General features: G+C 46.4%; 7 protein-coding genes, 1 long non-coding RNA gene and 1 pseudogene across 16 annotated transcripts; 5 read left to right on the top strand and 4 right to left on the bottom strand.

Moving 5' to 3' along the window:
- The first annotated feature begins 5,296 nt into the window (after positions 1-5,296).
- Positions 5,297-7,389, top strand: LOC118725664 (cytochrome c oxidase subunit 6A1, mitochondrial). Its single transcript, XM_036449694.2, has 3 exons — positions 5,297-5,455; positions 5,590-5,732; positions 7,123-7,389. The coding sequence occupies exons 1-3, from the start codon at positions 5,356-5,358 to the stop codon at positions 7,207-7,209; spliced, it is 330 nt and encodes a 109-aa protein (XP_036305587.1). The 5' UTR covers positions 5,297-5,355; the 3' UTR covers positions 7,210-7,389.
- A 497-nt stretch (positions 7,390-7,886) lies between these two features.
- On the bottom strand, positions 7,887-8,285 carry LOC123652825. Its single transcript, XR_006742326.1, has 2 exons — positions 8,256-8,285; positions 7,887-8,138 (listed from the first exon to the last, which is right to left on the bottom strand). It is a non-coding gene; the product is annotated as an uncharacterized LOC123652825 (long non-coding RNA).
- Positions 8,286-8,469: 184 nt separating this feature from the next.
- Positions 8,470-8,565, top strand: LOC118725774 (annotated as a pseudogene).
- A 695-nt stretch (positions 8,566-9,260) lies between these two features.
- SRSF9 (serine and arginine rich splicing factor 9) lies at positions 9,261-32,548 on the bottom strand. 4 transcript variants are annotated; one of them, XM_036449429.2, is made up of 6 exons: positions 32,034-32,548; positions 29,398-29,558; positions 25,989-26,161; positions 23,929-24,081; positions 20,436-20,439; positions 19,442-19,572 (listed from the first exon to the last, which is right to left on the bottom strand). In XM_036449429.2, the coding sequence occupies exons 1-4, from the start codon at positions 32,219-32,221 to the stop codon at positions 23,962-23,964; spliced, it is 642 nt and encodes a 213-aa protein (XP_036305322.1). In that variant the 5' UTR covers positions 32,222-32,548; the 3' UTR covers positions 19,442-19,572; positions 20,436-20,439; positions 23,929-23,961. The 4 variants fall into 4 exon arrangements, with proteins under 4 accessions (XP_036305323.1, XP_036305324.1, XP_036305322.1 ...); XM_036449430.2 differs by lacking the exons at positions 19,442-19,572; positions 20,436-20,439 and adding an exon at positions 9,261-10,230; XM_036449431.2 differs by lacking the exons at positions 19,442-19,572; positions 20,436-20,439 and adding an exon at positions 14,857-15,714.
- GATC (glutamyl-tRNA amidotransferase subunit C) lies at positions 10,840-21,923 on the top strand. 2 transcript variants are annotated; one of them, XM_036449435.1, is made up of 3 exons: positions 11,067-11,368; positions 20,345-20,448; positions 21,539-21,923. In XM_036449435.1, exons 1-3 carry the CDS (start codon positions 11,082-11,084, stop codon positions 21,589-21,591), a joined length of 444 nt encoding a protein of 147 aa, XP_036305328.1. In that variant the 5' UTR covers positions 11,067-11,081; the 3' UTR covers positions 21,592-21,923. The 2 variants fall into 2 exon arrangements, with proteins under 2 accessions (XP_045441333.1, XP_036305328.1); XM_045585377.1 differs by lacking the exon at positions 21,539-21,923 and having other exon boundaries at positions 10,840-11,368; positions 20,345-20,501.
- Positions 32,549-52,951: 20,403 nt separating the features above from the next.
- On the top strand, positions 52,952-55,302 carry DYNLL1 (dynein light chain LC8-type 1). Its single transcript, XM_036449437.2, has 3 exons — positions 52,952-53,109; positions 53,340-53,477; positions 54,879-55,302. Exons 2-3 carry the CDS (start codon positions 53,346-53,348, stop codon positions 55,014-55,016), a joined length of 270 nt encoding a protein of 89 aa, XP_036305330.1. The 5' UTR covers positions 52,952-53,109; positions 53,340-53,345; the 3' UTR covers positions 55,017-55,302.
- A 1,571-nt stretch (positions 55,303-56,873) lies between these two features.
- COQ5 (coenzyme Q5, methyltransferase) lies at positions 56,874-76,481 on the bottom strand. 2 transcript variants are annotated; one of them, XM_036449427.2, is made up of 7 exons: positions 76,247-76,481; positions 70,248-70,397; positions 67,479-67,700; positions 61,923-62,029; positions 58,935-59,023; positions 58,081-58,192; positions 56,874-57,998 (listed from the first exon to the last, which is right to left on the bottom strand). In XM_036449427.2, the coding sequence occupies exons 1-7, from the start codon at positions 76,446-76,448 to the stop codon at positions 57,897-57,899; spliced, it is 984 nt and encodes a 327-aa protein (XP_036305320.1). In that variant the 5' UTR covers positions 76,449-76,481; the 3' UTR covers positions 56,874-57,896. The 2 variants fall into 2 exon arrangements, with proteins under 2 accessions (XP_036305320.1, XP_045441332.1); XM_045585376.1 differs by having other exon boundaries at positions 58,935-59,027; positions 61,927-62,029.
- A 3,149-nt stretch (positions 76,482-79,630) lies between these two features.
- Positions 79,631-122,579, top strand: RNF10 (ring finger protein 10). Of its 4 annotated transcripts, XM_036449422.2 has the most exons (17): positions 79,631-80,245; positions 90,328-90,524; positions 94,546-94,745; positions 99,405-99,495; positions 100,809-100,993; positions 101,073-101,209; positions 105,751-105,911; positions 108,393-108,518; positions 108,773-109,046; positions 109,230-109,363; positions 110,720-110,837; positions 111,071-111,172; positions 111,922-112,077; positions 114,967-115,067; positions 115,345-115,402; positions 115,502-115,660; positions 116,256-116,539. In XM_036449422.2, exons 1-17 carry the CDS (start codon positions 80,092-80,094, stop codon positions 116,330-116,332), a joined length of 2,430 nt encoding a protein of 809 aa, XP_036305315.1. In that variant the 5' UTR covers positions 79,631-80,091; the 3' UTR covers positions 116,333-116,539. The 4 variants fall into 4 exon arrangements, with proteins under 4 accessions (XP_036305315.1, XP_036305316.1, XP_036305318.1 ...); XM_036449423.2 differs by lacking the exon at positions 115,502-115,660; XM_036449425.2 differs by lacking the exons at positions 114,967-115,067; positions 115,345-115,402; positions 115,502-115,660; positions 116,256-116,539 and adding an exon at positions 122,452-122,579.
- Positions 117,364-120,844, bottom strand: POP5 (POP5 homolog, ribonuclease P/MRP subunit). The gene is made up of 6 exons (XM_036449436.2): positions 120,703-120,844; positions 120,474-120,616; positions 118,352-118,501; positions 118,144-118,227; positions 117,690-118,057; positions 117,364-117,456 (listed from the first exon to the last, which is right to left on the bottom strand). Exons 1-5 carry the CDS (start codon positions 120,720-120,722, stop codon positions 117,945-117,947), a joined length of 510 nt encoding a protein of 169 aa, XP_036305329.1. The 5' UTR covers positions 120,723-120,844; the 3' UTR covers positions 117,364-117,456; positions 117,690-117,944.
- Positions 122,580-140,006: the final 17,427 nt, after the last annotated feature.

Genomic DNA, 140,006 nt, shown 5'->3' with positions numbered 1-140,006 from the left:
GTTGTACTCAGGGCGGCACCCTTTATTACAGGGTTACTGACTGTGGGGATGTAGGGTTGTACTCAGGGCGGCACCCTTTATTACAGGGTTACTGACTGTGGGGATGTAGGGTTGTACTCAGGGCGGCACCCTTTATTACAGGGTTACTGACTGTGGGGATGTAGGGTTGTACTCAGGGCAGCACCCTTTATTACAGGGTTACTGACTGTGGGGATGTAGGGTTGTACTCAGGGCAGCACCCTTTATTACAGGGTTACTGACTGTGGGGATGTAGTGTTGTACTCAGGGCGGCACCCTTTATTACAGGGTTACAGACTGTGGGGATGTAGGGTTGTACTCAGGGCAGAACCATCTATTACAGGGTTACTGACTGTGGGGATGTAGGGTTGTACTCAGGGCAGAACCATCTATTACAGGGTTACTGACTGTGGGGATGTAGGGTTGTACTCAGGGCGGCACCCTTTATTACAGGGTTACTGACTGTGGGGATGTTGGGTTGTACTCAGGGCGGCACCCTTTATTACAGGGTTACTGACTGTGGGGATGTAGTGTTGTACTCAGGGCGGCACCCTTTATTACAGGGTTACAGACTGTGGGGATGTAGGGTTGTACTCAGGGCAGAACCATCTATTACAGGGTTACTGACTGTGGGGATGTAGGGTTGTACTCAGGGCAGAACCATCTATTACAGGGTTACTGACTGTGGGGATGTAGGGTTGTACTCAGGGCGGCACCCTTTATTACAGGGTTACTGACTATGGGGATGTAGGGTTGTACTCAGGGCAGCACCATCTATTACAGGGTTACTGACTGTGGGGATGTAGGGTTGGAGCAGACAAACGCAATTCTGTACAAATTATTTTCTGCTGCCAGGCCCCTGTGACAGTACTTTTTAAAAATGGTACAACTCAGATACTAATGATTGACAAGACCAAGGGACAAAGAATTCAGTATGTACCAGGTGCCATACCTCCCGCTGGTCTTGTGATGGATGGTTAGAATCAATACTATAAGAATAGCATGTGTCTGCCGAAACCGGTTTGGTTCAGTGGATAGAGCCGTCGGCCTGCAGACTGAAGGATCCCGGGTTCGATTCCGGTCAAGGGCATGTACCATGGTTGCGGGTACATCCCCGGTGGGAGGGGGTGCAAGAGGCAGCTGATCAATGATTCTCTCTCATCGATGTTTCTAACTCTCTATCCCTCTCTCTTCCTCTCTGTAAAAAAATCAATAAAATGTTTAAAAAAAAAAAAAAAGAAAGAAAGAAAGAAAAAAGCATGTATCTCATAGGAGTGCTGTAATGACCAAATTAATACATGAGAAGAGCTCGGTACACACGTGCTTAATAAATGTTCGCTAGTATCTTCTGTCCTGCTAAATCCTTGTAGTAACTTCAATTCACCCGTGAAACTCTAAGAGGTGACTTGACTTGCCCATGATTCATAGCTAGGCAGCGGACCTGGGACTTGAACTTGATGCGAAGGCCCAGGCTGTACTGCCTCCCGTTGCAGAATCCATCACGCTGGCTTCATAGCTGTTTCCTTGTCAGTCGCTCCCTCTTGGTGGGTGCTCCACGAGGGTCGCTGCTGTCTTGTCACCGCCGCCCCACGACACACTGGAGACCCTGATTGCATTTCTGATGCTGAGCGGCTCAGACAAGTTATTCAGAGGCTGAGTGGTGGCCACAGCGCCCTGGCCTCCCCTCAGCCTGCGTGGGAAATGCCGCGGTGCCTTCTAGGGTCCGTCTCTTGGTGGACAAATATCTACTGGCCCAGGATCGGCGGCGCTCTGAGCTGGGAGAAACCACAGCAGAAGCAGCAGACGGGAGGCCTCAGATTAAGCTTTCCCCTGAGCAAGCCCTGTCCTTGGCAGGGCAGCCTCCCCAGTCTCACTCCGATGCCTCCCCCAAGTAGCTGTCCCTAGTATTGAGGCGCCCACACACCAGCTCCTTGTTTCAAGGAACTCGAGCGTCAGAGGAGCCTCCGTGGGCTCAGTCTGAGTGTAAATACCACCTGCTGCCAGAGAGGATGACGTCAAATCCAGGCTGGCAGTGGCCGTGGCCTTGGGGCAGCTCCCTGCCTGAGGCCTGAGGCCCTGGGAGTCACAGCGAAGGAGGGGGAGGGGCAGCACAGGCTGGGAACGCGTTTGAAGGTTCCGCCCGTTATCAAGGATCTCATGACTCAGACTATTTTTCTTTGCAAACGCACTGAAGTCAGAAAGGGAATGGTTTTCCTTTCCTTGCTGCTCCCTCTTCAGAGCATCTGGACAGCAGGAGCTTGACAGAGTGCCCTCGTGGAGTTGATATCCTTCCAGCCAAAGCCAAGTCAAGGTTAAAAACACTGATTTGAGCCCTCGCCGGTGTGGCTCAGTGGGTAGTGCATCGGCCTGCGGATCCAAGGGTCCCGGGTTCGATTCCGATCAAGGGCAGGATCTTTCCCAGCCCAGACCCTGGTTGGGGCTCGTGCATGAGGCAACCAATGGATGAGTTTCTCTCACATCGATGTTTCTGTCTTTTCTTCGCTCTTCCACTCTCCTTAGAAATCAGTGGAAAATGTCCTCAGGTGAGGATTTACCAAAACAAAACAAAACATAGTTCCTGAAGGGAGACAGAGGCGGTAAGTACCATGAAGATAGATGAGGCAGAGTAAGGAGAATAAAGTGTCAGGGTTGAGAGGATTGTTTCATTTCGGGATGGTCTAGGAAGGCCTTTCTGATAAGATGGCTCCTCAGCAGACCCTGGCTGAAATAAAGAAGCAGTTCATGGGGCTCTCTGGAGGGGAACTCTTCCAGACAGAGAAAGGAGCACGTGTCCATGTCCTGAGGCAGGGGACGCCTGGAGTGTTCCAGGAAAGGCAAGAAGGCCAAGTGAGCCGGAGTGAAGCGGGCAAGGGGGTGGGCAGAGGGAGGATGTCAGAGAGGTGGCCTGGGGCTGGCGTGTAGGGCCTGGCAGCTTCCTGTGAGGACTTTGACATTGACTGTGAGAGAGATGGGAGCCATTGGAAGATTCTGAGCAGAGAAGGAAGAAGATCTGACGGGCTTAAAGGGCCCCTCTGGCTGCCATGGAGAGAACAGACGGCGGGGGACCAGGTAGCAGGGAGACCATGGAGGAAGTTGCTGCAGTTGTCCAAGTGAGAGAGAGCACTTTTGATTAAATTAGGAGCCATTGGTAGTAAGAAGGCGTCAAATTTTGGATATGTCCGAAGGAAGAGCTGCCAGGATTTGGAGATGGATCGCAGTGTGTGTGAGTGTGTGTGTGTGTGTGTGGGGGGGGGGGGGGTGAGGGGGGGAGACAGAAGCCAAGGATTGAGAAACGGAGTGGCCATTTACTGAAGTGGGGAAGACATTTGGGTAGACAATAAGTGCTCAATAACTATTATTTGTTGTATTGGTGATCTTGATGTCCTGGGTTGTCTAAACTCAGTGACCCAAGGCTTTGAAATGCTGAGCACACCTGACGGTAACTCCATAGGCGTTATGCCTGAGCACGGACTCTGCGCCAAGCACGATAGACAGGATCCTGACTTAGCAGTACCACCTGCACCCATAGCACGCCCTCTGAGAAAACCAAAATTGGTTGAATTTTTTTTTTAAATATATTTTATTGATTTTGTACAGAGAGGAAGGGAGATAGAGAGTTAAAAACATCGATGAGAGAGTCATCAATCAGCTGCCTCTTGCACACCCCCTACTGGGGATATGCCCGCAACCAAGGTACATGCCCTTGACCGGAATCGAACCCGGGACCTTTCAGTCCCCAAGTGGACGCTCTATCCATTGAGCCAAACCGGTTTCGGCCCAAAATTGGTTGAATTTTTAATATGTTTCAGGCATGGAGCATTTTTCACTTAATCCTGTCTCCACTACTGGAATGTGAGCTGCAAGAAAGAGATCTTAAAGTTCTTGTGTACTACTGACTGCACATGCCCGGAACACAGTGGGAACACTAGTTAATATTTATTAAATGAAACTTATTGTAGACGGAGGTTGGACAACTTCCCAAGGTAGAGCTGTGTCTCAATAAATTCTGTTGGATAATAATTATTTGTTGGATAAAAATGAGTGTTACTTTCCTATTTAAGAAAAGAGGAAACAGCAGGTAGCAGACAAGAGATTTGAACCCAGGACTTCCTGATGCCTGAACTTGAACCCTTTCCAAGGCCACACTCTGGGGCCTCATACACACTCTGGTGACCGTTTACACACATGAAACCCTCCCCACTCCCCTCTCCCCAGAGAAAGATCTAGTGCTCCGTCAGACTGTGACGCTCTCGTAATATGAAATGCATGACCTTAAAGTGTTCGTTTTATCTAACTTGACCAAGGTCACACAGATTGTTAGGGAAGGAAACAAGATGGGAGCCCGTCTTCCCACAGCGTGCCTGTTTGTTTCCCTAGTCAGGCCTCCTTCGCCTGGGGCACAGGGTCTCTGAAAAGTCCTGCATTACTTTATGGGACCTTCTTCCCACAGCACTGTCTGCTAATCAGTGTTTTTAAAAAATATATATATATTTTATTGATTTTTTAGAAAGAGGAAGAGAGAGGGATAGAGAGTTAGAAACATCGATGAGAAACATTGATCAGCTGCCTCTTGCACACACACACACACACACACACACACACACACACACACCCTGGGATATGCCCGCAACCAAGGTACATGCCCTTGACCGGAATCGAACCTGGGACCCTTCAGTCCCCAAGCCGACGCTCTATCCATTGAGCCAAACCGGTTTCGGCTCAAGGCTCTTTTTAGATGGGCAGAAGGAAGAAAAGGGAAGGAAGAAATGATGGGGCGGGGCTGTTGAGCCAGAATACAGCGGAGGCCAAGTTTTCATTCCCGTTACTATTCATTCACTCATTCGTCAGAAAACGTTTGTGGAGCACCTGCTGGCTTCCAGGCACCATTCCAGGCTGGGAACGCTGCGCCGGGCCAACTCTTGGCATCAGGGTTTACAGTCTCTCAAGGGAGACATAATAATAAATAATAATAATAATGATAACAACAACAACGGCTGTGTCCCGGCCATGGAAAATAACGTGGGGCCAGAGATAAGTGGTTCGTGTTGCCCACGAACTCCAGCGAAGCGAGTGCCCACGACGCCAGGGTGCCCTCCACAACCTTCCTTCGCGCTTCGTTCTCGGGTGCGAGCGGAGGGGGGCGCTGCCCCGGGAGGGAGAACTGCGGCCCCTGCGGCTCCGCGGCTCCCCCGCTCCCCGGCTCCCCGCGGCCGACGGGGGCGAGTGCGCAGGCTCCGGGCTAGGCACCGCCCAATAGGAACTGCCTTTGAGGCGGGGTCCCGCCTCCACAGCGCAGCCTGCTTCCGCTTCCGGCGTTGCGGAGGTCTCGGTGAAAAGATGGCGACGGCGGCTGTGGCTCGGGTTTCTGCGCTGCTGGGGCGGCGGCTGCAGCCGGCGCGGCCCATGTCGAGCGGCGCCCACGGCGAGGAGGGCTCAGGTACGTGGGCCGCGGGGCGGGGCCGGGCGGCGGCGGCGGCGGGCGGCGGGGGCCGTGACCTTGGGCCGAGGCCTTGGGGGAGGGGAGGGAGGCGCGGACGGCCGCCGCCGGCCTCAGCCGTTCGCGCTCCGCAGCCCGCCTGTGGAGGGCCCTCACCTACTTCGTGGCGCTCCCCGGCGTGGCGGTGAGCATGCTGAACGTCTTCCTCAAGTCGCACCACGGAGAGCACGAGAGACCCGAGTTCATCGCCTACCCTCACCTGCGCATCAGGACCAAGGTAGGCCCCGGCCTCGCCTGGAGTGCCCGTTCTCCTTCCATCCCAAAGGCCCTGGTCCCAGCGCTTTATTTCTGAAAGCGAGGAGTCCGTCCCGAGCGTCCACAGCTCCTCATTAATCGCCAGTTATTTTCTCCGGTTTCACGGAAGGGAACCCGAGGAGGGGATGCAGAAGGGGGGTGTCACTTCTCAGTTTCTTCTTCAAAGTCCTGCAATCAGTGACTTACAGTTTTCCTCTTCTGATCCATCTGCCTCCTGACTGTTCAGAAACAGCTGTCGTCTGTTTAAAACGGTTTGGGAAACTTGCTCAGATTGGCACAGTCGGACCCTGGTTCCCCTTTAAAACCTGGGCACGGGGCAGGTACCGGCATAACAAAGAGAACTGACACTCCCGTTCTCCTTTAGGCTATTATCTTCCCCGCTGTGTTACGCTTTGGCTGTTGCTGTAGCTTCATAATCATTTGCTCTCCGCCCTATTAACAACAAGCGCCCCTCCGGTTCTTTAATAAATATTACATCAGTCCAGGTAGGACTGGCCTCAGAGAAATTAAGCTAGATTCTTAGTTTCAGAAAGAATTTTCTTTTTTTTTGAGTCTTTGAGCCCCACTCCCACCCTGGTGCCATAGAATTAGAAGTCATACAGGAGGTTTCTCAGCCTCAGCACTATAGACGTTTAGAACTGGATAGTTCTCACGGGGAGCCGGCTGTCTGCAGTTGTAGGCTGTTTAGCAGCATCCTTGACCTCTGCCCACTAGATGCCAGTAGTGCCCCATCCCGCCTCAGATGTCTCCAGGTATTGATTGCCTATGTCCCTGGCATGGCAGAGTCATCCAGGGTTGGAAACCACGATCCCAGAGCAATGCTTTTCAAAGGTACCATGCGAGTATCTTCTCGCCATACCACCTCTGCCATTCCCGCCATTCCCATACAGGTGATTTGAGGGTTACACTTTCATAATATGCCTACCAGGGAGAGGCTTTTTTTTTTTTTTTAAACATATTTTATTGATTTTGTACAGAGAGGAAGGGAGAGAGATAGAGAGTTAGAAACATCGATGAGAGAGAGAGTCATCGATCAGCTGCCTCTTGCACACCCCCTACTGGGGATATGCCCGCAACCAAGGTACATGCCCTTGACTGGAATCGAACCCGGGACCTTTCAGTCCCCAAGCCGACGCTCTATCCATTGAGCCAAACCGGTCTCGGCAGGGAGAGGTTTATGAATAACAAACTTAAGCTTTCTTTTCCTGCTACCTACTTTATGCCAGTAGTTAGAGGACTAATTTCCATTTTGTTTTATGTATTATCTGTCACTTGCCCTTTTTTAAGCAGTTCGTGGCAGTGCGGTTTCTGAACTTTTCTGGAATGTCCTAATTGGCTTCTTCCCTCCACAGCCCTTCCCCTGGGGAGACGGTAACCACACTCTCTTCCATAACCCCCACATGAACCCGCTGCCAACAGGCTACGAAGAGGACCATTAGAGAGAACCCGGACCAGTGCCCGCAGGGACCACAGTGTGGTTTGGACCACATTCTGCACAGGGACCAGAAGGTGTACGGGACCTCGGCTGACTTCTTTCCTAATGTAAAATGATGACTGACCTCCCATCTCTGTGCTTATGGCAGGAGATGGCTTAAATAAATAACTTAGGTTGGCCATAAGCCGAGAGTTGCATTCTTTGGTGGTGTTTTTCCCTGGGAAATTAGCATTAATGTTATTTCTGTTGCTGCAATGAGGCCTCTGAATAATGGGGTTTATAACAGGCCTGTCTGGTTTCTGGTGCCCAGGGAATGTAACAAAGCAAAGGAATGGAGCTAAGTAACAAGATTGGGTCCTGAGTGGCCAGTAGAATGGCTGCAGTTTCATTTAAAAAGGATTCTGGAGAGGAAGTGCTTCCTGTATTTCAGCATCTTTCTATCCCTCTCCGGCAGCATTTGCTGCAGAATACTAACTAGTCTGATCATTTCCTCCGGAGGTGTCAAATTCTCACCCTGGTGTCATCTCTCAGCACCCTGAAGTTGTTAGGGTCAAAAACCTTTGGAAAAATAAAGGCAGCTTCTTTGAAGTAGCCGAGATAGTTGGAGGGTGAAATCAAAATAACATGAGGAACAACAACAAAAAGTATTCTCTCAGTAGTAATTATAATAAAAGAACGTGGTTGGCCTGGAGCTCATTTTATTCTCAAGGCTCAACCAGACAGTTTTATGGTAAGATTCGGGAAGTTTTAAGGTTTTGGTGTTAAGACATAAACTGGTGCTGCACAAAGGTGAGGCACATAGAAATGGCCATGAAAACCGTTTACAGTTAAGAAAAAAGAATCCTGTTATCTTGGCCATTTGTGATCTAGCCATGTCCTGTGCTTCCCCATAGAACTGTGCCAGGACAGATGGACTTACCTTCAGCTTGCTGTCTGGCCTCCCTCAGCTGGGTTCCGAATATCTTACAATCCTTGTAGAATGGACATTAAACCGTCAAAGTATAAATGCAGAATGTTTTGAAATGACATTAAGGACTGGTCGTATTAAACATGAAGTAGTGTACTCACTTCGGCAGCACATGTACTAAAATTGGAATGAATCCTGGCTGGCTTGGTGTAGATCGGCTGCCTGCGGACTGAAGGGTCCCAGGTTAGATTCCGGTCAGGACACATGGCCAGGTTGCAGGCTTGATCTCCAGTGTGGGGTGTGCAGAAGGCAGCTGATCAATGATTCTCATGATGTTTATCTCCCTCTCTGAAATCAATAAAAATATATTTATAAACAATAAAATTGGAATGATATAGATTAGCATGGCCCTTACACAAGGACATAAAAATTTGTGAAGCATTCCATATTTAAAAAATAAATATGAAGTAGTAATTGGTAAAGTGAAGAGAACAAAATTATACTGCCTTTAAATCAAGTTTCAGGCTATTAAATTACTCAAGATAAATAGTTGTGGGAACTACTGACATTCTAGAATAGCGGTTGCCAACTGGTGGTCAGAAAGGTTGGTGACCACTGGTTTAAGGAAACCTTTGGAGCAGCGGACGCCAGGTGGTGGTCTGTGAGGTCCGAAAGGTTGGTGACAACTGTTCTAGAGCCGTGGTCGGCAAACTGCGGCTTGTGAGCCACCTGCGGCTTTAGCCCCTTGAGTGTGGCTCTTCCACAAAATACCACAGCCTGGGCGAGTATTTTGAAGAAGTGGCGTTAGAAGAAGTTTAAGTTTATCGTTGTACTGTTGATATTTGGCTCTGTTGACTAATGAGTTTGCCGACCACTGTTGTAGAGTATGGAATTGCTCACCTGATCCTTAGTGCTATTATATAAACATTTAAAAATATTTTCTGTAGCCTACTGTGGAAATACATTTTTAAAGTCAGTGAAGTTTCTATTTGCTATGCCATACTACCTAAGTTAGATAAATCTTCACTTTTTCCTCAACTTTATATTATATATTCCTCAACTCTTTCCCCCCCCCCCATGTATGTATGGACATGTGTGACACCAGGGTAATAGCTGTTCTATAAAATGCACAGAGTTCAAGGGTCAAATAATGATAGAAACTAAATGTTACAATTTATTCCATCTTCATGATTACAGACATTACAGGACAGGGTGGATAAACAACGCAAATAAAGAAAATTCCTTTCTCCCCTAACCAGATACAGTATTTTGGCATTTTCATGATATACAGGTTTACTTAATTCATTGACTTAGCTTGAAAGCTGGCCACAGCAGCAAATCTTTGCAATTTAGGATCTTCCTCCATAGCATACTCCAAAGATCTTAATGACTGAACTTGCACTATGAACTGAAATGGTGTTCGCTCTTAACATTCTTGAAGCTTTCACATCTTAATCTGAGATCTGACACCTCTTGTTAAGGCTGGGAACTGTTAAAAGCTTCCTCTTGGCTAACCTAGTCCACCACTGAGCAAGTTTAACAGTTAAGTTATTATATAAAATAAAACTCCCAGGCATTGATTGAAGCAGTCATACTGGGGTCCCTTTTCAGAGCATTAGCTCCCTGAGAGAAAAGAGGTCCTAACCAGTTTCTTCCATGAACAATGACCACAGTACAGTACCTCTAATGTCCTTTGGGACATACTAGTAACTCAAGGCAAGGGGTCAGGCAACCATGATTATCCTGACAAGTTTATCAGTCTTTAGATACAGGATATATTTAAAGCTGATCCCAGATGAAGTATTGCAACCATAATCCCAAGAAATTCCATTTTAGCACAGCAAGTTCCTGCAAGATGTCAGAGCAAGTGAGGTCATCCCCAAGTAAAAAGTGGTGGTTCAAAGCGAGAAGAAAACATCTAGGAGGAAAATAAGTCCTCATTAAATTGATGGCTATCTTCACAGCCTTAGTTGACAAAATCCAGAGGGCTCAAATTTCCTGATTTGAGGAGTCTTTTCAAGGTGACTGTCAAGGTCAAGAAGAGCTTTCAGGCTTGTCTCTGCCATGGCCCATGAACTCCAGTCCTTCGATGGGAATCTCCTTCTCCTTTATTGCTTTCTGATGGGAGAAGACACATTATTATAAAGGTCAATATGAAGCTTACTGGCCTTGAGCAAGCCTCACTTTTCCTGTCTGCAACTGGGATAAAGACAGCAACAACTGGAGAGAGGGAGGGGGGAGAGAAAACAGGTCAATAAAGGATTTATGACGACAAAAAAACAAAGCCCTCCATCAGGCCAATAAAGTGTTTATAACAATCAAAAATAAAACCCTCCATAATATCTTAACAGGCCAGAGAAGGCTGACACCCAGCCTCACCCCGAAACATAATAGTGGAAAAGTGCACTACCGCAAAAAAAAAAAAAAAAAAAGGAACTTGATTCTAGTGAACTTGGCCTAATCACTTCCTTTTTCTGGGTGTGAGTGTTCCACTTTTCAGTTAGGACTACGCCCACTTGGCAAGTTTAAGATGAACACCAAATGCCCCAAAGAATGTTACTGTGCTCCGTAAAAAGTAAAGCACCACAAAAATATTTAACTTGTCATCTGGCGAGATCCCAGGCAGCCTGGGTGGTGATGGCCGAGAGAACTGCCGCTGCCTCGATGACAAGGCTCTTCTCCACCCGCCCGCTCCCAACGCCCGCAAGACAGAGGCGCGGGCCCTGGCGGAGCGGGCGCAGCCCACCTGGACGCACTGCTGGTAGCGCTTGAAGAGGTCGGTGCACGGGTCCCCGGAGCTGTCCCCCTTGAGGAACTTCTCGGCAAACCAGCGATTAAAGCACTGATCGTACTCGCGCTTCATGTCGGTGCAGCCCTCCCCGACGCTGTTCATGGCGGCGGCGGCGGCGCCCTCTGATGGCGTCATCCTGGCACGCCGTCTGCTGCGCCTACGGAGTCCGAGAGGAGGGATGTGGGCGCGGGCGGCGCGGCGGGTGCTCCGGGCCCCGGGGGGCGGGGGCCGGGGCTTCGCTTCCAAGGCCGGAGGCGGGGGTGTCTCCGCGGGGGGCGAGGCGGCGCCCCAGGAAAGGGGGCGCGTCCCCGGCGACGTGATCGAGCACCTGGAGCGGCTGGCGCTGGTGGACTTCGGCAGCCGGGAGGCCGTGGCGCGGCTGGAGAAGGCCGTCGCCTTTGCAGACCGGCTGCGCGCCGTGGACACGGACGGGGTGCAGCCCATGGAGTCGGTGCTGGAGGACAGGTAAACCGCGGCTGCGGCCCAAGCCTGGCCTGTGGGGCCGTCGCAGGCACTGAGGGAGGCGATGAGGGTCTCTTCAGTGAGAACCTTAGGCGAGATGCAGGAACTTGCCCACGCTCACCCCGTGGGTAAGGGTGTTCCTCTGTCTAACGGGTCCTGGCGCTCGCGTTTAAATTCCTCAGCGCCTCTCGGTGTCACACAATCCGAACTGCTGAGTATCTTTGAGGGTCTGCTTCTCAGAGCTTCTCCTACCGCCTGGGCATCCTCCTCTTACAGTCCAGTCACGTCGGCACCATCTCTTTCTCCAACGTGCCGAATAGTGCCTTCTCTAGGCGCTTTGCACTTGTTATTCCCCTTTTCTTGAACAATCTGTCCCTTTGGCAGGTCTGTTTATCTCCTCGGAAGGGCCTGTTCTGACCAGTCCAAATCCCCTCCCGCTTCCTTATCTTAAATGGGTTTTCTTCAGATATTTTTTTGACTGTCTTATTTTTGTTAATTTGTTATGTCTCTTATTAGAATGCGTTCACATCTGACTTGCTTACTAAGTTGGACGCATGTCTCAGATTTTCCCCCCAAAAAATTTAAATATACACATTGTCTGACCTAGTGGTTATGGAACTATCTGTGAAAGTGCACCAAGCTGTGTTTACAAGTATCCAGGGTATGCAAATCTGTTCATAGTAAGGAAGAAACAAAAACCCCTAGAAACAGATATAATCTAAGTGTTCTTTGTGACTAATACATCATCATACAATGGACCATTCAGCAATTATTAAAAATAATGAAACAGCCTTAGCCGATTTGTCTGGACTGAAGGGTCCTGGGTTCGATTAGGTTCCTTTCCAGTTAAGGGCACATTGCTGCGATTGTGGCTTGATCTCCAGTGGGGGGCATGTAGGAGGCAGCCAGTCACCGATGTTTCTATCTCTCCCTCTCTGAAATCAATAAAAAAATATAAAATAATAATAATGAAACAAATACCTTTCTGTGCTGACATGGAAAGGGTATATTTGATATATTTGATAAAAAAGGCAAAATTCACTGTGTATTTGATTAAAAAAAAAGAACATTGTGTATGATATTATCAATGTTTTTACATTTCTGATGATGCAGTTTCCTTTTGCTCCCTGAAAAGGCATGTAGAACACGGTTAATGGTTAGTTTTAAAGAAAGTGGCAATGCACAGGGAAGAATATACATGCCTAAGGAGGCAGAGTAATAGGTTGTGAAAAGTAGTGTAATGCAATGGGGAGGAGTGGGTCTTTGACAGACTAGCTTGTAAATACTAAAAAGACACATCTTCTACCCACCTCTAACAATTGATGCCAAATCTTAATACATTTTTTAAAAGAAAATGCTTTTTTGAAAAGCAGACTTGTTTGCTGGTTTGGCATCCAGCTTTGTTAGTGGGAATGTAACTCATAAAAATAGGGGCAGTCTACAACTCTTTCCTAGCCTTTTCCTGATGGAATTTTAAAAAATAATAAACTAGTACAGGTGGGAACAAGAAAGATGAGTGCCATTAGCACCAATAGGGATGGCCAGACCATCTGAGACAATACCTTTTGTGTAAACTGCTTGTTAGCCTCCTGCTCTGAACTCGTCTTTGATTCCTTCAAATCCTTTCGCTATTTGTATTTTGGTGCTCAGGTAGAGAGTTTAACTAATTTGCCCAAAGTTACACAATGTTTCAAAACAGAAATCTGCCCTGACCAGTTTGGCTCAGTGAATAGACTAGAGCATCAGCCTGTGGACTAAAAGGTCCTGGGTTCGATTCCAGCCAAGGGCATGTACCTTAGTTGGGGGCACATCCCCAGTAGGGGGTGTGCAGGAGGCAGCTGATCGGGTGTTTCTCTCTCATTGATGTTTATAACTATCACTCTCTCTTCATCTCTGTAAAAAATCAATTAAAATTGAAAAAGCAAACAAAAAACACCAGAAATCTGATGTCAGAAAGCTTCAGGTAGCACAGCATCAAGACAAAAGCTTCACCATAACAGGCAGGTCATCATGTAATGCAAGACAACACTGTTAACTTTTCAAGTCCTCCTGCTCTCCTTTTTTTTCTTCCTTTTTTTATTGATGTTTAGAGAGTAGTGGAGGGGAGAGGGAGAGACAGAAACATCAGTGAGAAAGGATCATTGATTGGCTGCCTCCTGCACGGCTCCCACTGGGGATTGAGCCTGCAACCGAGGTATATGCCCTTGACTGTAATTGAACCTGGGGCCCTTTAATCGGCAGGCCAACCTTCTATTCACTGAGCCAAACCAGCTAAGGGTCCTTTTTCCTTCTTTTTTTATAATTATATTTTATTGATTTTTTTTACAGAGAGGAAGGGAGAGGAGATAGAGAGCTATCGATAGAAACATCGATGAGGGAGAGATATCGACCAGCTGCCTCCTGCACACCCCACACCAGGGATGTGCCCGCAACCAATGTACATGCCCTTGACCGGAATCAAACCTGGGACCTTTCAGTCCGCAGACCGATGCTCTATCCACTGAGCCAAACCGGTTTCGGCTCCTTTTTTTCTTCTTAAAGGCCCTTGCCTTTACCCCCAGTTCATCACACTTACTCTCTTTTGCCTAATTTCTTTCTTCAGATTTCTTCTGCCACGTTCTAAGGACTTGTGGCTTTCACATGGTATTCAATAGTGCTGGAATTTTACATTTTTATACATCATTTAAGTGACATTGGATCATCTACCTCTCTCCTCCCACTCGTCCATGTTCTGGGGAGCATGTTTGTTATTGCTCATCATGTTCTCAGTCTCTAGCACTGAGCAGACACTCAGTAAATGTTGACTTTTTTTTTTTTAAGTATATTTTATTGATTTTTTACAGAAAGGAAGAGAGAGGGATTGAGAGTTAGAAACATCGATGAGAGAGAATTATCAATCAGCTGCCTCTTGCACACCCCCTACTGGGGATGTGCCCACAACCAAGGTACATGCCCTTGACCGAAATCGAACTTGGGACCTTTCAGTCTGCAGGCTGACGCTCTATCCATTGAGCCAAACTGGTTTCGGCGACTGTTCTTTATTAATATCTTTGGGAAAGTAGGTGATAAAAGCACAAAGGAGAGTCAGAATTTCCTAAGTCATCTAGAGAATAACTAGATGAAATGTGACTATTACTCAGAGAAGAGTTTGTGAAAAAGATGAAGAGGGATTTGGGTCTGGTAGTTGGAATAGTGACTTGGTATTCAGTGATCTGCCATCCTGGCATAAATTTGGGACTTCATGTTTTGGACATGCTGTCTGACATTTGAAATGGAACCCAGTTAAGTGAAGACAAGTGTTAAGAGTTCTAAGTGATAGCCAACTGCTGTAAAAGCTTAGTTCTTTTTAGCTCAAACCAAATGATAGGTGGTCAGGGCTTTCTCAGCAGTATGGCTATCATTTGGTTTAACATAAAAAGCATTAGCATGCTAACATGACAGGCACTAATATTTATATGCATTAACTCAGTTATCACATACAACCACTGAAAGGAAATACTAGTATCTCTTTTATCGATGAAGAAACTAACACTCAGGTTATGTAATATGCCCCGCAGTTTCCCGGAGTGAGAGAGGTCAGGATTTGGAACTCAGAGCCTTACTGCTTTGGATATACCATAGAAACTATTTTCATCTCAAAGCCAGAGATTGACTCAGATGGCGTCTCTGACTGCAGCCAAACACTTCAGTGGTTAGGATGGCCCTCAGGAACCTTATTTGAACCAAAAACTCTGAGCCAAAATGGTTAACTTTCATTCAGGTCTGCATCAAACTAGAAATAAATGAGGAGGGATCGAAGTAGGGTGGTGCCCAGAGAAATGACTCCTGGCAGCCAGCCCGATACCAGGGAAGGGCAGAACCTGAAACAGAAAACTGTCCTAGTGTCAGTCCAGGGCTGGCAGAGCCACTTCCTCCTCCATGCTGCTATACTGATTTCCATTAAATACCTTTTATTTGCATTTCCCAGTTTAATACCTGTCTATGAGCTTCAGAGGGCAGGGATTTCTAGTTCACAGCTGAAGTTATATCTCAAGCAGGGTTTTCATCTGAACCAGAACACAAATCCAAGTGACTCTCTTCAATTCTCCCAAGGATAGTTTATAATTAATATTAGTCCCGATACATAGCTGATTATCAAAATGGGTGTCCTACAGTATCTGGGCTAAATTTTCTTGTAAAACCTGGACTCAGAAAGCTGAGATGAGGTAGGCATTTAGTCAGTGAGTGTTTCACAGGCACCTAAAAGCTCATCAGTTCCTGTTCGGTGTCTTACACAGGATCCTGAGGTCAAGAAAAGTTAATCTACTTGCCAAGCGAAGGATCGGCTTGCAGTGCCCTGGGCTCAGAGCCTATGATGAAGGAAACAGGGAGTTGTGGGTTTATTCTAGAAACAACATCATTATAAACAGGTGGAAATGTGTGACAGCTAAAAGGATGAATTTTTTCCTGGAAATGTCACCCATGGTGAAGTGATGAATAAATCAGTTGTTACTAGATCAACTGTTGGGAAGCAGTAGCTTTTAACTTGTTGGCAGTAGGTGAGTCTTCATCCAAATCTCCAAAGGCCCAGGGACAATGGGCACCCCTCCAGTCTGAAGAGACTAATCAGGTTAAGTGTGACTAGAGCAGGTGAAGTGCAGTTATACTCTGAATGAGTGGGACTGATGTGTACTTGGGGTGTACTAACTCTTTCTAAAAGAAGCAGGCTCACCCTAGCTGGTTTGGCTCAGTGGATAGTGTTGGCCCGGGGACTGAAAGGTCCCAGATTCGATTCTGGTCAAGGGCACATGCCCAAGTTAAAGGCTTGATCCCCAGTAGGGGGCATGCAGGAGGCAGCCAATCAATGATTTTCTCTCATAACTGATGTTTCTCTCTTCCTTCTCTCTGAAATCAATAAAAATAAATAAAAGGAGCAGGTGCTATTCAGCATCCATCTCTTATTGACATGATAATATATCCCAGCATTATATTTTTTAACATCATTTTATTTAATCTTCCCAACAACTCTATGAAGCATTCTACAAATGAGGAAACTGATACATAGAGCGGATAATTTGCACATATGCCATGTGAAGGTGTCTATGGTGGGGAAAAAGCATCACTGGGACCTGAATTGAGGAGCCCAAGCTCTTAGCCATTTGTTATACTGCCCAACAGAAATGTAAACTCCAGACAGTTTAAAGGTCACCTTTATGATTTTTTTCTCTCTCCAAGTTTTCTTAAACACAAAATTCTTTTTTTAAAAAAATAAATTTTTATTGTTCATATTATTACAAATGTTCCTCCCCCCCTCCATTGCTCTCCTCCACCAGGTTCCCACCCCACCCTCTGCCCTTTCCCCACCCCCCACTGTCCTTATCCATAGGTGCACCGTTTATGTTCAGTCTCTTCCCACATCGCCCTCTCCCCTTTTCCCCAAGAATCGTCAGTTCACTCCCCTTCCATACCTCTGATTCTATTATATTCACCAATTAATATTGTTCATCAGATTTTTTTAAATTTAATTTCTTTTGGTTTTTAGATTCACTTGTTGATAGTTACATATTTGTTGTTCATAATTTTTATCATTATTTACTTTCTCTTCCGAAAGAACCCCCTTCAGCAATTCATATAATTCTGGTTTGGTGGTGATGAACTCCTTTAGCTTTTTTTTATTAGTGAAGCTTTATCTGGCCTTCGATTCTGAGTGATAGCATTGCTGAGTAGATTATCTTTGGCTGTAGTTTCTTACTATTCATCACCTTGAATATTTCTTGCCATTCCCGTCTGGCCTGCATGGTTTCTGTTGAGAAATCAGCTGACAATCGTATAGGTGCTCCTTTATAGTAACTACCTGCTTTGCTCTTGCTGCTTTTAATATTCTCTTTGTCTTTTGCTCTTGGAATTTTAATTATGATTTGTCTTGGTGTGGTCCTCTTTGGATTCCTTTTGTTTGGAGTTCTGTGCGCTTCCTGGACTTGTAAGTCTAATTCTTTCACCAGGTGGGGGAAGTTTTCTGTCACTATTTCTTTCAGTATGTTTTCAATATCTTGCTCTCTCTCATCTTCTGGGACCCCCATAATTCTGATGTTGGTTCACTTGAAGTTGTTCCAGAGGTTTCTTACATTATCTTCAATTTTCTGGATTCTCTTGCCTTCTTGCTTCTGCGGAGGAGTGTCTTCTGGCTCTTTATGTTCCAAATCTTTGACTTGATTCTTACGATCTTCCATTCTGTTTTTAGGACTCTGTATAATATTTATTTCAGACAATGTATTCTTTATTTCTTTTTGATCCCTTATCATTTCTTGTTGATTCCTTATTAATTCTAGTTGATCCCTTTTCATATCCTCATAGGTCTTATTGACCTTTTCTAGGAAATTCTTGAAAAACCTTATAAGCATAGATTTGAACTTTATATCCAGTCGCTTTTTGTCCTCCATTTCTTTCGTTTGTGATCTATTTCATTGTCTCGGCATTTTCACAGCTTCCCTGATGGGGCGGGGGGGGGGGTGGTGGTGGTGGTGGTGGTGGTGGTGGTGGTGGTGGTGGTGGTGGTGGTGGTGAGGGGGGTGGGTGTTCAGGATGGAGCCTACAGCCTTGGCTTCCATTCAGCCCCGCCCTATGCAGCTCCTGAGTCTCAGTAATCCCCAGGGTCCTTCAGTACTCGTTGCAAGCACCTCTGAAAGGTGCCCTCGATTTTCGCCTGCTACCAAACAGTCTAGGATCTCCCCCAATGAGCCCAGAACTGGGGTTGTTCAGTTGGAGGTGGCGTTCAGAGCAGTCTGGAGCTTTTGTCTCCTTCCTGCCAGGGCAATCCCGCAGCACAGCCAACTGTCCCTTCTCTGCACACAATGTGCGCGCCTCCGGGACCTCCTTTCGCCGCTCCCCCGGGGTTCTGCCTTATAGCCCAGCTCCCTATGGATGAGCCTGGGTCCCGGGGTCTGGCCTAGAACTGGGGTTCAGAGCAGTAGGAACTGGGGCCCAGCACAGTTGGAGCTTATATCTCCTTCCCGCTAGGGAACGCCAGCCAGGCACTCAGCCGCCCTCCTCTCCGGCTCCGTCCTCTCCGCGCGCACGCCGCGTGTCCTTGTACCTTAGGCTTTTACAGCTCCTCTGCTCTTCCTTCTGGTTTTCTCCTTGCTTCTCGTTGTAGAATTTCCAGTCAGTCGACTTTCCTGTAGTTCTGGGTAATGTCCATTAAAATTGTGTGTGCGGCTGCGGCTAGGTGTTTACCTGTGCAGCCATCTTGGATTCTCCCCAAAAACAAAATTCTTATGTGATTAACAAAAAAACAGTAGTACAGCCTTCACTTTTTTTGGCAAAAAACTTAAGGTCTGTTAAAATCATACTTTGTTCCAGACCAGTTAAGACAGTGCCTGTCCTGGAATGGACCCCACTGTCCACTCTTCATACTATGAATGTTTACTGTGTCTACTCTAAGGCTGGTGCCACAAAAAGATCAGGTCCTTTCCTTAAAAAAACCTTACAGCCGAAACCGGTTTGGCTCAGCAGTGGAGCGTCAGTTTGTGGACTGAAAGGTCCCAGGTTCGATTTTGGTTGAGGACATGTACATTGGTTGTGGGCACATCCCCGGTAGGGGGTGTGCAAGAGGCAGCTGGTTGATATTTCTAACTCTCTGTCCCTCTCCCTTCTTCTCTGTACGAAATCAATAATATATATATATATATATATATATATATATATATATATATAAAATATATTTTATTAATTTTGTACAGAGAAGAAGGGAGAGAGATAGTTAGAAACATCATTGAGAGAGAGTCATCGATCAGCTGCCTCCTGCACACCCCCCACTGGGGATATGCCCGCAACCAAGGTACATGCCCTTGACCGGAATCGAACCCGGGTCCCTTCAGTCCCCAAGCCGACGCTCTATCCATTGAGCTAAACCGGTTTCGGCTTTAAAAAAATCTTACAACTTAGTCCTCTAGGCAGCCTCTGCCCAGATGTTCATGTCATAACCTTGCCCCTTTGTCCCATTAGGTTTAGCCCTGCAAGCTCAATGACTGAGCAAGTATCTGAAGCAGGCTCAGGCCTCCTGTCATGTACGCTTAAATCCTGAAACAGGAGTGAAGCCTCATAGATGTTCAGCTCCTGTTTGCTTTTACTAGTTTGCCATCTGCATACTTTAATGAAGCAACTAGTGGGCGAGTCCTGAGTTGTTTGTGGTACATCTTGCAAGGGGAGGCACTTTTATCTCCTCAAAGCACTTGCCTCAGAAGTACCAGAACTGGGCACAGATCCCAGTCCACTGAGGAACCTGTAAGTCACTTATAAACCACTCTTGAGCAAGTTACCTGCCAGGAAGTCCATTTCCCATCCTCCCAATCCAGCTATTTTTGCCCATCCTTTAGCAATGACATCACCTCTTCTGAGTAATTGTTCCTCACCCAGGCTGAGTTAGGTGTCCTTTCTACTCCCTTGATGAGCTGTGCTTACCTGTTAGATTTAACATATTGTATTTCAATTGCTTTTAATGACCTATCTCCCAAAAACAACTTACCCATAGTAATTATCCAAAAATATTTAAATTTATCAATCCCAAGGAATAATAACCAATTACTGCAGAGGGTTGTTGGAAGAATCTGTAAGTTGTACACTGTCTAATGTTGACCACAGCTCTCCCATTTTAAATATATTTTTACTGATTTTTCAGAGAGGAGGGAGAAGGAAAGAGATAGAAACATCAATGATGAGAAAGAACCATTGATCAGCTGCTTCTTGCACACCCGCTCCTGGGGGTCGGGCCCACAACCTGGATATGTGCCCTTGACTGGAATCAAACCTAGGTCCTTTCAGTCCACAGCTGACGCTCTATCCACTGAGCCAAACCAGTTAGGGCACAGCTCTTCCACTTTTGAGCCGTGCCCAGAACTCAAGAATATGCTGTGTCTTTGTTCCCCCATTCTCGACCCTCTCCACACATGCCTTCGAAGCCTTGTTCTCCCAAGAAGTAACCTGAAGCTTTTGATTTTGTAGATGTCTATACCTGAGACCCGACAACGTGGTAGAAGGCAACTGTGCTGAAGAACTACTGCAGAACGCCCATCGAGTTATGGAGGAGTATTTTGTGGCTCCCCCAGGTACGCGTTTCCCGAAGTTTAACAAGCTGTCCCACAGTAAATTAAAAATATAGTAGGACCCAGGTGTTCCCCAAATAAAACTGGGGTGGAGAGGAGTATGTCCAGAAGCAAATCTGGAGCTCAAGCTCCACCGAAGGGGCAGCTGGCCTTCACTGCTTCTCAGGCAGGAAGGGGAGCCCATTTCCCCGGGAACCAGGGCATCTGGCATTTTGTGTGATACTTCCCAAATTTTAAGTACTGGCAACTAATTAAAAAAAAAAAAAAAAAAAGATTATGCAAATAAAACATATCACAGATGTATTCTGTGAGTTATCAGTTTGTAACCCTTGGTGTAAAAATTTACATGTTTAAACCTCACTGCAACTATTTTAAGTGGAAATTTAAAAATAATCCTGGGCTAATAATAAAACCCAGAACTTTGGGTGGGTTTCTTATTTCCTCTGCAGATAAGTGGGCCCTCAGAGCTTCCACATACATGTAGATATTTGTAGCCTAAGAACTCCAGGTACATTATTTTCAAATACTAACTTCAAGTTCGGGATATCCCTTTAGTCCAGGGAAACATCAGCCCTCCAGCTCAGGGGTTACTAACCTCTTTGATCAAGACCAACCAGTTAAAGGCAGGCTCTGGTTGAAGCAAGGATGGGAAGGAAAGCTAAGATATTTGTGAACTCTAATCCATGCCTCCGCCTCACTGAACTGCCTCAGTAACTGTGGAGAGAAATAAGACTTCTTCATCTATCTCAGAGCCTGCCGGTTATCACCGTTTCAGCAGACATATCCACTGATCACGTTATTTCTACACAGAACCTTGTCCCAGACTTCGTTTCTTGGGACAGAGTGAGGTCACAGTCATAGACTTCCCTCCATTCCTAAATGCATATAATAGGTAATTAAGCTGAGTCTGCTCCTTATTGAAAAGTACATTAGGTTTCAGTTATAACTGTGATTTCTTCAGAAAACAGGTTGGTAGCTACACTTACTTCCATTGTTTATTTTCCATGACAAACCAAAGATAACTTAGCTCAGAGAGCCAGTTGGGAAAGCAGGTTCAGTTATAACATTCTTTTTTATTATTATTTTCAAACAGGTAATATCACTTTGCCAAAGCTGGATGAACAAGAGCTCTTCTCAAAGAGCTGAAGAGCTGTCTGGGAAGGGTACCCTCTGAACACATGGAAGCACGATAGTATTTTGTTGTTAAGAATACTAAAGTGCCACTTCCCTCAGTAACCGGGGAAAAATCGATGATTAAGTATTTTTCTTAATAACTAACTCTTCTGAAGATGGAACTGGGAAAGATTTAACCAAAACAAGGCAATGTGTTCCTGAAGCTAATGGAAGTAAAAGGTATTGTCAATTTCCAATGAAATGTTCACTTTGGAAGATATCTCCCTTTATCTCCTCCCAAAATTATCTACCCAACTGCACTTAAGTGAATTTTTTTTATATAACCTGTTAGACATTGCATCTGACCAAAGTGATAACCTGAGTTGTCCTTTCTAGTTGCTGTTTCCATCGACCTGAGCACCTTCTATATTTACCAACACTGAGTTTGTTCCCGGGCACCCACTTTGTTCTGAACAGAGGGTTAACTTTCTGCTAAATTCTCAAGCGTCTTTGACGACTATGTAGCTTTGCAATTCCTGACATCCATCCCACAAAGTGATTGTATGCAAAGGGGATATTAACCAAACCTATAGTTTTACTTTCTGAAAAGAACTTAATGGCTTTGATGGTGGTGGGTTTAGGGGTGTATACTTAACCCAAAGACATTAAGTTGTATACATTAGCTTTTTACATGTCATCCTTCAGTAAAGAGGGTTATGTAAAAAATATAGCCCAGGCCTGGGACATAGTTGACCCTCAATTACTGAATTGAACAGGATCTAAGATGTTGTGTTCACTCCCCACCCCAGATTCTTTTTTTTTTTAAGCTCACATACCTCGCCCTGGCCAGCTTGTGTAAGTGGATAGAGCATCAGTCTGCGGACTGAGGGGTCCCAGGTCCGATTCCGGCCAAGGGCACATGCCTGAGTTGAGGGCTTGATCCCCAGTGGGGGGCGTGTAGAAGGCAGCTGATCAGTGATTCTCTCTCATCATTTGTATTTCTAGCTCTCTCCTTCTCCCTTCTTCTCTGAAATCAATAAAGAAATATATTTATAAAAAAATAAACAAAGCTCACATACCTCATAGATATGGAGAGCAGACTGGTAGTAGCCAGAGGGGTGAGGGCTGGGGGACAGTGGAAGGGTGAAGGGATTGAGAAGTACTAATTGGTAGTTACAACATAGTCATAGGGATGTAAAGTACAGCAGTCAGTAATGTGGTGACTGTGTATGATGCCAGGTGCCTACTGGAAATATTGGGGGTGGGGAGTGGGGGACACTTTGTAGAGTATATGATTACTTAACCACTATGCTGTAAACCTGAAACTAAGACAAAATAATATTAAAAGTAAATTATAATTGAAAAATAAAAAAATTTGAAAGTTCAGGTAGCACAGATAAATGAGACAGATTAGAAGTAAAAGTGATAGGCTCTAACTGGTTTGGATCAGTGGATAGAGCATCATCAACCTGCAGACGGGCGGGTCCTGGGTTCAATTCCTATCAAGGGCACATGCCAGATTTGTGGGCCCAATCCCTAGCCGATCAATGATTCTCATCATAGATGTTTCTCTTTCTCCCTTCCTCTCTGAAATATATATATTTAAAAGGAAAAAAAAAAGAAAGAACCCTAAACCTGCCCTTGGGATGGAAGCTCTCAAACTATCATCAGAGCAACTACCTTTTTAAAAATATACATATATACATAGATTTTTTTTAATTGATATCAGAGAGGAAGAGAGAGATAAAAACATCAATGATGAGAGAATCATTGATCGGTTGCCTCCTTCACACTCCCTACTGGGGATCAAGCCTGCAGCCCAGGCATGTGCCTCTAACCGGAATCCAACTTGGGACCCTTCAGTCAGCAGCTGACGCTCTACACTGAGCACCTGTTTATCCACTTCTACTCCTTACCAACTGAGCACAAGTTGTCACTACAACTCAGTGTTTTGTTTGTTTTCTTAATCATTATGCCCGTTTGGTGAAATATATGAACTTAATCAAGGACAACCACACGTGTCAATTATGAAACATTTAAAATATATTTCTAAACAGAATGGGTCCATTTAGTCACAGTAACTGCTGATCTCCATAGCAGAGAAACCCACAAACACGTAGCACTGATTTTGTTTTTCCCCCCCATAATCAGGGGTGAAAAATATACAACTTGTTTCTGAACCAAAGCCACAATTTCTGCAGTTGAAAATGTTTCACTGCTAATATGGCCCTGGTAGAAATTATGTAATTTTATTTCCTTTAAAAAAAATTAAAAAATTTTCTAAGACACTAAATCATCAATCTGGAATGTAAATTCTGAGCCCAAAGCAGCTCAGTTCGCCTAAAAAAATAAAGAAAAAATTCCCATCACCTGTTTCAGTAGGGCCTGAAGGGAGAGAAGTATTTAGTGTGGGGAACCCCTGCTTTGGTATGGAGAGTCACGGCCTCTTGACCCAGACCGAGACCGTGAGTAGCCATAGCTGGTGCTTCTCTCTGGGTAAACTCTGATGTAGGAAGTTTCACCCTGAAATTCAAACAAAAAGTAAAAGGTAAAATAAGTCCCAGAATAATGAAGTCTACCAATATTCTACCAATAGTCTACCATAGCTGCTTAACAATAACAGTGCTGCATTGAGCACTATTTGCCTGGCACAATGTTATCTCATCAAGCCCCGCAATTCTATGGGGTAAGTACTCTTACTAGTCCATTTCAAGAATGCTCTCATCTGCTGAAGGTGACACAAATAATAAATCGTAACTTGACATGTGTAAATGCTTAAATACTAGCTTAATAACAGCCACTAACCCCCTAGAACCTAAAAACTGGAAAGGCTCTCAGAGATTATATACACACTATATGGAGGGGCAAAAGTAGCTTACAGTTATTCATATGGAAAAATAACAGTAATTAATAAATAATACAAAAATAAACTGTGTTTCACACACTCTCAACTGTAAACCTACTTTAGCCCTACCCTGTATAGTTCAATCGCCTGCTGCCTCATGGGCATCTTTCAGTGGTACCTATGGAAGGGGTTAGCCTGTATTCAGCATCTCCCAGGTGTCAGGACTTGGGCTAGATGCTCTAGTTTCATAATTTAACTTCCTAGCAAGTCTTATAACACAGTGCTATTGTGACTATTTTGCACATGGAGGAACCAGAGTTGAGAGTAGCTCAGCTAAGCAGCAGGAGTCACATTCAGTCTGGCCTTTCTCCAAGCCCTTTGCCATCAGCCAACATTTTCAGAAAATCTAAAAATGCTAAAATGAAAGAGCAGGATGCTTTTCCCCTAGGTCACGTCAATAATTGAATTTTACCTAAAGTTCGGCTTTGCATGTATTTGACCAGGTGCTATTGTGTTTTGCTCCAATTTCAAGACCTAAGAGTTAGTCTGAGCAAAAGCATTGCTAAGCCATACATCCCCCACCCCATAAAATTAGGGAATTTTATGAATCCTTAGGGAAAAAAACAAATGGGCCTAGATATTCATGTCTTTAGACATTCCTAAACCCCATATTAAGTCAGGCAAGATAACCAGAAAAAACAACAACGTCCAATGGTGGTCTAATATCTGGTTTCAATGGTATCAAAGGGATAATCACCATTCGAATCAGACTGAGATATCCAAAGCAGCAGCTGCCATATATATATATATTACACACACGTATATATGTGTGTGTGTGTGTGTGTATTATTGATTTCAGAGAGGAAGGAGAGAGAGGGAGAGACATCAATGATGAGAGAGAATCATTGATCGGCTGCCTCCTGCATGCCCCATACTGGGGATCAAGCCTGCAACCCGGGTATGTGCCCTTGGCCAGAATCAAACCCAGGACCCTTCAGTCCACAGGTCGACCCGACCCTCTATCCGCTGAGCCAAACCGGCTAGGGTAGCAACTGCCTTCTTGAAAGGAAGGACATCCAGAACTAAGCCCTGAAGGTGAGGTGACCAACCACAAGAAAATAACAAGGGAGCTCAGGTTTCAAAAAGGATCCTGCACTACTTTGGGAAAGAACAATGAAACGACAACTCTGCTCCACCAGCAGTATCTGGAAAGGCTGAGATGAGTTGGCTTGCAGAGTCCGTACTAGACCCAGAGGAGAGACAGCCATAATCTTTAGGTTCACAGAGAGACACTGCAGATCAAGCCAGTTAATGAGAAGGATGTTATCACAATAGCTCACCACATTATGACAGACTGCACCAGTATTCTCTCCAGGTTAAAAATACTATGAATGCAGACTTCTCTGTAATAACCCTGCAGGGCTTAGGCATGATACATTCCTTGGCTTTGTCCACTTAAGATAGATCTTTAATGGTACTGTGAGGTCATCAAGTGGCAAATGCATGGCCTGGTGCTACTTCTGCTAGGTCAGCTTCAGATGGAGTGGACTGGGTACAAGCTCCTCAACAGAAGGTGGGGACGCACCTCATGAGAGCGGAATTTGGTGTCATCCAGTTTACGCAGGGCATATTCCATGTCTTCTTTTCTGAGATACTCGACCATCCCCATTCCATCCTTCTGCACATCCGCGTAACAGACGTCCCCAGCTTCTCGCATGTGATCCTTCAGGTCCTGCCAGCTTCCTGAGGGAGGAAGTCCTAGGTATGGAGAACATAAGAGGCCAATCCTTCAGCTGTGTTAAACGCCATTAAGAGCCAGCATTGCCTAGAATCCCTTCTCCATCAATCACTACCGGTACTTTTAAATCCCGAGGGCTCCCAAATCACAAATCTGGGTAAGGGATACAAAATCAAAGCGCACTAAAGTATTTGTGGCAAATCACCTTAGGAAGCTAGTCCTCGCCGGGACCGGTTTGGCTCAATGGATAGAGTGTCGGCTTGGGGACTGAAGGGCCCCAGGTTCGATTCCAGTCAAGGTTGCGGGCATATCTCCAGTAGGGGGTGTGCAAGAGGCAGCTGATCGATGACTCTCTCATTGATGTTTCTAACTCTATCTCTTTCCCTTCCTCTCTGTACAAAAATCAATAAAATATATTTTTTAAAAAATAAAAATAAATAAAAGAAGCTAGTCCTCGCCCTAACCGGTTTGGCCCAGTGGATAGAGCGTCAGCCTGCAGAATGAATAGTCCCAGGTTCAATTCCGGTAAAGGGCATGTACCTTGGTTGCGGGCACGTCCCCGGTGGGGGTGTGCAGGAGGCAGCTGATCAATGTTTCTAACTCTCTATGCCTCTCCCTTCCTCTCTGAAAAATCAATAAAAAAAATATTTTTTTAAAAAAGCAAAAAAAAAAAAAAAAAAAAAAAAAAAGGTAGTCCTACAGCCCTAGCTGGTTTGATTCAATAGATAAGAACATTGGCCTGCGGATCGAAGGGCCTGGGGTTCAATTCCGGTCAAAGGCACATAATTCGGTTGCAGGCTCCTCCTCCCTGGCTCTGGTCGGGTCTTGTGCAGGAGGCAACCAATTCATGTGTTTCTCTCACATCGATATTTCCCTCCCACTCTCTAAAAACCAACGGTAAAATATCCTCAGGTGAGGATTAAAAAATACAAGTAAATAAATATGTGGAATCAGATGTTCTTAAAAACAAAAAAAAGAAGCTAATCCTAGACTAATCTTTCAGAACAATCCTTCCCAAGATAGCAAGAAGTCCATATCATAGTTTAGTATCTCTTGAGAATTCACAGCCTCTCTTTTTGTCCCTCAATTAATACCAAACTTCCAAGACTTTGAGTTCTTTATTCCATATGAAGTATTTCAGTACCAATCAATGATTTCTTGCCTGACTGGGTTCCCAGAACATGGAAATTTGAAACCATCCAATGAAATAACCAAAATGTAATGGGAGATAACAAAAATCTAAAGTTAGTTTTTTTTGTAGGTGTGATTAACTGACAAACTACCTCTTAAAAGATCACCAGTACTCTTCAATATAGTGGGGGAAAGGTTAAGACTCAGACGCTAAAACTAGTCGGAAGTCATACAACCCTACCTGATGTCATGAAAGGGAAATGTGCTCCTGCTCTCAAAGGCTGTGCTTACCGCTCACAGCTCAGGACTGCAGCCATTTCCCAATAGTTTTCTAGGCAGGATTTCAGAGCAGCATGGAGAGAAGAAAAATGTGTATGACATTTTGAAGAAGGGAACAGAGTCCTGAGGTTAAAAAAATTAAGTCCTTGGCCGATGTGGCTCAGTTGATAGAGCATTGGCCGTCAGACTGAGAGTCCCAGGTTCGATTCCAGGCAAGGCACATGCCCAGGTTGAGGGCTCAATCCCCAACGGGGGGCATGCAGGAGGGAGCCAATCTCATCATTGATGCTTCTATCTCCCTCTCCCTTCTTCTCTGAAATCAATAAAAATACATTAATAAAAATAATAATAAGCCCCAGCTGGAAAGCTCAATGGATAGTATTGGCCTCTGGACTGAAGGGTCCCAGGTTTGATTCCGGACAAGGGCACATGCCTGGGTTGCAGACTTGATCCCCAGTAAGGGGGTGTGGGGGCAGGCGTTCAGGAGGCAACCAATCAACGATTCTCTCTCATCATTGATGTTTCTCTCGGTTTTCCTCCCGGAAATCAATAAAAATATATTTTTAAAAAATTAAATTAAAGGGATACAAGATAGGCAGATACTATTACTCTTAAGCACCCATGGGAGTCAGCTGTACTTGTGATATTCACATAGAAAAAGGTATCAGGTCTACGGCCATACCACCCTGAACGCACCCGATCTCGTCTGATCTCAGAAGCTAAGCAGGGTCGGGCCTGGTTAGTACTTGGATGGGAGAAAAAGGTATCAGGTTTCTCAAGACATTTCACTCCACCAGGGCCCTAAAACACCCCAAAATATGCAAAAGCCCCCAGGTTTTTACCACTGTGTTGAATAAACCTCAGAGCATATTATTTCATCGCTTATCAATCTAGATATTTTGTTCTATATTCTATACTACAATCTGTAAGGCACTAAGTTGTTTTTCTTTTTTTATATAAGCCCAAACCACCACAAAACTGGTCTTTTTCAGGATCCACAGCTGGGTAAGTTGTTTAAATCTGGCTTCTGGAATGTCTTTTCTATCAAGTTGAATACCATGGTACATTAAAAAAAAACAACCCCAAAACATCTTTAGAATTACACTTCAAGAGATTTTGCCATCATGTTCCCTTTCAATACTAGAAAACTCCTTTATAAGAAACATATTAATGCCCTAACTGCTTTGGCTCAGTGGACAGAGTGTCGGCCTGTGGACTGAAAGGTCCCAGGTTCTATTATGGTCAAGGGCAAGTACCTTGGTTGGGGGCACATCCCCAATAGGGGGTGTGCAGGAGGCATTTGATCGATGTTTCTAACTCTTTATCCCTCTCCCTTCCTCTCTGTAAAAAACAAACAAACAATAAACTATATTAAAAGAAAAGAAACTCTTTTATGTTCTAACAAGGCTACTATTGGTGCAGTTTCATTTGCAAGAGACCTGCCTCACTGGCAAGACAGGGCAGGGCTACAGACTGTCAGTGTGCATAGGCTAAGGGGGAAAAAACACCATATATGTCATGCACTAAAGAAAAACAGCTAACATTTCTTGAGGCCAGACTGTGCTAAGTATATTTTAAAAAAATATATATTTTATTGATTTTTTACAGAAAAGAAGGGAGAGGGATAGAGAGCTAGAAACATCGATGAGAGAGAAACATCAACCAGCTGCCTCCTGCACACCCAATATCAGGGAAATGCCCGCAACCAATGTACATGTCCTTGACTGGAATCGAACCCCTGGGACCTTTCAGTCTGCAGACAGATGCTCTATCCACTGAGCCAAACCGGTTTTGGCTGTGCTAAGTATTTTACATGCATCATCTCATTCATTTGAAAGGAACATACCTGAAACAAGAACTCGGAAATCAGATCTTCTTGTAGGAGGTCCATTCCTCCCACCACGGGGCCACCCACCCCGACCTCCGTAAGTTCTGGGGAACTCCACACGAAGTCGACACTGGCCATAATCGTAACCATTCCTTCCATAAATTGCATCTTCAGCATCCCTGCAAAGAATAATTTGGTGTTAGTGCTGCTCAGAAGAGCATAACAAGTATGAAAGGAAAACCTAGAGTGAGAAAACAAAACAGGATTTTAAAAATATATATATATTTTATTGACTTTTTACAGAGAGGAAGGGAGAGTGATAGAGAGCTAGAAACATCAATGAGAGAGAAACATCAATCAGCTACCTTCTGCACTCCCCTCACTCACACACACACACACACACACACACACACACACACCCGGTGATACACCTGCAACTAAGGTACTACATGCCCCTGACCGGAATCGAACCTGGGACCCTTGAGTCCACACGCTGACGCTCTATCCCCTGAGCCAAACCGGTTTCGGCCAAAACAGGATCTTGATGCAGTAAATGCATTGGTTTGAAGACTTTTTATAATATTGGAATTAAACTTTACAGCCATCACACATAGGGTTTTCTAGGTATGAAATGGTAAACAGATTACTAATAGGAGGACTAATTCAGAAACGAAAAAAAAGGAATAAATAGATGACTGATTTTGCCAATAAGTGTTTAACTTCGGAGGGCAGTTTCTCAAAAATGCATACTACACATTAGTCCTTTAATATTCTTTGACAAGGCCTAGTATCACCAAGTCTATAGAAAGAAAAACCCATTTAAAAAAAGGGCTCAAAAGACAAATGCAATTTAGTGAGGAGACAAAACAAGTGTATGTCTGACTCTCAAGCGTACGTTTCAGCACGGTTTGGAAAAGTTGTCAAAACCACTATCTGGGTACAATTTCCCCCAAAAAAGATAGTTTTAGTTTCCTGTAGGCTCTAGGACAGTTAGGAACACTAAATTAATTTTCCAGTATTAGATGAGAGAATGGCCTCAGGGCTTGGGTGGACCAGCACAGCTGAAGCTATATTAACGAAGGCCTCATTCAGCTGTCACAGGCACAAAATCACTTACCAAGATTTTAGTCATAGAATTAAAAGCAAGGAGACCACATCCAGGGCAACCCTGGCTATATTTATAATGCAGTGGGAGAGAAGCAGGGCTGCTAAGGTTTAAAGCAGACTTTTAGTACAAATTGACTAAAGAATTTGACTAAAAAATTGACTAAGAATTCAAATCATTCTTTTGTTCTTTATTGGTAGCTGTCTCTGATTAAGCAGTCAAGTTTTCACATCTTAATCACTGATGTCTTACTCTTAGGATTAAATAAGATCCTTCATGTGCAGTGCTTTGCTTGAAACTTGGCAACTAGTGATATCAAATGGTAGCTTTTCTATTATTAAAGTAATGAGGGAGGAGATAATGATGTAGCATATTGTACATAAGTTTGTATTCCAAAAGGGCAGAACAGAGAATTCAAATCCTCCCTTCACCCCTTACTAGCATTCTCTTTTATCAGTTATCTAAATCCTGTTTCCTCGTCTGTGAAATGTGGTTAGCAATACCTATCTCATAGGCTGAAAATGCCGAATACTAGTATAATACACAGCACGGTACGGACACACGGGGACTGCTCAAAAGCTACACCGCGCCGTTACTAATTAATAAGGTGCCACCTTCTCCAGGTGAGGTGCGAAATGCCTCGTTCCATTCTTGCGGCAAATGGCAATCGAACCTAAAGGGTGCTTCCTGCCTTCCCATCCTCAAATGCTCCCCTAGCCCCAAACCGCACGCCGGAGGGGCAGGCACCTGGGGTCCGTGCTTTCGGGGCGGCGCAGGCACGGCCGGGGAGCGCGCCCTGGACCCGCCGGGGAGCAGCGGGGACGGCGCCGCGGCGGCTTCCAGGAGCCTCCCCCGCAGTTTTGAAAGTTCCCGTCCTTTCCGGGCGAGGCGGCCCGTGCCCGCAGAGCCACGAAGACCCTCTGCGCCCGTTTGGGTGCCCGGCACCTAGCGGGCCTCCTTCATTAGAGAAGTAGGTGAAATGAGAGGCCCCCTCAGCCAGTTTGGGGAGTTTTTCCAAATCCTCGATGGTTTTACAAGGACAAGGCGTTAGCCTCGTGGGGCGGCGCGCGCGGCCCGGGACGGGTTCCACCACAGAGCCCCTCTATGACCGCCGAAGGCACCGCCGCCCCGTGCGGCCCCTTCAACTGAGTCCCGGCGGGAGGGCGCGGAGGGCGCCGCCGCCCGGCCCGCCGCCGAGACCCTCCGGGCTGGTACAAGGGGCTGGGTTCCCGGCCTTCCTTCCCCTCGGGGCGCCTCTCCAGCCCTGAGGGGAGGCGACCACTTGGACCACCCCTGAAGCCACTTTAAGCTTGGCCCCTCCAGAGACCCAGCTTTTAGGTTTTGAAGTAAAAAAAAAAAATAAATAAAAAAAAAAAATAGAGGAAGTGAAGAGGGCGCAAAGGACAGCCCGGAGTGTAAGGAAGAGCGGCCACAGCCTCCACCTGGGGGCGCCCGGAGGGTCTGCACGGAGGGGGAGGGGAGGCGGGGGGAGGGGGAGGAGGAGGAAAGGCGGGGGCCGGGAGCGCGGGCGGGCGGAGCGGGGCCTCACCGGGGATCCTCGAATCGCACGAAGGCAAAGGGCACCAGGCCGTGCCTGTTCTTGAGCTCAATCTCGCGGATGCGGCCGTACTTGTAGAATAGGTCCTCCAGGTCCTTCTCGCGCACGTCGGTCGGAAGGTTCCCCACGTAGATGCGCCCGTCGCCCTCGCCGCCGCGCTCGTCCGCCCAGCCCGACATCCGCACCACCCGACGCCGCGGGCCCGCCGCCGCCGCCGCCGCCTCAGCCGGGGTCCCCCCGCAGCGTCCCCGCGGGCTCGGAGGCGCTCAGCCGCACAGCATTGTGGGAACGCGGAGCGGAAGCGAAGGGGTCGGAGGAAGCAAAAAGAATCCTCTTAAAGGGGACGCGGCTGCGAGGATTGCGCGTGCGCGCGGGCCGGCGGACCCCTGTGCGGGCGGGCGGGCTCATGGGCGGCGGAAGGGAGGTCGTGGAGTGCCGCTGATCGGGCTCCGTTCCCGAAGGCAGTTCGCTCACTAGCCGCGTGGACGTGGGGGAGTGACAGGCTCCCTGGGCCTCAGTTTTTGCCCCTGTCGCGCCGCTACCTCAGCGGCGTTTTGAGCCCTCACCGTGACCGGGCTGGGCCGAGGCGGCCCTCAGCCTCAGGTCAGTAGCCCTCTGGGCCACCTGTCCCCATATTACAATTGCTTAGAGCCCTGGCTGGTGTGCGCATGCCCCCACACCAAAGGGTCGCGGGTTTGATTCCCGGGGGAGGGCCAATGCCCAGGTTGTGGGTTCAGTCCCCCGGCCCAGGTTGGGGTGCGTGCGGGAGGCAACCAATCCATGTGCTTCTCACATAGATGTTTCTCTTTCCCTCCCCACCTCCTCCCTCTTTGCCCCCTTTCCATCTCTTAAAAACCCGTGAATCCTCCCATCCCCCCTCAGTGGTTGAGCATCGACCTGTGAACCGGAGGGCGCAAGCCTGGGTTCCGGGCTCGATCCCCAGTAGGGGGGGCACTCAGGAGGCAATCGTTCAGTGATTCTCATCATTGATGTTTCTCTCCTTCTCACTGCCTCTCTGAAATCAAGAAAGAAATATATATTTTCTTAAATCAATGGAAAAAACATCCTTGGGTGAGGATTAATAAAAAAGGGAATAAAATTTTACAAATTATTATCCAGTTCTACATAATACTATGAATATTTAGGAGTTATATTCACCCCGTGTAACAAAAAGCATGGTAGATAATAACCTTCCAAATTGTTGTGGAGATATCTCTTGATGGAAATGATTTCTATATTCTTTATGTATGTTTTTCTTTTATATATATATATATATATATATTTTTTTTTTTATTGATTTTTTTACAGAGAGGAAGGGAGAGGGATAGAGAGTTAGAAACAATGAGAGAGAATCATCGATCAGCTGCCTCTTGCACACCCCCTACTGGAGATGTGCCCGCAACCAATGTACATGCCCTTGACCGGAATCGAACGGGGACCTTTCAGTCCGCAGGCGGATGCTCTATCCACTGAGCCAAACCGGTTTCGGCTATTTATGTTTTTTGCATTTATCAAATTGTAAGTATCAGGTAATACTTTTATAATTGGAATAAACCACAATAAGTTATTTCTAAAATAAAACAAGACTGTCGTGTTCTGTTACTTTTTTCTTTTTCTTTTGTATTCTGGATTGTATAAAGCTTCTACCCTGTTTCCCCGAAAATAAGACAGTGTCTTATATTAATTTTTTTCTCCCAAAGTTGTGCTAGGTCTTATTTTCAGGGGATGTCTTATCTTTCCATGCGACAGGTCTTATTTTCGGAGGATGTCTTATTTTTGGGGAAACACGGTAGTTGTTCTTTGCTGGCCTTCAAAAGACAAGCAGGAAAGAGCCCTGGTCACATGTGATCTTGAGTCCACAGCCTTATAGGAGCTTCCTGAAGTCCAGATGCCTCCTCATTTGGGGGTATGTTAACAGCACCGTCTGATTTCTACCACTCTTACCTGCCAGGAAAGAAGAAGAAAAAAAAAAACTTTTGGAGAAATTAGGTAATCTCCGAGGCAGAGAGATAAATGAAATCAGCTAAGTGATCTATAATAATAAGACTCTAGGTGGAAGTCTGCTTATGAATAGTAATGATTCTGCTGGTATTATGCAAACTCTTGCAGCCCTGCAGTCATCAAAGGGGGTCACACCTAACCTAGAACATGTTGTGCCCAGATATGGCCATGAAGGAGCACAGCTAAATTGCTAGGAGGGACTTCTGCTAATCCATGGAACCCCACAAGTGGATCTGGTTCCTAGGAGCCCAGGGACTAACCTTTGCAGGTTAGGCTACAAACGAGGCCCAGATCATCGCTTCATGCCCCAGGGGCCCATGGGCTCCGTTCTCTGCTGAGGCCACAAGCCCTAGGAGGGACACCCTTTGGAGCCTTTGTCATCTAGTTATTCAGCATCAACAAGGGTTATGCTATAATTTAGGCCCTGAAGGAGGCCCATGGCAGGCAGTAATACCATTCTGCCCTCCAGGTGTCTGTTCAAATGGCTATTCAGTCATTTAAAGCAGCGGTTGCCAACCAGTGGTCCGGCAAAAAGGACAGCACGAGTGATTGCCTGGATACGAAGAGAGCTTGGCAGACCAGAGGCAATCCCCACTTCTGTACTGTATGGCCAGGGCAAGTTCGAGTTGGGGGTTTTAAGGAGGGAGAAGGAACTGGAGCTAGGCTTCAAGGCCTAGTAGACCACATGATGGAGTTTGGACTCTGTTGAGGGCAGTGAGTAACTGTTGAAGGATCTTAAGGAATTATGTTGGGATGAGACGTCCGTAGGAAGTGGCAACTGAGGGGATTTGGAGATAAGCAAGTTGGGGAGGAGACCCAGTGCTAATTTGACTAGAGGGCAGCTGCAGGATAGAAGGGGAAAGAAGAAGTGAGAGAGATGTGGCAGCAGCAGACATTATGGGGGAACTTAGGGAAAAAGGAGAGTTAATCAAGGGATCAGTGTAGGAAGTATCTCTTTGTTTAACTGCAGTGCAAGCCTCCTCCTGTGACCTTATAGAGGCCTTTGTTAAAAGCTAAGATGTACCTCAGTGGTTGAGCATCGACCTATAAACTAAGAGGTCCACTGTAGAGAGCAGCTAATTGATTATTCTCTCTCATTATTGACATATTATCTTACCCTTTCCCCCTCCCCTCCCATTCTGAAATAAATTTATACACACACACACACACACACACACACACATTATCCATTAATAATTTTGAAGTTGGATTCTTATTGTTCTGGGAAGATATATAGTGTGTTCAGATTAGCCTAAAAGGTGAATAGCTAAGAACAGGGATAGCCCCAGATGGCCCATTGACTAGCAGGTTACATGGGAAAGTAGCTGGGAGGAGGTAGGAGGTACCAGACTAGCTAAGAGGCCTCTGCAATTACCCAAGGAAGAGATGCCAGTTACCCAATTTAAGGTGATAAGAGATAGAGATTAGATTTCTCAAGGAAATTAAGTCACTTCATTAGGACTTGGACATAGATTGGACGTGAGGGCTGAGGAAGGAGGAGCCTGGGTTGATTCTCAGGTTCCTGTGGTGGGGACCTGGTTAGGAAGTGGTAGTGTTCTGAGATGGGGAATAAAGCAGATGGAAATGATCTGCAGGGACTGGTGATATGAGTTCAGATACCTGTAGAGGACATAAGAAGGAAGGGAGAAAAAAAAGGATGAGAAGTGCGATGATTAGGCTCTATGTGCCCTCTGCCTGCAAACAGAATCCCAGGTGCATGACCTAATGATGATGAATGGACATTGGAGTCAGATAAATGGGATAGGACTGTCCTTCCTGCAGGGATAAGCTTTCTCTTAAAATATGAGGGAGTTCAACCCTGGCAGGGTAGCTCAGTTGGGTAGAGCATCCTCCGGATATACCAAGGTGTGGGCTTGATCCCTGGTCAGGGCACATACAAGAATCAACCAATGAATGCATAAATATGTGGAACAAGTTTCTCTTTCTCTCTCTCTCTCTCTCTCTCTCTCTCTTGATCCCTGGTCAGGGCACATACAAGAATCAACCAATGAATGCATAAATATGTGGAACAAGTTTCCCTTTCTCTCTCTCTCTCTCTCTCTCTCTCTCTCTCTCTCTCTCTCCCTCTCTCTCTCTCTCTTTCTCTCTCTCTCTCTCCCTCTCCTCTTCCCCCCCCCCCCCGCTCTAAAATCAATAAGTAAAGTGGGGGGGAAATGTATATAAGGGAGTTCAATAAAATTAGTCATTCCTAATTTGATAAGAATGGTACCAATGGGCCTGGCCAATTGGCTCAGTTGGTTGAGTGTTGTCCCATGCACTGGAGGGTTGCTGGTTCAATTCACAGTCAGGGCAACTGCCTGGGTTGCTAGTTTGATCCCTGGTCAGGGAGCATGCAGAAGGCAACAGTCTCACATCGATGTTTCTCCCTCTCTCCTCTCTCCCTTCCTCTCTCTAAGCATTTCCTCAGGTGAAGATTAAAAAAGATAAAAAAATTAAAAAAATGGGGCCAGTGGGCTTGGGCTTGTCTTCAGGTGAAAAAGAAGCCTTTGATCTTGGCAGACTGTTAAGAATTTATGCATTTCCCACTGCAAGCCATTTACTGCCTAGTAGGGTGTTGGGCAGTGCCCTATAAAAAAATAAAACAATTAACAGTGGAGATAAAACATTCTCTGAACCTGCCCATCTGGTTTTCTTCCTTTCCCTATGACATCAGTCTCCCCTGACATCCCAACCAAACAATTTTCTCTGCCAGGCTCAGTCCTGACACTGACCCTTGGGAGCAGTGGGCAGGAGAGGAGAGATGGGGAGTGGACCTCAGGGGGAGAATGAGTCATCTGGGAGACGAGTCCAGGCTGGCAGGGAGGTCTGTGGGCGGGGTTGCTGTGGAATGTGCTCCTGGGCACAGCCCGTGGGAGCCCTCTCTCTGTCGTTCTTGTGTGATGGGAAAAAATAAAACCTCTATTGCGGAGCTGCCGAATAAAGAGCTTGCCATCAGGGCGGGAAGGGGAGCAGCAGCAGGCCAGGCGGTTTGGAGAGAGTTTGGAATGGGGGTACAGAGAGCTTTACGGAAACAAGTGCCCTGTGTGGGAGGATGAAAAGAGGAGACAAATCGGAAAGATAATGCGAGAAGAGTTCGAGTGTGGTGAACATCATTCCCCTTTGGTGTTTTATGAGACTGCATAAAATCTTTAATATTGCTTTTCAACTTATTTTTGGAGATTGAACTGTTTTATTTATTTTTTTAAAATATATTTTTACTGCATTCAGAAATGAAAGGAGAGGGAGACGGGGAGAGAGAGAATCATTGATCGACTGCCTCCTGCACGCCCCCTACTGGGGATCGAGCCCACAACCCCGGGCATGTGCCCTTGACCGGAATCGAACCTGAAACCCTTCAGTCCAAGCATGTCAAACTCAAAGGCTAACATGGGCCAAATAAACAGGGTTTAAGTTTCTGCTGACACAGAATTTACCAGGCAACCGGAGGCACAGGAAAAGCCCATTTATTTCCAGACATTTCACATGGACCGGTGCAGGACTCGGGAGACTGCTTCTCTCAAATGCTGAGTCCCATGGAGGAGGTCTTCCCTTTTTATATTCTCTCGGTCTCTTTGTCTCCCAATTATGGAATATACTTTCAACCTGTCAACCTGTCACGGGCTTTGCAAAAAGCTCCAGGTGTTGGGGCCTTGAGACCACAATAAAGGCCTGGCCTGGCGCCAGCACTGACAACTCTGGGGATGGCTTATGGCCTCTCTAAAATGGGAGGAGTATTTTGGGTAAACAGGTCTTGCAGGACCAGATAATTAAAGGGGCAGTGACTACATTCAGATTGCTAGCTCCCCCAAAATGTCTAATTTTCCCCATCACTGTGGGCCACAAAAAAACAAAAGCTCCAATTTTCATAGAAACCTTGGTTTATTTCAATAGAGACATGCGGAATACAAAGGGCTGAAATAAATGAGTCATCGTTAACATAATAGAACATTTTAATAAAAATTAATATTTTTATCTTGAACATTAACTTACCAGACACTGAATAACTGCACAAATTAATAACCCTAATGCAAATAAACCTATTTTTCTTGTTCTCCGAAAGCAAAATATTTCCTGTTGCACACACCAAATAAATCAGTCCAAGACTAATGACGTGGCCATCGGCTGCTAAAATATTCGCTGCTGGTGTTAGTGGAGGGAAATGGTGCACCTGCGTGTAAAGCACATAAGGGAAATGAATGTAACACGATTATAGTAATCAATCATATCGAACGTTGTAGTTCATTATTAATAATAATGTATAACAGGATATTGTAAAAATTAAGTTATGAAATTTTTATTAAAACGTTTCTTATATACAGTTATATTGTCTGTGCCGCAAAAATATTTGTTGTGGGCCGCATTCTGCAAGTTTGATATGCTTGCTTCAGTCCGTAGGCTGATGCCCTATCCACTGAGCCAAACCAGCCAGGGCTGAACTGCTTTTTAATCTGGCCAGCCTGGTAGTAACACAAGGGCCTGGTTTTATCTGAGGTGCATGTAAAGCAGTGAGGGTGCTGAGTTTGTAGCAGCTCATTGCCCAATTTTGGCCAACCTGCTACATTCTGAGATGGAATATAGCTTGTTGTATCAGGGTTTCCTTTTCCTGGACTCATGAGTTCAAGCAAGGATCAGTGAACTGCTGCCTGAACAGTCAGTCCTCACCCCAACCTTGCAGAGTTGTACAAGTTGTGAAGTTGGATCCAAAATACTGCCTGTGAACAGAAAAGCCTTTATTCTGGGAGAATATCCATCTAGTGCTGCCAATAGAACTTTGGGTAATGATGGAAACATTCTATATCTGAATTCTATCTGATAGCCATTTGCTGCCTATGGCCATTAAACACTCAAAATGTGGCTCCTGCAATTGAGAAACTGCACTATTATTTGTAATCAATTAATTTTGACTTTAATAGCCAAATGTGACTATTGGCTGCCGATAGGACAGTGCAGTACATTCTCAAAGGTGTGTGAACCACAACTGCACTCCCCCACTGGGACCAATCACTTTCCTTTACAGCTCTTAGTGTTGGCACATAACAGGTGCTTTAAGAACTAGTAGGTGCTTTATTAACTAGCACTTAAAGAAGAGCTATTCTGGCTCCAGAAAAAGGGACTGAGGTAGAAAAGGACAAATGGGCTTCTTGAGTTCACCAAGTTTTATTTTGTAAGCCCCAAATTCCTTACCTCAACCTAGAACTTTTCCCTAAACATTTCCCACTGCCACATACCGTGAAGTCTGCTTTACAGCAGAGTACACCAGGAACATGAGCAAAGGCTTAAAGGGGTGTGGAAAAATAACAATGCTAATAATGTTTTTTTGAAAGAGGAGACTTTAATAGAATCCTAATGTTTTTGGACTCAGAGCAGTTTTGTACTAAGCAGATTTTTATTGAACTGTGTTAATGTAATTTGACAATGTCACCTTAAAAATAAACACATTTCTTAAAGGTAAAATAAAAACAAATATGGTACCTTGGCTGGCATGGCTCAATGGTTAGAGTGTCAGCCCATAAACTGAAGGATCCCGGGTTTGATTCTGCTCAAGGGCATGTACCTCGGTTGCAGGTTCCCAGCCCCTGTTGGGGTGCGTGTGGAAGGCAACCAATTGATATGGTTCTCTCACATTAATGATTTTCTTTCTCCTCTCTCCCCCTCCCCACTCCCTTCTACCCTTTTTAAAATCAAAGGCAGAAATGTCCTCCATGAGGACTTAAAACACAAAAAGCAAACAAACATGAGAAATATCTGAAGATTTTTAAACATTTAAAAACAAACGGCCTTAGCTGGTCTGGCTCAGTGGATAGAGCATCAGCCTGCGGGCTGAATGGCCCCAGGTTCAATTCCAGTCAAGGGCACATACCAGGTTGTGGGCTCAATCCCACTAAGGGATGTGCAGGAAGCAACCAATAGGGGTTCTCTCTCATCACTGATGTTTCTATCTCTCCCTCCCTCTTCCTTCCTCTCTGAAATTAATAAAAATATATATTTAGCTGAAACCTGAGCCCGGGGTTGTGGGCTCGATCCCCAGTAGGGGGCGTGCAGGAGGCAGCGAGCGGCTGGGGACCAGTTTCCACCCTTCTCACGGGCCGCCAGTCTGTCTTGCCGTGGCACACCCCTGGATGGGGCCTGCAGGAGCCCAGGTTTCCCCCTCATTGAACGCTTCCACCCCAGCTCTGAGAGCCCAGGGTTCTTACTGGCACCAGGACTCTGGCAGCTTCCCCACTATTGACCACTCAACATTTCTGTATTCATTTGAATGTTATTGAGCTACAGAATGCTTAGCTTTGTGCTGTGTCCCAGAGATACAACAGTGAACAAGACCCAAACTCTGCCCTCACATCATTCACAGACAACTCAAAAGACAATTACGAGAGAGAGAGAGAGAATGAATTACAACAAAGTGTCTTGTGAGAAATGAGAAATACAGGGTGCGAGGAGAATCCAAGATGGCTGCACAGGTAAACACCTGGCCGCAGCCGCACACAACAATTTCAATAAAATACAACTAAAATATAAAATGGACATTACCCAGAACTACGGGAAAGTCGACTGACTGGAAATTCTACAATGAGAAGCAAGGAGAAAACCAGAAGGAAGAGCAGAGAAGCTGTAAAAGCCTAAGGTACAGAGACACGCGGCGCGCGCGGAGAGGACGGAGCCGGAGAGGAGAGGCGGCTGAGTGCCTGGCTGGCGTTCCCTAGCGGGAAGGAGATAAAAGCTCCGACTGTGCTGAACCCCAAACCCGACAGCGCTGAACCCCAGTTCTAGGCCAGACCCTGGGGACCCAGGCTCAAACAGAGGGAGCAGGGGCTGTGAGGTGGAATCCCAGGGGAGCAGCAAAAGGCAGAGCCCCCGGAGGTGCGCACATTGCGCACAGAGGATGGACTGTTGACTCTGCTGCTAGATTGCCCTGGCGGGAAGGAGACAAAGGCTCCGAACTGTGCTGGGCCCCAGTTCCGACTGATCTGAACCCCAGCTCTAGGTCAGACCCTGGGGACCCAGGCTCAAACAGAGGAAGCCTGGGTGGTGAGGCAGAATCCCAGGGGAGCAGCGAAAGGCAGAGCCCTCAGAGACGCGCACATTGTGCGCAGAGAAGGAACAGTTGGCTGTGCCACGGGATTGCCCTGGCCGGAAGGAGACAAAAGCTCCAGACTGCTTTGAACACCACCTCCAACTCCACTTCCAACTGAACTGAACCCCAGTTCCGAGCTCATTCGGGGAGAGCCTAGACTGTTTGGTAGCAGGCGAAAATCGAGGGCACCTCACTCTCAGAGGTGCTTGCAACGAGTACTGAAGGACCCTGGGGATTACTGAGACTCAGGAGTCGCATAGGGCGGGGCTGACGGAAGCCAAGGTTGTAGGCTCCACCTTGAAACCCCACCCCATTCAAGCATAACACAGAGACTTTTAAGGCTACCAATTCAGGGAAGCTGCAAAAATGCCGAGACAAGTAAATAGATCACAAACGAAAGAAATGGAGGACAAAAAGCGACTGGATATAGAGTTCAAATCTACGCTTATAAGGTTTTTCAAGAATTTCCTAGAAAAGGTCAATAAGACCTATGAGGATATGAAAAGGGATCAACTAGAATTAATAAGGAATCAACAAGAAATAATAAGGGATCAACAAGAAATAATAAGGAATCATCAAGAAATAAAGAATACATTGTCTAAAATAAAACATATTATACAGAGTCCTAAAAACAGAAAGGAAGATTGAAAGAATCAAGTCAAAGATTTGGAACATAAAGAGCCAGAAGACACTCCTCCGGAGAAGCAAAAAGGCAAGAGAATCCAGAAAATTGAAGATAATGTAAGAAACCTCTGGGACAACTGCAAACGAACCAACATCAGAATTATGGAGGTCCCAGAAGATGAGAGAGAGCAAGATATTGAAAACATACTGAAAGAAATAGTGACAGAAAACTTCCCCCACCTGGTGAAAGAATTAGACTTACAAGTCCAGGAAGTGCACAGAACTCCAAACAAAAGGAATCCAAAGAGGACCACACCAAGACAAATCATAATTAAAATTCCAAGAGCAAAAGTCAAAGAGAGAATATTAAAAGTAGCAAGAGCAAAGAAGGTAGTTACTATAAAGGAGCACCTATACGATTGTCAGCTGATCTCTCAACAGAAACCATGCAGGCCAGACGGGAATGGCAAGAAATATTCAAAGTGATGAATAGTAAGAACCTACAGCCAAAGATAATCTATCCAGCAAAGCTATCACTCAGAATCGAAGGCCAGATAAAGAGCTTCACTAATAAAAAAAAAGCTAAAGGAGTTCATCAACACCAAACCAGAATTATATAAATTGCTGAAGGGGTTTTTTTTGGAAGATAAAGTAAATAAAGATAAAAATTATGAACAACAAATACGTAACTATCAACAAGTAAATCTAAAAACCAAGGAAATTTTTTTAAAAAATCTGATGAACAATATTAACTGTTGAATATAATAGAATCAGAGGTATGGAAGGGGAGTGAACTGACGATTCTTGGGGAAAAGGGGAGAGGGGGATGTGGGAAGAGACTGAACATAAACTGTGCACCTATGGATGAGGACAATGGGGGGTGGGGAAAGGGCAGAGGGTGGGGTGGGAACCTGGTGGAGGAGAGCAATGGTGGGGGGGGGGGGAAAGGAACATTTGTAATAATATGAACAATAAAAATTTATTTAAAAAAAAAAATATATATATATTTTTAAAAAGCTTGGTGCTTTGGGAAGCTCAGTAGCTCACACAGAAGGACACGGTGTGGGAGGGGTGTTCTCTCTCCATCCCCAGCCACAATGACTAGGGTGAGGCGCCCTCATGTAAAGCCGAGCCTGGCTGGGTTAGGTTACACACGTAAGTCCTAAGTGTTTCAGCTGCTCCAAGTGTGCGCTGCCTTTACCATACAAATACTTATTGTATATCCTGAATAGGATGATTGTAAAGGGGATGGGATGCTCACTCTGGGGGGAGGGGAGTCTGAGGGGGGTACAGTCTCACAGTCTCCTAGGGGAGCTGTGAATAGCAAAAGGGTGCTTGTTTGAAGCCAGAAGGAAAGCAGATCAGGACTAAAGCAAAAGTCCAATGGTCCCTTTTGGGCCTGAGGAAGAAGGGCCACGAATGTTTACTAATAATAACTGATTCCCCTTAAAACTGGAAAGGACCTCAAGATCTGTCTGGAGGGAATTGTTACATGAGGAAATGTACAGTTCTGGATACCATGCAGACGTTTATTAAAAAGACCAAGGCCGTGTATACGCAGGCATGAGAAGATCTCCCAGCGATTCTGGACCTCCTACTGTGTGCACTGTGCTAGGAGCCAGGGACAGAGCAGTGGAGGAGACAGTGTCTGCCTCCCCAGAGAGCCCCTTTTCCACCCCCTAATTTTTGCCCTTTATAATTTGCCTCCACCGGCTTCTCCTCATCCCCCACTACAGCTCTGCCAGCTTCTCTAGGATCGCTGTGTGAAGCCTGTACTAGGTCTCTGCAGGGGCTGCTTCTCCATGGAACATGGGTTTCTGCACCTCTTCTCACCAGTCCTCTGCCTGGCCACAGTCTCTTCTGGTTCAGTGAGTTGGTGTTGAATGGTGCCAAGACCTGTGTGACCCAAATCTAGAACTCTCCTCTCAGTTTGTATTTCTGGAAGGCCCAGGTGCTCCCCTATTGCTCCTTTCATTCCCGCAGGAATCTTGCTGGTTGATTTGTTCAAGCACATTCTAGAATCTTTTCATCAACTTCTGTATGGCATCTTGGTATTTTAATTGGAATGGTGTTAAATCTATAAATTTACATGGGCACTTTTTCTTTCATTCTTGTTATATTTCCATCCAGAAACTTGGAATCACTTTCCATGTATTCACTTTTTTTTTTTTAATATGTGTGGCTTATAATTTTTATATTGATTGAAGTCAATATATCTAGCATTGGGCTGAAACTCAGTGACTTCCTGTGGTGTCTTTTTTTGACATCACTTCTGACAGCAAATGTGTCATTTTTATTTTGTTTGTTAATCCTCACCAGAGGATATTTTTTCCTATTGATTTTTAGAGAGGAAGGAGAGGAAAAGAGAGAAGCATGATGAGAAAGAGAAACATCGATTGGTTGCCTTCTGCAAGTGCCTCGACCAGGGCTCGGGATAGAGCCTGAAATTGAGGTACGTGCCCTTGGCCTGAGCGACACAGGCTAGGGAATATGTGATGTTTTTTGATTCTGACACTGCCCAGAGTTAGTGCCAATCCTCTCAGGTTAAGGGGCTTAGTTCCACAAGACTTACCATCACTTCAGACACTGACCCCAAAAGAGGTTCTTAGTTTACCCACAGTTCTTCCTGGCTGACTACAAATTTGGGGGTTCCTATATATATTTCCACAAATTCATACGTTATCCTCACCACCACACTGGCCCCCCTGGCCCATTCTCCTCAGTGACCAATAGTCTTTCAGGGTCAGTGTGGCCTCAGGACAGAGTCCAGGTGTCTTGGGTTCACAAGGCCCTCAGGTCTGGCTGCTGCCCACCCCTGTGGCCCCGTTGGCCTTCCTTCAGGTCTCTGCCCACGGTATTCCTGCCCTCTGAGGAGCTCTGTGCACTTCTCGTTAGCCTACGTTTCTGCTGCATCAATTGCTGCTCATGTGTGACTTCCCAGGAAGGCCTTCCCTGTCTCCAGGCTAGGGCAGAGCCAATTAACAGCCCTCATACCAGCCTACCTTCTCTGTCATTGTGTTTGCCCAACTGTCATCACATTATTGTGTGCGTCCTGTTCAATGCCCACCTTCTCTACATGCAAAATGTAAGCCCCATTAGGACAGGAGCCCTATCTGACTTCTTTCTTCCATGTCCTTAGTGCCTAGATGGGGTCTTGTACCCAGTAAATGTTCAGTATCTGTTGAAGAAATAAGAGGCAGGGCAGGAATGCTCAATGCTTATCCTCTAATTGGCCAAAGCACTTAGACAGGAAAAATTAAACAAGTAACTGAGTGTCTCTTGGGTACATGCTGAGGGATGTACCTCTCTGCACCTAGCACCTAGCTCAGGATCCGGCCCACGGCAAAAGCCCAGAGAATGCTGCTAGCTGAATAAGCATTCCCTCTTTTATCTGTAGGCACTCCTCCCTTGTGCTGATCTCATCCAGTTTCCTGGCTTTAAATGCCATCTGTAAGCTGATGACTCCCCAGATTATAGCTCTTGCTTGGACCTCTTCCCAGAACTCATACATCCAACTGCCTATTTGCCACCTCCACTTGGGATACTTAATAGGCATCTCTACTTAACATGGCCCGAACGACTTTTTGTTCCTCTTTTGGCCAGCCGTCTCCAACCCGTCTATTCTTGTCATTGTTCAGGCTGCAAGACTCGGAGTCATGTTTGATTCTTCTCCTTCCCTCATACATTGTATTAAATTAACCAGCATACACCCTTCAGAATACATCCAGAATACAACCACCTCTCATCCTACAGCTGCCTGGTCCAAGCCCCCATCACCCTTTGCCTGGACTGCTGCAATAGCGTCTACCAGACCTCTCTGCTCCCACTGGCTTCCCTACACTCTGGCCTCTACCCAGTAGCCAGGACGCCAAATCTTGGCTCAAATGGCAGCTCCTCAGAGGTCTGCCCGAAACCTTTATTCGAAACAATACCTGTTGCCTGTCCCTCTGGTCTCTTACTACTTTATTTTTGTCCATTGTACTTACCAGGGTTGGACATTTTTTAAAATATATATATATATTTTATTGATTTTTAACAGAGAGGAAAGGACAGGGATAGAGAGTTAGAAACATCGATGAGAGAGAATCATTGATCAGCTGCCTCCTGCACACCCCCTACTGGGGGATGTGCCCGCAACCAAATACATGCCCTTGACTGGAATCGAACCCGGGACCTTTCAGTCTTCAGGCTGACGCTCTATCCACTGAGCCAGACCGGTCTCGGCAGGGTTGGGCATTTTTGCTTATCTTCTCCTCCTAGAATGTGAGCTCCACGAAGAAGGGCCTTTGCCTGTTTGTTCTCTTAGCATCCCTACAGGACTCTGGTCACCAGGGACTGTGTGTGGAGGGGGGCAGGGTTTCTCTCTCACCAACAAGCAAGTCTCCAGACACCAGCTGGGTGTTCCACAATTTCAGCTCAATTCTGGCACCAGAGAGAGCATCAGCTTCCCCAGGTTAAGGGTTCAGTCCTCTAAGACTGGCATCCCTCAGGTGCCAGTCACAAACCCAGGTGGTTACCTGAGTAGAGATGTACACCAGGTATGTCACTTTCCCTGCCCATCTGTGTATTCACTAACTAAGAAGCTCTCTGAACACTGTCCTTTGTGTTTTTATTTTTATTTTTTTAAAATTTATTTTATTTTAAATATATTTTATTGATTTTTCACAGAGAGGAAGAGAGAGGGGATAGAGAGTTAGAAACATCGATGAGAGCGAATCATCGATCAGCTGCCTCTTGCACATCCCCGCAACCAAGGTACATGCCCTTGACCGGAATCGAACCTGGGACCTTTCAGTCCGCAGGCCTATCCACTGGGCCAAACCAGTCATGGTTCCTTTTGTGTTTTTGTAGAGGCTTAATTGCACAGGCACAGTTGATTAAATCCTTGGTAATTGGCGATTGAACTCAACCTCCAGCCCCTCTCACCTTCCTGGAGACCAGCCCCACCCATAGGTGCTTCCCCAGTCTCCTTCCTGTCACAAAGCCAGCTGTGGTGGAAAGTAGCTGGTTATGAACAGCAAGACACCCACTTCACCTTATGCCTTTGGAAAGATTTCAGGAACTGAGGACAAGAGACTAAACATTATAACGAAATTTGTGCTTATCTTTATTCTCCTGACGGAATATACATTCCATGAAGAAGGGTCTTTGCCTGTTCTGTTCTCTTAGGCATCGCTAAGATTTGCTGTTGTGTAGCTCCCATTGCTCATATCACTCTGCAAGTTCCAAGGGTTTGGAGAGTAGGAAGCCAGGAAGTGGGACAAACACCAAATATGCATTTATTATTATAAATCACAACTTCACAATCCCCAGCACCCAGAGTTCTCTCTCAAAAATCTCCCCGCAATTGTGAATAATGGTTTGAATAACATCTTAAGGTCCAGAGAATCAGGTTTTCTTCCCATCAATGAATAAGAATGGAGAGGCCAGCCGAGACCGGTTTGGCTCAGTGGATAGAGCATTGACCTGCGAACTGGAGGGTCCTGGGTTCGATTCCGATCAAGGGCATGTACCTTGGTTGCGGCCAAATCCCCAGCGGGAGGTGTGCAGGAGGCAGCTGATTGATGATTCTCTCTCATCAATGTTTCTAGCTCTCTATCCCTCTCTCTTCCTCTCTGTAAAAAATCAATAAAAAATAAAAAAATAAAAAAGTAAAAAATAAAAAGAATGGAGATGCCAGGCCTAACTGGTTTGGCTCAGTGGATAGAGTCTCAGCCTGCGGAGTGAAGGGTCCCGAGTTTGATTCCCGTCAAGGGCATGTATCTTGGTTGCGGGCACAACCCCAGTAGTGGTTGTGCAAAAGGCAGCCGATTGATGTCTCTCTCTCATCAATGTTTCTAACTCTCTATCCCTCTCCCTTCCTCTCAGTAAAAAAATCAATTAAAAATATATAAAAGAATGGAGATGCCAGAAATCACATACCAAATACCTGCCCCTTTGTCTGAGGCCCTAGAATAATTGAGATTTAACTCGGACCACTTTTTATATATTTAAAGAGTGATGCAGAGGTCACCCAGTGAGTCAGAGGCGGCTCGGCTCCCAGAGCATACTCAGATCCCATCTCCTGGTCCATGTGAAGGGATCTTGTTCTGTAATTGTTGGACCTCCCCATCCTTTCCTTTGTAAGTAGGCTTGCCTGCCTCGTGGTCTTTACATGGGACTGTGAGTTTGGGAACTTGGACATTCTGACTCGGACCAGATTATCTAGGGCAGTGGTTCTCATCTGCAGGTGATTTCACCTCCTAGAGGACATTTGGTGTTGTCTATAGATATTTTTAGTTGACAACTGGGCATGAGTGCAATTGGCATCCTGAATGCAGAGCCCAGGGATGCTGGTAAACATCCTTCAATGCATAGAATGGCTCCCAACAAAAACTTTCCGGTTCAAAATGTTAGTGCCAAGGTTGAAAAATCCTGGTTTAGGGTAACATTCTAGCACTAAAGGCCTGGTGCACAAAATTCATGCACGGGGGAGGGTTCCCCTCAGCCCAGCCTGCACCCTCTCCAATCCGGGATCCCTCTCACTATCTGGGACCGCTGACTCCTAACTGCTCACCTGCCTGCCAGCCTGATCACCCCTAACTGTCCCCTGCCAGCCTGATTACCACTAACCACCTCTGCCTGCCAGCCTGATTGCCCCTAACTGTCCCCCCTGCTGGAGTGGTTGCCCCTCACTGCCCCCCCCTTTGCTGGCCTGGTTGCCCCTCACAGTCAGCCAGCTGCTCAGTCATTTGGTCATCCCTCGCTAACTCCTTGGCAGTCCTGTCGCCCCATGCAGCCTGCTGTTCGGTTGTTACTGTGAGGGCATCGTGGCCAATTTGCATATTACCCTTTTATTAGTATAGATCATTGACTTTTGCCATGTGCCAAATTCTGCACTACATACTTTACATGCACCATCTCAATTCCAAATTGTCCCTGAGAAACAAGGATATTGCAACACCCATTGTACAAATGAGGAAACTGAGGCTTAGAAAGATGGACTCACTTATCTAAAGTTATACACCTTAGTAGGGTAGAGTCAAGATCTGTAGACCCAGGTCTGCCTGGCCTCAAATTCTGTACTTCTAGTCTCTGTTCTACATTTGTCTGCCCACTGACTGGGAGCTGACGGGGGCCTACTAGGCCTCTTCGGATGTGCCTGAATTTACCTACTTCCCCTATGGACAGGAGGCAGAGTACTGGGCCTTCACAGGTGTCTGTCCACTCAGGTGAGGCTTGGCTATTGGCCAGAGGGAGACTTTCTTCCTTGGGTTACCCCTGCCTGTCTGACCTCACTCACTCTGTCCTTCAGTACAGTGCTTAGTTCCAAAGCTCAGTTCTCCTGCCAGCCCCCGGCTAGTGCTAGTCCTTCACCAGGAGGAAGCTTCTGAATACAGATCCAGGAGATAGAAAATGGGGGGTGTGCAGGAGACAGCTGATTGTTTCTCTCTCATCGATGTTTCTAACTCTCTATCTTTCTCCCTTCTTCTCTGTAAAAAAGAATCAATTTAAAAAAATCATTGATTGGCTGCCTCCTGCATGCCCCACACTGGGGAATGAGCCCACAACCCAGGCATGCCACTGACTGGGAATCAAACTTCCTGGTTCACAGGTTGATGCTCAAGGCTGAAGATTTTTGGTCCCTAAAAACAATGTCCCCAAGACAGGCCTGAAAGGCATGGGTTTCTGGTAGTGCACTTCTTTCACATTTAAAGAAAATATTTAGGGTCAAGAGCTAGTTCAAACCCAGGCAAATATTAGGGAAGGCAGGTGCTACAAATGGAGAAAACTTTTTAAGAACTATATATTTTTTTAATTGGTTTCGGAGAGGAAGTGAGAGAGAAAGAGAAATATCAATGATGAGAGGGAATCATTGATTTGGCTGCCTCCTGGATGCCCCACAGGAATCGAGCCCACAACCCCGGGCATGTGCCCTGACTGGGAATCAAACTGTGATCTCTTGGTTCATAGGTTGATGCTCAACCACTGAGCCACTGGCCAGACAACGACTTGGTATGAATTCAACACGCACTATGTGGAAGAGACAGAATTAGATGCTGAAGATGCAGTAGTGAACAAGATAGGCTGTGGCAGGTAGATGACCAACCAAGCAAATAAATATATGAGACAATTCCTTTGAAGGAATAAATGAGGCAAGTACAATGAAGGAATTAAAAGTGCTGTAGAGAGTAACTGAAGGGTAGGGGTAGAGAGCAAGTAGAGGTGGGAGTTCAGGGAAGGTAGCATTTGAGCTAAAATTAAATAAGCAGACAGCTATGCCAGGAGGGAGATTGGAGGAAAGGGGTCCCAGGCACAGTTGTCGTGAGGAATAACTGAGTGAATGCAAAGTGCTTGGTGGTAAGCAATCGCTCAAGAAACAGCTGCTATTCTTTTTTTTTTTTTTTTTAATATATTTTATTGATTTTGTACAGAGAGGAAGGGAGAGAGATAGTCAGAAACATCGATGAGAGAGAGTCATTGATCAGCTGCCTCTTGCACACCCCCTACTGGGGATATGCCCGTAACCAAAGTACATGCCCTTGACCGGAATTGAACCTGGGACCTTTCAGTCCCCAAGCCGACGCTCTATCCATTGAGCCAAACCAGTTTCGGCCAGCTGCTATTCTTATTACCTCATCCACTCTACTCTTGGCAACTTCTGTTCAAACAAGAAGCTGGCCATGCTGTGGAGCAGAGGGAGATATATATATATATATATTTTTTATTTATTTATTTTTTTTCATCTATATATATAAAAGGCTAAGCGGCCGGCTTATAGGCTGATGGGCCGGTAGGTATGACGGGCACTGACCACCAGTGACCAGATGCTCAACCCAGGAGCTGCCAAGCTGCAGTGACCTGGCAGTGGTGGCTCTCTGGTGATGCACCCCAGAACCGGAGAGGAGGGAGCCCGATTCCTTGCACTTCGGGACCCCTCGGGGGATGTCAGAGAGCTGGTTTTGGCCAAATTCCCACAGGCCAGGTGGAGGGGCCCCACCTGCCAGAGGGACTCCACTCACTTCGCAGCTGCCCTTCAAGCTGCGGCACCACCCCAGGTTCAGCAGGCCGGCTGGGGAAGGAACAAAGGAGGTTGGCTCCAGGGCATGTGTCTGGCCCTCCGCACCTTCTGGCCACCTTCTAATTAACTTCCTTTCAATGTGCATGAATCCATGCACCAGGTCACTAGTATATATATAAAAGTAAAGGCCTGCATGAAAGATTCAGGTTCTGGGTCATCAGATTCCACAGCTCTGAATCACGCACCAAGGCAGGTAGAAGCACTGATCCAGCCTCACCCAAGTCAGGTAGAAGCACCAGCCCAACCTCACTCCCAACTTCTTCAGGAGCGACACCATCTATAACTATTTTCACTCCTCAAACTTACAGTCTGAGTATTGGAAACCTGGAACTGGGAAAAGCCTCTCAATTTCTTAATTTAATGGATATGCATATGTTATACCTAAGGTTCTCACGGTTCCCACTTCTTCCTTTTCGGAGTTGTGTGCCTCTGGCTGGTCAGATTGTAAGGGGCTCTGGGCTCATGAGAGCAGATGGTCAAGAAGAAAATGCAGACATGTAAACAGAAAGCTTCTGGTTACATAATTAGCCTGATGACTTGTTGTGGAAGTTCAAAAATATAGGCATTTAAGGGTTGGTTCAAAACCTTGCCTTGACTCTTGGGATAATTAGTTATTGATAAGATTCTCTGGATACCTACTATAATGCCACACAGTTGTGCTGAGAACTTAAAAAGCATTATTAGTTCATTTAATACTTGCAAAATGCCTATAACGTGTATTTCTTTTATATTTAGCTCCTTTTACAGATAAGAAAAATGAGATTCAAACAGCTAGTAAATGACCGCTGGGGTTTAAATCCAGAACTGACCTTGCTCCCTAGCCTCTCAAGACCTTGCTTTTTTCAACCACTTAATGGTTAGGTTGGCCTCCCTAAGCCAGAGGAAATAACCTCTGAGGGATTCCTTTCTGATCACTGGGGCACCTCTGCCCTAGATATAAGTCATCCTTCAAGAAACTACCATACTGGAAAGACAGCCTCTCAGAGCAAGAAGCCCCACCCTGGACACACACACCCAAACCCACCCGCAGGGCCCTCAATGCTCTGAAAGGAGGGCTGCATTGCACAGCAAGGAGACCCAACTCTTGCGATAATCCCTTAAATCATAAGGAACCCCTCTCCCATTCCTGAGGAACCGCTCCCCAATATTTAAAAGGACAGGCTACATAATTTGCGGGACCCAGTGCTAAAAGAAAATGTGGGCCGAAACCGGTTTGGCTCAGTGGATAGAGAGCTTCCACCTGCGGACTGAAAGGTCCCCGGTTCGATTCCAGTCACGGGCATGTACCTTGGTTGTGGGCACATCCCCAGGAGGGGGTGTGCAAGAGGCAGCTGATCAATGATTCTCTCTCATCGATGTTTGTCCCTCTCTCTTCCTCTCTGTAAAAAAAAAAAAAAAAAAAAAAAAGCCGAAACCTTTTTGGCTCAGTAGATAGAGCGTTGGCCTGCGGACTGAAGGGTCCCGGGTTCGATTCCGGTCAAGGGCATGTACCTTAATTGCAGGCACATCCCCAGTGGGGGGTGTGCAAGAGGCAGCTGATCGATGGTTCTCTCTCATCGATGTTTCTAACTCTCTATCCCTCTCTCTTCCTTTCTGTAAAAAATCAAAATATATATTTTTAAAAATCAATAAAAAAATGCAAGTAATATATTACTTGCATTTTTTTATTGATTTTTTTTACAGAGAGGAGGGGAGAGGATCTCTTATTTAAAAAGATAATAATTTTAGAATGAGACAGTAGAGCATTAAATCAAGTCCAGGGGTTCCCTCTTCTGCGACTGCGTTGACCATTTGCCTCGGTAGCCGGCCCTGGCCACCTCAGTCAGAATGGACCCAACTATCTATTCAAGAGCAAGTCTTGGGACAACCTCCGTAAATTTGGAATCACTTCCCTTGGCTTGGACAGAAACTCCCTTTGCACCCGTCTAGCCGCTGGGTGGTTCTCCATTGCGCGCCCCAGCTCCACCTTCGCGGTGTGTGGGCCACAGCGCGTGCAGCCCAGCTTATTGCCGGGGCAACAGACGCCACGAGCAATGCATTGTGGTCTGCAACAAAATGCTGGAGAAAGATCCTGAGGGAAAGGAGCCCATGGGCCAATGGGAGAGCCCTGAGGGCTGTGGCAAGCCAGTAGGAATGTTTTGGGGGCGGGGTCTCCAGAAGCAGGGCGGAGCCTAGGCTCTAGGCGGCGGCAGCTGCCGTGGGGCTCAGATGCGCCACGGACTCTGTAGCGACGCCTTCGCCAGCTGGGTCTGAGCCTCGCCAGCCCCTCCCCCAGGAGACTGTTGCAGTCGGCCAGCCGCTGCTCCACCGTGAGAGACTCAGGGGCTCAGGGGGGTTCGCTACCTGGTTCTTCTGTACCCGCTGGAGTCCTCCCGCTGGTGGATCGGCGCGGCCCGCCTCCCTGAGCAGTGGGGCGGGGGGCGTCATCCGGGATGGCGTGGGACGCGCGGAGCGGGCAGGGGAGCTGGTGCATCGTAGGCGCAGTCCACACCCCCCTGCCCCCCAGCTCCTCACCCCTCGCTTGGGCCTCCTTCCTCAGGTAACGATGTGCGACCGAAAGGCGGTGATCAAAAATGCCGACATGTCGGAGGAGATGCAACAGGACTCCGTGGAATGTGCTACTCAGGCATTGGAGAAATACAACATAGAAAAGGACATTGCGGCCCATATTAAGAAGGTGAGGAGGGGGCACGGGAGGGGCTCGGGCTGACTGCGCACAGCTGGCGGGAGCCACAACTTCTTGTCCGGGTCATGCATCCCCAGAGCGCCTGGCAGCGGTCCACGAGGGCACGCAGGGCAGCTTGGGTGTAGAGTTTTCCAGAAAGAATGCAAGTGAATTTTGTGCTCCTCTTGGGAAGACCAGAGCCTCGGCGCCCCAAGTTTTTTTTTTAATTTTTTATTATCCAGCTCCGCGGGGGGAAAGCGCCACCTAGCAACGGTTTCTAAGCGCAGGGAGCAGCGGTTCCCCCCTTCTGCACGATTTCTGCGCGGAAGATCCATCTGGGTGCTCGAGGGGGGAGCTGCGTGGGTGCAGCCAGCCAGCCGGAGGGAGAGCGTGCCAGCCTTCCAGCGCGGAGTTCAGTCGCAGATGAAAGTGGGTGGTGCTGGTGGTTGGGGGCTGGGGAGGGGGCTTGGTAAATGACAGTCTGTAGAAAGCTGGCAGAACTGCTAACTTGTCCACAGGGTTCCAGTCGGGAATAGGAAGATAGGCTTCAGATGGAATAGAAATAAATACCATTTTTTGACAAACGCAGTGAGAATGTTATTCTCAATCTAAAAGGAGAATGCTGCACCCAAGATAAGAGTAGCCAAACCGCAGACTTTTAATAATTTTACAGATAAGGGTTAGTTTTGGCGCCTGTTTAGTCACCCTGTGAAAAATTAAAAGGGCCTTCTAGTTAGTTCTCAAACCCTTTGGGGTCGGGAAATGGGGGAAAGTGTTGCGGCAGCTTGCTATCCTTGTGGACCAGGTGGTGTATCAGCATCAAGATGGACGTGATAAGGAGGGCTGTTGAAATTACAGTTAAGGATAAAATTTGGCCAGGTGGTTGTCAGATTCTGTTTCCAGCATTCTTTTTATAGGAGTAGTGGCATGCCAAATGTCTCTTTAAATTAAATTTTTGATCCACAGTGGTGCGAATTGAGACTTTGTCCCCATATCAGAGATACTGGAGTGCAGTTAAGGAAATGAGTTATAATGGGGTATTTTGAGCTAAACATTTACCATTTTCTTACATTTGGGGGTGCATGACATATAGAGGGATTCTGTTTACACATAAGATAAACGAGAACTGTCAATGCTACATGGAAGCTTTAAAGGTGGAATTGCCGTAACAAAGTGCTCAGTCTTCGAGGCTGCCTTTCTGCCTTTTACAGCCCAGCCCCCTTCTCCAGCTCAGCGCAGACTGCAAGCATGTTTGCATTAATGCACCATGTAGGCGACTTGGAGCTGGGAAACATTCTTTCATTCTAAGAATTTGCAGATGCTAACGTTCCTCCCCTCTGCCCCAGCAGGCTCTGACCTCTGATTTAGCACTAACATTCTAGTCTTCTTTTTCTCCCCTCCCCCCTCCCCCAGGAGTTTGACAAGAAGTACAACCCCACCTGGCACTGCATCGTGGGGAGGAACTTCGGTAGTTACGTGACACATGAAACCAAACACTTCATCTACTTCTACCTGGGCCAAGTGGCCATTCTTCTGTTCAAATCTGGCTAAAAGCATGGACTGTCCCACACACCCAGTGATCCATCCAAAAATAAGGATTGCAGCCTAAATTCCAAATACCAGAGACTGAGAGTCTTGAGCCTTGCCGAAGGGAACACCTTGATCTTGAACCTTTATTGTGTTGTTTCGTACAGGGTATCGCTGTACTCATCTGTTGTTATAAAACAATTAGCAAAGAAGCTTACATTTGTATTTATTTTCTATTCCATACCTCTCTGCCCCATGTTTTTTTCTCCTCAAAATCCATTCCTTTCCCAAAATAAAATTTGTCGGAGAACTGTGTGTTATAATTTGTTCAACTAAACTAGTGTTGGCTCATAGCCATCTCGGTTATTGGGGTGAGTCCCTGAAGTAAGTTTCTGTGGAATATAGTAGATTGGCCTCTTGAGCTTATGTTTTATTTTTAATATGTCTTTATTGATCTCAGAGAGGAAGGGAGAAGGAAAGAAACATCAATGATGAGAGGTCATTGATTGGCTGCCTCCTGCATGCCCCACACAGGATTGAGCCCCAAACCTGGGCTTGTGTCCTTGACCAGAAGCGGACCCGGACGCTCTATCCACTGAACCAAACCAGCCAGGGTTAGCCTACTCAGTTTCTGTTATGCATGACAGAATACTCAGAAGTGCATGTCAGAAACGGGTTAAGTCTTATTCCTGACCTGGCAAATACTGTGTTTAGGTGCTCATTTTGTTAAAAGATGCTGATATAGAGCCCGGCTGGCATGGCTCAGTGGTTGAGTGTTGACCCATGAACTAGGAGGTGTTGGTTCAATTCCCCGTCAGGGTTGCTGGCTCAGTGATAGAAGGCAGCCGATCAGTGATTCTCATCATCAATGTTTCTCTCTGCCTCTCCCTTCCTCCCTGAAAAACAAAATGGTGTTACTGTTGATATAAGCTTTCCATGGCTGTAAAATGTGAAAATAAGCTGGTATCGAGCTAATGAGAAACTTAGTCTCTGGGCTATTCCCCTCCCCTGCCAGGCCCCAAAAGGATACTGTAAAGATTAAAGGTGGTTTTAAAAGGGAAAGTTTTTGAGCAGCAGCCTTCCTTGTGATTGCAGGAATTTAAATGTGTAAGCCTGCTGTGCAGTGCTTGAACTAGTTGTGGTCAGAAACCCAATTAACAAATGTAAATTGAAGTTTCCATTAAAAGACCCAGTTAAAAGTGGGTAAGTATAGCCACTATTAAAGGTTTCCTGCTATCAATTTTAGGAAGACTTGTCTGTTTTTTTCTCCCCTATCAAATTTAAAATATATATTTTTATATATATTTTACAGAGAGAAAGGGAGATATAGTTAGAAACATCAATGAGAGAGAAACATTGATCAGCTGCCTCCTGCACACTCCCCAATGGGGATGTGCACGCAACCAAGGTACATGCCCTTGACAGGAATCAAACCTAGGACCCTTCAGTCCGCAGGCTGACACTCTTATCCACTGAGCCAAACCGGTTACAGCATTACCTTTTTTTTTTTTTTTTAATTAAGATGTGAAGAAACCACATTGCTGTGGAATAGGACTGGGTTGATGTTTTATGAAGTTCCCTCTAGTGCCTGCTCCTTGTTAATTTCAAAGGCCCATAGGCTCCAGCTTGGAGGAGTAAGCTAAAGTTTGTATAAGGGTTATTTTTTTTTAAATATATTTTATTGATTTTTCACAGAGAAGAAGGAAGAGGGATAGAGAGCTAGAAATGTCGATGAGAGAGAATCATCGACCAGCTGCCTCCTGCACACCCCCTACTGGGGATGTGCCCACAACCAATGTACATGCCCTTGACCGGAATCGATTCTGGGACCTTTCAGTCCACAGACCGACGCTCTATCCACTGAGCTAAACTGGTTTCGGCAGGGTTATTTTATTGATGCTTAGTTGCTGTCTTTGTCTTTGAGACAGTTGCATACAGATAGCTATATCTGAAAGCTTTTCAGTGACAGGCAAAATCTTGAGGGAAGGCACATAAATGACCCCTACTGTGCTCGGACAAGGGGCAGCCTGTTCCAATAGCCCAGATCTCAGTTACTTACAATTAAAGTGCCGGCCAACTCGCAGGTTGGTTTCTGCAATTTCTTAGCAAGGCCCCACATGAACCTTAAGCTTTATCCACATAAAAAATAGGGCCTCATTTTTAACATCAATTACTACATTAAGGATACAGGAGCTCTGCCCCCAAGCACTGGAGGAGGTTAGGCCAGATAAATACTTTTCAGACATTTTTTACTATAAAATCCTTCCTTCAAATATATCCTGACAAAGATTTCTAAGACATAAAAGAGGAGTTTTCTGGATTTGTTTTCTTCATGATAGGCACAGGGAACAACAGTGGCTTTGGTAGCATCAAATGAATGTATTTCCAAGAAAAGATTTACAAATACTATACAAATTGTAAAGTCATTTAGTGGTTCAGTATATAATTCTAGTTGTGATTGTCAGCACTGACAGGCCTTGGCTTTGGCCCTTAACCAGTCCTAGGCTGAAAGGCTGACTCAGGTAGTTAGGAAGTTTTCTGGTTCAAATCATTAGATTCAAATGATCCACTGTCCTCTTGGAAGTCAGAACCAGCAGAGAAACTCCAAACACACTCTAAACTGAGCGTTAGTGCTGGCTTTACCTTCCCCACACACTGCACAGCTGAGGACGGAGCAGGAACGGAGCAAAAACTACCTCGGGGAGAAGGCCTGCAGGAAGCAGTTCCCAGTGAAAGCTGAAATCAAGTGACAGATTTGTTTCTTCTTTGGGATTGGTCACATGGGAACATGAGTCCAAAGCACATATCCTTAAGAGGAAACGTTGTTGCCAGCTCACCAGCCTGATATCCTGAGCTGCCGGCTTCTGACAGTATGTGTGGCTCATGCCCCAGGGCGGTGACGAGTTACAGTTTGAAGCCGGAGTGGATGGCCACGATGCCCGATGACAGGCTTTCGTAAGTCACTTTCTGAAAACCCGCATCTTCTATCATCTCCTTGAACTCCTCCTAAAACACAAAGGGAGACATGGCAAGGATCACCTCGATGTCACCTGTCAGGCCTTTGGCATAAGTTACGGGAGTTTTGTACCTGAGCTGGGAACTTTCGAATACTCTCTACAAGGTACTGGTAGGACTTCCAGTTTCCTGCAATAACCTCTCCCAGGACAGGAATAACCTGGAAGCTGTAGAGATCATAAAGCCTAGACAAAAAGGCAAAAGGTTAAGGTTAGAACATGCCCCTCGGTGAGAAGCAAAAAGGTCTAAGCCCGGGGTCACAAACTCAGATGCCCAGAGCAGTGGTTCTCAACCTTCCTAATGCCCTTTAATACAGCTCCTCATGTTGTGGTGACCCCCAACCACAAAACTGTTTTCGTTGCTACTTCATAACTGTAATTTTGCTACTGGTATGTAATGTAAATATGTGTTTTCCGATGGTCTTAGGTGACCCTGCTGGCGGTTCTCAACCTGTGGGTCGCAGCATTAGGAAGGCTGAGAACCACTGGCCGAGTGGGTCAAGCAAGTACCCAAACTCAGTGAAGTGTCCAGGTGCAAGGTCCGTGGGGAGCGATAAGGGTGCGGTGACAGGTACGTTAGGAGGTGCCGTAAAGGGGAGAAGGGATGGTTGCTGCTCAGCTCAGACCGTGGCCATGTGGGAATACGGCTTACCCAGGGTCGCTATGTTTTCTGATTTCTCAGGTGAAGCTGAAAATCCAGATTTTTATGTAAACTTTTATGAATTTTAAATATGAACATCTAAACCAACTTACTAAAATGCCAGGACTGAAGCCTCCGGCTGCTGGTGTGAGACTGCCCTGGCCTAGATGTTTTCATTCAGGAGAGGCTGTGAGGTTCATGCTTCCTGCTTACTGGCTACTTTCTGTACATTTTAGAATGGGAACCCCTGGTTATCAATGAGAATCAAGCCCTGGTAACAATACCAACTTGGATACAAGGGGATTGTCCACTTGGCTGAACTCCAGGCAGAGAAACCGTCCTCCTGGTTTCAGGACCCGATGAGCTTCCTGGAGTGCCTGAGTGAGAAAAGAAACAGAAGGACACATTCTTCAGCAGACCCACTCAGTCCCAGGAGGCCCAGGCAGCTTTAGCTTCTGTGGACATTACAAGTTATGTCCCACTGATCCTTTGTTCATTGTCAGTTGAGAAGATGTAACAGCAGAAATAACCCTATAACACCCTATATTTTATAGGTTTTCTGTTGCTCATGAAGAGATTACTTGAGCCTAGCTGGTGTGGCTTAGTGAATAGAGTGGTAGTCTGCGGACTGAAGGGTCTCAGGTTTGATTCCGGTTAAGGGCACATGCCCTGGTTGCAGGCTTGATTCTCTCTCATCATTAATGTTTCTCTCTCTCCCTCTCCCTTCCTCTCTGAAATCAATAAAATATCTATATATATAAAAGGCCAATATGTTAAGTGTCCCCCTGACTGGTCGCTATGATGCACACTGACCACCAGGAGCTGCTGTGACCCACACTGGCCATTTACAAAGAGATGGCACCACGGACCTGATGCCCACAAAGCAACTCTCGGCTTTTCCCAAATGGGACACAGGCCCTGCCACCAGACCAGAGTGACAGCCCACCAAATAGCAGCCAACACTGCCAAGACCCCATGGCGCAAAATGCAGCCCACAGCCCATTGCGGCGGGCGCTGAGTAATGATGTCACATAGCAACGCCCGGCTTCCTCTCCCAAGCCACCAGCTTCCTTGGAGTTTCTTTAGCCCAAAAACATGACTTGCTTTATAGCCAGGTGGAAACATTCCACGCTGTAACCTAATGCCTGTGAAGCGTTTTCCCGTGCCTCATCTCATTTGATCCTCACAGAAGTCCTGGAGTAGGTAGATAGAGACTCAGTGGAATTTTCTTTTCATTAGCCAGAAAACAGAGATTTAGAAAGCTTAGAAACTTGACCCGACTGAAAAGAAGTAAGAGATGATGGACTTTGAAAATGACTTTAGAATATAGTCGAACACTGCTGCAGTTAAATATTTTACCCTTTGTTCTCCCTGTGTGATCTACAATAATAATCTGCTTCATGTTGCTATTTACTGCTGTGTTGCTGACAATTACATTAAAGAGAAGTTGAGGTGCTTCACTGGGCTGGAAAAGTTTAGCTACATCAGAAAGCAGGTCTAATAAGCAAGTTTATTCTCTATCTATAAAAGGCTAAGTTGACTCGTGCATGCATGATACATATAAAGCTCTCGCTGGCGCCAATTGCATGCGTGTGTTTCGATCCATCACTGTCAATTGTGAATTTGGTCGACACTTCTATTATAGAGAAAGGATGAATAATGATATTAAAATATTTCTTCTAATTAATTTCCTTTCAATGTGCACAAACCTGTGCACCTGGCACTAATACATACATACATATACATATATATATAAAACATCTCTCTCTATATATAAAATCCTAAGCTACTGAACAACCAGTTGACCCGTTGCTATGATGGGCACTAACTCCTCAACATAGGAGCTGCCCCCTGGTGGTCAGTGCGCTCCCACAACCAACTTCCTGTTTGGGCCAACCTCTGTGGTCCCTCCCCTTGGCCAGCCAGCGGCACCCCCCCACCCTCCCGCCCCATAGGCCCCAATTGCCAGCCAGGCCAAGGAACCCCACCATGCACAAATCTGTGCACTGGGCCTCTAGTGTATATATAAAAGAGAAGCTTACTTGATTTACACAGACTCAGATTGGTACAACCCCCACCAAGGGCAATTTTTGGTTATCAAAATCACAATGCATATTCTCTTTGATCAAGCAATTTTACATTAATGAATCTATCTCACAGAAATGCTTCTACTATGGAAATGACATGCAGCACTATTTGAACAGCACAAGATTAGAAGCATCTTAACCATTAATGAGCCTGGTTAAATGATGAAACTTCTATGTAAATGGAATCCATGCAGCTATCGGAAAAAGGAAGTGCCATGTTCTTTATGCACTGACATGGAAAAATCTCCAAAATATATCAAGATATATTCTCTCTCTCTCTCTCTCTCTCTCTCTCTCTCTCTCTATATATATATATATATATATATATATTTTTTTTTTATTTTATTTTATTTTATTTTATTTTATTTTATTTTTTTTTAATTCCGGAGAGGAAGAGGAGAGACAGAAACATCAATGATGAATCATTAATCGGCTGCCTCCGGCACCCCCCCTATTGAAGATCAAGACCACAACCCCAAGCATGTGCCCTTGACTAGAATCGAACCCGGGACCCTTTAGTCCACAGGCTGACACTCTTATCTACTGAGCCAAATCAGCTAGGACTATTCCACTTCTTTTTAATGAAAAGAAATAATAAACTGACTACAGACACAGACAGGTCACAAAAACCAAGCTAAAAAGCTAAAGACCACCATAAAGGGTGTCTCAGCAAAAGCAGAAGAATCAGGTAACTGGAGCCCATATTACTGAACCGAAACTGATGCCTTGTACATTGTCTTCAAATGCTAAAGTAGAAATAAAGAGTTGCATCAGATTAAGCAATTTTACATTCCCTTCTCTCTATAGAGGATCCATGAGTCTACAGCTACCTTCTGCCAAAATAGCGTTTGAGTGCTTGCTTCTGCGTCAACCTCAGGAATGCCGCTAAGCTTCTGCAAACTCTCAGGGTCGGATGGCTTCACAAGTGAGAGGAAACGGATGAAACCTCAGAGCAAGACTGAGGGGTCTCAAAGAAAGAAATACCAACCCACGCAACAAAGGCTTCTCTGGCATCTGCTCTACTTGGTCCTTATCAATTTTGAGTAGGAATATTGGCAACTTAAAGGATGGAGGCCCCTGACTCTGCAACAGTCATTGCACTCGAGATCCGAGCCCAGAAAAGAATCTCATCCTTCATTCACCGTGGAGCCACACCAGAGCCAATGTCCCGAGATGCAGCCACTCGTACCCGGTCCATGTGCGTGACGTTCCGGATCCCAAAGGCAATGGTGTAAACATCAAACTTGTCTTCATCAAAGGGCAGTTCTTCAGCATCTCCCAACACCCAAGCGAGTCCTGAAAGAGAAAATGAGTTTTCGTCTTAGTCCGGCAGCTGTCTCTCCTGCACCCAGGGAATTGCCAAACCAGAGGCGGCGGCTTGGGAGCCCTCCAGGCAGGAGCTGGACAGTCTGGACACCTCGCTTGTGGCTTCTGAAGGGGGGGCAGTTTGTGAGGCTGAGCCCTTAAACATGCTGAATATGGTGCTAACTCTTGTATTGTAGTTACGAGTCAGAATGGAACTGAACTGTCAGACACCTACTTTGGTGTAGAAGAATTGGAGAACCGTTTGGTGATGAGCAGACATCACATTTGGTGTCAGAAAAAAATCACACACCCTTGGATTCCTGGCCACCCTCTTCATGGGTGACCTCTAATCCTGAGAAGTTGAAGCTGGTGTCCTTGAAGTTTAGGAAAAGTCCTTCGCCCAAGACCCCAAGTGAAACCTGACACCGTCAAGCAGTTCTTACTTGGCTAAGCGTTTTGTATAGTGTACTGTGGTTAGGAGCCCAGATCCTGGGGTTAGACTGCCTACGTTCTAATTCCAGATTCACCACTTATTTAAATATTGATATATTCTTATTGATTTCAGAGAGGAAGAGAGAGAGATAGAAACATCAATGATGAGAGACAATCATTTATCAGCTGTCTCCTGCATGCCCCCTACTGGGGATCAAACCTGAAACGCAGGCATGTGCCCTGCCCAGGAATTAAACCGTGACTTGGTTCATAGGTGTGATGCTCAATCACTGAGCCACATGGGCTTCACCATTTTATTAGCTGTATGATCTTCAGAAAACTACTCTGCCTCAGTTTCCTCATCTATAAAACGGAGTTAACAATAATATCTACCTCAGAGGGTCACTGGAAGGACTCTAAGCACAGAATTTAGCATTGCTATATTGATTCTATCAGAGTCTTAGCCAATCAGTGTCTATTCCCTAAGTCTGGTCACGCATTCAGAAATTACCTTCGGGAGCCCCACAGCAGAGAGCTATGTCCTCTAAGGATCCTGATGCAGCGGGAACACGATTCACTATGCAGTGAATTAGACATAATATATGACATAAAAGGAACGCTCTACAGAGGAAGGCAAATGAAAATAGTCTTTCTGGCCCTAGTTGGTTTGGTTTAGTGGATAGAGCATCGGCCTGCAGACTGAAAGGTCCCAGGTTCGATTCCAGTCAAGAGCATTTACCTTGGTTGCAAGTACATCCCCAGTAGGGGAATATTGGCAGGAGGTGTGCAGGAGGCGGCTGATCGATGATTCTAACTCTCTATCCCTCTCACTTCCTCTCTGTAAAAAATAAATAAAAATATATTTCTTGGCTCAGTAAATAGAGTTGTGGCCTGAGAACGGAAGGATCTCAGGTTCGATTCGGGTCAGGCGCATATACCTTGGTTGCACCAGCCCTTGGATCCCCAGCCCAGTTAGGGTACGTGTGGGAGGCAACCAGTTGATACATCTTTCTCACATTGATGTTTCTCTCTGTCTCTCCCCCTTCCTTCCATTCTCTCTAAAAAAATTAATGGAAAAAATACCCAGTTGAGAATTAACAATAACAATAAGACAATTGTACTATCCAGCATTTAATGCTCCTATGCAGGTCGATTAGTCTTGGCAGTTGGGAGAGCCTGAAGGGCAAGCTATGTTACAGAAGAGATGATTCCAGAAATGGAACATTACTTATCATTTCTGTCTTTGTTGCCGTTCCGTATGGCTGAGCACCAGAGAGAAAGGAAACACGTTTTCCAGTAGGAGTAAGGAAACATAGAGCCTTTGTCTAAAAACACTGGGGACTGTCTGCCTCCTGGTCAGTGTGATGGCCGACAAAAGAGCCCTTCGCCTCGGGGCCCAGTGGGCTGCCCTGGCGTAGGCAGCTGTTCTGAGGGGGAGGAGGAGAGAGTTGAGCTAAAATAACCACAGCACTCTGTGCGGGGTGGGAAGGAGAGAAGTGCTGATGGCCTGAGGGACTCTGCTTTCTCTGGTGCACACCCGCCTCGCACAGTGCTGCCTGCCGTGCCTCCAGCATGGGAGAGGGCAGAGCGGCGGCTCTGGAAAGCTCGGTAAACACGGTGCAGCTGCAGGATCACTACTTCTTCTTCTTTTTATCTTTATTTAATATATCTTATTGATTTTTTACAGAGAGGAAGGGAGAGGGATAGAGAGCTAAAAACATCTATGAGAGAGAAACATCAGCTGCCTTCTGCTGGGGATGTGCCTGCAACCAAAGTACATGTCCTGACTGGAATCGAACCTGGGACCCTTCAGTCTGCAGGCCAACGCTCTATCCATTGAGCCACACCGGTTAGGGCTGCAGGATCACTACTTCTACTTGAAAAACTTGTGGGGAAAAAGTACTTCAAAATATCAAAACAAACAGAAAGCCAAATGTAAAATGTACATCTTTTTTTCTTCTTTTTCTGAACAGACTGAGATAAATGCTTCTAAAGTGTACATCTTTTTAAAAAATATATATACCCTTTGCACTCCGCTGTCCGCTCTCAGGGGACATCGGAATTCTAGCATATCACTCGGATGTCCCCTCTCAGGGGACATTGCAGTTTATTAGTGATTACGGGGAATTGAGTTAATTCAACGCACGTTTCGCAAAGTAGCGCTGAGTAATTGGTAGCCAATGTCCAGAATGGTTCGGAGTGCAAAGGGTATATATATTTTTTTGATTTTTTACAGAGAGGAAGGGAGAGGGATAGAGAACTAGAAACGTTGATGAGAAAGAAACATCGATCAGCTGCCTCTTGCACAACCCCTACCGGGGATGTGCCCGCAACCAATGTACATGCCCTTGACCAGAATCGACCCGGGACCTTTCAGTCCGCAGACTGACGCTCTACCACTGAGCCAAACCAGCTTCGGCTAAAGTGTACATCTTTTTAAAAAATATATATTTATTGATTTCAGAGAGGAAGGAAGAGGGAGAGGGAGAGAGAGATAGAAACATCAATGATGAGAATCATTGATCAGCTGCCTCCCATATGCCCCCCACTGGGACTGAGCCTGCAACCTAGGCATGTGCCCTTGACCAGAATCGAACCTGGGACTCTTCAGTCCACAGGATGACGTTCTATCCACTGAGACAAACCAGCTAGAGCTAAAGTGTACATCTTTAAGCAAGGCCACAAATTGCCCGTTTTGTGGTTCCTGGAGCTAAGAGTCTCCTAGCTGCTACAGAGTCCTGTGGCTTAGGGGTACAGTCCGTGCTCACTAACATCGCCGAAAGGTTTTTGGAAACCATGACTTCAAGGGAAGCGATGGATAACGAAAACCACTCTGACCACAGGCCAACTGATAGGAGAGGTTAAGTCCTTACGGCACCTTTCTGGCCACAAAAACATCACCCGACTTCTACAGAAAGATTCAAAACCATTTTAATATTGAACAATGAAATAAATGTGAGCTATAGATAACTGTAAGAAAGATTAGTAGAAACAAATCAGATAATGATTTTCCAACTTAATTATTCCAGTTTCGGACCACAAGTGGCTGGAGCCTGTCCAGGGAGCTCAGGTAGAAAGGTGAAACTGACCCTGGGGCCCTAAGCGGTTTGGCTCAGTGGATAGAGCATTGGCCTGTGGAGTGAATGGTCCCAGGTTCGATTCCGGTGAGGGGCATGTACCTTGGTTGCAGGCACATCCCCAGTGGGGGGTGTGCAGAAGGCAGCTGATCGATGATTCTCTCTCATTGATGTTTCTGGCTCTCTGTCCCTCTCTCTTCCTCTCGGTAAAAAATCAATAAAATATATATTTTTTAAAAAATCAATAAAGTATATTAAAAAAAAAAAAAAAAAAAAAAAAAAAGAAAAGAAAAGAAAAGAAAGAAAGAAAGAACTGAGCCTGGGCAGGACACCTTTCCATCACAGGCACACTCATACACCCTTTCTAACTCTGACTGGGACCATTTATTACACGCCAGTTCGCCTCAGTGCACAGCTTTGGGGTGTGGGAGGAAACTGGAATACCTGGAGAAAACACACAGACATGGGGAGAACATGCCAACTCTACACAGATGGTGGTCCTGGCCAGTAATCAAACTTTTTTTTCTCTCATCATTCTTATAACAAAAACATTGAACCAAAAATTTTTTTAAAATTTTAACCCAGCCAATGTAGCTCAGTGGTTGAGCATTAACTTATGAACCAGGAGGTCACGGGTCGATTCCTGGTAAAGGCACATGCCAACGTTTTGGGCTTGATCTCCAGTGGGGGGTGTGCAGGAGGCAGCCTATCAGTGATTCTCTCTCATCGATGTTTCTCTCTTTCTCTCCCTCCATCCCTTTATGAAATCAATAAAAAAATATTTAAAAATTTTTTATTTTAGGTCCCACTGTACTGTTTACAGGTGCTTCCTCACTGTATCCGTTGGACCTTCTGAGAAACTGATGCTGAGATGAAGTGAAAAGGTTTTTTTATTTCTTTGGGGGGAGGCACCTGGGAAAGATAAAAGAGATGGAAGGAAGAGGAAGCAAGACTGGATGGGGAAACCTGTTAGACCCCAAGCCTCAGCCTACCGACAGGGGGCCCTGGAACAAAGCCTGCCTGCTGAGTCCAGCCGGGCAGCCTCCCAGTGCTCAGCCACCAGCTGGTGCTGGCTGGCTGGCAAGCGAGCGGAGCCTGCAGGTGCTGAGCTGGAGGCTGGCAGCTAACTACACTCCCATGGCCGAAGGCAAAGCCCCCTTTTTAAGGGCAGTGCACTTTCTCGACTTCCACATCAAACCATCCTAGAGCTAACAGGGAAGTGGAGTGGCTCAAGAATAGGACATTTGGGGTTATGGGGAGCTGCTGGGAATTGAAAGCAAAACTTCTGTCTCAGGGTCCAGGAGCTGAGATCAGAAGCCTCTGCTCCAGTGGGAGATCTGCCATTTAAGTTGTTACTTGGCTAAGATATGTAACCCTTTTGGGCTCAGTCAGCTCCCTGTCACATAGGGCTGATAACCTAACTCTCTAGGCTGCGGACATAATGTGCATAAAACCACACAAACTGGATCCACCCCCACAGATTACCTTCAACTTCTACATAGCTATGTTTTCTAAAGCAGAAAAATAAAGCACTTCAGCATTTCCCCCATTCCATCTTATTTTATAAACATGCTAGAGGCCCGATGCATGACATTCGTGCACTCAGGGGTAGGAGAGGGGGTCCCTCAGCCTGGCCTGCGCCCTTTAGCAGTCAAGGAGCCCTGGGGGAAGTCTGACTGGTGGCTTAGTGCTGCCACAGCTGCTGTGCTCACCAGCTGTCCACCCAGCTTGTGGCTGGGCAGCGCTCCCCTGTGGGAGCGCACTGACCACCAGAGGGCAGCTCCTGTGTTGAGGATCTGCCCCCTGGTGGTTAGTGCGCGCCATAGCGACTGGTTGTTCAGCCATTTGGTCAATTTCCATATTACCCTTTTATTATATAGGATTATTATATAGAATAAGCATTTCCTCTGTGCACTTTCTGTAGGACTTGCCAGTTTTGTATCCTTGTGCACAGGCTTTCTTCTTTCCAATCTTCAGCATCTCCTTGTTGATGTCACAGATCACGACATGGGAACCGTTCAAGGAATCCTCTTCATTCTGGTACTTTTGGGCAATTTCTTCCCAGGATAAATTTTGCTGGGTCCTTAACTGCCTCTTCTGCTTTCTCCGATGCTGGGCCTGGATGTAATTAAGGAACCGGAAGGCAATGTCACCTGTGGGAAGCCAGGGAGGAAAGATGGAAACATAAATCGAGCCCAGCATTTCCTAACTCCAAAGTGACAACAAGCTGCAGGAGCTGAGGAGTGTACGGAAATGAAGTTTGTTCTCATCTCCACAGTAACTGCTATTTTTTAACTCCTAATATTCTTTAGAAAACTTTATTTAAAAATTGCATAAATAATGGATGGACATATTCTTTTCTTTCTTTTATGAACATATTCTTACTATAAAAGACTCACTATCTCAATTTTTAGAATAAAACATGAACATTGCATTCTCTGTCCATACCGTTTCCAGACATTACAAGTATTCAGAGTTTAGTGCACAGCCTTCTACTCTTTTTCTAATAATGTTTATGGAAATAACCTAGTTCCAAGCAATAATTTCCTTTCCCATCACCATCTCTCTTCCAGTTCAGTTCTCCAGAGACCATCTTTCCCAACTCCTTTAGCTGTTTCTTCTACGTTACAGCTGTACGTTACAGTTATTTCTTTCCTTACCAAATTTATGATATCCTGTTCCCCATTTCTGCTTGCCTCTGCTCAATATCACTTTTCACAATTCCTCATAATACCTGGGTAACTTAGCATAATAAACTAATCAGTAGTTGATTTCTTATTCCGTCAGCTACAGACAGTATCTCTGGGCTCCCTTCAATCTTCCATCCTATGTACTTTTACTCTGTCAAAACTGGTGACGTTTTATTTGTCTTATAGCTATAATTAAGCCTTCTGCCCTATGTTGGTGGTGAGTCTAAAAGCTAAAAATCAGCCGGGACCGGTTTGGCTCAGTGGATAGAGCGTCGGCCTGCGGACTGAAAGGTCCCGGGTTCGATTCTGGTCAAGGGCATGTACCTTGGTTATGGGCACATCCCCAGTGGGGGGTGTGCAGGAGGCAGCTGGTCGGTGTTTCTCTCTCATCGACGTTTCTAACTCTCTATCCCTCTCAATTCCTCTCTGTATAAAATCAATAAAATATATTTAAAAAAAAAAAAAAGTGTTTAATAATGTGACCAGGTAAATACTGTTCCAGCAAAGTGAGTGCTTTCTGAAATAACATTTTCTTTTTTTTTTTAAATATATATATATTTTTATAGATTTCAGAGAAGAAGGGAGAGGGAGGGAGAGAAACATCAATGATGAGAGAGAATCATTGATAGGCTGCCTCTTGCACAGCCCCCACTAGGGATTCAAACCCACAACCTAGGTAAGTGCCCTTGACTGGAATGAAACCCGGACCCTTCAGTCCACAGACTGACGCTCTAGCCACTGAGCCAAAACAGCTAGGGCTAAAGCAGCTGCTTTATTGAGGGATAAATTGGTTATTTCAAAAATTTTTTTTAGTATTACAAAAAATGATGCAGTGAGCATATTTATAGTTATATATTGGTTGTTTGTTTTCGTTAATCCTCACCCAAGGTTATTTTTCCATTGATTTTTAGAGAGTGGAAGGGAGGGGTAAGACAGAGAGAGAAAAACATCGATATGAGAGAGACACATTGATTGGATGACTCCCACATACGGCCTCATCAGGGGTGGGGATTGAGCTTGCAACGGAGGCACATGACCTTGACTGGAATAGAACCCAGGACGCTTCAGTCCTCGGGCTGATGCTCTATCCATTGATCCAAACTGGCTAGGGCTAGCTATATCTTCTTAAATGTCTTTTTAAACATATGGGAACTCCTTTTAATTACATTTTCTAAATGGGCAGCTGTCAGCATGAAGTGATGCTACCGGTCATGGTACACTGGAGATGTAGGCAGCTCCGACTGAACCCCTTCTGAACTTTATCTTCGTGCCATTTTTTTAGAATTGTAACTGTGGGACCCTACGATAAACTGTTACACTGCTAAATTGTGTGTCCTCCACGGAGCAGAATTTTTTTTTTCTGCCTTCTAAGATTCATTTGGGGAGAGGGCCATGTCAACAAAGCCACGTTTGTTTCAAACATGGAGGTTATTCTACTATAATTTATTAAACATTTTCTGTTGGTACAATAACACTACTGCATTATATCATACATTGTAATGTACATTTAACATGCACGTTAGCCATGTAATGATATCACATGAGGCATTTTAGAAATCCATGATATTTTCCCCTAATGTCTAGGGTGCACCAAAGGAGCATGCATACACCAATGCGCTGCGGATACCTGGCGTGACAATGGATTAAGCAGGAGAAGCTGCCTAGAAAGCTTATATAATATGATAAAGGCATGCTCCCCAACCTGAGAAAGATGGTAAAGGTGGTGAGTCATTTAGACGGTAGGATGTCACTGGAGTGAAAAACTGGTCTTTTCACTCTGTAATCTGTGCATTTTAGAAAAGTGACAGGCACAAAGCTGACATTTTGTGCCTTTGATTGACGTTGAGTTTAAAAAAAAAAAAAAAAAAAAAAGAGTACACCTTTCTCAGAAGCATGTTGATTTTCAACCACCAACTTCAGGCTAATGGGAGGCAAGGCAGCTCATTCCAACAGGAGACGCTGATCGCGCAGAAGGCGCGGTGGAGCCTGGGAGACTGACACGGACGGTACCTGTGCCTCCGGCTACATCGAGGAGCTGGGTCCCAGGAAACGGGTGCATTCTCCAGAGCAGCACGTCCTTCCAGACACGATGGATGCCAAGACTCATCATGTCATTCATCACGTCATACTTCTTGGCCACACTTTCAAACACCTGGTAAACTGATGTGGAAGAAACACAACATAATGTGCCACGGACGAGATTAACTTGGAAAAGTCCTAAAAGAAAGAGAAGGAAGTTTCGCCCCCTGAAACTGCCTGCCTTTCCAGGACGAACCTAAGCCATGATGCTCAACATTACCTCTTCTTAAAAAGGTCTGTATTTCTTCATTTAAAAAATCAAAAATCAAAAAGGCCTATGGACTGAAGGGTCCCAGGTTCGATTCCGGTCAAGGGCATGTACCTTGGTTGTGGGCACATCCCCAGTAGGGGGTGTGCAGGAGGCAGCTGATCAGTGTTTCTCTTTCATTGATGTTTCTAACTCTCTATCCCTCTCCCTTCCTCTCTGTAAAAAAGTCAATAAAATGTATTTTTAAAAAAATAAAATAAAAAAATAAAAAATCAACCTCTTTTCTGTCTTAGATATTTTTTGACCATTACTTTGTAATCATGCCATACACATACGTGGTACTAAATAGATTTCTGTTTCTTAGAGGATAGGGGTGATGGTGGAATTCTTTCTAATGGTTATTATAATAAGAGACAACAAAATCCATTAGAAAGACACATACCGTATTTTTCGGACCATAAGACGCACTTTTTCCCCCCCAGAAGTGGGGGGAAAAAGTCCCTGCGTCTTATGGTCCAAATATAGCCTACACATATACTTTAAAAAAAAAGTTTTTTTACTTGCCCGGCTCTGTGTGGTCTCTGTGTGCTTGCCTGGCTCTAAAATGGTTCTAAATGCTGCTGTTTACTTTACAGGGTTGATTACATGTGTTTATGACTGTGATGTTGGGTTTTAATGCACATAAAATATTTTAGGACACTATTTGTTTCAGAATCTTTTTTTCTTCATTTCCCTTCTCTAAAAACTGGTGCGTCTTATGGTCTGGAGCGTCTTATGGTCCGAAAAATACGGTAGCTAATGGAAAGGAAAGCCTCAGGTCATCTCAGCCTGTATCACCGAGAAAAAACTCAGGGGGCAGGTGGATGGCAAGATGTGAATCAGGGTTGCATTACATTGCAGAGGGTCCTCGTGAATCATCTCCATAGGATCAAGCCGAATGTGGAATCTGGGCTAGCTGGGAAGAGTTTACTTTAGGAGACAGGCTACAGTTAACTTCTCTACCCCTCAGTTCCTCTGCCCATAAGATGAGAAAACCAGTGCCAGTCCCTCCCTGCCTCCCTGCCACAGGCTGAACTAGGCAGTGAAGGGGAGATTCTCTGAGTTTTTCAGATGAGATGATCCAAAACATAACTGTCCTCTGCTGAATTAACAATCACGGAATTCCTCCTCAACTCAATCTTGAATGCCCATTCTCAACACTGGGATCTCCAAGTTTGCTTTTTCCTTTTCTTTCTTTTTTTTTTTTTTTTTTTTTTTTTTTTTTTTTTTTTTTGGTAATCCTAACTTGAGGATATTTTTCCATTGATTATTAGAGAAAGTGGAAGGGAGAGAGAAGGATAGAGAGAAACATTGGGATGAGAGAGACACACCAGTTGGTTGCCTCCTGCAAGCACCCCAACCAGGGGCAGGGAACCTGTAATCAAGGTAAGTGCCCTTGACTCGAATTGAACCTGGGACCCTTCAGTCTCAGGCCAATACTCTCTATCCACTGAGCAAAACTGGCTAGGCCTTTTCCTTCTGAACATCTTTTGAGGAGTTGAGCAACACAGGCTCAAACCACTGTGTATAACCACCCCTAGCTTTGCATGGTTCTAAAATGCATGAATTCCAGTTATTATGGTTTAGTTAAATAATACCAGTCCCCCAATAATATTTTAAAAATACAGCTGAAACCCGTTTGGCTCAGTGGATAGAGCGTCAGCCTGCGGACTGAAGGGTCCCGGGTTCGATTCCGGTCAGGGGCATGTAGTACCTGGGTTGCGGGCACATCTCCAGTGGGAAGTGTGCAAGAGGCAGCTGATCGGTGATTCTCTCTCATCGATGTTTCTAACTCTCTATCCCTCTCCTTTCCTCTCTAAAAAAAAAAAAAAAATCAATAAAATATATTTTAAAAAAATACAATGGCATACTAACTGTAACTGCATAAAGTGTAAAGTTCACTAATACTTCTTTTTTTTAAAATATATTTTATTGATTTTTTAAAATTTATTTATTTATTGATTGATTTTAAACTTTTTAAAAATATATTTTATTGATTTTTTACAGAGAGGAAGAGAGAGGGATAGTTAGAAACATCGATGAGAGAGAGACGTCTATCAGCTGCCTCTTGCACATCCCCCACTGGGGACGTGCCCGCATTCAAGGTACATGCCCTAGACCGGAATCGAACCTGGGACCTTTCAGTCCACAGGCTGATGCTCTATCCACTGAGCCAAACCGGTTTCGGCACTAATACTTCTTTAGTCCACAAATTACTATATAAATCACAAATATACATCACGACAGATAACTAGCCATGTAACTTCTTCCATAGTTTGTTAAGTGGTGGGTCACTATACATCACTTGTTCAGTTCACACATAGACAGCGAAGCATGTAGTTGTGTTACCCCCTTATCTCTGTTGAAAACGTGGCATTTTACAAAACTGGATAATTAAGAGGAAATTTGCCAACAAAAATGAAAGTGCAGCAAAGAATAAAAAGTTGATAACGGTGAAAGTGACATTTAAATAGATGTCAATGGCCAAAACCGGTTTGGCTCAGCTCTCTCTTCCTCTCTGTAAAAAATTAATAAAATACATTAAAAAAAAAAAAAGAAATAGATGTCAGTGGAGTTGTAGGAGAAACGGCTGGCCGTGGAATGTGACACTGCTGTGATTCAGAGCCTCCAGATGCAGCAGATCTCTGTGAGATGGACTCACTGACATAAATGAGGATGAGGTTGTGATGAAAACGTTGAAGATGCCCCAGAGGAAACGATGCCAGCAAAAAAGTTCACATTAAAGGAATTCTTGGAGATAATTCATGACATTGAAAGTGAAAGGATAAGCTCTAGCTGATTTGGCTCAGTGGATAGAGCATCCGGACTTAAGGGTCCGGGGTTCGATTCCAGTCAAGGGCATGTGCCTGGGTTGTGGGCTCAATCCCAGGAGGCAGCCAGTCAATGATTCTCTCTCATCATTGATGTTTCTGTCTCTCTCTCCCCCTTCCTTCCTCTCTGATATCAATAAAAAAATATATTAAAAAAAAGAAAGTGAAAGGAGAAAATGTTGGAAACTGTTGGAATTTTGGAAGGAGTATGGCAATTTGCCAAGGCATAGAGAAGATGCTCACCCCTACTGTAAATTAAATGCTGAGAAGATAGCGAACGCTGTTCAAAATATCGGTAACTTTTTTTTACAAAGGAATAAAACCACTTAATGGTTGGGGAGCATGAGACTTGGCTGGAAAAGGTGTAAGGAGGACACTCTGAGAAAAGGGAAGTGTGTGGAAGGCGTCTCCCCGTTTATCGGAATTCTGACTTAGGGGAGACGTAGGGGAGTGTCGAAGGCGGCGCCCCTAATTATGCCTTGACCTTCCCAAACAAGTCTGTGTACCCGCAGACCCTGGGTGTTTACAGGATGCTTATGCTTAATCCCTGGATGCCCTAGCCTAGAGGAAAATGTAAACATGTGTGCTCCTAAGATTACTCACCCGCTGATTGTATCTAAAAGATAAACTTGCCAAGATCAGTTTGGCTCAATGGATAGAGCGTCGGCTTGGGGACTGAAGGGTCCCGGGTTCGATTCTGGTCAAGGGCATGTACCTTGGTTGCAGGCATATCTCCAGTAGGGGGTGTGCAAGAGGCAGCTGATCGATGACTCTCTCTCATCGATGTTTCTAACTCTCTATCTCTCTCCCTTCCTCTCTGTACAAAATCAATAAAATATATTTAAAAAAAATAAAAATAAAAATAAAAGATAAACTTTATCTCAAACTGCTGGTCCAATAAAAGCCTAAGGAGGCAGGCAACCAAGACTGCTTGGTTCCTTGAGCCAGAAACCCCTTAGTCCTCTTTCACAGGGAAGCTGTCTGAGTGAGCTGTTCATCCCTGTCAGGGGCTGCTGGGCAGCCCCGGCAAAGTGATGCCCGTGTGAGGAGCCAGGCACTTAATTCTCAATGTTTCTAATTTGTTATTAGAATTTTAATTAAAAAATTTAAACTGAAATTTAATCATTCTATTAATTGAATTAAAAATTAAGCCTAAGATAATTATATATAAATTATGCTAAAGAAATATTAACTTTAGACCAAAACCAGTTTGGCTCAGTGGATAGAGCGTTGGCCTGTGGACTGAAAGGTTCCGGGTTCGATTCTGGTCAGGGGCATGTACCTTGGTTGCAGGCATGTCCCCAGTGCGGGGTGTGCAAGAGGCAGCTGATGTTTCTAACTCTCTATCCCTCTTTCTTCCTCTCTGTAAAAAAATCAATAAAATATATTTTAAAAAAAGAAAAATATTAACTTTAATGTCTTTCAATTTCCCTATACATTTACAACTGACACAAGAGTTTTGGATGTCCAATAATTTTTAAAGTCCATGTAATAATTATAATCCCATTGGTTATTAAGATCACTGTGCATGATTTCAGCTTGCACAGTCATTTTTACCATCCTGCCTGTAATTCTATCTTGAGTCTTAAATCTGGAAGCTGTATTTAGCTCAGTGGGTAATTCCACTCCCTGCTTCTCATTGTGTGAAATGTTTATATAATGTAAGGCAAAATACAGACGTTAGATATTATTAACATTTTGGAAGCAACCCACCTGATTAAAATGCCAGCTCTGTAGCTTATTAGGGAATCTCGGGCAAGTGACTTAATATTTCTGTTTTAACAGTTTCTTCATCTATAAAACCATTGGGTTGTATTTATAAAAATTAATGTAAAGTACCTTAAGAGGTTTTAGGCTCTCAATAAATGTTTACTATTGTTTAACTTGGTTCCACTTATTTCACTCCACATGCAGGTATAAAACTCCTAATGTACATCAGGCACTGAGGATATAAACATGAATGAGCCATTGTTCCTTAGCTTTCTGGGGATTCACAATGAAATAAATTTAAATCAAATATTCAAAGAGTTACAGTACACCTAAACACTTGGAAAGCTGGAGGTGAGAATAATACACTCTGGCAGCCTTCCAGAGGGTGGTAAATTGCACTGTAAGCTTTTTCTTGTTTCCTGGGTGACCATAGGCTAAGGGAGGGGCCTTTGGGAGCCTGACCTATCCATCAGTAAAATGGGCATAACATCACAGCCACTGCAAATGGTTAGCGGGAGTTTAAAAACTGCTCTTTTCCTTTCCCAGGCCTGTGTCTCCATGCTAAGAAACTGCTCAGTAATATCTAATATTTGTTGAACAATTAAGCAGTGTCAGGCATTGTTCAAAATAATTTTCATGTGTCAAGTAATCTAATTCTCACAAGAACTCTGAGAGAAGTGTTACTATTGTTCCTACTTGGCAAATTTGGAATCTGAAGTACAGAGAAGATACTTTCCTTTTTCTTTTCTATTAAAAAAACAACAACACACCTACTCTATTATCAAGAGGTTAAGAACGTGGCTCTGTAGTCAGACCAAACTGAATTGGAGTAATGGTTCCACCACTTCCTATGTTCAACGAGACAAGTTCTTGATTAACCTGTAAGTCTCAGAGTCCTCATGGGTCACATGGGGAATACAATACCCACCACCAAGAAGTCTGCACGGTGCCTGGCACATTATAAACGCTAGATCGATGGGATTTTCCGATAATTGCTCCGCTTTAAAGAGGAGGCGTGGAAGCTCTGAAGAGTCAGGCTCGGGACTACAGCACCGGAGCTAACAGAACTCCACGTTAGCTGGGGAAAAGGAGCTAGACCGCGGGCGGTCATTCCCCTCCACCCGCCCTCTCGCCCCTCTCACCTTTGTCCCCCTTCTCCTCCTCCGACACAGTCTCAAACCCGAAGTGCGTTTCCGATGCCCGCTTCTCTTGGGACAGGAGCCGCGCGCCCAGCGGACTCCCTGGCCAGGAGCTACGAAGCCCGGGGAGCCGGCAGCCCCGCATCGCCCGCGACCACCCCCGGCCGCAGTAGCCCCACAGAGCGCGAGTGCTGGGGGCCGCCATCTTGACAGTCGGCTGACAGGAGCCAGGCGATACGTCACGTTGCGTCACTAGGCGGCTGACGGCGGCTGGTCAGGGACATAATTAGTCGAACGCGCCCAGAATCCTGATATTAAGGAGTTAGGCATGATCTCTGGAATCCGGAGTCTACTTCGTCATTGAGTACTCGAAGTCCTTTCTTTCTCTCCCCAAATTGAACACAAGTCACCAGGAATAAGCGGACCTTAGGGAGACCCCCCCAATCACCTCTCAGCGGCCACGTCTCTGAATCTTGCCAACCTATTATCAGTACCAACTCGCAAGATACCCAATAACTCTTGTTTTTTGGTGACGAAGAGGGGGAACTGAGGTGCAGTGTGGTAAAAGGCTAAGATGGCAGGCCAATTCTCTCAAACTGTGGCATGCATAAGAATCACCTGGCTTGAGCTTTTACAATGCAGACTGCCAGGCCCCCAATTATAGAGATTTTTCAACCAGGCAATCTGATATGGGTTTGGGGAATCTTTACTTGAGCAAACTTTTCACGTGATTCTGACGCACGGAATTCACAGACCATTCTTGAGAAACATATGCTAGACTACGCTGGAAAGTAAACATTGGAAAGAAATGGGAACGATAGCAAGTCAGAACAAATCACCATTCACACTTCCTCTCCTGCTGCGGCACAGCTGCATTTCTAGCTCCAGCTGGCATAGCATAGGTATTTTACTTCAAACCCAGATTTTCCCATTCTTTTCTTTTTATGGAAATGGTAGAGTCCATCTTGCCCAAAAGAAGATGGGGGCGGTATGATTCTTTTTAAGTGCACGTTTCCTACAAATATTTCACAAGGACCCTACGAAACTATTTTGGACATAACATTTTTTTTTTTCTGGTGTAATGTAGCCTGACAGATGAACACCTACCACTTTGTTTTGGAAGAACTGCACGGGGATTTCTCGTCCCTTCTCTTTTATCTTTATGTGTGATGGATGGAATGATTCATCCATGTAATCAGAGTTCTCATATCTTTGTTAAAGGAAATAAAAATTCATCAAGGAATCAGTATATGTTTCTTTTTCATATATATATATATATATTATTGATTTTTTTTTTTTTTTTTTTTTTTTTTTTTTTACAGAGAGGAAGGGAGAAGGACAGAGAGCTAGAAACATCGATGAGAGAGAAACATGGATCAGCTGCCTCCTGCACCACCCCCACTGGGGATGTGCCCGCAACCAAGGCACATGCCCTTGACCAGAATTGAACCCGGGACCCTTCAGTCCACAGACCGACACTCTATCCACTGAGCCAAACCAGTTCCGGCAAATCTTAGTATATCTTTCAAATGTAGTCATGCATGAGAATGGACCTCAGGATTTGAGGATGTTTCTTCTAAAATCAAATTAAGTTTCCAAACCAACATTGTGTAGGTATTCTCTCATTTCAATATGATCTGTGGGGGCAAAAAAAAAAAAAAAGTGGAAAAGGTGAACCAAGGTAAGGACTGGTGGAGGATATATTAAGGAAATTTTAAAATATAAGATTATCCCTGACTGGTTTGGCTCAGTGGATGAAGCATTGGCCTGTGGACTTGAAAGGTCCCAGGTTTGATTCAAGGGCACATGCCTGGGTTGTGGGCTCGATCCCAAGTAGGGCGCATGCAGGAGACATCCAGTCAGTGATTCTCTCTCATCATTGATGTTTCTATCTCTCTTTCCCTCTCTCTTCCTTTCTGAAATCAATAAAAATATAAAAAATACATAAGATTAGTATCTACTTTTATTTGTCCCAGTTAAAACTGATAACTTTAAGAAACTGATTGGCTTATATATACTCATTAATGTTTTGTATAATGTCATGATTAATAAGAAGCCAAGAAAAGGCCCAATTACAGGAATCCGAGGATTTTGTCTACCTATTTATTTGTTCATATTTGACTGCTAAAATTTCACTCAGTCTTCTATGCTCAGCTCAAGTGACACCACCCCTGGGAAGTCCTCTTTTATTCCTCTCAACTGTTGGTACTTCTCACCTTGGAGCTTCTGCCCTAGTCAGCATTTGGTGTTAACTTTATTAAAGCCCTTATCACTATTTTCCATTGTAGTTTCTTTTTTCTTTTCTTTTCTTCATATGAATGATATTGTATTTAGTCATTTTCGTTTTCAACTGGAACTCTGGGAATTCAAAATTAACATCCTTGTCTGTGAGCTTCTTATAGACACTAGAAAAAGTTTTGATCTCATTTTCCATATTGTTCTGTAGTACTTTATCCAAATGAATTTTTACGAGCTGGCTGCCATCCAGTTTCACCAGGATTTTTGTGGAACCTCTGGGATGGGATGCTTTTGCTTATTGTTTTAGGCCTTTTCAAGTTAATATAGGCAACTCTGAGCAATAAAAACAACAAGCTTCTCACTAAACTAGTTTTTATTTTAAAATATGTTTTTATTGACTTCAGAGAGGAAAGGAGAGGGGAAAACAGATAGAAACATCAATGATGAGAGAGAATGATCTGTTGCCTTCTGCACACCCACCCTGGGGATCAAGCCCAAAGTCTCGGACACGTGCCTTGACCAGGAGTCAAATCATGACCTTCTGGTTCATAGGTCAACTCTCAACCACTAGGCAACTTGGGCGGAGCATTGACTTAAGCTTTTTTAACCCATTCCCTCGTCTATAAATTTGAGTTATTGTGAGGAGTGTGATAATCTATATAAACTGTACAGCATTACACTGAATAACGACTATTATTAATGAAATGAAATGTTAACAATGAATTACATTAATAAATGATTTATTAGCAATGAAATAAAGTTTACATGAGAAAGTGCTATAAAGTCATATGAAATGTAAGATTTTTCCATTATTGTTGCTATTATGGTTATTACTAAGAGCTAGGATAAACCATGAATAAATTGATATTAATTCTTGTATAAGTATAAATTAATAGATCAGTAAAGTAATTACACAGGTATTCCAATGTTTGGGTGGGTTATAAGTAGTAGTGTATATTATTATTATATAGTAGTAATGCAACATTATTAGTGTACTAATTCTAAAAACTGAACTACAAATTCCATCATCCTGTATGCTCTCAACTGTGTGAGCTCAGGTGGAAATCATTGGACCCGGATGAAAGCTGAAAACTACATTTCCCAGAGTGCACCATTCCACATCTCCACTATATATACTCCATCCGGGTTCTTCGAGATGCTGTTTGGCGACTCGTCGCCATTCCCGGAGCAGCTCGGCCTCGGCCCAGGGGCGAGTGTCGGTCGCTGTGTCGGAGACCCCGGTCCCCGGCACCAAGACAGCCAGCCCTCTCCCTGCCCCGCGGCGGGAGAGCGTCTCCGGCCGGCCGGCGGGGCCTGCGCACCCTCCTGCGCCTCCCCGCTCCCCGCAACCTCCGCCCCGCCAGGCCCGGCCCGGACCTCCGAGCCCCGGCCTCCTCCGCCGTCTCGGTCACTGCCGCCGCCGGGCTCCCCAGCCCCGCCCGCCGCTTCTCCTCCCAATTTGAGAAGCCGAGTAAGGAAACGGAAAAATGTCGCCATGAAGGCCGAGAACCGCTGCCGCCGCCGACCCCCTCCGGCCCCGAACGCCATGAGCCTGGGTCCCCGCCGCGCCCGCTCCGCTCCGACCGCCGCCGCCGCCGAGGCCCCCGTTGATGCCGCTGAGCTCCCCCAACGCCGCCGCCAGCGCCTCCGACATGGACAAGAGCAGCGGCCCCAGCAGCTCCGCCTCCTCGGGCAGCAGCAAAGGGCAACAGCCGCCCCGCTCCGCGTCCGCGGGGCCGGCCGGCGAGTCTAAACCCAAGAGCGGTGAGCGCGGGCTGGCGCGGGGGCCGCGGGGCGGCGGGGGGCGCGGGGCGGGTCCTCGCTCCTGTCAGCTGGTCACACCCGGGACCAGCTCCGCTTTCTGTGGTTCCTGAATCCCACCTCCCCCCACTTCACTTCCGGGGTTCTCATTATTACAATGAATGTAAGTAATTTACAGTGAGTTCTGGCATTAGGACTCGGAAACAGCTCGTGAAGTAGGTGCTGCTCTTATTCCCATTTTGCAGATGAGGAAACTGAGGTCAGGAAAGCTAAGGTAGCCTCGCTGGTATGTGCCTCACAGCAGGCCTTCCTACCTAGCTGTCTGACTCATCCGTTCACGCTCTTAAAAACACCAGGTTGTTCTCCTCTTTAACGTTGAGTTAGCTTTGGATAGTGTTCAAATTTAAACAGGAGAGGGTGGGGCCCAAAGACTCTTCAAACTCAAACCTTAGGTGTAATAACCTGACTGAGGAGGAGGACTCTCCGTGGAAGGCTTTGCAGTGTTTCAGAGCACAGGCTCTGGGCTCAGTCTTTTTAGATTTGCTAGACCCTGAGTGAGCATCTGACTTTCCTTACCGGTAAAGGTGGAGATGAGAATTAAATGAATTAACGTAGAAAACAAATGAACCAAGGGTTTAGGAAAGTACGTGGCAGCTGTTATGCACCAAATACACATCATGCCTATTCCCTTTGTTAGGCTCTAGTTATGTTCTTTTGCAGGGAAGATTTTGTCATTTCTGTAGCCATGCCTCTCAATATTAAATTATGACCATGGTGATAATAGCTACCATTTATCTAGAGCTCACCAGGTACCAGGTCCTGGGCTAGGCTTCTGCCTCTGTTGTGGAGGTTCCAGTCACTAACCGGTCCAACAAGGTGGGATTTTCATCTGAAGAAGGAAAAAAATTGAGAGGCCAGAGTTTAGTTAGGAGTTGGCAGGTCTGGAGTTGTAATCTCTGTGCTCTTTTCTATTGCGATTATGTTAGTGATAGGAAGATGTTTTCAGTGGGAAAATGTGTCAGAGAGGGAAACATTTTGTTTACAACTTTTAAAAACATATATTTTATTGATTTTTTACAGAGAGGAAGGGAGAGAGATAGAGTCAGAAACATCTATGAGAGAGAGTCATTGATCAGCTGCCTCCTGCACACCTCCCACTGGGGATGTGCCAGCAACCCAGGCACACGCCCCTGACCGGAATCGAACCCGGGACCCCTCAGTCCGCAGGCTGACGCTCTATCCACTCAGCCAAACCGGTTTCGGCTTCTTTACAATTTAAGATTAAACAACTGTAAGGCTGACTCTAAAAGGAAAAACAACTGTAAGGCTGCCTTGAGTTTACCTGCTGGACAGAGGAAACTTGCTCTCCTGGGGTTCCGAGGGCTTCTAGGACTGCTTAGGGAACGCAGGTGGAATCCAGTTGACAAGATAATGAATAGGCTTTAGGCTCTCAGGCTCTCAGGCCACGTCAGGCAGTATTATGTAGATTAATATTGGGGTTTTGCACCTGTATAGCTTTATCACAGATCTCTTTAGAAATAGAGGGTAGCCAGTTCTGGCCAGTGTTGGGAACTGGTTTAGAGCGGTCTATTTCTCAGTGTAGGTGATAACTTTACTTTTGCACAGATTTGATTCTATACCTATCTGAATTCTCAACTAATTTTTCGGGAGCTCCTTTTGAAGCCATTAACATAAGGGAGACAGCAGTAATAAATGCCTTAACGTTTATTCTTTAATGAGGCAGTAGGTGAAAGTTTGCAACAACCCAAAAGAAATAGAAGAGTTAAACTGAGGTATTTTAAGGCATTTTACTCATATTGTTTCTGACTTTGAATATGTTGATTAGTAGAACTAATGTCGATTAGGCCCTAGGATTATACAGAATTCTGTTGTAGTGTGACCAAAGCAAATATTTGTCAGCAACCTTTCAGACTTGTATAGAGTAAATATTAATTGTTGGGTTCATTTTTTAAAAACAAATACTATGAAGCACTCTTAAAATACTTGTTCATCTTTTTTAAAAAATATATTTTTATAGATTTCAGAGTGGAAGGGGGAGGGGAAGAGAGATAGAAACATCAATGATGAGAGAGAATCATTGATTGGCTGCCACCTGCAAGCCCACCACTGGGGATGGAGCCCGAAACCTGGGCATGTGCCCTTGACCAGAATTGAACCCGGGACCCTTTAGTCAGCAGGCCAACACTCTGTCCACTGAGACAAACAAGCCAGGGCTGGTTTTTCTTCCTATTGAAAGCTTCTGCGAAAGAAAGTAAAAACTCACTAAACTCACTAAAAGACTTTGGTAAGTTATATTTGAAATACTCAAGTGTGCCCTCTGGTATCATTCGTTTGTGTTTAATGTGTTGAAAGCTTGGCTATAGTTGCCTTTACCAGTGCCTACTTTTCTGACTACTGCTATGCATTTTCCTTTAGCAAAAAGGAAGATTTGTAGCTAAACACACAGTTCTTCATCCATAGCCCACGTTGCCTGCATTTAGGAATAAATTGTTAAGGTTAAAGGGTAGCATATGCTGCCTTCAGGACATTTAAGCTGAGACCAGTTCTGCTACGACAGATAGCATTTAGGACCTTTTCTACAGTGACTTCTGGATGGTTGCTGGAACAAAAGGCAGCCTCAAATTCAGCATAATTCCATACACAAGTTTCAGAAAAGCTGACTCGACTTTTGATGTGCTTGATGCTGCTGGAAATAGTTGAAAGAACCTCTTGAGTTTCACAGTGCTGAGTTGAAAAACAGGACGGGTAAGTTGAAAAGACATAAATTGCCTTATTTTTTTTAAAGAGTTTTTCAATTTCTAGCACAGCCACTGTGGCTCAGTGGTTGAACATCGACCTATGAATCAGTAAGTCACAGGTTCAATTCCTGCTCAGGGCATATGCCCGGGTTGTGGGCTCAGTCCCCAATGTGGGGCATTCAGAAGGCAGCTGATAAATGATTCTCTCTCATCATTAATGTTTCTGTCTTTCCCCACTCCCTTCCTCTCTGAAATCAATAAAAATGTATTAAAAAATAAGTTTGTCACCCTAACTGGTTTGGCTCAGTGGATAGAGGATAGGCCTGTGGACTTAAGGGTGCCAGGTTCAATTCCAGTCAAGGGCATGTACCTTGTTTGCGGGCATATACCCAGTAGGGAGTGTGCAGGAGGCAGTTGATCGATGTTTCTCTCTCATAGATGTTTCTAACTAACCCCCCACTTCCTCTCTGTAAAAAAACCAATAAAATATATTAAAAAAAATAAGTTTGTTAATTTATAAATATTTTATTTTCCTTTATCCTTTCCCTACCTCATGTGAAGAAATAACCTCTGATTTCTCTTCCCTAAAACGTGTGTCATAAATGGGCATTTGCTTCGAAACTACATGATTAATATACCTGAGTCTTTGTTCCTGGGGCTGGCTTAAGTTTGCCCTTCATGCACACAGGAAATAGGTAAACTTGCCACCGAGATTTATTTGATCTTTCTGGTTGGAGTGGCATACCACAGTTTCTCTGTGTTGGCTAATTGCTTCAAATATTTTACATAACATTCCCTTTCTTGGATATATTCCAACAGCTGTGTTCTGGTAGGATTAAGATGCAGTTCTAAGAATGTTTAATGGTGAATATCCAAGGAATCCCAGAGGTTTGGGGAAAGTCACTTAGAAAAAGCAAAGTAAAGAGAAGCGAGGCAGTTTATGGGCAAACAGTGGACCCTAGCCCGGAACTGAGCTCTTGCCCCATCTGCAGGGAATAGTACTGCAATGGAGGTTAAGGGAAGGTCAGGCGTTATGAAGCAGTTATTTTGAGGTTGGTGATATGCAGCACTGTCCTGCTCTCTTCCTCTTATTCCAGTAACAAGCCAGGTTACTAGTGGTTCATCTGCCTTGAAGAATGCCTCTGAGTTGCAAATGGACCTGGAGGTTTCGAGGGCTTTGAAAATTGAGGTGACCAATAAAACACCAGCCAGAGAAGTTATAAGAATTTCTGGGCCTGTTGGCTGGAGTCCTTGGTTTATATGGCTTTGTTTATGGGTACTTTTGACTGGAATGATTTAGATTTATTAATAATAACAGCAACCGTGTGCCAAGCACTGTGGTAGGCATTTCACAGAAGTTTTCTCCTTTTTAAAAAAACACATTTTTATCGATTTTTGAGAGAAGGGGGGTGAGAGAGAGAAAGAGATTAATGATGAAAGAGCATCATCGATTGGCTGCCTTTTGCATGCCCCATATTGGGGATTGAGCCCACAACCCCTGCCATGTGCGCTGACTGGGAATCAAACCAACGTGACTTGGTTCATAGGTCAATGCTTAACCACTGAGCCACACCAACCGGGCCAGAAGTTTTCTCTTAATCCTCATGACCCTGTGAGGGGAGAGGGGAGAGGATTCACCCTATTTTACAGACAAGAAAACCAAGGCTTAGAGGGGTTAGAGTAATTTGCCCAAGTGAATTCTTAAGAAGTCCTGGGTAATATTTATAAATACACTTTGTATAAATTCACTTAGCATGCAGGCAACTTACTGGTACATACACTATTCCTGATACTACCTCTCTCTTCCTTTCAGTCAAAATTAGTAATTTGAGCTGGATTCAATTTGTTGTCAGTTGATTCTGTAGTAAAGCCACGTACTGCCTCTCCGGAGGTGCTTGTCAACCACTCTGGACGATGGCTAAGCAACTTGTTTGTGTTTACAGCATGAATCAGCAGCAGAGACTTCCTGGCTGATCTGACCTCCAGGCTGTGCCACTTGTCAGCACTAGAGCTAGAAATGTTGATGATGCCACATTATTTAATGAAAAATTTATGGCCATATATTTTGGAATGAGAGATGCTTACTGTTACTTGGTAGAGAATTTTCTATTAGGGAAATGTGGAATAATAGACACTGGAATAAATTCTCAAATCTCTTGTTGATTCTGGGATCCTGATTTCTAGATTTAAGCCATTTAATTAGTAGTTTTGACCCTTTTGGAATATGTCTTGACAGTTTTTGGCGGTTAGTTCTCAGCTCTGGCTGTGCATTAGAATTTCCTGAAGACCTTTTATAAAAACAGGGATGTGTGAGGCCCTTCCCTAGTGATACTTTCCGTCTGGATTGGGCCCTTGCGCCCTGACATCCATAGCTTCAAAAGTCTCTGAAAGTGATTTTGTTGGCGCAGCCAGTATTTAGAACCTACGATTCGAAATTTAAAATTTTCAACAGAGCCGAAACCGGTTTGGCTCAGTGGATAGAGCATCGGACTGTGGACTGAAGGGTCCTGGGTTCAATTCCGGTCAAGGGCATGTATCTTGGTTGTGGGCACATCCCCAGTTGGGGGTGTGCAGGAGGCAGCTGATGGATGTTTCTAACTCTCTATCCCTCTCTCTTCCTCTGTAAAAAATTAATAAAATATATTAAAAAAAATTTTTTTTCAACAGAGAATGTTTTTCCCAGAAACTTAACATTTTTGTCTGCTTTTCAAAATCAATAATTTTTTTAAAAAATCAATAAAATATATTTAAAAAATTTTCAACAGAGAATATGTTTCTCCCAGGAACTTAACATTTTTGTCTGCTTTCCAAAATTTAAATCAGAGCATCATATTGCTGTCTCCTAAAGGATGACAGATTTTACCCCTAAGTTATTCACATGCGTATCCTGGCAAGTTGTATATAAAACATTTCACAAACAGCAGTCTGAATTTTATCTCTGGGTCCCAGGCCTGATTGTACCTTCAGTCTTTAGCTGCCTGTTGCCTGAGAGTAGAGATAAGAGAAAACTTCTCACTTTAGATGTCTGACTTCATACCTTTAGGTAAGTGTGAGAGAAGATGGAGGAGTTGATTTTAGCAACCAAAATCATAAATCCTTATGTGGTCAATTGTTGTAATCTGTTTTAGAAAGAGCACTTCTCTTTCCTTCAGAGAGCAGTTCTGCAAGCACTATGAAACTGTTTCCTTGCCAGTGTGGTAATAAGTGACTAAAATGAAAACAACCTCTTGCTGAGTTCCAGCTTACTTTCTTGAGTCCTCAAAATATAGAACCTGGCTTTGCCTCAATCTGTACAAACTGCTTGTCTAGAAAGCATCAGGGTCAAATATAGGATCATCTGAAATAGTCCTGGGTAGTGAGGTTTGGGGAATACTAGTGTTTTCAGAAGATCTCATGGTAATGTTAGCTGGAGTTCTGTATCCCTCTGAATTTTCTGTATGTACACACACACACACACACACACATGCATATATATATATATGGCTAAGTGACCATATGGCTAGTAGCTATGATGCGCACTGATCATTAGGGGGCAGATGCTCAATGCAGGAGCTGCCAAGCTGTGGTGACTTGGCAGTGGCAGTTCTCGGGTGACGCACCTGGAACCAGAGGAGGGAGCCGAATTCCGGGGTGCGTCACCCAGGAACTGCCTTCTCTCAATCTGGGATCCCTCTGGGGACGTCGGAGAGCTGGTTTTGGCCTGATCTCTGCCGGCCAGGCTGAGGGCCTTCACCTGCCGGAGGAGCGGCAGCACCTCCCAGGTGTGGCTGGCCGGGGAGGGACTGGGAGGTTGGCTCCAGAGTGTGCCTGGCCCTTCTCACCCAGTCCTGCCCGCCAGCTACCTTCTAATGAATTTCCTTTCAATGTGCACGAATCTGTGCACCAGGGCGCTGGTCTTATAAACTTAACTGTATGGGTTAAAGGCAAGGCAAAATTTGTATGAGATCTGAAGTCTCACTTTCTCATTGTTACCACTAATGCCTTGTTTGTCAATAACGGTTGCTAACTGAAGAAGTTGGTAAAAGTGTTTCAGTAATTCTGACTTCAGCCCTGGCTGAATAGTTTAGTTGGTTAGAGTGTCAGCTGATATGCCAAGTTTGAGCATTGGATCCCCTAGTCAAGGCACATATAAGAATCAACCAATCAATGCAAAATTCTAACTTCAGATTAAATTCTGGTTGTTTTCCCTAACTGAGATTTAAAGGTGACTGGTAGGAGAGAACCTTGTCTGGCAGTGTTTCTGTGACCATCTGCTTTCTGTTTGTATTTTGGCCACCTCATCTGACTGTTAGCCTGTCTTCTAAGTTGTAGTTTGGTTAGGATTAGAGAGGATGGCATACCCTTCATTTAGCCCATGTTATTGACAGAGTGAGGTGGTTGCTATCACAATTTGGAGTGTGGTTTCCTTTTCTCTGAAGATGTGCTTCACCTTGTATTTATTTAGTCTGCTGTGAAATAATTTGATTATCTTGTCTAGAAATACTTTTTCCTAGGTACTTAATAGTTTTTAAAATTACCCAAATAGTAAGTATACAGAACAATAATTCTGTATACTGAAGTCAGACTCTGAGAGGGTGAGGTTTGGGCACAGGAACCTCTTGAAAGTTCATCTGGATGATTCCTAGGAACTGATAAAATGGATAGTTCTGCTTTTTAAAGACATCTGTCATTAACAGCCTGCTGTGTTGCCTTTTAGGCACATTTCTAGTATTTACATATTTTAAACATAAACAGGATTAAGCTATATATTTTTTGGGGAAAACTTTACTTTCTGAGGCTCACGCAGAATCTTCTTGACTTTGTAAACCACCACTCCCTTCTAGTTTGAGGGTAAGTCTAATGGATTTCTTCATTAAAAGGCCCTAACTCCCATTCTTAAATTTTTGCTTTTAAAGTTATGAAATTAGTGTGCAGGCTTGATTTGGTCAGATTTCCATGTTGAAATAAGACAACATGGAATAAACAAAAGGACAAGAATGTTAATAAATTAGTTTTTTTGCGTCCAAAGACTGATTTGGAGACTCTATCACCTTCAGTTATTTAGTTGTGAATGTTTGTCTAGATAGGTTATATTTTGTAAAACCCCCCCCCCCTTTTTTCCCCTCAATGTTGGTAAACTTTGGCACATGTTAAAAATTCTTTGTTAATTTGGGACAAAATAACCTATGCAGTTCAGCTCCCCAGTAGAAAAAAATGGGGCAAGGAATACAAACGAGCTCTTTACACAAACTGCAAATGGTCAACAGACTGAAAAAGTGTTGCTAATCAGAGAAATTCGAATTTAAAGCAAGTTATTTTGGCCATTCAGTTTAACAAAGTTTATTCAATCCAGTATTATCAAGAATATAGTGAATTAGACATTTTTAAAGTATCGTTAGAATATAAGTAAATTATTATAATGGTTCTAGAAATCAAATTGTGAAAGTGTAAAAAGGCTTTAATGATTATACTTAATCTGCTCATTTCACTTTGAGAATGTGAAATAATCATACACCCAGACCTCTGTATAAAGTGGCTCCCAGCCAATTTGGCTCAGTGGATAGAGCGTCGGCCTGCGGACTGAAGGGTCCCGGGTTCGATTCCAGTCAAGGGCATGTACATTGGTTGGGGACACATCCCTAGTGGGGTGTGTGCAGGAAGCAGCTGATCGATGTTTCTGGCTTTCTATCCCACTTCCTTCCTCTCTGTAAAAAAATCAATAAAATAGCCGAAGCCGGTTTGGCTCAGTGGTAGAGAGTCGGTCTGCGGACTGAAAGGTCCCAGGTTCGATTCTGGTCAAGGGCATGTACATTGGTTGCGGGCACATCCCCGGTAGGGGGTGTGCAAGAGGCAGCTGGTTGATGTTTCTCTCTCATCGACGTTTGTAGCTCTCTATCTCTCTCCCTTTCTCTCTGTAAAAAATCAATAAAATATATATATATATTTTTAAAAAAATTAGGTCACTTTAAAAAAATCAATAAAATATATTAAAAAAATAAAGTGGCTCCCAATACTATATTACACTAGCAAAAAAATGAGAAGCCACCTAAATATTCAGCAATGGGGGACTGGTTATATTCTATAAATAAATGGTGCACAATAATGTAGCCATTCATCATGCTTTGAAGAGTATGGAAGCATGAACATGCTATGGAGTAATAGGTAGAAGACAGTATCTTGTATATCTGTCATTTTGTGGAAGATGTATGGCCTGTGGATAAAATGGAGAGTGAATGGAAATTAAACATTGTTTATAGGATAGCATTCTGTGAGTACTGGCAAATGTTAATTACTCTTTTGAACTTCAAAATTGAACATTATTCTTATAATTGGAGGAAAAAAGCTATAAATATTTTACAAAATGGTATAACTCATGCTGATCTAATATGATCTTCGATTTCAACCTCTTTTGTCAATTTAATAGATGCTCAGTTTGACCTCTAGAACATATATATTGCTTTGCTTCTATGCCACATGAATATATCTGCTAGGGGCTAGCTAGGCCCGCTGTTGTAGTGTAGGGTCTAGCAATGTTGTAGTAACTTAAGGAGAAAATACCTTCTATCCTCCCTCCAGATAAAGTACTTTTCTCTAATATAGATAGGCTATTCCTTTTCTTATCATTTTGTCTGAATGTACTTTAAAAAAATGGTTTTATTCAGAGAGAGGAAGGGAGAGGGAGAGAGATAGAGGCATCAATAATGAAAGAGAGTCATTGATCAGTTGCCTCCTACATGCTCACTATTGGGGATTGAGCTCAAAACCCAGGCATGTGTCCTGACCGGTAATCAAATGGTAACCTCCTGGTTCATGGGTCAATGTTCAACCACTAAGCCACACCAGCCTGGCTTGAATGGACTTTTTTTTTTTTTTTTTTTTTTTAATATATTTTATTGATTTTTTACAGAGAGGAAGAGAGAGGGATAGAGAGTTAGAAACATCGATGAGAGTCATCGATCAGCTGCCTCTTGCACACCCCCTACTGGGGATGTGCCCCTAACCAAGGTACATGCCCTTGACTGGAATCGAACCCGGGACCTTTCAGTCCGCAGGCTGACGCTCTATCCACTGAGCCAAACCGGTGCCGGCCTGAATGGATTTTTATAAGAGCAGTCGTTAGCTCTGTAAAGGGAGACCTCTGTGGTTTGATATCCCTCTCTCTTCCTCTCTGTAAAAACTCAATAAAATATATTTAATTATTGTAAAAATAAAGTTTTACGGTTTAAAAAATAATAAACACAATTTTGTTGGGTGGTGAAGAGTAATTGGCCAAGTATATATGTATATATATATATATATATATATATATAACTTCTCAACTAATTCTTTTGTGTCCCTTGCTTTTAGATGGAAAGAACTCAAGTGGATCCAAGCGTTATAATCGAAAACGTGAACCTTACTGCCCCAAAAATGAAAATTTTAGCAACCAGTCCCGTCGCTCCAATTCACAGAAAAGCAAAACTTTTAATAAGATGCCTCCTCAAAAGGGCGGCGGCAGCAGCAAACTCTTTAGCTCTTCTTTTAATGGTGGAAGACGAGATGAGGTAAGGGATTTCCAAAATGTTTTTCTAGAGAATAAGCATGAGGTCTGATTGTTCGCCCTCCCTTCCAGCTTATAAGTAGTTGGGCAAGGGTATAGAGCAAGAGGTGGAATTGTAAATAACCAAGGCAGTCTTGAGTAGTTGAGGATAACTAGGTTTGGAACCTTCCCTCCTTTTACCCTTGAAGATTATGAAAATTTCCTTGAAGGAAGAATATATCATAATCATGAAATGTGAGGAATTATAGCAAATTTGGGGCAACTTAATTTGTACAGTCATTTTATTATTACTCTTGAACTATAGGTTCTCTTTAGGTGATAAAATGACATTAAACATTTGCCCTGTAGTGTCTAGCAAAATGGAAAATTTCATATTTTTAGTCATAGATACTCTGGTTTTAGGAGTTTCCTAGATATCCTTCTGTAAGGGCATAAAGACTTATGTAGAAGGGAATTCACTGCAGCATTTTGTTATAGTTGCAAAATTTAGGAAAAAATGTCATCACCAAGGGACTGTTTAAATAAATTACCTTGCTGTTTGTGTATTCCATGCAATATAACCATTATAGAATAGGACAGATTTAATAGATGCACTCATGGAAGAGTTCATTTATTCACAGAAATTTACTCCTTGCCCACTGTGCACCACATACCAGGTAGGAGTCTGGAATACAGCACTGAGTAGGACATTGTCTTTCAGGAGCTTATATTCTAGTTTGGGAGACATTAAATAAACCAGTGTATAATAAATCTTACAGTAAATGCTTATTGAATCCTGTATAATAAAAGCATAGTATGCAAATTATCCCCTTTACCAGAATTCTTCCAGGAGTTGGAACGGGGCAGGCCGGCCGGGAGAAGGGAGGGGGGTCCTAGCGCTGGCAGGTGGCCAGGGGAAGGGAGAGAGTACACAGCCGCTAGAATTGTTTGGGTGACTGGGGAATTAATGGGGTACAGAAGTGTAATTGTTGTATGACTGCCAGGCAGCATAAGATTTACTTTAGTGAGGCTGGTCAGTGTGATGTGGTTGTGGGCCGTAGCCATGTTTAACTTCACTACCCTGGTGTTGGTGTGGAATAGGCGGAGAGTTGGATTAATCAGGGGAAGGTTTTTGCTGGGTGAGTGTAACTGATGAAAAGGAGGCATTGGACCATAGGATCTAAGGCAAATAAGGAAAGAAGGTTTTTGGGAGTTGGATCACTAGCTTGAAGATCCCAGTGGGTGAGAAGAATTGGAGTTAGGACTTAAATGGACAGGCTGGGACAGGAATGAGTTACTGGTTGGATGCAGGGTCGAAGAGTCTGGTAGTTTATATCAGCATGATCTAGACGGTAGAGCAGTGCTGTCTGATAAAATGCAAGCCACATGTGTAATTAAAATTTCTAGTTGCCACATTACAAAAATAAAGAAATGCTATTTAACCCAATATAGCTAAAATGCTATTTCACAATATGGCAGGGCACTGATCACATTTGAAGTACTCAGCAGCCACATCCAGGGTAGTATGCCCGTGGGAGAGGTAGAGGGCAAGCTGATTGGAGGAGAGGACGAGGTTAAGGAACTGAGAAGCCAGCATGTTGGAAGGATAATTAGGAATTGTGATGGGCTATATTGGGGAGAGTGACAGTGGGCCAGTTAGGATAACAAGGTGAAGATATGAGGTTGAGATCTGGGGAATTTTGACTGAGCATAGCTCTTATCTAAGTTTGCGTATTGGGGGTAGAAAACCTGGTTAGCAGTTAGCAGAGCCCTATGGAAATGAGAATCTAAGGGATGAGAGATGAGATGATGGAAATCTTGGGCTTTCTGTGGTGAGTTACATAAATAACGTCTAACATGTCATATGTCTCTGTATCCTATATAATCCTATATAATAAAGAGGTAATATGTAAATTGACTATCACTCCAATACACAAGAGGGCTGCCACAAGATGGCCAGCAGGGGAGGACAGTTGTGGGCGATCAGGCAAGCAGGGGAGGGCAGTTGGGGGCAACCAGGCTTGTAGGGGAGGACAGTTAAGAGCAACCAGTCTTGCACAGGAGGGAAGTTGGAGGTGACAAGGTTGGCAAGGGAGGGCAGTTAGGGATGACCAGGCCTGCAGGGGAGGGCAGTTGGGGGGAACCAGACCTACAGGGGAGGGCAGTTAGGGATGACCAGGCCTGCAGGGGAAGGCAGTTGTGGCCAACCAGGGAGGGCAGTTAGGGGCAACCAGGCTGCAAGAGAGGGCAGCTAGGGGTGACTGGGCCAGTAGGGGGAGGGCAGGTGAGGGAAACCAGGCTTGTGGGGGAGGGTAGTTAGAGGTGAAAAGGCCAGGAGGGGAGGGCAGAGGGGCAGTCGGGTCAGCAGGGGAGCAGTTAGGTGTCTACCAGGCTGGCAGGGGAGTTGTTAGGGGGTGATCAGGCTGGCAGGCAGAAGCGGTTAGGGGCAATTAGGCAGGCAGGCTGGTGAGCGGTTGGGAGTCAACAGACCTGGATTGTGAGAGGGATCCCAGATTAGATAGGGTGCAGGCTGGGCTGAGGGACACCCACCCCATGCACGAATTTCATGTACTGGGCATCTAGTTTAATCATAAAGTTTAATCATATATTATGATTCTGTATACAGAATTGCCTCTGAAATAAAAGGTAATTTTTGCCCTTTTATACTCTTCACATTATTTATTACATGTGCAAATGCTGATAACTAATCTCTGAATTTGATTAAGCAGCAAAAACCTTAAATTTGTATTTTCTTTGACTCAGTAATTCCTACTATACATTCAAAAGAAATAATTGCAGGTGCCCAAATATTTGTGTACAAAGATCTATCCATAAGTGTGTTTATTGCATTATTGTGTTTCACGGTGGAAAAGCTATGTGCAATCTGTGTCCTACACTAGGGGATTATATTGATCTTTATGTAATGATATATAGCCTGTTAAAGTGATGCTCAGTAATAGTGACATGGTAAACTACTAATGACATTAAATGGGGAGAAATGAGCTAGCTGACTTAGTGGCATTTCTTATGTTGCTTCTTGCCCCTTTCTAAACTATTTCTGAGTCTGCTGATTGGGTTTATTTCTTGACACCGCTAGTCTGCCTACACTTTCTGTCAGTTTTTTAAAATTCATTTTTTATTGATTTCAGAGAGGAAGGGAGAGGGGGAGAAAGATAGAAACATCAATGATGAGAGAGTATTATTGATTGGCTACATCCTGCATGTCCCTCACTGGAAATCGAGCCCACACCCCAGGCATGTGCCCTTGACCGGATTGAACCTGGGACCCTCAGTCCACAGGCTGATGGTCTACCCGCTGAGCCAAACCAGATAGGGCTAATTCTGTCAGTTTTAATTAACCATCAACAGCAGTGTGTGTCCTAGGTAGGAGGTCTCTGGCAGGATCCAGAAGGCTATGGCCATTAATAGCTGCCTGCTAGCTGCTTCCAGAGTGTAGTTTCACAGACTTGATTTTGCCAGAAACAAACCAGAGAACAAGTATCTAACGAGTGAAGGTGTAGGAGTCCAATGGACTGTCAAAAGATTAGTCCAGTAATCTTTGTGCTCCAAGATAACGAGGAGTTCATTTTGTCATTTAATGGTTAATTGCCACTGAGTAGGACAGACTAAACAGTCTAAGTAATTACACGTTAAAGGCTCTTTTTCCCCTCCTCGTCTATCTAAATCTTGGGTAGACTTTTGCATTACTACCTCCTAGAAAGTTTGTGTACTTTAAGCCCATGTTTTAGTTAAGTCTGTGGTCGGCAAACTGCAGCTCGTGAACCACATTGGCCCCTTGAGTTTGGCTCTTCCACAAAATACCACAGCCTGGGCAAGTCTATTTTGAAGAATTGGCAGAAGAAATTTCAAATTTAAAAAATTTGGTTCTCAAAAAAAATCTCAATCGTTGTACTGTTGATATTGGCTCTGTTGACTAATGAGTTTGCCAATCACTGGTTTAAGTCATAGAAAGAGAGTTGTGCTGGTTTCTGCTGTAAATTGGTGTCATTCTAATAAAAATACTCTGATTCATTTTCATTCTCTAGGTAGCAGAGGCTCAACGGGCAGAGTTTAGCCCTGCCCAGTTCTCTGGTCCAAAGAAGATCAACCTGAACCACTTGCTGAATTTCACCTTTGAGCCGCGTGGCCAGGCAGGCCACTTGGAAGGCAGTGGGCACGGCAGCTGGGGAAGAAGGAACAAGTGGGGGCATAAGCCCTTTAACAAGGAGCTGTTTTTACAGGCCAAGTGAGTATGGCTGCCGGCAGGAGGGAAGTGAATTTGAGCCGCTGGGCAGTTGTATTGAGAAGAAACTTCTTTTAAACTTGTGGGGGAGAGCCAGAAAGGGAGTGGATCTGGTTTTTTGTCTCCCCCCCCCCCCATTTTTTTTTTTAAAAATATATTTTATTGATTTTTCACAGAGAGGAAGAGAGAGGGATAGAGTTAGAAACATCGATGAGAGAGAATCATCGATCAGCTGCCTCTTGCACCCCCCCCACTGGGGATGTGCCTGCAACCAAGGTACATGCCCTTGCCTGGAATCGAACCCGGGACCTTTCAGTCCGCAGGCCGACGCTCTATCCACTGAGCCAAACCGGTCCTGGCTCCCCCCCAATTTTTAAATGAATTTATTGAAAAAGGAATAAATCTTTATTGTTTCAAATTATTAAATTGTTTCTCTTTTTTCTCTGCATAGCTTCCCTCTGTCCGGTTCCCACCACCCCTGCCTTTATTCCTCCCCCCACTGTCCTCATCCATAGATGTATGAATTTTGTCCAGTCCCTTCCCAAACCCCCCCACACCCCTTTCCCCCTGAGAATTGTCAATCCACTCCCTTTCTATGCCCCTGATTTTATTATATTCACCAGTTTATTCTGTTGTTCAGATTTTTTTATTCACTTGATTTTTAGATTCACTTGTTGATAGATATGTATTTGTTCATAATTTTTATCTTTACCTTTTCCTTATTTTTCCTCTTCTTAGAGAATACCTTTCAACATTTTATATAATATTGGTTTGGCGGTGATGAACTCTTTTAGCTTTTTCTTAATCTGTGAAGCTCTTTATCTGCCCTTCAATTCTGGATGATAGCTTTGCCAGGTAGAGTAATCTTGGTTGTAGGTTCTTGCTATTCATCACCTTGAATATTTCTTGTCACTCCTTTCTGGCCTGCATAGTTTCTGAAGAGAAATCAGCTGACAATCATGGGTACTCCCTTGTAGATAACTAATTGTTTTTCTCTTGCTGCTTTTAAGATTCTCTCTTTGTCTTTTGCTCTTGGCATTTTAATTATGATGTGTCTTGGAGTCCTCTTTGAATTCCTCTTGTTTGGGGTTCTGTGTGCTTCCTGGACTTGTAAGTCTATTTCTTTCACCAGGTGGGGGAAGTTTTCGGTCATTATTTCTTCAAATAGTTTTTGGTTTTTAAAAAATATATATTTTATTGATTTTTTACAGAGAGGAAGGGAGAGGGATAGAGAGTTAGAAATATCGGTGAGAGAGAACCATTGATCAGTTGCCTCCTGCAGACACCCCACTGGGGATGTACCTGCAACCAAGGTGCATGCCCTTGACCGGAATCAAACCTGGGATCCTAGAGTCCGCAGGCCGACACACTATCCACTGAGCCGTGCCTGCTGGGCTTCAAAAAGGTTTTCAGTATCTTGATCTCTCTTCTTCTGGCACCCCAATAATTCGGATGTTGGTATGCTTGAAGTTGTCCCAGAGGCTCCTTACACTATCTTTGTATTTTTGGATTCTTTTTTCTTTTGATTTCTCAGGTTGGGTGTTTTTTGCTTCTTTGTATTTCAAGTCTTTGACTTTATTCTTGGGATTCTCTAGGCTGCTGTTTGATCTCTGTATATTATTTTTTCTTTCCGTCAGTGTATGCTTAATTTCTAGTTGGTCCTTTTTCTTATCCTCGAGGGTCTCGCTAAATTTATCGGCGGTTTCTAGAAAATTCTTGAAAAAAACCTTATAAGGTTTTGAACTCTATATCCAATAGTTTGCTTTCCTCCATTTCTGTCATTTGTGACCTGTTTCTTCGTCTCTGCATTTTGGCTGCTTCCCTGAGTTGGTAGGGTGGCTTTGTGTGCTAGGTGTCCAGTATGGCCCAGTGGCTCAGTTACCTGAGGTGGACACTCATGGTGCACCCCTTTGTGAGCTGTGTGCTTAGTTTTATTGTAGTTAAGCCCTGATTATTGTTGGTATCACTGGGAGGAATTGACCTTCAGGCCGTTTGGCTGGGTAGATTAGCTGTGTCTACGCTGGGAGAATTTCTGTGCTAGAGACACCCTTATGGGGCAAGACTGGCTTCAGTGGGGCTTTGGTGCTCCCTGAGTCTGCCCCTTGAGTGTGTCCCTGATGGATCTGAGGAGTTGAAATCTGAATGGTCCCATTCTGACCACTGGGAGATCCAAGGAGGTACAAATTTAGCCTCTGCCTGAGGCCACCCAGTAGGAGCTATGGAGAGATCTGCAGATTCCTCTTCTTTGTTTGGGGTTTGGAGGTGCCCAGGTGAGGCGCAGCTGTGAAGCAGTGCAAGCTGCTGTGGGGCCTTGGGCTTTCTTTTGGCAGCTCTGGGACTCTCTGACCAGCTGCAGTTTGTTAGGTAATTTTAGGTTGCAAAGGGCTAGGCTATTCATATGCAAAAGCCCTGTGCACAGCTTGGGTGGAGTAGGGTCTCAGGGCGAAGCAAACAGCAGTGGCTGACCGTCAGCCCTGCCCTAAGAGGCCCCTGGGTCTCAGTATCCCTCAGTAATCGCTGCAAACACCTCTCAGAGAAAGCCGCCCGCAAGTTCTGCCTGAAGCCAGACAGCCCAGTTTCTCCCCTTATGAGCCTGGGTCCCCAGAGTCTCACTGGAACTGGAGTTCAGAGCAGTTGGGAGCTTGTGTTTCCCTCCTGATTGAAAAAGACAGCCATGGGGCATAGAATGAGACTGAATTGATAATTCTCAAGGGGAAAGGTTGTGGGGGGGTGCGGGAAGAGACTGGACAGAAATCGTACACCTATGGATTAGTACAGTGGGGGGGAGGTAAGGGCAGAGGGTAGGGTGGAAACTGGGTGGAGGGGATCTATTGGTGGGGGGAGAGAAGCAATGTAATGATCTGAACAATAAAGATTTATTAGATTAAAAAAAGAAAAGAAAAAAAGTCATGCCCCATCCGGTTTGGCTCAGTGGATAGAGCGTTGGCCTGCAGACTCAAGGATCCCAGGTTTGATTCTGGTCAAGGGTATGTGCCTTGGTTGTAGGCACATCCACATGGGGGTTGTGCAAGAGGCAGCTGATTGATGTTTCTCTCTCATTGATGTTTCTTACCCTCTATCCCTCTCCCTTTCTCTCTGAAAAATCAATAAAATATATTAAAGAAAAGAAAAAGACAGCCGCAATTGAAAGAGTCAGCCGTGTATTCAGTTGCCAGTCCTTCCTGCTTGCGCCCATAGCTCTGCACTTTACTTTCACAGCTCCTCTGAGTCTCAGGGTACTTTTCTCTTTCCTTCTAGTTGTAGAATTTCCATTCAGCCAGCCTTCCTGTGGTTCTGAGTGATGTCTGTTTTGTCTTTTTTTATTTTAATTTATTGATTTTTTACAGAGAGGAAGAGAGAGGGACAGAGAGCTAGAAACACCAACCAGCCGCCTCCTGCACATCCCCTACTGGGGATGTGCCCGCAAGCAATGTATTGTACATGCCCTTGACCAGAATCGAACCTGGGACCCTTCAGTCCACAAACCGATGCTCTATCCACTGAGCCAAACCAGTTTCACCTCTGTTTTGTCTTTTATTTTTATTTATTTTTTATTATTATTTTAATATATTTTTATTGATTTTTTTTTACAGAGAGGAAGAGAGAGGGATAGAGAGTTAAAAACATCGATGAGAGAGAATCATTGATCAGCTGCCTCTTGCACACTCTCCACTGAGGATGTGCCCGCAACCAAGGTTCATGCCCTTGACCGGAATCGAACCTGGGACCTTCCAGTCTGCAGGCTGACACTCTATCCACTGAGCCAAACCGTTTCGGCTGTTTTGTCTTTTAGTTGTAGGTTTGAAGTGGTTGTGCTAGGCAACAATTTCAGGTGTTTACTTATGCTGCCATCTTGGTTTCTCCTCGGATCTGGTTCTTTTTCTTTTCCATCTTTTCTTCTTCTTCTGGCAATGTTAAAAAAAAAACAAAACATTTCCCAAGTGAATGCTCTTAGTGCTTAAAAGTAAGTGAATAAATAAATGCTAAAATTAAATAATGCGTTAGTATCATGATGACTTTGTAAAAATGTTTGCTTTGAAATTGAACTCAGATTTGAGTCTTGTTCGGCCTTGGATCTTGGGTAATTTACCGAACTACTTTGAGAGTTAGCTTTTCCGTAAACAAGTAGAGTTCACTTAAGGGAGAGTTGAATGACCAGTTTGAGTGGTTGGCATACATTTGCTGATATACTGATTCCCTTTCTCTTTTTGTGTCGTGTTCTAATGTAAGCTTTTACCTCCGACCTAGACTGAAGTTGCCATTTAGTGCTTTACATAAATAGGTTCTCGGGTGATTGAGTGAAAACAGCCTTTTCTGCTCCATGGAAGATCAGCTGTGTTCCTGGCTTTCTGGGGTGAGGGAGCAAATCTGGCTTCCTGCTGGTTGGTGGAGTCCCAGGATGGGTTAGTTTTAGTTCAAGGGAGGCTAATAGGCAGAGTGGCTGAGCTCAGAAGCAGTAAAAAACAGTTCATGGATTTAGACTCCTACCTGCTGAGTCTTTGGATTCTCTCCATAGAGCCAGGACTCAGAACTGAGTTCAGTGCCTCACAAACTGTGGCTGCTAATGGCCTGCATTTGATTTCCAAGTGAGGAGCTGAATTTCTGCTGAGGCTTGTTTGTGAATTCTGACAGTCTGCCTTTTCCTTGCCTTCCTGTTTCTAGCTGCCAGTTTGTGGTGTCTGAAGACCAAGACTACACAGTTCATTTTGCTGATCCTGATACCTTAGTCAATTGGGACTTTGTGGAACAAGTGGTAAGTATCTCACCTTAGCTTAGAGGCTGTCATTGGGGGAGAGAACTAAAGAAAGGGACTGGGTCTGTGGTGACACAGCAGCTGTTGACTGGGTCCACTGCTGATACCTTTTCTGCTGGCATTGCTGTAGACATTTCCCAGAGACAGCTCTGGTTTCTGCTGGAGTTCATTTTGTGCTCTCTGATGGGAACCGACTTGCAAGACTGGTGAGTTGGAGGGCTCTGAGCTGAAGGTATAAAAGCAATCCTATCTCCTACCTAACGGGAGGGAGCTCTGGTTACCCTCCTGACCCAGAGGAGACTCATTACATGGACATTATTCATTGGTAGCCATTTGTAGTAATCAATATCAAATCAGGCCTCAGCCTTGTGGCTGGTGAATGAACCACACAGATGCACTTCTGTCCAAGCCTCTGCTGCATGTTTTCTATTGCTGCTCCTAGGTTTCATACCTTTCAGAATGGTAGGTCCCAAAGCTGTGAAAATTCATAAAGTCTTCTGAGAATGACATGAGACCTGTGAAAATTGTTTTATATGCACCAGTTTAAAAAAATAGAGATTCACATAAAATGAAAGTCTCATTGACGCCTCTTTTGGAAATTACTGGTACTTCTAAGCCCTTTTTGTGCCTTTATGTATGGACATGTAGCTATAAATCTTTTTTGTAAATGGGATCATATATTGATTTCTGTCATTTCCCCCTCCTTTGCTATAGAATCAATCCCCAAGATACCTGTTATGCAGTTATTTTATTATGTTAAACTAGAGGCCCAGAACACACAAAATCATTAGGGTCCCTATGCCTAGCTTGGCCTCCACAATCCAGAACTGCTGGCTCCCAACCACTCACCTGCCTGCCTTCCTGATTGCCCCTAACTGCTTCACCCCTTAATCACTCCCCTGCCAGCCTAACTGCTCCCCTGCCAGCCTCTTTGCCCCTAACTGCCCTCCCCTACAGGCCTGGTCACCCCTAACTGCTTTCCCCTGCAGGCCTGGGTCTCCCCCAACTGCCCTTTCCTGCAGGCTTGATTGCCCCCAACTGCTCTCCCTTGCAGGCCTGGTCCCTCTCAACTGCCCTCTCCTGCTGGCCATCTTGTGATGGTCATCTTGTGTCCACATGGGGCAGCCACCTTGTGTGTTGGGATGATGGTCAATTTGCATATTACTCTTATTAAATAGGATGTTACAATTTTATGAAGGTGTGTTGAATAGAGATGTATGGGGATGAGAGAGGAGAGGCTTTAATTTTGATAATCCCAAGTCAGTTCTGAAAGCAGTGCGACTTGTGTAACTTGTGGTGGCATTTTGTTTCAGCGTATTTGTAGCCATGAAGTGCCATCTTGCCCAATATGCCTATATCCACCTACTGCAGCCAAGATAACCCGTTGTGGACACATCTTCTGCTGGGCATGCATCCTGCATTATCTTTCACTGAGTGAGAAGACCTGGAGTAAATGTCCCATCTGTTACAGTTCTGTGCATAAGAAGGACCTCAAAAGGTTAGATGGAGATATTTACTAGACTAGAGCCCAGTTTGCTAACTCCCTGCCCTGCTGCATCTGAATGTCCATATTACAGTGTTGTTGCCACAGAGTCTCGCCAGTATGTTGTTGGTGATACCATTACCATGCAGCTGATGAAGAGGGAGAAAGGTGTGTTGGTGGCCTTGCCCAAATCCAAATGGATGAATGTAGACCATCCTATTCATCTAGGAGGTGAGTTCGGTTAATTTTGGGGGCAAATAAATCTGGGTACATTATTTAAGGCTAGTGAATATCTTTCTACTGTCCAGAATTTAGCCTTTGGGTATGCAATTTCTAGCATTTCCAGATTAGTCATAGGATTCTAATAGGTTAGGGTGGCATTTGCAGAGAGTGGCTTAACTTTTGGTTTCAAGTTTGGTTCAGTTACGTATACTTTAATTCTTATTTTACAAGGTTTTGTTGAATAGTATCTGGCATTGTGCCCAGTCTTGGGGATTCAAATTAGCCATTCTTGGTACCTGTTATCAAGGGACCAACTCTGAGAGAAGAGACAGACTCGTAGGCAGGCAATTAGGGTATAATAGAGTGTGATAAGTGCTTACGGAGGGGAGGGTCTAAGGGGTTATATTCCCTGTAGAAATGAACATTAAAGTGGCATTTCAGTTTTGGGCTAAAGAGCTTTCTCAATAAATGGTATGAAAGTAGCCTTGGCTGGTTTGGCTTAGGGACTAGAGTATTGGCCGTGGACCGAAGGGTCATGGTTTCAGTGCAGGTTAAGAGCATGTTCTATAGTTGCAGGCTTGATCCTTGGCCCTGATTGGGCGCATGTAGGAGGCAACCAATCGATGTATCTCTCTCACATGGATTTTTTTTTCTCTCCTCTCCTCCCTCCTTTCCACTCCCTAAAATCAATGGGAAAATATCCTCAGGTAAGGATTAAGGGGGGGGGGGGAGGAGGATAAAAGTAAATCTCTATCTTATACCATTCATAAAATTAATTCCTGATGGATTGAAGAGTGAAATATTAACACCCAGAACCTTTAAAAGAAAATATAGGACAATATCTTTATAAATTCTAAGGTATATATGGATTTTTGAATCAGGCTGAAACCATAGATGCTATAAAAGAAAAGATTGAGGAATAGGGGAAGGTGAAGTGGTGAACAGGGCCAACTATGGTGACAGACTAGACTTCAAGTGGTGAGCACACAATAAAGTATACAGATGTCAAATTATAATGTGTGCCTGAAATTTATATAATGTTATTAACCAGTGTTACCCAAATAAAGTTAATAAAAAAGAAAACATTAGCCGAAACCGGTTTGGCTCAATGGATAGAGCGTCGGCTTGGGGACTGAGAGGTCCCGGGTTCGATTCCGGTCAAGGGCATGTACCTTGGTTGCGGGCATATCCCCGGTAGGGGGTGTGCAAGAGGCACCTGATCGATGACTCTCTCTCATTGATGTTTCTAGCTCTCTCTCTCTCTCCCTTCCTCTCTGTACAAAATCAATAAAAATATATTTAAAAAAAAAAGAAGAAAAAAAGAAAACATTAGTAAATTTGTAATCTGAAAAGATTCCTGAAAGTCAACAGATGATAAATAGACTAGAGTAAAATTTACACATTTAAAGCTAGAGATTGAGATCCAGAATAGGTAAGTGTTCTCTAAAGTAGATTAACAGCCGAAACCGGTTTGGCTCAGTGGATAGAGCGTTGCCTACGGACTGAAAGGTCCCGGGTTCGATTCCAGTCAAGGGCATGTACGTTGGCTGCGGGCACATCCCAAGTAGGGGGTGTGCAAGAGGCAGCTGATAATGTTTCTCTCTCATCGATGTTTCTAACTCTCTCTCTCCATTCCTCTCTGTAAAAAAATAACTATATATATATATATATATATATATATTAAAAAAAAAAAGTCGGCACCGGTTTGGCTCAGTGGATAGAGCGTCAGCCTGTGGACTGAAAGGTCCCAGGTTCGATTCCAATCAAGGGCATGTACCTTGGTTGCGGGCACATCCCCAGTAGGGGGTGTGCAAGAGGCAGCTGGTCGATGATTCTCTCTCATTGACGTTTCTAACTCTCTATCCCTCTCTCTTCCTCTCTGTGAAAAATCAATAAAATATATATATAAAAAAAAAGACATTAGCAACACCAGTTATTGGCAGGGGTATTATTGGTACAAGTATAAATCAATAATAGCCTTTGGGGATAGGGATTCAGTACTATTTAAAATATGCACAACCCTAAATCCAGCATTTATACTCAAATATCATAAATAATTTTTTTAAAAATATGTTTTTTTATTGATTTTTTTACAGAGAGGTAGGGAGAGGGATAGAGAGCTAGAAACATTGATGAGGGAGAATGATCGACCAGCTGCCTCCTGCACACCTCCCACCGGGGATGTGCCCGCAACCAGTGTACATGCTCTTGACCGGAATCGAACCCAGGACCTTTCAGTCCGCAGGCCGACGCTCTATCCACTGAACCAAACCGGTCTTGGCAATTTATTATTAAAGAAAGGATTTATTTTGTAACCAAATTGGCAATAAACTAAATGTTCCACAAGGAACTTGTCAGAATATATAATATTGTGGAACACTATACAGAAGGTAAAAATGGGATAGATCTCTGTGTTAATATTTTGGGGGAAAATATTTTGAAAATTTTAAGACATTGAATGAAAACCTGTAAAACAAAATGTATAGTTTATCATTTTTGGAAAATATTTTTTATAAATATGGGTGTGCATGTGATAATTTTTTTTTTTTTTTAGAGGGAGAAAGGATGCAGGAGAGAAACATCAACGAGAGAGAGAGAAACCTCCATAGGCTGCCTCCTACATGCCCCCTACTGGGGCAACCCAGGCATGTGCCCTGACTGAGAATCCAAGTGGTGACTTCTTGGTGCATGGGATGATGCTCAACAAATTGAGCCAGACTGGCCAGGGCTGAACATCGTATCTAATAAAGAGGGAACATGCTAATTGACTGCCCACCCTCAAAGATGGTGGCACCCACAGCCAATAAGGAGGGAATATGCTATTGAATGTCATACCCTCAAAGATGGTGGTGCCCACAGCCACAGATGGCTGCACCCAGTCCCCTCAGCCCTTCTGGGGCGGCAGGTGCACAGCAAGGCTCAGACCGCCCCCCTGCCTCCAGAGTCCTCCAGTCCCCTCAGCCCCTCAGCTGCCCAGGGCCGGCGCAAGGCACAGGCAATCCTCAGATGGCGGCTACCCAGCCACCCAGTGCCGCCTGAGGCTCAGGTAACCAGGGGCAGCTGAGGCTTGCACTGCTAGCAGTAGCAGCAGCAGAGGTGTGATGGGGGCATTGCCTTCCCCTGATCGCCGGGTCACCTTCCAGCCCTGAGGACTCTTGGACTGTGAGAGGGGGCAGGCTGGGCTGAGGGAGCCTCCCTCCAGTGCATGAATTTTTATGCACAGGACCTCTACTGAGTATATAAATGTATATAAAATATTTGAAGGATACATACACAAAATATTTTTTTAAATATATTGATTTTTTATAGAGAGGAAGGGAGAGGGACAAAGAACTAGAAACATCAATGAGAGAGAAACATCTATCGACTGTCTCTTGCACACCCCCTACTGGGGATGTGCTCGCAACCAAGGTACATGCCCTTAACCAGAATCCAACGTGGGGACCCTTTGGTCTGCAGGTTAACGATCTATCCACTGAGCTAAACTGGTTAGGGCTACATACACAAATTTGTAAATGATTTTCTCTGGGATGCAAAGGGGAAAAACATAGGGCATTTTAAGAGTTTCTCAAAAGGTAACATGGTTTTAAACTTTTTAAAAAGTATTGAAAATAAAGCCCTAACCTGTTTGGCTCAGTGGACCTCTCAGATTGAAGGTTCCTGTGTTCGATTTTGGACAATGGCATGTACTTTGGTTTCGGGCTTGATCCCCAGTAGGGGGTGTGCAGGAGGCAGCTGATTGGTATTTCTAAATCTCTATTCCTCTTGGTAAAATCAATAAAAATATATTTTTAAAAAGTATTGAAAACTTGGAGAAGGCAGTAAATCATTCATAATCCTTTTACCCAGCGGTACCTCTAAAAATTTTATTCTGGTCTGTGATCTTTTTTCCCATGTACTGTCTGCAAAATTCTCTTTGAGTTGACTAAATTTTTTACTGCATCTTTGTTTCTTAGGAAAGATTTCTCATATGATGCGGTCAGAGTTATAAACCTTATATTAAGGTCATTATTAAATAACTAGAGGAGGGGGGTGGTCCTCAGCCGGGCTGGCCCCCTCTCACAGTCTAGGAGCCCTCAGGAGTGGGAGGTGACCTGGCGATCAGGGGAAGGTGAAACTCCCATCACACCTCTGCTGCTGCCACTGCTGATAGTGCAAGCCTCAACTGGCCCTGGTTGCCTGAGCCTTGGGCAGCCACCATCTGAGGCTTGCTTGTGCCTTGGGCATTGGCTGGGCAGCTGACATCCGAGGCTTGTGTGTGCCTCAGGCTGATCCTGGGCAACTGGGAGGCTGATGGTGGGTCCGGCCGCACTGCACAGCTGCCACCACCCACCTCCACCTCCTGAGGGGCTGAGAGGACTGGGCGCTGCCATCTTTGAGACAGTGTGACAGTCAATTTGCATATTCCCTCTTTATAAGATAGGAATTTTTAGGAAATTATGCTAAATTCACCTTAGAAAACAGATGTGTGTGAAAGTTTCTGTGTAGCCACCTGGTTGTGAGCTTTGAATGTTGTATGTTTGGACTGTATATTGCTGGCTCTCTTGTAGATGAACAGCACAGCCAGTACTCCAAGTTGCTGCTGGCCTCTAAGGAGCAGGTGCTGCACCGGGTAGTCCGGGAGGAGAAAGTGGCGCTGGAACAGCAGCTGGCAGAGGAGAAGCACAGTCCCGAGTCCTGTTTTATTGAGGCAGCCATCCAGGAGCTCAAGGTGAGATGTGCCCTGGAAACTGACTCGATGGCAGGCATAAGCTACTGCAGCCCCATATTTAAGATAATAAGCAGGAAATGACTAAAAAGGCTGATTTGCTCTGGAAGGGAAGGGCAGATTGGATTTTAAGCACTCTGCAGGGGAAAGGAACATGTTATAATGATCGTATAACTCAGTGAGACACTGGAGTTTGTGAGGGTAGCTATATGTTAGTTAGTTAACCAGGTATGCTTTTTGTATTCTAGAAAAAACACTTGGATTTATTTTTAGAGATGTTTTATTTGAGGGACCTTATGGAAAAAGTATTATGACTTATCCAGCAAGCCTTAGCAATATCTGCTGAGGATTTTGGAGCAGCAAGGAAATTACACAAATAAAGAATTTCCTATGTCTTGTATCCTCTGCAACAGGGATTCTTTTTTCTTTTTAATATATTTTTACTGGTTTCAGAGAGGAAGGGGGAGATAGAAACAGCAGTGATGTGAGAGAATCATTGATTGGCTGCCTCATGCACTCCCCCTTCTGGGGTTCCAGCCGAGCCAGCAACATAACCAAGTGCCCTTGACGAGTCAAACCTGAGACCCTTGAGTCCGCAGGCTGATGCTCTTTCCACTGAGCCAAACCAGCTAGGGTTGCAACAGGAAGCTTTAACAAGCACCAGAATCACTGGTGGTTGGACTACACCCTGAGAGATTGATTACTAGGTTCTGTGCTTAAATTTAGCCCAGCACTGACCTGGTGGCTAGTTGGAGCTTCATCCCATGGACCACAGAGATTGCTTGTTCAATTCCTGGTCAGGGCACTTACTTAGATTGTGAGTTCGATCCCTAGTTGGGGAGCATATGGGAGGCAACCAATTGATTTTTTTTTTTTTCTCGATCCCTAAAAATCAGTTAAAAAATATATACTCAGGTGAGGATTAAAAAAGAAGTTATCTCACTTAAGCTTCATATTCTGGCATGATAGACACAACTATCCTGTTTCCCAGATGAGGAAATGGAATCATGGATTAGGTAATTTGTTTGAAGATACCTGATTAGTAAGAGGTGAATCTGGTATTTGAATTCCTGCCTCTGACTTCTAAGTCCTCCTTGGGCAGGATCCTATGTACTTAATTTTTACTTTGAGCAGTACAGAGCGTTTGTCCACATGCATTTCAGGTAAAGAAAGGGGTACATAGAAGTAGAGCTGTCTAAACCGCGGTAGGGTTGGCCACCCCCTGCTTGCCTCCTGTGCTGGGACTCTCTCAGCAGTGTTTGTAAAAACTAGTTTTGTGTTCTTGGATTTCTGTTCAGGAAGCTTTTGTGTAGTGTTTTCATTGTCAGAGACTCTAAGCAGAATATCATCCTGTTTGAGTACCAGATGCTTTTGGCTTTGTTTCCCTTAAAGATCAGGATTTTAAGTACTTAAACTCTTCCCCTTGGGTCTTATTGCCTTTAACATTTTATATAAATATATATATATTTTATTGATTTTTTACAGAGAGGGATAGAGAGTTAGAAACATCGATGAGAGAGAAACATTGATCAGCTGCCTCCTGCACACCCCCTACTGGTGTACATGCCCTTGACCAGAATCGAACCTGGGACCCCTCAGACCGCAGACCGACCCTCTATCCACTGAGCCAAACCGGTTTCAGTGCCTTTAACATTTTTTAAAGTGATTTTTAGAGAGAGAGAAAGGGGGAGAGAGAAACGTTGGTTTGTTCCACTTTTTTATACATTTATTGCTTGTTTTTTTTATTAACTTTTTAAATGTATTTTTATTGCTTTCAGAGAGGAAGGAAGAGGAAGAAGAGAGAGATAGAAACATCAGTGATGAAAGAGAATCATTGATCGACTGCCTCCTGCATTCACCCCTACTGGGGATCGAACCTGCAGCTTAGACATGTGCCCTGACCTGGAATCAAGACCTAGTTTACATAAGTTGACATTTAACCACTGAGCCACATACGGGCTATTAATTTATTGATTTTTTTTTTTTTTTTTTTTTTTGAGAGAGAGACAGAAACATCGATTTGCTGTTCCATTTATTTATGCATTCATTGGTTACTTGTGTGCCCGGACTGGGGATCAAACCCACAACCTTGGCATATTGGGACTATACTCTAACCAACTGGGCTACCTGGCCAGCGTAGGTCTTATTGCCTACACACACACACACACACACACACACACACACACACACTCTTTTATTGATTTCAGAGAAGAAGAGAGAAATGTCAATGATAGAATCATTGATTGGCCATCTCCTGCACGCCTCCTACTGGGGATTGAGCCTGCAACCCGATCATGTGCCCTTGACTGGAATTGAACCTGGGACCTTCCAGTCTTCAGTTCAGTGCTCTATCCACTGAACCAAACCAGCGAGGCTGCTTTTTAACTTTTATTCCTATTGAGAGAGGCCGTTGAAAGCCCTTGCCCTTAAGCTTAAGTTTGTTTCTGGAAACAGATTTTCCCTGTCTTCTCTCTGGTGATCTAGACTCGGGAAGAAGCTCTGTCAGGATTGGCTGAAAGCACAGGGGAGGTCACTGGTGTTGTGGCTGCGCTGGAACAACTGATGCTGATGGCTCCCTTGGCGACGGAGTCTGTTTTTCAACCCAGGAAGGTTAGTGTGTCCTGTTCCAGACTAAACGGCTGCCATTCCTCAAGTCCTACTGTTGAGCTGGTAGGCACTGTGAGAGCCAAACTCTTTTGGATGAAGAGGAAACTGTGAGTCTTTCTGGGTGCTTATTAGTTCTTTCCCCAGAGGTGTTAGTTACATCAGCGAATGCGTCACTAAGGTAAACATCCAGAGAACTTTGTTCCTAGGCCTACCTTTGCCAGGTGTACTTTCTGTTGACCTAGAATTTGTCCCAACAGGAAGTGCTAGAGTACCTGTCTGCTTTTGATGAAGAAACCACCGAGGTTTGTTCTCTGGGCTCGTCTCGGCCTCTTGGTCTCCCGCTGGTAGAGGAAGAGGAAGCAGGATCTGAACCGGAGCCTGACCCGAAGGGTTGTCCAGAGGCTCGTGAGGGCTCGGAGTTAGCAGATGGCAGTCTTGCAGAGGGAACCATTAGTGCCGAGTCCAGCCATCAGGAACCCACCGCAGGCCTCACACCCCTGAGCAGCTCTCCTTGTTACTACTTTTACCAAGGTGAGGGGCCCTGAGGAGGAGGGCTGGTTGCAACAGATAATTTCAGAGAGAGGGCCTGAGCGGAAGGTATCGCCACTGGGTCTCCTTGGCCTTCCGGCTTGGGGCGGGGGAGAGACCTAGCCATAGGAGGGCCATCGTGAGGACTGGCCAAGGGTATTTTGTGATAGAGCTACTTGTCTTCAGCGGAGGATGGGCAGTACATGTTCCTGCATCCTGTGAACGTGCGCTGCCTCGTGCGGGAGTATGGCAGCCTGGAGCAGAGCCCTGAGAAGATCTCGGCAGTGGTGGTGGAGATCGCTGGGTACTCCATGTCTGAGGTAAGGTCCTGCAGAGGTGGCGGTCAGGGAGCAGCATCGACCTAATGTCTTGGAGCTGGGCCTGCTCACCCAAGTTAACAAACTTTTAAGGCCTTTAGTGTACTTGGTTTTTTTTGTGTGTGTGTTTTTTGGTATAACAGAGGTAGAGATTTATTGAAGAACAAGTACAGACTCCCACGTGGGAAAGGGAAAAGTCATGAAGATTTTTTTTTTTTTTTTTTTTTTTTTTTTTTTTTTTTTTTAAGAAGAGAGGAAGGAACAGAGAAACATCAATATGATAATGAAACATGGATTGGCTGTTTCCTGCACTCCCCCTACTGGGGATGTACCCACAACTGATATACATGCCCTTGACCAGAATCGAACCTGGGACCAGTCTGCAGACCGATGCTCTATCCACTGAGCCAAACCGGTTTTGGCTTTTTTGTTTCTTTTTATTGCTTGAGAGAAATGTCCAAGAAAATGAAACTTCCTTGGAGGACTCTTTAAAAGCTAGTTTATGCAAACTCAAAATGCATTTTTGGGTTATATATCTATGAGTTAACTTGCTTGATAATTTACATATGTGAAATTTGCCCATTGAGAGTTATTTCTGTATTGATCTGAAATTTTTAAAAAAATATATATTTTATTGATTTTTCACAGTGAGGAAGAGAGAGATAGAGAGTTAGAAACATCGATGAGAGAGAATCATCGATCAGCTGCCTCTTGCACACCCCCTACTGGGGATGTGCCCGCAACCAAGATACATGCCCTTGCCTGGAATCGAACCCGGGACCTTTCAGTCCGCAGGCCGACACTCTATCCACTGAGCCAAACCGCTCCCGGCTTGATCTGAAATTTTTTATAAGCCTAAATTCTTTGGATATTATAAACTTTCCATAAAACTTGCAGAAAAAGGAAACAAAATTAAATTAAGTTGATGGGCTTCATTTTTTACTGTTTTAGGTTGACCTTCATGCAGTGGGGAAATCTGCTTTATGTATATACCCACTTATCATTAATTCTGTCAGTGGCTCCCAGATTTTTGATAAGAAGTTACTCTTTATTTTCCTTATTCCCTTTTCTGAGGCATGGACCAGAAAATCAGAAACAGCTGATCAGCTTCAGATAATGTATTGCCTGGCTCTGTTTATTCATTTGTAGCACAAACCCAAAAAACTGCTTCTGGTTACTTAGTCTGCCTACTGTAGCTTAATTCACACTTTCTGTTTGCTTTTCAAAGTGGTGATTACTTGAGCACTACAGTGCTGACTGTGTGTGTGTGTGTGTGTACTGTGGATGTCTAGGGTGGGATTTTCTGTCTGTAGAGGAAGGCCTGGTCTTTGTTGAGTGTTGGTCCCTTTTCCACTGTAGGATGTTCGACAGCGTCATAGATATCTCTCTCACTTGCCCCTCACCTGTGAGTTCAGCATCTGTGAACTGGCTCTGCAGCCTCCTGTGGTCTCTAAGGAAACCCTAGAGATATTCTCAGGTAAGAGTGCCCCAGCTTTGCTTCTCGATATAGTGGAGTTCAGGGATTCCTATTACTAGACACCCAGTATGGGAGGGTTTAAGGAGCGGTGTCAAGAGTCTCAGCCTCCTGATACGCTCCATCTATTCATCCAGTCCAACCGGGACTATCATGTGGCTTTAGGTATCAGTCAACTAGGAGGAGGGAATGGCCAGGTTGTCTTGGGTCTGCCTCATAATCTGACCAACCCACAGATGACATCGAGAAGAGGAAGCGTCAACGCCAGAAGAAGGCTCGGGAGGAGCGCCGTCGAGAGCGTAGGATTGAGATGGAAGAGAACAAGAAACAGGGCAAGTGTAAGTTCAAGCTCTCTCCATCTTTGAGTAAGACAGCTGTGCATCATGGTCCAGAGGCTCAGTGCCCAAGCCTCGGAGCCAGACTGCTTGGGTTCTTATCCCAGCTCTGCCTCTGTTCTCTTCAGTGTTTTAAGTGTGAATCATGAGCGTACCCTCCTTCATAGGCTTATTTGAGAATTAAATGAGTTAATTTGGGTCAAAGTACATAGCATATAGTAAGGAGTAAGATTAAATTCATCTTTAGTATCGTGGTGAGAAAACCTGGTGGGGGGAGAATTAGAGATCTGTTGAATGCTGGGGATAATTGTCCCATGTGTTCTCTGGATGGATCATCAACCTTACCTTTGACTCTCTAAATAGAGTTAAAAATGTGGATTTTGAAAGTTCTGTCTATCAAGCATGTCAAACTTGCTGTCAGCAAGCCATGAGTTTGACATGTTTGGATCTTACTCCCCTGGGGGAGACCTCAGCTGCTGAAAAGGATTTGAGGAAATCTGCCCGGCTGGTGTGGTTCAGCAGTTGAGCATTGACCCATATGCATCAGGAACTCATGGTTCTATTCTGGCCAGGGCACAAGCCAGTATGTGGGCGTGGTCCCCAGTAGAGGCCATGCAGGAGACAGTCAATGATTCTCATCATTGATGTTTCTATCTCTCTACCCCTTCCTTTCTGAAGTCAAAGATATATTTTTAAAAAGTTTGTGAGGAAATTTGTAAATGGGCCTACCATTCTCATCTTTTCCTTTGCAGACCCAGAAGTCCACATTCCCCTGGAGAATCTACAGCAGTTTCCTGCCTTCAATTCCTATACTTGCTCCTCTGATTCTGCTTTAGGTCCCACCAGCACTGAGGGCCATGGGGCTTTCTCCATTTCTCCTCTTAGCAGAAGTCCAGGTTCCCAAGCAGGTAAGTAAAGTTGGGATGTAAAGAATGAAGGTGCAAGTGTTTCCTTGTTGTAACATTGTTTATAATAAACTAGTGGCCCAGTGCACAAGTGTGTGCACATTGAAATTAGAAGAAATATTTTAATACCGCTATTTGCCCTTTCTCTATAATAGAAGTGTCAACCAAAGTCATGATCAACAATAACAGATCAAACATGCGTACCATTGACGCCAGCGAGAGCTTTACATGTATCATGCATGAACGAGTCAATTTAGCCTTTTATAGATAGAGAATAAACTTGCTTAATTAGACCTGCTTTCTGGTGTAGCTAAACTTTTCCAACCCAGTGAAGCACCCCACCTTCCCTTTCAGGGAATTGTCAGCCACAGCAGTACATATCAGCACGAAGCAGACTGTTACTGTAGATCACACAGGGAGAACAAAGGGGAAAACATTAACTCCAGCAGTGTTTGAGTTTATTCTGTGCAGTGAGAAAACCTGAAGTCATTTTCTTTTTTTAAAAATATTTTTTTATTGATTTTTCACAGAGAAGAAGGGAGAGGGATAGATAGTTAGAAACAGTGATGAGAGAGAAACATCAATCAGCTGCCTCCTGCACGCCCCCCACTGGGGATGTGCCCGCAACCAAGGCACATGCTTTTTTTTTTTTTTTTTTTTTTTTTTTAATATATTTATTGATTTTTTTACAGAGAGGAAGGGAGAGAGATAGCTAGAAACATTGATGAGAGAGAAACATCGGCCAGCCGCCTCTTGCAAACCCCACCATGTGCCCACAACCAATGTACATGCCCTTGACCAGAATTGAACCCGGGACCTTTCAGTCCGCAGACCAACGCTCTACCACTGAGCCAAACCGGCTTCGGCCTGAAGTCATTTTCAAGGTCCATCATTTCTTCTTTTCAGTTGGGTCAAGTTTCTTCTAAGCTTTCTAAATGTCCATTTTTTGGCTAATGAAAAGAAAATTGAATTCCACTGAGTCTCCTATCTACCTACTCCAGGACTTCTGTGAGGATCAAATGAGATGAGGTCAAGGGAAAATGCTTCACAGACATTTGGTTACAGTGTAAAATGTTTGCACCTGGCTATAAAGCATGTCATGTTCCTGGGCTAAAGGAGGTTAGTTGCTAGGGAGAGGAAGATGGTCATTGGTATATGATGTCATTACGTGGTGCCCACCATGATGGTTGCTGGGCTGGGCCGGGCTGTAGGCTACATTTTGCGTCATGGGGTCTTGGCAGTGTTGGCTGCTATTTAGTGGGCTGTTGCTCTGGGCTAGAGATAGGGCCTGTGTCCCATTTGGGGAAAGCCGAGTGTTGCTTTGTGGGCGCCAGGTCCCTGGTGCCACTTCTCTGTAAATGGCTAGTGCAGGTCACTGCCGCTTCTGCATTGAGCATCTGCCCCTGGTGGTCAGTGCGTGTCAGCGCAACTGGTTGGACAGTCAGACACAGCATATTAGCCTTTTATATATAATAGCAGGTGTGGTGTGGGGGATAATCTACAAAGTCTATTGGTAAATAATTGGCTAAATTATAGAATTGATACTTTGAAACAGCGTACTTTATACCTAAGGAAGAAGAAAATAGCTCTCTTTATGAACTAATGAGTACACATTTAGAATAAAAGGAGCTTTTAGAACAAACAGAAGATGATACCATTTGTAGATTTAAAGAAAAACAGGCCAAACATTTTATTGTGGGTTTGAATATCTAAGTGTATAAAAAAATAGTGGGGTGATTATGTTCCAAACAGGTAATCGTATTCCACTCTAGGGAGTGAGACCAGGATTGAGAGATTGTTCAAAGAGGCCTTTAGCCTTTTAAAAATATTTTCCCCCTCTTATAGAATGTATTACTGTTAGGAAATAAAACATGTAAGAAAGAGTTGCTATCATTTCAGAGAGCTGTCATTTCTTATCTTCATCTCCTGGCAGATATTTTGATACTTAAATTTTATTTCTCTATCAGGTATTTTAAACAAAATGTCCAATATTCAAAACTCTTGGTTACCTTTTTGATGGTACTGCTATCATTAATTAGGAGCCTAAGGTTAGGGCAGGGCCTTAGTGGCAGAGACTGGGATTAGACCTGGATCTTGAGGGCTACACAACCATGACGCTCTGAAGAGCATGTTTAAGAAGAGAGCTGCTATATAAAGGAATACAGCAGAATACCAACCACATTGTTTGTGATATAAAGATTATGTTCCTGAAGGTATTTGAGCAAGAGCAGTGGGATGGTCCTAGAAGTGGACCAGCGCTGGCTGGCTGTGGAAGGGCCTGCTAGTGGGGGAGTGAATAGCCGTGCATGCACGCGCCCCCCTCCCCCCCCCATAGTGATCAGAACAGCAGGTAGACCTGACCTGTGGGAGATGCTCCACCTGAAGCCAAAGGCTGGGAAGGCTGCTCCCCAGGGAGTCTCAGGGGAAAGCTGGCCTCTTCATTTGGGATTTGTTGTGTGTGTGTTTTGGATTCTAACTGAATATCCTCAAGTCTTCGACACCTGCTGACTGGAACATAAAAGCTGACCTGATTAAATTTTATACCTTCTACTGGAGTGTTTACATCTATATCAAACCAAGTCATGACAAAACAAACCTAGTCTTGAGAGTCAGCTGATGTGGAAGGTCTTTTACTGTGGGGATGGGATAGATTCTGGCAGACCTGGTGTTACTGTAAACACAGCTCTTCTCTAGTGCTCGCTGGTATGAATAATGGGCCTTGTTCTTGGCTTTTTGAGAACATGGCAGAGTTGAAATCGGGTCAGTGTTTGCTTTTTGAGTTGATAGGTAATTATCCATACCTGATTCAGGGTTCCTCTCTTTACTCTTGCTAAGAGAACACTAGCTCTTTGGAACTTGACTCATATAATAAGGTGTCTGGTTCCCTTTCAGACTTTGTGCTGAGCCCTGTGTCACCCACTGCGAACCAGGGCAGCCCTCCACTCTGCATCGGGAGCCTGGAGGAGGACTCTCCCTTCCCTTCGTTTGCCCAGGTAAACCCTGTGCTTGGGAAGCAGCCAAGGACATTGAACCGAACTCCACTGCTTGCTCTTTCTGGAAATCTCTGTTAGAGGAGAAGGGGCTTGCAGACTAATGTGACACTGATCCTAATAATCACAGAAGTTCTTAAGTGGGAAGCTCATAGATTTAGTCCCAGATATTCTCGTAGATGTACCAGAGAGAGGCTAAGAGTAGTTGAGGGCGAATCAGTGTTCTCATTATTCAGCAAATTATTAGATTTATTTTTCCTCCCCTTTCCCACTTTGGCAGATGCTGAGAGTTGGAAAAGCAAAAGCAGATGTATGGCCCAAAACTATTCCAAAGAAAGGTGAGGATGGCCCTCCTGGTGAAGGTGGGTTTTGTCCTTTTTAGAAGGTAAAAGTCTCTAGAGTTGTTTCTAGAATTGTAACACTGTTTGTTTTTTTAGATGAAAACAGCTTGGTCCCTCCTGCCACCATGGACAGTGACGGGGAGAGTGATAACTCAGACCGTGTTCCTGTGCCCAGTTTCCAAAATTCTTTTAGCCAAGCTATCGAAGCAGCCTTCATGAAACTGGACACACCTGCTACTTCCGATGCCCTCTCTGGTAAAGGCGGGGGGAGTGCTCAGCACAGGGCAGTCCTTCCCGCCCGGGTCCGGTGGCAGATGGCACTAATCGGCCGGGCGCTTTTCCCTGAGCTCTAGGCTCACCTGCTAGTGTCAGCTATCATTTCATTGGTGTCAGAGGACCTTTCTGCCACCCCAGGTTAATTCTCCAGGCCTGGAGGAAAGAACTTTTATTTCCGCTCCTAAAACAGCAGTGGAGAGTAGATGTTGGAATCCTGAGTTGGTAAAGGGGGGCTCATTGGTGCAGAAATTGGGCTTGAAGCCCACCAACTCTGACATTCATGGTTAGAGAATGGCATTGATGGTGTGCTTCCTGTGTGCCTGGCGTGGTGTAGACTTTATTCTCCCGTTAACCCTGTTAGAAGGTGTAACTCTGCTGCAGCTGAAGAAACAGTTCCAGGGAGATAAAGTGACTTGTCCAAAAACAAAGCGTATCCAAGTACCAGTATTCCAAAACAGCCATTCTGATTCCAGAACCTGTACTCTTAGCTGCCATTGTCACTCTCAGTAATGAAAACTGGCTTGGGGACATGGGGTGGCAATCTAAACTAAGTTCTCTTTCTGTTTCCGTTTAGAAGAGAGAGGAGGAAAGAAAAGAAAAAAGCAGAAGCAGAAACTCCTGTTCAGCACCTCCGTCGTCCACACCAAGTGACACTACTGGCCCAGGCTACCTTCTCCATCTGGTTTCTTTATCCACGCTTTCGTTTTGCTGCTGTAATTTTTATGTATCTGAGTTTGAACAGATTAGTTCTGGGGGGAGGGGGTTTCCAGAATATGAGGGGGAACCAAGATTTTAAATACAGTGTATTTTCCAGCTTCCCTCTTTACACCAAAATAAAGTATTGACACTCATAAGAGATCTCTTCCTGCCAAGGTTTTTAGTTTGTTACAGGTTAGTCTTTTTGACCATGTGTGATTAGTTTTTCTCAACCTTAAATAAACGAGTCCCTTCAACATCCCTTGGAAAAGCAGCCCAGACCAGAGTGTTAAACCGCACTGCTGTGCTCTGATGTCATGTGTCGGGCATTCTGGTTTCAGCACCTTTCAGCGAGGCTTTTACAAGTAGTTGAATCTTTTCTATCTGTTCAGTCCTCTAAAGAAACAGGGATGGAATAAAATGGATTTAGAATACTCAGCTCGAATTGCAGTTTTTCGTTTGACATGGCCAGGCTGTGGGGCCAGACCTAGGCTGCACCTGCATGTATGATGGAGGGTTTTACCTCTTCCACGTGGCTTGTTTGGCAAGGAAAGATGGACCTTTAAACCAAACTTGTTTCAAGTGACAGGAGCAGCAGGAGACCAGCTCCTGGAGGTGGAGGACGGGTTTGGAAGCAGCAGGGCTGCCCACTCCCTGTTGTCTAGAGTAGTCTTATGCCTTGGTTTGAGCTAAATTGGAGTGATGAATTCTTTTGCTGCTTAATAAAGTAACCTCTAGGTCTAACAGAATGTGAAGGCAAACAGTTGCAATAAATTACCTGCACAAGCAATGTGAGCTTTCTGTTTTATTTTTTTAATTCATTGAGTTTTTAGAGGGGAAAAAAACAAACATTGATTTTTGTTCCCCTTATTTATGCATTCATTGGCTGATTTTTGTATGTTCCCTGACGGGATCGAGCCTGCAGCCTCGGCGTAATTGGGACGATGCTCTAACCAACTGAGCTGCCTGGACAGGGCAGCTTTTTGTTTTGTAAGTTCAACTCAGGTCAGCTAGACATACTTCTTATAAGCAGGTTAAAGTATCGGCTAGTATGACTGTGAGCTGGGAGTAGCTATAACCTGTCATTTTTTTTTTATAAATATATTTTGATTTTTTACAGAGAGGAAGGGAGAGAGAGAGAGAGCTAGAAACGTCGATGAGAGAGAAACATCGACCAGTTGCCTCTTGCACACCCCCTACCAGGGATGTGCCCGCAACCAAGGTACATGCCCTTGACCGGAATCGAACCAGGGACCTTTCAGTCCGCAGACCAACGCTCTACCACTGAGCCAAACTGGTTTCGGCGTATAACCTGTCATTCTTAACCGAAAGCCATTCAGAGATCCAGGGTCAGGAACTCGGGGGGGGGATTTGAGAGTTCCAGCCTGACATGAAAGGGGTTTTTTTTGTGGCAAAAGCCACAAATCTCAGATGTGTCAGGGCTTTGAGCAACATCCATTCTATGATGGAGAAAGGAGATCCTGGGAATGTAGAAGATCCAGCGCCTCCCAGAATGCCCTGTTCCTACAAGTGGGCTGAGCTTGGGCACCGTGAAGCCAGCAGGGGTTCACTCCATTGCTGCAGCAGCCGCCTCGCCGCCATCGGAAAGCTCCTCCTCACCCGGTTCCTCCTCCAGCAAGCAGCTTCTTGTGACAGACTTCTGGATGGCTTCCCGCTCCCCTGGGGAAAGGCAGGCACATGGGGGGAGGTTTGTGACAGCTGGAGGCCAGTCACTGCTCAGTTCGCACTGGGTTAGGGTTGCTTACCTTCATCAGTGCAGTTCTGCAACAAGATCAGCAGCTGTCTCCGGTTGTACTGAATCAGGAACTTCTGGCATGTTCTAATGGTGCCTGGCACAGGAAAGAGCCCTGTGGTGAAAGGTGTCTTCCTCGAGACTTTCAGAGCCAGGGGAAAGCATCCTGCTCTTGGGAGACCACCCACCAGACACCACTGAACTCTGAGCCTGACACGTACCTCCCACGTGCAAGGTGTTGAGAAAACACGGGTAACGGTGTCCTTTGTTCTCCAAGTGTGTGATGAAGGGAAGAGCCGACCACACAAGCTGGTAGAACTCCTTTCGGCATCGAAGTAGCACTATTCCAGTATATGCGTTGAGGTATCGCACTACAGTAGGCAAAAAATTTGGGGAAACTGGATTCTCAGCAGCAGGTCAAAGGTCTTAGGGTAACTAAGCCTACTGAGTGCCAACAGCTGTCCAAGGCAGTGGCATTTGGGACACATGAGTAAACAGATTCCTGAAGGAAAGAGATTATCATTTATGGAAGGGGGAGAGGGAATAGACAATGGCCAGTGCCTTGCACATCACTCAACTGATGAATTTAGAATTTTAATGTTCTTATTCACTGACATTAATGTAATATGTCGGGGGTGGGGAGATGGAGATCCAAACCCTTGGCTCAAGAGAGGCTCTACAGCTGGGCTCTGTAGCCAGCCGTCTCACCTGATGTAGCACTATGCCTATCTTCTATCTAAATAAAGCCCTAATATGCAAATAGCAGAACAACCAAATAACTGGTCTCCGATGTGCGCTGACCACCAGGGGGTAATGTGGAACATGGGGAGTGTTGGCTGTGGCGGGATGGTGGAGCAGGTGAGCGAGGATGCCAGACCAAGGTCGTCAGGGTGAGCCTCTAGTGGTTAATGAGGATTTTTTGCCCCACACAACGTGGTCCTGCCCAGCTGCCGGCACTATCAGCAGGTGCAAGCATCAGCGGCCAAACCTGATCATGAAGGGGCTTTTTCACTCCCCCTGCTCCTGAGGGTAGATGGAGCAGCAGCTGCCGCTGGCACTCACTGCTGGTGCCAGCCCCAACTGCTCCACGCCCTCTGGGTGCAAGTGGGGCCGGGGCTATCAGTGTGGGAGCGGTGGCAGACAGGACCAGGGCCCGTGCCCACCGCAGCCGCACCGTCCACGGTTCCTTTCAAGGGGCATGAATTCATGCACTGGGCCCCTAGTGTGCATATACCGTTTTCCCAAAAGTAAGACAGTGTCTTATATTAATTTTTGCTCCCAAAGATGCGCTAGGTCTTATTTTCAGGGATGTCTTATTTTTCCATGAAGAAGAATATGGTACACATTTATTGTTAAATGAAAATAAAGGAAATTTATTACCTGTATATGGTACAGTAATACGGTAGTTGTCAACACAAACCAGACAAACTGTGAATCCTACAGTATCAAGAACTTATTTATTCAAGGACAATCATGTCATCTTCTAGAACATCATCATAACAATTCAATTCCTGAATTTCCTGGTGAATTTCTTGTGATTCTTTCAGAATCAGTGGACCAAATCTCTCATGTTAAGCAATAATAGCATACTGAGACAGAGTCTAGGGGGGGGCCTTATTTTCGGGGGGATGCCTTATATTTCACTCAGAAGGAAACCTGTAAGTAGGTCTTATTTTCAGAGGATGTCTTATTTTCGGGGAAACACGGTAGTTCCCCAGGATCCCATTTTGAGCATATAGTAAAGGAACGAATTTAGATTTGTGTGGCTGCCAGGAAGGCACCTCTTCTTCCTCATTTACATGCACATAATTGTGTTCTGTACTTTACAGGCCCTATTGAGGACTTTCCATGTGATATTAATGTAACCAGTCACCTAACTTAATAGGAGCTATACACATGTCCCTTCACTTAATTGTAGTCATCCTATTAAGTAGCAATCAACAATATTCACATATAAATAGAAACAGGGGGTTCTTGCCCAAAGTTCCACTGCCTTCTGTCTTAGCTCTCCGCCTAACTTTGGACTTGTCCACACCTGGAGCTGGGAATCCCAGGCGCCTAAAAAGGACCACTTAGTGGCGCAGACACATGGCTCCCCGGTAGAGCCTCCTATGAACCGGGAGGTCACGTCAGCCCCCAGTAGGGGGCGTGCACGACGCAGGCAGCCGGTTCTCATCACGGATGTTTCTCCCTCTCCCTCTCCCTCTCAGGATGAATAACAAATATATTAAAAACAAAAAACACTTCGTGCACCAGGCTTGGCAGCTCCGTGGGCTGCTTGTGCCCTTCCTCCCTCCTCCGGCCCCCAATCCCCCCAGGTTCCCGTCCCCAGCACCTTCGTACCCGCGAAGCCGATGGAGCAGGCGGCGCCGCCGAAGGTCCCATGCAGGCGGGCGACCGTGTCCCGCACGAGGCCGCCCAGCACGCGGTCATCCAGGCTCAGGCGGCAGCGGGGGTCGTCAGACACCACTTCGCAGAGCAGGTACCTGGGGGGCGAGGGGAGGTGAGAGAGGCCAGGGCTGCGGGCGCCGGGCCGGAAAGAGCACCGAGGGGCCAGCCACGAGCCGCCTACCTGTGTTTGAACCGCACCATGGCGACTTCCGCTCCGGCTCCCGACGCGCAAAGCTGGTGCCTGTTGATGGCCAATGGGAACTAACCTCCGCAGTCCTGCAGCCACTCAGAGAGGGAAGTAGGTGGGGAGGCGGGGCTATGATGCTGAGAGGCCGAGCGCAATGTCAGTCTCCTTCAGCCCCGCCTCCATGTGCGTCTCCTGCGGTGGCGCTCGGAGTTTCGCCCCATGTGGGTGCGGGCGCTGCGCGGGGCGGTCTGGGCTGGGTGGGTGTTCAAGCCCCGCCGCGGCGCGCGGGGCCACACGGATGCAGTGCTGCGCGTGGGCCCTCAGGAGGTTACTTCCTGGTCCAGCACAACCCAGGCGTGTGCGCACTTACATATTCCCTCGAAAGCTGCACGTAGAACTCGGATTTACAGGCCAGGACTGACGCGGGAAATCGGACCCTCACTTTCAGCTTGGGGCTCGGTTTGCTGTTTCCATACAGCCAAATATGTTATTATTGTTGGGGCTTTTCAACATGAGTCTCGTTTTTTGTTTGCAAAACCAATCAGTGGTGGTTATATTTTCCTTAAACATTTTTTAAATTGACTTCAGAGAGGAAGGGAGAGGGAGAGAGATATATAGAAACATCAATGATGAGAGAGATCCTGCACGGCCCACACTGGGGATTGAGCCTGCAACCCCGACAGAATCAAATTTAGGACCCTTCAGTCCCTAGACCACATGTGTCACACACAAGGCCCGCGGGCCAAATCCGTCCTGCCAGGCCTTGCAATGTGGCCCGCACCGCGCTGTCATCACTGCACTCCGCTGCGTTTCCATCACAATGACAGTTTATGACTGTTCAGTAAACCATTCGGCCCGCGATTTAGGCTGGATTTTAGATTTTGGCCCCTTCTCTGATTGAGTTCGACACCCCCTACCCTAGACTGACATTCTATCCACTGAGGGCATATTTTCCATTGAAAAGCCCCTAAAAGCAGCAAATAAAAATAAATTATAATCCATTCCTGAGAGAAAATAATTTATCATGCGGTGTGTTTTCCTGCCCCTCCCCTCCTTCGTCCCATGGGCCCCGCCCCGCCAGCGGTCCTTAAAGTGAGATTTGGGACCTCTGGGCTTTCCAAGACGCCAAGCTCAAAATTACTTTCACAATAACAGTAAGATGCTATTTGCCTTTTTTATTCTCCCAATGGACAGTAAAGTTTTCCAGAGGTTACATGACATATGCTGACGTTATCACTCTGATGGCTAATGCAATTGACTGTTAAATATTTATATTTTAATATCCATGATAAGTATTGATACAGCCCACAAGAACAAAAGCTCTTTGGGATCTCAATGTGAAAATGAGACAATGAAAAAAGTTTGAGATGAGAACTGCTACCCGTGTTATTATGTTTTTCTTTTATTTTTAAGAGTAGGATCATACTGCTTAGTACTCTTTTCTCCTGCTTGAATATCTTCTCAAAAACGTCTTATTGAGGTATAACGTATAAAATGCATATACAACTCAATGTGTTTTTACACAAGATGGACGTGAAGCCACCGCCCAGATTAAGGGAGCATTTCTAGTGCCCAAGAAGGTTCCCATGCCATCCTCCCAGTCAAAATCCTTCCCAGAAGTAGCTTCTATTCTGACTTCTATTATGAAAGACTAGAGGCCCAGTGCACAGATTTGTGTACATTGAAAGGAAATTAATTAGAAGAAATGTTTTAATGTTGCTATTCGCCCTTTCTCTATAATAGAAGTGTCAATCAAATTCACAATCGACAATGACATCGAAACACATGCATGCGATTGGCACCAGCAAGAGCTTTATATGTATCATGCATGCACAAGTCAGCTTAGCCTTTTATAGATATAGAATAATCTTGCTTAATTAAACCTGCTTTCTATGTAGCTAACCTTTTCCCAGCCCAGTGAAGCTCCTCAACTTCTCTTTCAGGTAATTGTTAGCAACACAGCAGTAAATATCAGCATGAAGCAGATTATTATTCTAGATCACACAGGGAGAACAAAGGGTAAAATATTTAACTGCAGCAGTGTTTGACTATATTCTGTGCAGTGAGAAAACCTGAAGTCATTTTCAAGGTCCACAATTTCGTAGTTCTTTTCAATTGGGTCAAGATTCTAAGTTTTCTAAATCTCCATTTTATGGCTAATGAAAAGAAAATAGAATTCCACCGAGTCTCCTATTTACTTACTCCAGGACTTCTGTGAGGATCAAATGAGATGAGGCACGGGAAAATGCTTCACAGACATTAGGTTACAGTGTGGAATGTTTGCACCTGGCTATAAAGCAGTCAAGTTCCTGGGCTGAAGGAACTCCAAGGAGGCTAGTGGCTAGGAAGAGGAAGCCGGGCATTGCTTTGTGATATCATTACCCAGTGTTTACAGTGACTGTTTCCAGGCTGGGCTGGGCTGTGGGCCACATTTTCACCATGAGGTCTTGGCAGTATTGGCTGCAATTTGGTGGGCTGTCGCTCCAGGGTGGTGGCGGGACCTGTGTCCCACTTGGGGAAGCCGAGAGTTGCTTTGAGGGTGCCAGGTCCTTGGTGCCGCTTCTCTGTAAATGGCCAGTGTGGGTCAAGGCAGCTCCTGTGTTGAGCGTCTGCCCCCTGGTGGTCAGTGTGTGACATAGTGACTTGTTAGACGGTTGGAGGAACACTTACCATATTAACCTTTTATATATATAGATTAGTTTTTCCTGTTCTTGAATTTCAGATAAATACCTGAAAGCATGTTTGTGTGTGTGTGTGTGTGTGTGTGTGTGTGTGTGTGTGTGTTTGTCTGGCTCCTTTCATTCAATATAATGCCTGTAAGACTCATTTTCCTTGTTTGATTATATTTTCATGTCAAATGTTCAGCAACATTATATTTTCAGCTGTGCAGTATTGTATTTTTTGCATGTACCTTTAAAATTTGTCAATATTCCCATGATGGATGTTTAAATTATTGTAGTTCTAGATATTCTTGTTATTCCCAGCACTTTGATGCCCAGCCTTGTGGTTAGGTCATTATCCTGTATCCCTGTTCCTGACGTTAGAACTGTCAGGGGCTGGCCCTGTGAGCTCCATAAAGGGAGGCAGGCTTCACAACTGATTGCTTGCAAGATGTGGAATGAGTCCTCAATGTTCCCCTCGCTCACTTCTCACCGCCTTGAAGGAGGATGCGGAGGGAGGAAGGGTGGGGAGTAAAGGAGGCCACAGAGCAGACTCTCCTCACCCAAGAACGACCTCATCGGCTAAGACGCCCCTCGCCAGCAGGGGGCGGCAGAGGCCCGCAGTGCGCGGAAGAGACGGACTCCGAGCTCCCCTCTCGCTCCGGTGGGACCACTCCCCTCGCACTTCTCGCCTTCAACTCATTCAACCCATCATTTTGTGGGAGGCACTTGGGGCTCGGACCGAACGCGCACAGTGAGAAGCAGGGTTAGAGTTCGCCTCCAGGTCCCTCATCTGCAGGCTGACGTCCTGGGCGCGGTTCCTCGTCCTTCCCAGCCGCGTCCCGCCGCGAGTCGATTTCTCTCTGGCCTCGGCGTCCTCCGGGCGGTGAGGATGCTCCGCCCGGAGGCTGGACGCGGGTGTCAGGCGGGAACGGGGAAGGCCCGCGGGGCGGCACGGACACGCCGTTGGGGACGATGCCCTCCTCCCCGCAGGCAGCCCCGGGAGGAGGCTCCGCGGTCCCGGCCCCGCGCCCCGGCCCAGCCGGGCCTCCTGCGGCCCCGCGAGGACCGGCCCCGGCGGCGGCCCCCGGCTCCGGCTCCGGCGCCGATCGCACACCGGCTAACGGGGCCGCGGCCGCCTCCTCCCGCGGCGAGATGGCGGGGCGGGGGGCGGGGTGTGGGGGGGCGGGGTGTCGGCGGGGGGCGGGGGGCGGGGTGTCGGCGGGGGGCGGGGGGCGGGGTGTCGGCGGGGGGCGGGGGGCGGGGTGTGGGGGGGCGGGGTGTCCGCGGGGGGCAGGGTGCGGGGTGTCGGCGGGGTGCGGGGTGTCGGCGGGGTGCGGGGTGTCGGCGGGGTGCGGGGTGTCGGCGGGGGGCGGGGGGCGGGGTGTGGGGGGGGCGGGGTGTCCGCGGCGAGATTGGGGGGCGGGGTGTCCGCGGGGGGCGGGGTGCGGGGTGTGGGGGTGCGGGGTGTCCGCGGGGGGCAGGGTGCGGGGTGTCGGCGGGGTGCGGGGTGTCGGCGGGGGGCGGGGTGTCCGCGGGGGCCGGGGTGTCCGCTGTCACCCCCTCTCCCCGGCGGGAGGACAGGCTCGGAGCGGAGGCGCCCACGGGCGCTAACCCCAGGCGGGAGGGGGCAGCAGACCCCGGGGTGGCGGTTCGGGGACCCTATGGGGGGACCCCAGACCGGAAAACCGGAGGAGGGGCTCAGGGAGCTTCCTCTGAGCGCCCCCTCCTTCCCATCTGAGGCTCCCACGCGCCGTTTGTGCTTCTGGATCAGACAAACCGGAACGTTCATCCCGGCGAAGCCTGTGAACCTGCGTGAACAGAAACCACAGCGTTTCCCAGAGCGGAGATCCGGGCGGCCCTGCGAGGTGGCGGGGCCACAGCGGCTCACCCCGCCGGGCCTTCTGGGGGAGGAGATCACGACCTTAGCCCTGGCCGGTGTGGCTCAGTGGGTAGAGCCTCGGCCTGCGGACTGAAGGGTCCCAGGTTCCATTCCGGCCAAGGGGACATGCCTGGATGCGGGATCTGTCCCCAGTGGGGGGTGTGCAGGAGGCAGCCAATCAATGATTCTCATCATTGATGTTTCTCTCTCTTCTCCCTTCCTCTCCTAAATCAATAAAGATTTTATATATATATATATATATATATATATATATATATATATATATATATATATATATATAATTTTTTTTTTTTTTAAAGAGTAGCTGCCTTTGTTTTTCGTCTTTAGCCAATGGGCTGCCATTGATGAGGCTCTGACTCTGTGCCAGGCCCGAACGAAGCACTTACGTGTTGGACTTCATCTGATCCTCACAGCCCCGCCTGCCGGCAGGTCCCTGATGCTCTGCGGCTCAGAGAGGGACGTGACTTGCCCAGAATCACACAGGAATCTCAGTCTGCGAGAGACCTTGGTCTCGCCTCCGAACCTGTGCGCTTCGCCCTTGCTCTAGACCCCTTCTGGGATGTCCGGGACCTGGAAGGACATTCAAAGAGGGCAGATCCCATTGGGGTGCGACTCCGGGAGGCCTTTGGCCTCTGGGGCTTCCCTGGCAGAGCCGGGCGACGCTGCCTGGCGGACGGTGTGAAGGGAAGCGGGGTCTGCTTCGGCCCGGTGTTCGGCCGCCACAGCTCATTAGGGCTCCTGCTCCTCTAATCCCTTCAGCCAGTCCCTGCAAAGCCCTTACGGGGACGATCCGGGTAAAATCAGACCCTCTCTCTGCCTGGCCCGGGGCCCGGGGCCCGGGGCCCGGGAAGCGAGCGGCCACCTCCTCCCAGTCGCTGGGCAGACATGGCCCCCTGGACCTCAGAGTCAGACCCCCTCGTCCTCACTGTTCTGGACCTCTTTCCCTTCCCGCACCTGCTGCGAGGATTTGCTCATCCAAAAGTTAATTGAAATTACAAGGGCACCGCCGTCTGGCACAGCCACTTCTCCGCCGGGACTCTCTCCCACGGAGACGCCTGCCCTTGTGCCAGCTGACAGGTGGGCGGGACGTCCTGCAGCCTTTGTTTGTGAGCAGAGGCAGCCTCACAAGCTAGCAAGCTGCAGAGCCCGGGTTGGACCAGGCGGCCCATGACCTTGTCCCATCAGTCCCTGTCTTCCTGTGTGTGGAAACCCCACACGGTGGTACGCAGCGTGCTGACCGTGGTCACCTCGGGTGAGGGGCCTAAAGGTGTGGACTGGGAGGGGGACTCGCTGCTTCCTGTGCCCCTCTGGTGGTTTATTGTGCCATGTGCAATGCCATCTCCCGTGAGGCCCAGCCCCCGAGGGTGCTGGCAGTGACCCTGCCTTTGTCCTGAAGCGGGTGCTGTCATTGTCTCAGTTTCATGGGGGAGGAAGCTGAGCTCGCCCGGGGGTGTGAGGGGAACTGACTCTCCAGCCGGTGTTCGGGCCCCTAATGTACATGAGCCTCCTGGGCTGGGGAGAGTCAGGAGAGAGACGTGGTTAAAGCGTGGCTCTGAGCCAGCTTGTCTGGGATCAGCACTCACCAGCTGTGTGTCCTGGGGTAAGTCACTTCCCCCCTCTGAACCTCCGTCTCCTCTCTCTGAGGATTAAATGGCTGATCTCCATGTCCAGTGCTTAAAACTGGGCCTGTCTCATCCTGAGTGCTCAGTAAATGTTAGACATTTTAAAAATACACATTTTTATTGATTCTGAGAGAGAAGAAGGGAGAGAGAACCATGGATGTGAGAGGAAAGCACTGACCAGCTGCCTCCTGCACTCCCCCAGGAACGTGGCCTGGCCGGAACGGAATCGGCAGCCTTGAGTGCACAGGACAGCATCCAAGTGACCGACCCACACAGGCCAGGCTGGGTCTTAGGTGTTGGTATAGCGTTGTCCTAACGTATCTTCTCCCATTCCCAGCGCCCGGCGGGCCTTCTCCCGGGGCCTTCTCCCGGGGTCTTCTCCCGGCGGGCCTTCTCCCGGCGGGCCTTCTCCCGGGGCCTTCTCCCGGGGCCTTCTCCTGGGGCCTTCTCCCGGCGGGCCTTCTCCCGGCGGGGCCTTCTCCCAGCGGGGCCTTCTCCCGGCGGGGCCTTCTCCCGGCGGGGCCTTCTCCCGGCGGGGCCTCCTCCCGGGGCCTTCTCCCGGGGCCTTCTCCTGGGGCCTTCTCCCGGCGGGCCTTCTCCTTCTCCCGGCGGGGCCTTCTCCCGGCGGGCCTTCTCCCGGCGGGCCTTCTCCCAGTGGTTCCAGCTGTGGCTGCTCCAGTTTCCTCCCCGAAGGCACAGTCCAGCTCCCTTGGCCCAGCCCCCAGCAGAAGCCCTGGGGGGCAGGGGGGTGCTCCTGGGCTATCGCAGGGAGCTGGTGGTGATCAGCCGGATCACATCATGGGAGCGGAGACACGCGGAGCCACGGGGCTGGCGGGGCCGGATCCAGGGGAGCTGCGATGGGCGGCCTCCGGTTTGGGATGTTCCCGCGCCTTCCCTCCGCTCACGCTCGGAGGAAAAAGGGGCTCAAAATAGCTGTTGCTTCCCCAGCACGGCGCGAGGCCAGGGACAGGAATAGACGTCTGGGGGTGGCCGCCTCAGCTTCCTCCAGGGCTGGGGGGGTGGGGGGCGCTGGGAATAGCTAGAGGCCAGCCCCCCCAGTGGTGGGGGATAGTGAGCTGTCAATACGCAGGGACTTACCCTTGACAGTCCAGCCCCTGGGAAGTGTGGGCCCACCTGGCGCTCGCTGGCCAGCAGGTCCCTGCCGGACACCAGCCCAGGCCTGGACGCTTAGAGCAACTGGACGTGCCTCCCAACACTGGCTCCTATGATCCCCTCTTGGCAGGTGGGGAAACTGAGGCCCAGAGAGAGGCTCACGTGCCTGAGGTCACAAAACCGGCCAGGAGCCACGCTTCCAGGAAGGGCAGGTCTCGGGCTCTGAGGGGCAGGATAGGGTGGTGGGTAACTGTCTGGGCTCGAACCCAGGCCCCACGACTTATGATCTGCCTGCTCCCAGGCCTCCATCTCCTTCCTGTAAAATGGGCACCGTAACAGTCCCCGTCTCCTTTCGTTAGTCATGAAGAGTGAGTGAGTTAATACTTGATTATGATTATTGTTATTTTCTGACCAGACTCCTGGCTCATTCATCCCTACGGCGCTGGCTGAACACGGCCCTGCGCCAGGCACGGAGCTGGGCCTGGGCCCGTGTCGCCCACAGTGTGGCAGCAGAGACACTGTGGGAACCTGCCCTGTGCCCGCTACTGTGCTAACCATCATCTGTGATCGCACTTGTTCCTACGCCGGCCTGCGAGGAGCCCTCACCGCACCCCGTTTACAGGCGAGGGGAGTGAGGCTCAGAGGCCACACAGCCAGCAGGCAGCCGAGCCAGGCTGTGGGACCCTGGCCGGCTGCCTGCACAGCTCACGCCAGTAACCAACGCGCGACACTCATTTCCTGGGGAGATGCAGTCAGTCAGGTGCTGCCGATGAGGGGTTGGGTAGGGAGTGTTGGGCACAGGGAGGAGGGCTCCGTATTCCCAGCCTTGACATCGATCGATCGCCTCAATACCCCACACAGTCCCATGCGAGGCGATCCCCAGCCCTTCTACGCAATTCCCACTCCAGTCCTCTGGGCGTCCTTGAGTACCTACTGTGTGCAGGCTTGTGCTAAGCTCTGAGAACACAGAGAAGGCTTCATCCCTGCCCTGAAATTGCTCACCGCGTGTTGGGAGAGACAGGTGTCTAAAGTGGTCAGAGCTACTTAGGGGCAGCTGCTGTGACGAGGGGAAGAATGGGGGCGAGAGGGTCCCCGGAGGAAAGATCTGACTCAGCGTGGAAGGTCAGGAAGGCCTCCTGGAGGTGGTGATGGTTGTGGGGCTCACAGGAGAGTTAGCCAGGGGAGAGAAGAGGCAGGAAAGTGTGTGGGTGGCTAGCTCATGCTAAGAGGAAGTGAGCTGTGAGTAGTTGGGGCTAGAGGTGTGGGTGAGGGGTGCTGGGGCTGCAGAGATAGAAGGGGACAGGCCACTCAGGGTCTTTTTAAAATATATATTTTTTATTGATTTCAGAGAGGAAGAGGGAAGGAGAGAGAAACATCAATGAGGAGAATCGTTGATCAGCTGCCTCTGCGCACCCCCTAGTGGGGATTGAGCCCACAATCCCGGCATGTGTCCTGACCTGGTTCATAGGTCAATGCTTAACCACTGAACCACACTTGCCGGGCCATTCAGGGTCTTGATGGCCGCACTCTCCCCCAGCACACAGCGCGCGGACCCTGGTCTGGCTCTGGGTCCCGCTGGGTCCTCCCTGGTGGCTCCGGCACGGTATTTAACCTCCCCGGGTCCCCCCGCTGTGCGGCCGGGGATGCTGGTCCCCAGGCACAGGGCTGCAGTGAGGACGGAGTGGCTGAACATCTGCTAACGGTGCTTGCCCAGAGTAGGTGCTCCGTAAATATTTGCTGTTATTCACACAGCACTCCTCCGGTTCGGAGACTCCCCAGGTGGCTGTTTGTCTTCTTGTTTTTCCATCTCTCCGGTTAGCAGTGAGCCCTGAAGACGGTGCTTTTGTCTCTGCTGTCACTGCTGTGTCCGTGTACCCAGCACAGGCCTGGCCCGCAGGATACAGCGTCAGTTCAACAGTCAAATGGCCCAGCTGGGCTGGCTGGGTGGTGGAGTGTCCATCTATGAACCAGGTTGACGGCTGATTACCTGGATTGTGGGCTTGATCCCCAGTAGGCAGTGTGCTGGAGGCAGCCGTCCATGACTCTCTCTCATCATGGATGTTTCATCTCTCTCTTCCTCTCCCTTCCTCTCTGAAATCAATAGAAATACATTATAAAAAAAACAACAACACATACACACACAAAACAAACAAAACAAAAACCCGGATCAAATGGATGACTAACCCAGGCTATTAGATTATTCCGTGTTCAGCTCCCAAACGGGCCGTGCCTGCTCTCACTTCTGACCGCTGTGTGTGCGCCTAGGCCCGGTCCCTGGAGGACTGGGGTGGGGGTGGGGGGAGAATAATGAAGGAAAGACTGCCTGGCAGCTGCCAGACCTCACGCCCCTGCCAGGCACCCACCAGGGAACGTGAGCGAGAATTTAGACCTCCCAGGACTGCTGCCAGCGGCGCCCACCCTGTTGTTCGGAACGGGAAACGGAGGCCAGAGGAGGGAAGGGACTCGGCCAGGGTCACACAGTGGGCCACGAACAACGTTCTCCCCACTGGACCCCATAGTCTCACCTGGAGGCTGTTCGCAGTGTCCACAATGGCTCTGCCTCCCTGCTCGGGGCCTGGAGGGAGGGGCTGCGTGAGGGGCAGGGTCCTGTCTGTGGGCTCCTGCCCTTCATTCTGCTCAACTGAGGCGGAGCCAGGGCAGCAGGCCTGGCGAATGGGCACGCTCCTGACACAGACTGGCTTGAGCCGGGCTCCTGACACTTCCACACACTAACCACGCGGTCTTGGGCTTCCTGAGCCTCAGTTTACTACCCTGGAAGATGGGGAGATGGAACCTACCCACGTTCCCTCCACCCAGGGTTGCTGAGAACATCCCTGTGGAAAGTTCTCATGCATTGACCACTTATTTTCAACTACCCTATGGGGCAGACAGGCATTTCATCCCCATTTTCCAGATAAGGAAACAGGCTCAGAGTGAGAGAAAAGTGACTTATCCAAGATCACACAGCCAGCAAGGACGAGAGCAGAGATTTAAATCAGGCAGGCTGACTTCAGGGCTCACAGTCTTAGCCATATCATGCTCCAGGGCTGGGCACACAGTAGGCCTTCAACAGAGGGTAGCACGGGTGCCCCTCCCCCCACAGAAGCCCAAGGCAGACTTCACCTTCGTGACGGCACCGGCTCCTAGGACAGCCGCCCCTCGCTGCAAACCACAGCTTTTGTTTATTTCCCTTCCCTTTGCTCACCGGCTCTCAGCTTCCTCTCCGCTGAGTTTTCAGAAGATCGCCACCTTGACTGGCTCCGCGTCTTCCTCAGAAGCAGGAGGTGTTTTGGGGATTTGATGGCTCCTCTGGCTGCCTCTGACCCTCCCTCCCAGGGGCAAGTATCTGTCTAGTCAACTGCACGGTTCATCAGATGCCTCCCGACTGCCTTTTTTTTAAATTTTAAATATTGATTTTTTACAGAGAGGAAGGGAGAGGGGATAGAGCGTTAGAAACATCAACAATGATTGAGAATCATGGATCAGCTGCCTCCTGCACACCCCACACTGGGGACTGAGCCTGTAACTCAGGCATGTGACCTGACACGGAATCGAACCGTGACCTCCTGGTTCAGAGGTTGATGCTTGACCACTGAGCCACACCAGCCAGCCCGACTGCTCACTTCTGGGCCTGCGGCCCTCAGCTCAGACCCAGCCTGACCCCGCTCCTGCTCCCCTCCTCCCGGCCCCCAGGCCACTCCTGCCTTCCCCTTATTTTTCCAGAATGTGGGATGTCCACTGCTCCCTGACCCCTTCCCCCCAGCTTTCCTCACAGCAGGGGCCCTCCCTCCGATGTCAGGACTTTTTCTGACGTGAGCAACAACTCACACACCATTCAGTATTTTCAGCCAGTGTCCCCGCCCCTGTGTCCCTCGGCCTGGGGTGAGAGTGGCTCAGAATCCCCGAGGACACTGTCAGGGTGCAGACCTTTTGCCCCAGTGCAGGTTCTTGAGGGGACACAGGCCGCCTCCCCCTCTGCCACGCCGTTATATCACAGGGGGGAGGGGGCGTCGTCACAGGGACAGGGCGTGGGCTCTGCTATCGCTGTCTGTTCTCCGCTCCCGGCTCCCTCCCCACTCTGTCTCTGCCAGGGCCGCCTAGGGCTGCTTGCTTCTCAAAAATAACTCGGATCCCTCCCGGAGGTGGGGCTGCTTCCTGTGTGCTAATCCCCTCCCAGGTGAGACTCCTGGAGGAAGCCGGGCGCTGGTCCCTCTGGCCTGGGGTCCCCCTGGCCTGGCTGCCGCCTGGCGCTGGTACCCCTGGCCTGGGGTCCCCCCTGGCCTAGTTGCCGTGGGGCGCTGGTCCCCCTGGCCTGGGGTCCCCCCTGGCCTGGCTGCTCGGCTCAGGTGCCAGCCTCCCCTTCCTGCACCACCGCCTTCAGGGGAGCCGGATGGCGGCTCCTGGGCCGCAGAGCCATTCATTTGCTCGCTCATCATTCATTCATTCATTCGTTGGTTCATTCAACAAGCATCCATTAGTGCCTCTGCCTGCGGCGCACCTCCGGGGGCCTCGGTGGCTTTCTCATTCGTTCCTGAGTCATCGCTCTGCTTCTCTCTGAATTTCCACGGCCTTTTGGGAAGCAGAGGCTCTTAATTAGGGCGGCCAGTGAGGCCCAGGAGGAGGCAGATGGCGTGCTCAGACTGGGTAACTTAGAAAGGCCAACAAAAGGGCTTACTTAGGGTAGGCAGAGCGGGGGAGTAGCAGGGTGCAGCCGGCCATCACTGTGTGTGTGTGTGTGTTTGTGTGTGTATATGTGTATGTGTGTGTATGTGTGTTTGTGTGTGTATATGTGTGTATGTATATGCGTGTATGTGCGTGCGTGTGTGTGTGTGTGTGTGTGTGTGTCTGTGTCTGTGTGTGTGCGGGGAGAAGGGGGCTGAGGGAGCAGGTTCCCAGCTGGAAGCGGTTGTGCCCAGGCCAGCATCAGCAGCTGTGCCCTGTGGAGGGACCAGCCTGCCAGCGGGAGCAGAGGATAAATACCCTGACCTCTCCCCTCCTGTCCCTCCATCCCCCGCTGGGGCCAGGGGTCTGACAGGCTTCTCCACAGCCAGGAGCAGGTGAGAAGGGGGCGGGTGGGTTGAGAGGGGACTTCTCACCCCCGCCGGCCTGACAGGCCCAGGATGACCTCACTGCGCTGGCTGCCATCGCTGGGCTCGTGCTGAGTAACAGGTTACCCCTCGACCTGGAAATGATACACGTTTATCCCCTCACCCCGTTTCTGTGGGTCAGGAATCGGGAGCCGCTGAGCAGGTGTCTCCTGCGGCTACAGCCAGGCCGTGCATCCGCCGTCTAAAGGTTTGACTAAATGAAGGCCCCACGTGGTTGGCTGCTGGGTGGGCTGCTGGCAGGAGGTGCCGTGCCACCCAGATCTCTCCCTAGGCTGCTGGGGCCCCATGATGTGCTGGCGGGTCCCCGAGAGAGGGAGCTTTAAGAGGAACCGGCTCAGTGTGGCTCCTGGGCTCGTCTCCGACCCCAGGCCATCCTGTGGACAGGAGGCCAGAGGCACCAGGAGCGCCCAGTCTACGTGGGGCCCCGGGCAGGACACCCCGGGCAGCAGTCCTGGGAGGCTGGCCACTGCGGTTTGTGACCATACATTTGCTCGTTTGATCCTTTCAAAAATCCTGTGAGGTTATCTAAAAACAGCAACAAACAAAAATACCAAAGCAACGAGGCAAGCATTATTATTATTATTATTATTATTATTATTTCCCCACAGTTGTGTATTTATTTATTTTAAAACATTTAAAGGAAGTATTACTCTTCTTCTTACTTTTCTGTGAGGAAATATGGGTACAGAAAAGTGAAATAACTTACCCAGTATTACAGTTAGTAAGGGGCAGAGCCAGAAATTGAACCTGCGTGGTCTTTTAAAAAAAAAAAATCAATATTATTGGGCTATACTATGCTAGGTGTACCGGCTAGTAATGCAGTTTTTTTTTCAATAAATGGAGTTACACATATGTTGATATATATATGCCATTTGATATGTATGCTATTTTGTTGTATTGACAAAAGCTTCAAAACTTCATATGTCAAATTTGCTGAAGGCGTTCACATCATAGATATTTTTACACTTAAAAATGTCGAATTTTGTGCCAAAAAAAGAGAGCATTTGCAGGAAGTTATAATTCATTACTTTATTTTGAAGAAAAGTGCTGCTGAATACTTCAGAAAGCTTCTGGTGAACACGCTCCATCTCAAGATACTTGTGAACGCTGGTTGAAACTCTTTAAAAATGATGATTTTGATGTGAAAGACAAAGAATGTCCAGGTCAACTAAAAAAGTTTGAAGACCAACAATTACAAGCATTATTGGATGAAGATGCGTGTCAAATTCAAAAACAATTTGCAGAAAGATTAAACGTTGCTTCACCAACAATTTCCAATCGTTTACAAGCAATGGGAAAGATTTTAAAGGAAGGAAAATAGGTGCCACATCAACTGAACGAAAGATGAATGGAAAACCAAAAAGTCATCAGTAAAATGTTGCTTCAACGGCAAGGAAGAAAGTCTTCTATACATTGAATTATGACTGGCCATGAAAAGTGGATTTATTTTGAGAATCCCAAATGCACAAAATCATGGGTTGATCCAGGTCAACTATCAACATTGACTGCAAGGCCAACTCGCTTCGGAAAGAAGACAATGCTCTGCGTTTGGTGGGATCAGGAAGGTGTGGTGTATGATGAGCTTCTAAAACCGAGAGAAACCATTAATGCTGATTGCTACCGACAACAGATAATCAATTTGAACCACGATTTAATTGTGAAATGACCAGAATAGGCCAGAAGACATGGGAAAGTAATTTTGCTTCATGATGACGCACCATCACACACTTCAAAACCAGCTAAAGACACGCTAAAAGATCTTGCTTGGGAAGTATTAACTCAGTCGCCGTATTCACCAGACCTTGCTCCTTCAGATGACTACTTGTTCCGATCGATGGCACGTGCACTTTCTGAGCAACACTTCAAAACGAAGAAGTGGAAAATTGGGTCTCTGAATGGTTTGCCTCAAAACAAAGTTTTATTGGGACGGTATCTACAAGTTACCTGAAAAATGGGGAAATGTGTAGCCAGTGATGGACATTACTTTGACTAAAGCACTTTAGATGTTTCTCTTAAAATTATTGTGTTTTCTTTGATTACAAAATCTGCATTATTAACGGTACACTTGGTACATATAATAAAACACACACACACACACACACACACACACAAAACGCTCCATGGCGAAAGCCTGGGGCAGGGGCGGAGGCGAGTTAGAAGAGGTTGGTGGGGGAAGGAGGGGGACATATGTAATACCTTCAACCATAAAGATTAAAAAACCACTCCAGCCGAAGCCAGTTTGGCTCAGTGGTAGAGCGTCGGTCTGCGGACTGAAAGGTCCCAGGTTCGATTCCGGTCAAGGGCATGTACGTTGGTTGCGGGCACATCCCCGGTGGGGGGTGTGCAGGAGGCAGCTGGTCGATGCTTCTCTCTCATCGACGTTTCTAGCTCTCTATCTCTCTTCCTTCCTCCTCTCTGTGAAATATCAATAAAATATTAAAAAAAAAAACCAAAAAAAAACCCAAAAAAAACACACTCCAGCAGAAACCAGTTTGGCTCAATGGATAGAGCGTTGGCCTGCAGACTGAAAGGCCCTAGGTTCGATCTGGTCAAGGGCACGTACCTTGGTTGCGGGCACATCCCCAGTTGGGGCTGTGCAAGAGGCAGCTGATCGACGTCTCTCTCTCATCGATGTTAACTCTCTATCCCTCTCTCTTCCTCTCTGTGAAAAACCAATAAAATATATATTTTTTAAAAATTAGACAAAAGAATTAACAGCCCAGCCAGCTGGTTGAGTGGTTGAGTGTCGACCTATGTACCTGGAAGTCATGGGTTCAATTCCTGGTCAGGGCATATGCCTGGGTTGCAGGTTCGATCCCCAGTGTAGGGTGTGCAGGAGACAGCCAATCAATGATTCTCTCTAATCATTGATGTTTCTATCCTTCCCTCCCTCTCCCTTCCTGTCTGAAATAAATAAACTCAATAAAAATATTAAAAGAAAAAGAATTGAACAAATACTTCCCAGAAGAAGACAGGTAAATAAATGTTCAATACGCGCTCTTAGCTGACCTTTGACCTGGGTCTTCCCAGAGGAGCAGCTTGAGCAGAGACTTGGAATCTGAGAAGCTGCATGGTTTCCTTCCGCCCACAGCGATTACTAGCAAAGCCGTGCAGCACCTACCACGTGCCACAGCCTGCAGTGAGCACGCTGCTCCCCGGGCAGCCAGCTAGGAGGCAGAGGGGCGTTTGGGTCTGCATGCAGACCCACCCCGTTAGCGAAGGCCGCCCACCATCTTCCCAAGCCTAGTTCCAGCGGCTCCTGCTTCTCCACCTTCTGTCTTCCCTGTCCTCCTCCTTCTGGGAACCTCTGACCAGGGTAGAGGGTGGCAGATGGCGGGCGGAGCCTTGGCCCGGGCACACCAAGTGTTGAGAAGGGCTCTTCTGCCCTCACCCTTCCCGGTGCTTCCAGCTGAGCTGAGACCTGGGCCCTGGAGGGGCACCTGCAGGACGCCCATCCTTCCTCCTCCCTCCTCCCTCCTCCCTCCTCCCTCCTCCCTCCTCCCTCCTCCTTCTTCCCTCCTCCCTCCTCCTTTTTCCCTCCTCCCTCCTCCAGGCCCTCCCTCCTCCTTCTTCCCTCCTCCCTCCTCCTTCTTCCCTCCTCCCTCCTCCAGGCCCTCCCTCCTCCTCCTCCCTCCTCCCTCCTCCTACTTCCCTCCTCCCTCCTCCAGGCCCTCCCTCCTCCTTCTTCCCTCCTCCCTCCTCCTTCTTCCCTCCTCCCTCCTCCAGGCCCTCCCTCCTCCTCCTCCCTCCTTCCTCCTCCTTCTTCCCTCCTCCCTCCTCTTTCCTCCAGCTCCTCCCTCCTCCAGGCCCTCCCTCCTCCTCCTCCCTCCTCACTCCTCCCTCCTCCAGCCCCTCACTCCTTCCTTCCTCGGCCCTCCGCGCCTTGGCTGTGCCGGGATCCGGGAAAGGAGCAGAGTTTCAGCTAATTATAAACCAGGCTGTTCCCGTTTCCAAATAGAACAAAGGAGCAGGGTGTTAAGTTGATTTTTATAAATAAAGAGAGAGGGAGTGAGAATATTTTTTCGAGATGTTTAATAAAATCGCCTTGTTAAAGGCAGGAAAATCACGGCTGGTGGGAGGGTACGGAGGAGGAAGGGGAGGGAGGAGGGATGCCTCCTCCCGCTGTGAAGCTTGTATTTTTCCGGGGACCAGAGAGCCGGAGGGCGGAGGGGCGAAGAGCAGGGCGGGGCATGGGGGTTCCTGGGGGAGGAGGACAAGGGGCTCAGACGCATCATAAAATTCCTGAGTGTTGAGCACTTTCTTTTCTTTAAAAAAAATATATATATTTTATTGATTTTTCACAGAGAGGAAGGGGGAGGGATAGAGAGCCAGAAACATCGATGAGAGAGAAACATCGACCAGCTGCCTCCTGCACATCCCTCACTGGGGATGTGCCCGCAACCAAGGTACGTGCCCTTGACTGGAATCGAACCCGGGACCTTTTAGTCCGCAGATGACACTCTATCCACTGAGCCACACCGGTTTCGGCGAGTGTTGAGCACTTTCTACATGCCAGGCCCTGTGCCAGATTTCGGCCTCACTTCACCAAATGCCCTCGGCAAATGAGGGGCTTCCATTCATTGGTGCTCTGTGGCCTAGCCCCTGCCACCCTCTGACCTCACCTCCTTCCCTCCCTCTGCTCGCTCCACGCCCTCCACACCAACTCTACTCCAAACTCACTCTCTCTCTTTAAATCCTCACCTGAGGATGTTTTCCCATTGGTTTTTGGGGAGTGGCAGAGAGAAGGACAGACAGAGAGAAACACTGATGTGAGAGAAACACATCCGTTGGTTGCCTCCTGCAGGAGCCCGACCAGGGCCTGGACCGGGGAGGAGCCTGCAGCCGAGGTACCTGCTCTCGACCCGAATGACCCGGACTCCATCCACCAGCTAACTCATTCTCTCCTCAAGGCCTGTGTGCAGGCTTATCATTCACGTCTCAGAGTCAACATCCTTCTCCCCACCGCTGTTTCTAAAAGAGAGCTCACCCCCTCCCGCCCCTCCCTAGTGCCGATCGCTCCCCTTGCTTCATCCTCTTCATGAACATTCCACTCTGAGTGATGTGTGCCCCTCCCCTCCCTCCCTCCCTCCCCGGGACGAAAGCCCACGAAGGCACAGGTTGTCCCGCCTCCCCTGCCATGGCGCCAGGGGCTACGCCAGAGCCAGCGCAGGGCAGACACGGCACTCATGCATCCTCCACGAGGTCCCAAAGCTGGCGCCGCCGCTCCGAACGGCTGGAGAAGCCGACGGGGCTCAGAGACCGGCAGTGACTGCCGGAGGCCACACCGCTGTGAGGAGCCAGGAGGGAGCCCGGTTTGTCTGGCCCCAAACCCAACCCCGGCTTGTGGAGGAGGGGACTCGGGGTCTCTCTGGGGCCTGGTGTGTCCGGGGGAGGACCGGACAGACCCCGGAGGGCCAAAGGGGGTCCGGGAAGCCAAACTGCCAGCGTCACCTCCATCCTGGAACAATGTGTGTGCCGAACAGCCTCCTCGGGAGCCGGCCGGGAGCGAGCGTCTCGCTCAGCGTCACCGGAGAGCCGTGGAGGCGTTGGGGAGGGGACGACGGCTTTTTCACTTTAGGAGCAGGAGGGGGTGGCTGTAGGGACCCCCGCCCCCCGCCTGGCCCCCTTTTTCCTCCCCCCCATTCCATCTCTACTCTTCCTGTCCGCTCACGGGGTGTGTCGGGTGCGGGGGAGCGAGGAGGGGCCCGGGGTGCGTGTGCCTCTCTGTGGCCACGAGGCTCTGCCCCCCAGGCAGTGCGCGGCCTTCACAAGTCCCCTGGTCTCTACCAGCCTCCGCCTCTTCCTGCAGGAGACGGAGGCGGCCCCGGCCGGCGTGGCTCCGTGGATAGAGTGTCTGCCTCCGGACTGAAGGGTCCCGAGTTCGATTCTGACCAAGGGCACGTGACCAGGCTGTGGGCTCGATCCCCAGTAGGGGCCGTGCAGGAGGCAGCCGATCAGTGATTCTCATCATGGATGTTTCCATCTCTCTCTCCCTCTCCCTTCCTCTCTGAGACTGATAAAAACATTTAAAAAATAAAAGAAGATAGTGAAATTTGCTCTGAAGATTAGAGGTACCGCATTATGCCAGGAGCCCATGCTTCAAGCACATGGTAGATACTCCGTAGAATACATGAGCCCTGTCATTTATATTACGCTTCTCTGGATTGTAATCTAAGTGAGCACAGGGACGTCGCTCTAATTGAAGAGTTAACAGGCTCTGGGCCAAGCACTGTATGTGGGTATCTCGTTGACTGCCCGAACTAATTCTACACAAAGTAGGTGCTGTTAATACCGTCACCACCGCCACCTCATTATTGTGAATGAGGAAAATGGGGCTCCCAGGAGTGGAGGGACTTGTCTGAGGTTATCCGATCAGAAAGTAACAAAGCTGGACGGAGCTCCAGGTAGGCCCATGCATATCTCGGGCTTTTATTTATTTATTTATTTATTTAATTGATTTTTTACAGAGAGGAAGAGAGAGGGATAGAGAGTTAGAAACATCGATGAGAGAGAGTCATCAACCAGCTGCCTCTTGCACACACACCCCACCGGGGATGTGCCCACAACCAAGGTACATGCCCTTGACCAGAATCGAACCTGGGACCTTTCAGTCCGCAGGCCGACGCTCTATCCACTGAGCCAAACCAGTCTCGGCAGATCTCGGGCTTTTAAATATCACATGATCCTGCCTCTCAGAGCTAACGAGCTACTCGCAGGGGTCCTCAAACTTTTTAAAGTGGAGGCCAGATCACGGTCCCTCAGAGAGCTGGAGGGCCGGACTATATGAACTACTAATTCCTACTGTAACACCTCGGCTGCGCTCACTGCCCAAAAAACCTGGCGGGCCGGATCAGACTCCTCTGCGGGCCGCATGTGGCCCGCGGGCCGTAGT

The sequence above is a fragment of the Pipistrellus kuhlii genome, unplaced genomic scaffold (assembly GCF_014108245.1).
Source record: "Pipistrellus kuhlii isolate mPipKuh1 unplaced genomic scaffold, mPipKuh1.p scaffold_m20_p_20, whole genome shotgun sequence".
NCBI classification, from domain to species: Eukaryota; Metazoa; Chordata; class Mammalia; order Chiroptera; family Vespertilionidae; genus Pipistrellus; species Pipistrellus kuhlii.
The sequence above is the reverse complement of the archived record's forward strand: the minus strand, read 5'-3'. Positions and strand labels throughout refer to the sequence as shown.

Coding starts and splice junctions, on each gene's coding strand:
- SRSF9 (XM_036449430.2), bottom strand. CDS start 32,221: ATGTCGGGCTGGGCGGACGAGCGCGGCGGCGAGGGCGACGGGCGCATC. Junction 26,162..29,397: donor TTTCCGAGTTCTTGTTTCAG/GTATGTTCCTTT, acceptor CTCCATACCTAG/GACTTCCTCCCTCAGGAAGC. Junction 24,082..25,988: donor CCAAATTCCGCTCTCATGAG/GTGCGTCCCCAC, acceptor TTTGAATTTCAG/GGTGAAACTTCCTACATCAG.
- RNF10 (XM_036449422.2), top strand. CDS start 80,092: ATGCCGCTGAGCTCCCCCAACGCCGCCGCCAGCGCCTCCGACATGGAC. Junction 109,047..109,229: donor TTGTTACTACTTTTACCAAG/GTGAGGGGCCCT, acceptor ACTTGTCTTCAG/CGGAGGATGGGCAGTACATG. Junction 109,364..110,719: donor CTGGGTACTCCATGTCTGAG/GTAAGGTCCTGC, acceptor TTTCCACTGTAG/GATGTTCGACAGCGTCATAG.
- DYNLL1 (XM_036449437.2), top strand. CDS start 53,346: ATGTGCGACCGAAAGGCGGTGATCAAAAATGCCGACATGTCGGAGGAG. Junction 53,478..54,878: donor TTGCGGCCCATATTAAGAAG/GTGAGGAGGGGG, acceptor CCCCTCCCCCAG/GAGTTTGACAAGAAGTACAA.
- COQ5 (XM_036449427.2), bottom strand. CDS start 76,448: ATGGCGGCCCCCAGCACTCGCGCTCTGTGGGGCTACTGCGGCCGGGGG. Junction 62,030..67,478: donor TGCACAAGGATACAAAACTG/GCAAGTCCTACA, acceptor TTTCTCTTTCAG/GACTCGCTTGGGTGTTGGGA. Junction 59,024..61,922: donor ACGTCACGCACATGGACCGG/GTACGAGTGGCT, acceptor TTTCTCACTCAG/GCACTCCAGGAAGCTCATCG.
- GATC (XM_045585377.1), top strand. CDS start 10,974: ATGTCGGTGCAGCCCTCCCCGACGCTGTTCATGGCGGCGGCGGCGGCG. Junction 11,369..20,344: donor GAGTCGGTGCTGGAGGACAG/GTAAACCGCGGC, acceptor TTGATTTTGTAG/ATGTCTATACCTGAGACCCG.
- LOC118725664 (XM_036449694.2), top strand. CDS start 5,356: ATGGCGACGGCGGCTGTGGCTCGGGTTTCTGCGCTGCTGGGGCGGCGG. Junction 5,456..5,589: donor CCACGGCGAGGAGGGCTCAG/GTACGTGGGCCG, acceptor CGCGCTCCGCAG/CCCGCCTGTGGAGGGCCCTC. Junction 5,733..7,122: donor ACCTGCGCATCAGGACCAAG/GTAGGCCCCGGC, acceptor TTCCCTCCACAG/CCCTTCCCCTGGGGAGACGG.
- POP5 (XM_036449436.2), bottom strand. CDS start 120,722: ATGGTGCGGTTCAAACACAG. Junction 120,617..120,702: donor ATGGTGCGGTTCAAACACAG/GTAGGCGGCTCG, acceptor CTCGCCCCCCAG/GTACCTGCTCTGCGAAGTGG. Junction 118,058..118,143: donor GCAGAACTGCACTGATGAAG/GTAAGCAACCCT, acceptor GCCTTTCCCCAG/GGGAGCGGGAAGCCATCCAG.